Source organism: Phoenix dactylifera, chromosome 1, assembly GCF_051530095.1.
Source record: "Phoenix dactylifera cultivar Ajwa chromosome 1, Ajwa_hap1_PhDact_Kaust_v1.1, whole genome shotgun sequence".
NCBI classification, from domain to species: domain Eukaryota; kingdom Viridiplantae; phylum Streptophyta; class Magnoliopsida; order Arecales; family Arecaceae; genus Phoenix; species Phoenix dactylifera.
Genome location: NC_143190.1, coordinates 42,424,048 through 42,545,831, shown reverse-complemented (window position 1 = coordinate 42,545,831; position 121,784 = coordinate 42,424,048). Strand labels below are relative to the sequence as shown.

The 121,784-nt window shown below is 43.5% G+C and overlaps 7 protein-coding genes across 19 annotated transcripts; 3 read left to right on the top strand and 4 right to left on the bottom strand.

The window, feature by feature from the left end:
* Positions 1 to 13,159: 13,159 nt before the first annotated feature.
* On the bottom strand, positions 13,160 to 15,864 carry LOC103695809 (formiminotransferase cyclodeaminase-like protein). The gene is made up of 3 exons (XM_008777226.5): positions 15,723 to 15,864; positions 14,424 to 14,838; positions 13,160 to 13,731 (listed from the first exon to the last, which is right to left on the bottom strand). Exons 1-3 carry the CDS (start codon positions 15,744 to 15,746, stop codon positions 13,220 to 13,222), a joined length of 951 nt encoding a protein of 316 aa, XP_008775448.1. The 5' UTR covers positions 15,747 to 15,864; the 3' UTR covers positions 13,160 to 13,219.
* A 5,517-nt stretch (positions 15,865 to 21,381) lies between these two features.
* On the top strand, positions 21,382 to 28,044 carry LOC120110525 (uncharacterized). 2 transcript variants are annotated; one of them, XM_039125753.3, is made up of 5 exons: positions 21,382 to 21,716; positions 24,523 to 24,821; positions 24,919 to 25,041; positions 26,385 to 26,675; positions 27,631 to 28,044. In XM_039125753.3, the coding sequence occupies exons 2-5, from the start codon at positions 24,546 to 24,548 to the stop codon at positions 27,838 to 27,840; spliced, it is 900 nt and encodes a 299-aa protein (XP_038981681.3). In that variant the 5' UTR covers positions 21,382 to 21,716; positions 24,523 to 24,545; the 3' UTR covers positions 27,841 to 28,044. The 2 variants fall into 2 exon arrangements, with proteins under 2 accessions (XP_038981681.3, XP_089779957.1); XM_089923831.1 differs by having other exon boundaries at positions 21,539 to 22,288.
* Positions 28,045 to 29,763: 1,719 nt separating this feature from the next.
* On the top strand, positions 29,764 to 34,326 carry LOC103719331 (uncharacterized). 7 transcript variants are annotated; one of them, XR_016395687.1, is made up of 8 exons: positions 29,779 to 30,330; positions 32,021 to 32,098; positions 32,492 to 32,526; positions 32,608 to 32,663; positions 33,428 to 33,529; positions 33,696 to 33,788; positions 33,869 to 33,977; positions 34,099 to 34,326. XR_016395687.1 is itself a non-coding variant. In XM_039125754.3 (7 exons), exons 1-6 carry the CDS (start codon positions 29,950 to 29,952, stop codon positions 33,765 to 33,767), a joined length of 711 nt encoding a protein of 236 aa, XP_038981682.3. In that variant the 5' UTR covers positions 29,790 to 29,949; the 3' UTR covers positions 33,768 to 33,788; positions 34,099 to 34,326. The 7 variants fall into 7 exon arrangements, 4 of the variants coding, with proteins under 4 accessions (XP_088557971.2, XP_089779935.1, XP_038981682.3 ...); XR_016395686.1 differs by having other exon boundaries at positions 29,790 to 30,330; positions 33,709 to 33,788; XR_005511611.3 differs by lacking the exon at positions 33,869 to 33,977.
* Positions 34,327 to 35,728: 1,402 nt separating this feature from the next.
* Positions 35,729 to 40,581, bottom strand: LOC103719332 (uncharacterized). Its single transcript, XM_017845774.5, has 4 exons — positions 40,396 to 40,581; positions 38,684 to 38,754; positions 37,229 to 37,315; positions 35,729 to 35,971 (listed from the first exon to the last, which is right to left on the bottom strand). Exons 1-4 carry the CDS (start codon positions 40,490 to 40,492, stop codon positions 35,948 to 35,950), a joined length of 279 nt encoding a protein of 92 aa, XP_017701263.3. The 5' UTR covers positions 40,493 to 40,581; the 3' UTR covers positions 35,729 to 35,947.
* Positions 40,582 to 42,087: 1,506 nt separating this feature from the next.
* LOC103719333 (uncharacterized) lies at positions 42,088 to 62,086 on the bottom strand. Of its 2 annotated transcripts, XR_016395689.1 has the most exons (5): positions 61,957 to 62,086; positions 60,880 to 61,116; positions 58,708 to 58,798; positions 42,667 to 42,980; positions 42,088 to 42,581 (listed from the first exon to the last, which is right to left on the bottom strand). XR_016395689.1 is itself a non-coding variant. In XM_089923813.1 (4 exons), the coding sequence occupies exons 2-3, from the start codon at positions 61,102 to 61,104 to the stop codon at positions 58,742 to 58,744; spliced, it is 282 nt and encodes a 93-aa protein (XP_089779939.1). In that variant the 5' UTR covers positions 61,105 to 61,116; positions 61,957 to 62,086; the 3' UTR covers positions 58,094 to 58,348; positions 58,708 to 58,741. The 2 variants fall into 2 exon arrangements, 1 of the variants encoding a protein (XP_089779939.1); XM_089923813.1 differs by lacking the exons at positions 42,088 to 42,581; positions 42,667 to 42,980 and adding an exon at positions 58,094 to 58,348.
* On the bottom strand, positions 58,094 to 104,933 carry LOC103719334 (protein TIC 20-I, chloroplastic-like). 4 transcript variants are annotated; one of them, XM_089923800.1, is made up of 6 exons: positions 104,308 to 104,932; positions 88,900 to 89,088; positions 61,957 to 64,443; positions 60,862 to 61,105; positions 58,708 to 58,798; positions 58,094 to 58,348 (listed from the first exon to the last, which is right to left on the bottom strand). In XM_089923800.1, the coding sequence occupies exons 2-3, from the start codon at positions 89,072 to 89,074 to the stop codon at positions 63,791 to 63,793; spliced, it is 828 nt and encodes a 275-aa protein (XP_089779926.1). In that variant the 5' UTR covers positions 89,075 to 89,088; positions 104,308 to 104,932; the 3' UTR covers positions 58,094 to 58,348; positions 58,708 to 58,798; positions 60,862 to 61,105; positions 61,957 to 63,790. The 4 variants fall into 4 exon arrangements, with proteins under 4 accessions (XP_089779926.1, XP_089779927.1, XP_026665147.4 ...); XM_089923801.1 differs by lacking the exon at positions 58,094 to 58,348 and having other exon boundaries at positions 58,509 to 58,798; positions 88,900 to 90,167; positions 103,222 to 104,933; XM_026809346.4 differs by lacking the exon at positions 58,094 to 58,348 and having other exon boundaries at positions 58,509 to 58,798.
* Positions 104,934 to 113,531: 8,598 nt separating this feature from the next.
* LOC103719335 (ADP-ribosylation factor GTPase-activating protein AGD5) lies at positions 113,532 to 121,065 on the top strand. 2 transcript variants are annotated; one of them, XM_008808534.6, is made up of 11 exons: positions 113,532 to 113,937; positions 114,732 to 114,790; positions 115,806 to 115,896; positions 116,914 to 116,968; positions 117,118 to 117,208; positions 117,315 to 117,522; positions 118,110 to 118,368; positions 118,610 to 118,785; positions 119,193 to 119,441; positions 119,537 to 119,595; positions 120,692 to 121,065. In XM_008808534.6, the coding sequence occupies exons 1-11, from the start codon at positions 113,887 to 113,889 to the stop codon at positions 120,846 to 120,848; spliced, it is 1,455 nt and encodes a 484-aa protein (XP_008806756.2). In that variant the 5' UTR covers positions 113,532 to 113,886; the 3' UTR covers positions 120,849 to 121,065. The 2 variants fall into 2 exon arrangements, with proteins under 2 accessions (XP_008806756.2, XP_088557942.1); XM_088701816.2 differs by having other exon boundaries at positions 113,540 to 113,937; positions 120,674 to 121,065.
* Positions 121,066 to 121,784: the final 719 nt, after the last annotated feature.

Sequence of the window (121,784 nt, the reverse complement as noted above, 5' to 3'; positions counted from 1 at the left end):
AGCAAAACAATACGAAACAAAACAAAAAGAACATCTATGGTCTCCTCGAGGATGAAGATCCCCCCCTCGAGGATGTATCTCCCCCTCTCGATGAGGTGGCTCCTCCTCTCGAGGATGGTGCTCCTCCTCTCAATCGGCTCTGCTCCATGAGGAGGGTGACTGCATCTGTCACATGTCCAAGCTGCGTGATAATAGACGTAATGGCTCTGCTATGTGTAGTGGAGAGCTCAGTCACTGACGTCTGAAGCCCAGTCACCGACGTCTGAAGTGCGTCCAACTTGTCGATGAGCACATTCGACAAGCGCTCGGCCCCCTGGGTGGTGGTGCTCATGTCCTTCCGGATGTCATCGCGCATCTTCCGAGTGATGCCCGTGACTTCACTCATACTGGAGGACTGACCCTGAACCAAACTCCGGACATTGTAGATCTCTTTCCGTACATGAGCCGTCATGTCAGTCACGGCTGTCAAGGAAGGGACCAACTGAGAAGATACGGGTGCAGGAGTGGGAGCAGGCACCGCACCTCGGAGCTCCCGGAGCAGCTCATCCCTCAGATCTCGGACGATCTCCTGCCGCAGCTCCCGGAGCTGCTCAGGATCAATCCGGACCGCCATAGATGGTGGAGCCGAGGAGGAAGGTCCGGCGGAGGTGGTAGGAGCAGGAGGAGTGGATGGAAGGTCTGGATGGTCTGGAAGGTCTGGGTAGTCTGAATCGGGCTCAGGACTGGGTGAAGGTCTGGTGGTCTGTGAGGTGAGGGACGACTTCCTAACCCAGATCCCTTCTCTCTTCCGAAACCCCATCCTGTGCATGGTCCCCGTACCCATGCAATCAGTCCATCGCAATGTGCGAGAGGGTTCCCCCTCAGGAATGGGAATCTCGTACTCCCTAAAGAGAAGAGTGAATATCATACCATATGGGAGGGTGAGCCTAGGTCTATCTAGGGGCTCACACATGTATCGATATATGAGTTTAGAAAAGTTGATTGGGGTGTCATGAAGCATATAGAACATAAGAGCTAGGTCCCTCTCATTTACAAAATCAAATCTTCCTGTCTTAGGGAAGATGGACCTAGACAGTATACTCAAGAGGATCTGTATCTCAATCGGTAGTGAGCTGGCGGATACCTCGTCTACGGGTGACTGGGGTGGATGCCCGAGAACGGCCGTAAGGGCCTCAACTCTATCCTCGGGATGTGTGGGAGCCACCCCTACTAGTGGAAGGTGGAGGATGTGGCTAATAAGATCCTCCGTGACAAACACAGGGACACCGGCTACTGTGCCCTCGATACCCCCATCTCCCCGATGGACGGTACCGTAAAACTCTCTAACGAGCCCTGGATATGTGGGGAGGTCCAATGTAAGGAAGAACTCTAAGCCCTGGACCCTAAGTCTTTCACCTATGGTGAAACCTTCCCGGGAGAGGAAGTCGAAATCGACATACCTCCCGGTGGAGACGACCTTCCCGGCCAATGGCCTCGCGGGAACCGCCCTAGGCGGGGAACGAGCCGGAGGTGGTTGCCTCGCGGGATCGTGCCGCGCCTTGGAGCGCCGCTCGGGACCGGCCTCGGGACGGGACCTCTTCCTAACCACGGTCTTACGTGGCATTTTGACCTAAAATGGAATGAAGAACCTAAAGGACGGAGAAGGGTCGACGGAGGAAGCTTGGGACGGACCGGAGACGACCTAGGAACGGACGAAAACCCTAAGAACCGGTGAAAAATCGACGGAAAAAGGGTTGGAGACGATCGGGGACGACCTAGGAGTCGGCTCTAGGGCTTTTTGAACAGTGGCGGCTTGAGAGAAAAGTGTTTTCGAAACGACAAATCTAGGGTTAAAAAGTCGGATCCCGACTGCGAGTCGACTCCACTGAGTCGCGAGTCGACTCGACCTCGAGTCGACTCCAGAATATGCACGAGTCGACTCTCCTTATGCGCCTGTAGGCCTCGAGTCGACTCCCGACAATATGCGAGTCGACTTCCCCTCTGCTGCCATCTTTGCGAGTCGACTCCCGCCAATGCGCGAGTCGACTCCCCCTTAGGAGCCGGCTCTGTAACTTACTCGAGTCGTCTCTAACCTTGGCACGCACCTAAAAATCATGCTATAATCGTGCCAAATGAGAGAAAATCACCTAATTAAGATATGATTTGATGATCATCGAAAAGGAACTCTATTTTAACCATATTGTAATCATCAAAATCCATGAATCTAGTGGAAACTACCACTAGGATGGATCAATCACTCCTAATCCCCTCCTAAGCACACTAAACCTCTCTTCACTTAGGGGTTTTGTAAAAATATCTGCTAATTGATTATCAGTACAAACAAATTGGAGTGTCACATCACCATTCAATACATGATCTCTTATGAAGTGATGTCTTATCTCAATGTGTTTAGTTCTTGAATGTTGAATTGGATTTTTAGTTAGATTTATGGCACTTGTATTATCACAATTAATGGGAATTTTATCTTGTTTAATGCCATAATCTTCTAACTGTTGTTTAATCCATAAGATTTGAGCACAACAACTCCCGGCTGCAACATATTCAGCTTCTGCAGTGAATAATGCAACCGAGTTTTGTTTCTTGCTAAACCATGAGATAAGGTTTTCTCCTAGAAATTGACACGACCCGCTGGTACTTTTTCTATCAAGCTTACATCCAGCGAAGTCTGAATCTGTGTATCCTATTAAGTTTAGGCTAGATTCTTTAGAGTACCATAGCCCTATGTTCTTAGTTCCTATTAAGTATTTAAAAATTCTCTTAACTGCAGCTAGGTATGTTTCTTTAGGATTAGCCTGATATCTAGCACACATGCACACACTAAACATAATATCAGGTCTACTTGCAGTAAGATACAGTAAAGATCCTATCATACCTCTATAAAGTTTTTGATCTACAGATTTACCTGATTCATCTTGGTCTAATTTGCATGATGAGCTCATGGGGGTGCTGATTGATTTGTTTCCCTCCATATCAAACTTCTTGAGCATCTCCTTGATATATTTAGCTTGATTGATGAAGATGCCTCCTTCAGACTGTTTGATTTGAAGCCCGAGGAAGTAGTTCAGCTCTCCCATCATGCTCATCTCAAACTCACTCTGCATCAAATCAGCAAACTCTTCGCAGAGGCGATTGTTAGTAGCACCGAAAATGATATCATCAACATAAATCTGTACTAATAACATATCCTTATTTTGCTTTTTCAGAAATAATGTTGTATCTACATTTCCCCTAGAGAATTCATGTTCTAATAGGAATTTGCTAAGCCTCTCATACCATGCTCTAGGTGCTTGTTTTAAACCATAAAGTGCTTTGTTTAGTTTATATACATGATTGGGATATTGATGATTTTCAAAATCAGGAGGTTGTTCTACATATACCTCCTCATTAATATACCCATTTAAAAAAGCACTTTTTACATCCATTTGATATAGTTTGAAGTTCTTAGAGCATGCATATGCTAATAATAATCTAATAGCCTCAAGTCTAGCTACGGGAGCAAAGGTTTCATCAAAATCTATGCCTTCTTCTTGATTATAACCCTTTGCTACTAGTCTAGCCTTATTCCTTATAACAATTCCATTTTCATCTAGCTTATTTTTATATATCCATTTAGTACCTATAATTGGATATTCAGAAGGCCTCTCTACTAGATTCCACACTTTGTTTCTAGTAAATTGGTTTAGTTCTTCTTGCATTGCATTTATCCAATTTACATCATTTTCGGCTTCTTCTATATGTTTGGGCTCAAAGTGTGAAACAAAAGCTAGATGGTTATTCAAATTCCTAAGGGATGCTCTAGTCCTAACGGGTTGAGATGGATCATCTAGAATTAGTTTCTTAGGATGCCCATGAGCATACCTCCAAGCTTTAGTTAGCCCATAATCCACAATACCCTCTTGGCTTGATGATTCTCCTTCAATCAACTTTTGATTATTATCTTGTAATCCCATCTCATCTATCTTTTCTTCAAGTATTTCAACATCATCATCAAAATTAATCTTCTTACTAGACGAGATGTCACTAGAGTCATCAAAAACAACATGTATAGATTCTTCTATAACTAAGGTTCTTTTATTAAAGACTCTATAGGCTTTACTAGTTGTAGAATAACCTAGGAATATTCCTTCATCAGATTTAGGGTCAAATTTCCCTAGATTATCTTTTCCATTATTATGTACAAAACACCTACATCCAAAGACATGAAAGTAATTAACTTTTGGTTTTCTGTTTTTCCAAAGTTCATAAGGTGTTTTCTTTATAATGGGTCTTAATAAAACTCTATTTAATATATGGCAAGAAGTATTAATGGCTTCTCCCCAAAAGTACTTAGGGAGGTTACTTTCACATAACATAGTTCTAGCCATTTTCTCTAGTGTTCTATTCTTCCTTTCCACAACTCCATTTTGTTGTGGTGTCCTAGGTGCTGAGAAATTATGGGTTATCCCCTTCTTACTACAAAATTCATTGAATGACTGATTTTCGAATTCGGTACCATGGTCACTTCTAATGGCTATGACTGAAGACTCTCTAGCATTTGTTACTTCCTTATGGAACTTCTTAAACATAGAAAATGCTTGATCCTTATGCGCTAGGAACATGACCCATGTGTACCTAGAGTAATCATCTACTATAACTAGACCATATTTATTTCCACCTAGGCTTGTTGTTCTAGTTGGACCAAATAGGTCCATGTGTAATAATTCTAGAGGCCTAGAGGTAGAGACACATTTTATGGATTTAAAAGAGTTCCTAGATTGTTTGCCAAATTGACATGCTTCACATATTTTGTTCTTTTCAAATTTTAATTTTGGCAAACCTATCACGGAGTCTCTTTTAACTAGTTTAGTTATTGTGTCCATGCTTGCATGACCTAACTTACGGTGCCATAACCAACTAGCATTATTATCTTTAGTTTCATTTACAACTAGACATTGGTTATGTTTTGCAAGATCTTCTAGGTCTACAACATATACATTTCCACGTCTAATTCCTTTAAAAACTAAACTATTATCATTAGGATTTGTTATAATACATAGTGATGGTTTAAACATAACATCATATCCTTTATCACATAATTGACTAATGCTTAACAAGTTATGCTTAAGACCATCAACATATCTAACATTATCTATAAAAGTAGAAGGGGTGATTTGAACTTTACCAATACCAATGATGTGACCTTGGTTGTTGTCTCCAAAAGTCACAGCACCTCCCTTCTTAGCTTCAAGGGTGAAAAATTGATCTTTATCACCCGTCATGTGCCTTGAGCAGCCACTATCCAAATACCAGCAGTTTTTGTTGACCTTGGCTGCAAGACACTCCTACACAAACAAATCATGTCATCTTAGGTACCCAAGTTTTCTTGGGTCCTTCATGGTTAGTCAAGTTGGTTCCTTTTGGAACCCATACCCTTTTAACTTTTCTTTTAGTTATGCTTTTCCTAAAATTACACACATTTGCTTTATGACCTACTGTACCACAGCAAAAGCAAGTTATTTTCTTAGTTTTAGTTTCTCCAGCTTTAACAAAGAAGTTACTAAGAAGTTTTTGTTTATTTCTTGGTTTATACCCTAAACCCGCTTTATTAAATACGGCTCGTTGACTATTTAGTATCATGTTTAATTTTTCAGAACTATATGTAAATTTTTCAACTAAGGGTTTGTATTTGTTAAGTTCTTTAGTTAGTGTTTGATTTTCAGCTTTTAAATAATTAAGTTCTTTTGTAAGATCCTTATCTAAGGTTTGTTTATATTTTTTAAGTTCTGAAAATTCCTTAGTTAGTTTTTCATTATCTTTAGTTAAGGTGTTAGTCTTTTGAGTTAAAAGTTGGTTGCTTGTTTTAAGTTCTATATTTTCTTTGGTGATTAAATCCTTATCCTTAACTAATTTATCGTATTTATGTAGGTGTGATTGATTAGCTATTTTTAGTTCTTTATTCTTAAGATTTATAGCCTTATATTCTACCATTAATTCATTAAAAGCATCATAAAGTTCATCAAAAGAGAAATCAAGATGCGTATCGGAAGTTACCTCGTTTTCGTTGGCCATGAAGCAGAAATTGGCCTTCTCTTCTTGTTCATCATCTGATGAGGAGGATGATGAGTCGGAGTCGGATAGTGTAGTGACAAGAGCCTTCTTCTTCTTGTACTTACTCCCCTTCTTCAGTAAGGGGCACTCTGCTCTTATGTGACCCGGCTTCTTGCACTCGTAACATCCTATCCCCTCATTTTCCCTTTCCTTACCCTTATCCTTTCGATAGGAAATTGAGGGGCCTCTCCTTTGATGATACGCCTTCTTGTGGTTGATGAATTTCTTGAACTTACGCACAAGAAGCGCCTCACCATCATCTTCCTCATGTTCATCTTCTTCACTGCTGCTACTGCAAGATAAGTCTTTGTTAGATAAAGTAGATTTTAAAGCTATTACCTTTTTCTTATGGGAGAACTCTTCCTCGTTGTGTTGTTTTATGGTGAGCTCGTGCGTCATAAGGGATCCAAGAAGCTCCTCAAGTGGTAACTTGTTCAAGTCCTTGGCTTCTTGGATTGCCGTCACTTTAGCTTCCCACGACTTTGGTAGACACCGAAGGATTTTCCTGACAAGCTCACTGTTAGTATAGTTCTTGCCAAGGCTTTTTAGGCCATTGACAATATCAGTAAACCTAGTGAATATGCATGTGATTGTTTCATTTGAATCCATTTTAAATAGTTCATATTTATGAACCAAGATGTTTATTTTGGATTCCTTGACTTGATTCGTGCCCTCATGGGTCACTTCAAGTCTGTCCCAAATTTCTTTTGCAGAATTGCAAGTTGAAACCCTATTGAATTCATTTCTATCTAAGGCACAATAGAGTACATTCATAGCTTTGGAATTAAGTTGTGCCTTCCTCATGTCATGTTCATCCCAATCCGTTTCTAGTTTGGGTACCTTGACACCCTCTACATATATGGATGGGATGTATGGCCCATTTACTACAATAGTCCACATCTCATAGTCTTGGACTTGGATGAATATTCTCATCCTAGCCTTCCAATATGAGTAGTCAGACCCATTAAAGAATGGGGGTCTTTAGGTGGACTGACCCTCAATGTGGGAAGATCCAAATGGGGTTGTCATTTCGATCTTTTACTCTTGAGTGGAAGAGTTTAGGCTCTGATACCACTTGTTGCCCAGATAGACAACCCAAGAGGGGGGGTGAATTGGGTTTTTAAATTAATTTAGATATTTAAAACGATGTGGTTGATTAATTAAAAACTTTTGCAAGTTATTTAATTTATGCTAAGTGCTGTGAGTGATGTGAGGGGAAGAAGAAGAGACAATCCAACACAAACACCAAGTTTTATAGTGGTTCGGAGCTAACCCTTGCTCCTACGTCCACTCCCCAAGTCTCACTTGGGAATTCACTATAACCCCCTTGGATTACAGCCGGTTGTTTTCCAAGCTCACAACCAAACTTGTTGTTTTACGAGCTCACAACGAACTCGGTCGGTTTTCCTAGGCTCACCGACTAGAACCGCCCCGATTGTTTTCCCGGGATCACAATCAAACCCTTACACACGTTGGTTTTAACTCGGCTCACCAACCAACCTCAATCCCCTTGATTCAATCCCCCGATTGAACCAAGTAAATACAAGTTGTAGAAAGAAAAACAGAAAATGAGCTTCTCAAAAAGCAGATGAAAACAATATGAACAATAAATGAAGTTAAGAAGCCTCAAACGCTTTTAGATCGGAGATGGGGAATGGCTTCTTAGACTTCTGGTCTCCTCTTGAAAGAGTGGTCGACTTGAATGCAGGAGGAGGAAGCTTTAATTGCTGGGAAGATGTTGTTGGTAGCAGTAATTGCAGATCTTCCTCTTTTTCGTTGATGAGCACCTTGCAGAGCTTGAATGCTTGATTAGTTGGAGTGGAATCACTGTTCTCTGCCTTGCTACAGTCCTCTGTGGCTATTTAAACCAACCCCCACGGAAACTAGCCGTTAGAGTGTTTTTTCTGCCCGTTCTGCACACTCTGCGCAGCCTGACAATATGACCGTTGGTGGGTTGGAGTCGACTCGCGCGATCAGGAGTCGACTCGGCTGTAGCGGGAGTCGACTCAAGCTTTTCCGGAGTCGACTCGGCAACTGTTCCAAATTTGAATTAAAGTTGCCTTCACGACTGGGAGTCGACTCGTCTTGACCCGGAGTCGACTCGCCAACTTCTGGAGCTGACTTGGCAATTTTGGAGACGGCTCATCCACTGAAGTCCGTGGATCCAATTTTGAATTTTGTCCACTCGAGTCGACTCGACTGTCCTGGGAGTCGACTCGAATCTCAGAGCCCGAACTCCCGATCCTCTGTCTTTTGGCTCATCCAGTCTTGGAGTCGACTCGAACTTCCTTGGAGTCGACTCGGCTCTCAGTTTCCGAAAGTTGGTCTTCTGCCTTTTGACGTGAAGCTGTCTTGGAGTCGACTCGAGCTGTCTAGGAGTCGACTCGAATCTCAGAGGCAGTAACTTGGTCTTCTGTCTGTTGATGGTCGCGGAGTCTCGGAGTCGACTCGTGCAATGCGGGAGTCGACTCGAATCTCAGAGTCCCAAAAATGCTCTCTGACTTTTTTCCTTGTGTTCCGCTGAGAGTCGACTCATGCTTTCTTTGGAGTCGACCTGCCAACCATCGGAGTCGACTCGCGTTCCACTGGAGTCGACTCGAATCTCAGACCCGAAAAACTGCTCTCTGACTTTTCTGCCTGTGACTGCTTGGAGTCGACTCTTACTTCCTTGGAGTCGACTCGGTGAACATCGGAATCGACTCGCGCACTTCAGGAGTCGACTCGATGACAGGTTCTGAGTTGAAGCTTTCTGTTCTTCTGTCTGTTCTCAGTCGGAGTCGACTCGTACTAATCAGGAGTCGACTCGAGATCGTGCCAGTGAACTTGATACGCTTGGAGTCGACTCGTGATACTCTGGAGTCGACTCGAGTCTCAGACTTTGGTTCATGCAGACTTCTTAACTTATCCAAAATACTATGAACCAAGTCTAGAGACACTTAGACAGGATTTTCACTGAAACACTCAATTGAATTCATTAGTAATCACAAGATATACTCAAATGTTTTGAGCTCATCAAAATCAAATGGGGTTTTAATCAATTACTCCACAAATTCCATCGCATACTAGGCGATTACAGCTCGTTCCTATGTTGTTATGCTATGTAGACTGTTGGAACACGATCCACGAAAAATTTGAGATTCTGGTTATAAATAGATCCGAAGATTCTTTATAAAAGATAGATGCTCCATTGCCTAAGCCCTCAATTATCCTACTTTTTATTGGTATCATTCATCTTTTTTTTTTCTTCCTTCTTACTTTCCACCAAAAACTTTTTCTAACTTAAGCATCATAGAGCGTGGCCACAGCCAATCTAGCGAGCTTTCTGACCCCTACATGTTTACGGCGACGTAACAGCATATAATTTATATAAATTGAAAAGAACATGGCTAGCCATTATCGAGAATGCTTTAAGGTGAATTTCCAATTGAAACAAAGAGGAGCATTGGATTCTGATCCAAGAGCACTAATAAAGTTACTGCCCTTTGGATGCCAATATGGCGTAACATGCCATATTTAATTCATCCAAATAAAGAGCCTACACTGCTAGTCTAATTATAATATTCCAGGTACCAAGTTGAAGCAAAGGTAGGTTGCCCCAGCAATTTCCTAGGCCGTATTGTGCGAATTTTGGGTGCTTACTCCACAGGCTTTCTGATTCCCAAAAAATGCTTTGCTTGGGAGCAGAGACGGAATGTGTATTAGAAATTTAGAAGGACCCATGAAGTCATGAACTCTCATTCTTTTGGTACAATGTTTTTAGAAAACAATGATGCGTCATACTTTTTTAACGTAGTCATATCAGCCTAACTATCACTTAAAGCCTTGCTCAACAATTGTTTTCCTCACAGATAGTTCATGGGTGCACCGAATCAACCACTACAAGAGCAAATAGGCTAATACGCACTTGCTATGTTTGGCGAGTTACCTGGCCCGAACTAGTACTTGACTCCATACGAAACAGCTTAGACTACAATGTTAGCATGCCAATCAGCAGCGAATCGTGTTGAACCATAAGTAATAAAAGTTGGGTTTCAATTTGCAATCTCCAAGTAGGATCATATGCTGGCCTGATCCAGCCTAAGCCCGAGTGGCTTCGCTTGGCTTAAAATTTGTGCTTCGAACCATTGGGTGATTTTTATTCATAATTTTATTTTTTTTTTGCTAGGACGGATGGATCATACCTGACGAGTACGGATACACCCAATAAAATCAAAAAATAAGATACCTCAGAGTGCCAAGAGCAACTCTCCATCTCCAGCCCACAGGGTACCGCCAGAGTGACAAGCTACATAAGCAGCCATCCAATTCGCAACCCCATAGCCCAAATATCCTGGAGCAATGGGTAGTCACAACCGTTATCCATTGGACCCCCCCAGATCCAACTGATAATGGTGGCTGAGTCACCCTCCTAAGATGATGGACCAGGTCTGTAACATGCACCGGGCATGGCGAAGGCCCACCCAAGTAGCTCTCAGCTCCGCACTTGGAATCGAAGTGTCAATTCATAAACTTTCAACCGAATTTTTTAGAACTTGTTTGGATTATTGGGCTAAACATTCTTTTGGATTCGTGGATTAGGTCAGTACAACCAACAAAATCTATAATATAATCTTTTTTTTTCTCCTTATGAAATTCAGATCGGCCCACTTCAAAGCTATTTTTGGATACTTATTAATATAAATCTAGCCCAACCTATAATCCTATGGTTTTACTGGTTGTGTCAGCTTAATCTACGAATCTAATAGAATTTCAACCCAATCATCGAAGCAGACCATTACTTGAATCAAAATACCGGTCACAAATTGTGGAACTAATCTTATTTAATCCACCTAGCTCGATTTGGTTGGAGGAAAGCTAATTCAACAAGTCCAATATATGCCAATTATCTTGTTATAATCAGTGCAATAAGAACTTGTATGTCAATTTGGTGGGTGGTGGTTTGAAGGTTTGTTATCTCTAAACAAATACGAGTGGTATTTTTTTTTTTTTGGTGAAACAATAGGGGAGGAGGAGGGACCAGCCTACCTATGTAGTAGCCTCCACTGGGCCCCCCTTCCATCAGAGAATGTTCGATACAGATCACAGATTTTCGCATGCCTTTTTCGACCCATGAGCTCACCGCCTCATGTATGGTACGTCATCCCAGCACCATCTTGATACAAGTGGAAGGAAAGTATAACCGCCAGCAAACCATCCGGGCATGGAGCATCCGATCTTCTAATTTAATCGATATCCGTGCATTTCGAACTCGAATAATTTGGATGGAATTAGCGCCTCTTGGTGGCGTAAGAGCGGTATTCACGCAAGAAGATAAGTCTTACCCGAGCTAAGCATGCATCTTCCCACATCGGATCCTAAGATAATCCAACCTGGTCCATTGCCACCCCTACTAATAGGTTAATATATAAAGCACTTGCTATTCATGCGGTCCAGTAACCAGGTGGTGATGTGATGGTTGTGATCCTTCATTTGAAGCTGGTTTCACTTTTTACCCCTGCAAGTTTTTGTCCTCGGTGACTTTTGTACCTATTTCGTCAAATTGATGGGTGACACCCCCCTACCATCTCTAATGCGCGTCGTACTTGTAAGACAAAAAGATCGAAATATTCTAATATGAGAAAATCCTTTTACTAACTCTTGTAATTAAAAAATGCCACCCATCCAAGCTCGTTAGAAGGCCAACCTTGCCTCTACTTTTATAATTCCAAGGTTTCACAGGCCGGCAATCCTGGCGACAAGACAATGTCGGTAGTTGACTGAGTCAATTTGGAGAATTATAGTTAATGGTTCCTAATTAAACCTCCCATTCTGTAAACCTGCCCAAATTTAAACACAATACTTAGCCAAAATAGGGAAAACCACTGCATTTGTCTAGCTACCAGACCTATAAAATACACACCCTGATCGGAAAAAAAAAAAGAAGAGAAAGATGGTGAGAGAAAGGATGGTTATCGTCGGATAACTGGTGCCTTAGCTGTCTTCGGAGACGGCATGAATAGTTGCCTGGAGTCATCAGAGGGGCCCGTGCTCAACGGCATGCAGATCCGCTTGCATGCGATGGTAGGGAACAATGCAATTGAGCAGAGATATGATAGATGATTGAAGCACCTGCTTGTGCTGCGAAGCGATGTCGATGGTGTCATTTGCTCATTGAATTGGAATGTTTTTTTTTATGTATGCCAAAAGATTTTGGTTTAGCCTACCGGTTGGAGTTCACGTACTTGAGTCTGCATGTAATTATCAGGAGGTCTAATAAATCCATTATATGATAATGTACGGATTTGTTCTAATAGAATGTGTGTGTGTGTGTGTGTCATTGCTATTCGATTCGTAAATTATCAAACTCAGTGCTTCTATTATGAGGGTAATTTGTAATTTCTCATGCCATTTGCTTGTTGGTCAGGATCATTATGATCTGTTGCCAAAACTCCATTTTACGTAGGAGTTCGGCTATTTGATTGGTGTTTAGTGATCCACTTAGCCATTATGATAGCTCAGGCGTGCTCAGGCACATACATCAGGATATATAGCTTCAAAAGATTTATAAGGAGGTTGAGAATATTGAAAGGTGGGTGGCAATGATCTCAGAATTTCAAAGAGCTTTTGGAACAACACCAATGAAGAAATTCAGAAGGATGCATTCTGACCTCAAGGATGGCGATGAGATAGACAACAGCTCCGGTGATCCGATCTTTCCGTTCTTCAAGGACAGGGCAGATTCTCTTCATGAACTTGAGTTCGGGCTTGACCCATTTGGGCACCAGCTTCCTCTTGGTGAAGCCCACCTGCCTCCTCGCTAGCGGGCAGAGGGGCCATTCAAGATGGGTTCGGATTGTATCTTTTGCGTAAAAAAATGATTCACCTTTTTTTTTTGTGATATGGACCATTAGATCCTACAATAGCTACTATGAGATCGGTGCAAGCAGATGAAACAGAGAGTTCAAATTTGGGCGAGGCATGATCCAACGAAAGAAGATCAATCATTCTTTCGCACAAAAGATACAACCCAAACCCATACAGGGTAGGAGTTGAAAGGGAGAAATTTAGGTCCAAAGCTCACAACATACAGAAATTAAAGGTCGAAATCATAGTCATTTCACGTTTATCACACAAGAAACACATGACACTGCCTTCACTCACCATAAACTAGTTTCATGTATCTCTCTGTGATCATATCTTGTGAGAAATCTGTGAAGTAGCCTTTCTCTACCTCCAGGCCCTCTTGGGCCGCAATCTGCTCAACCTGACTCTGGACCTGGTCTGCCCCAACCTGGTTGGGTTCCAACAGCATGCATGCGATCTCGATGCGGTCGTCGCCATGGACAAGCGCAAGTGCCTGGACGGTCGGAAGGCCGCCCCCCCGGCCGCTCACCATCCGGGCGATTTGCCGGATCGCTGGAATGTCGGTGGACTGGACCGGCACATTGTAGGTGTCAACCCATGGGCTTGCACCAATTACTGTGATGCCCCTGGCCCGGGTCACATGGACCGGGCCCTCGTCGGGTTTTTCTGGCAGGATCTCGGGCAGGGCCCATCCGGCCCACTGGTTTCCCCTGAAGTTCGGCCGGTAATAGCCCAGTTCCCTCCTGACGGCGTCAAGGGCCTTGCCATTTGGATGGGCTGCTTCATATAGGAATACTGGAACTGCACAGTCTCAAATACACCTCATTTGATTATAACCAAAAGCCTTTTCCATACCAATTCACTTGTCTTATCCGAGTAAGTCCAAACTAAAATCACTAACAAGATTTGCAAGTGGGCCTTATCCCATTCTCTATCTCTTCTAATTGCACTGGCCCCTTATAAAATTTAGTTCGTAGATTGAGGCAAGGATATTGACTAAGAGACAGGGAATAGATGCCTTTCCTTCAGCAAACTAAACACTGGTATGTGCCCTAGCTATTAGATCAAGATCTTTTTTGTTAAAATTCATAAAAAAATAAAAACTTTTTAGTTAATTATAATCAAATGGACACTGTAGATCCATCTTTCGTGCAATGTTGGGCCGAAGTTAAGAAGCGGGCCTGAAAATAATTGGGTGTGGGTTATACTGCACCAGCCCTCACGTGAAAATGGGTTTGTTCTGACATCTGCGGGATCAAAAGAAGGGTAGCTTTTTAAATTTCCCTATCCAAAATTTAAAAGTCAAGCAAATATTCAAACTTCATGTATTGTTTAGTAAATAACTTTTATATTTCCATTCAATAGTTAGCTGATATCCAAATTTGTATTTTGTATCCATCATCATTGATTAAAGAATAGATATGAATGTGGACAAACCGATACCTAACGTTCATTTCATTTTCAAAGTTGATTGGTAGCTGAAAGAAACTGACCTTGGAGCCCAATGCCGATGTCAGAGGCCACCAACTTAGCAACTCTAGCTGCATCTTCCAATGTGGCTTGAGCCAAGGGGTGGAAGCAGATGTGGTCGACTACGCCGAGCCGAGGGTGAGCACCGGAGTGCATTTCGAGGTTGATGGCAGCGTACGCTGCCTCCACCATGGCCAACAAGGTTCGCCGCATGGGACTGAAGGTGATCCCGGCGACGGCATCATGCACGACGTAGGAGACGAGCGTGTATCTGACGCGGTTATAGTTCCGATCCTGGAACTTGTTCACGATCGCAGCCTCGGGGTCAATCTTGGAAGCTTGCTCGATCATGTCGAGGGCTGAGCTGTTGCGCGATTCAGAGATGTACAGCTTGACGCATATGAGCTTGGTGTCTTTGGGCTCCATCTTCATCTTCTCCTTTGAGGAGGCAAATGGTCAACCAAAAAAGAAAAAGAAGAAGGTGAGGCACAAGCATATGATTCTTGCTCTCTACCTCCATGACCCAATGGCCAAGAGGTTGCAGGAAAACCACAGGCCCCAACTGATGCTCCTTTTCTTTTTCTTTTATTTCTTTGGAGACTCAGCACTAATTTGTGCTTTAATCACGAGATAAATTTCACCATCATGACATCTCAAGCATTGAAGTGTTACACAAGGAACTGAACACCTAACCTTCGTATTCCTTCACAGGTAGCAAGTGCCTTATCTCAAAAAAGAAAAAGAAAAAAAAGGAATGGAAAAAAAGGGGTGAAAGCAAGCAGCAAGTGCCAAAATAGCCCATTTGGTACACCAAGAGAAAAGAAATTAAATTTCCTTAACACCCTCCAAATAGTTCTTAGCAACATAAGTGCGTGTGCGCATGCGTGCGTGTGCATAACAAAAAAAAAATATCGAAGAAACGGCACATAACCATGAAAGATTTGGAGAGTCGACAAGAGAAAAGAAGAAGAAGACGACGACTTGGACAGTCCAGTTTCATCCCAATATGTGACGAAATTGAAATGTGGTATGCAAAAAATATAGAAAACTGCAGTTCAAAATGATGATAACAAAATGATTGAAAACTGGATCTCTTGTTTACCAAAAGGAAAAAAAAAAGGTTTGTGTTCTATCGGATGTTCTCTTGTTCTACCAAGGCAAATACTTGCAGTCCCTTCTTTCGAGGTTATCTTCTAAGCGTGACCATGATGCTTACTCTTTGATTTAAGTTTGTTCATCTTATTTCAAGATGAACAGCAGATTTAACCATTCTTCTCCAAAGAGGCATGCGACATGATCTTGTGGTGGGGCTGAGCTCATACCTTCTTCCCCTGGTGTGAATCCATTCTCTCCCTCGATTCTCTGGCCTCCTCCTCCTCCTCCTCTCTCTCTCTCTCTCTCTCTCTCTCTCTCTCTCTCTCTCTTTCTTATGGTTCCACGATGGAGATATCATATGGGAATAGCAATATCCTCTTGCTTCGACACAAGCCTTTGCAAAAAGGCCCACACTTACGAACAGCATCCAACCACTTGTTCCAATTAATACAAATAGGTACATGGCTCCATCTACGTAACTCTAAGCATCCTTTTATTGAACATATTTTCGGAGTTTTAAATTCCCATAAAAAGACACCAGCTATAGTACGTAGTTTGTCGCCAATGAAAGGATTAAAAAGTGGCGAGATGCTTTCTAGATGGAGTCCACGTCAAAATACTTAGTACCTAAGTTCCATCTTAATATCTTCTATTTGGACAGGTTGGAAGCATCTTCGCCATAACAATGAGAACTGCCTGAGCTTTGTCCGTAGTTTTGCTTGAACCCCCATCTGTGGTTTAGTGTTGTTGCCTATCCTTGTAAAAGGTATTTTATCGATCTCTCTTACTCGTTTAAAAATTTATCCCAATTCTTTTGTTTAAGAGGGAAGAAAAAAGAGAAATGCACTAACTAAATTTTACATTCATCAACTTTTTCTATTAGTTACCTATATGTTTTTGACCAAAAAAAAAAAAACTTGGTCTATATAGTTTATTTTCGAGAAAAGGACCAAAAGAAGTGGCCCTCTATATGTGGCTCCATGACAGGGTCTAATTTTTAAGTACTATCTTTCTTCTATTTGGATAGATTAGAAGTGTCTTTATCAATATATGGTGGATTGGTCGAACTTTCGTACATGGTGTTGCCCAAGACCCTATGTGATGTTAAGCATCTTTGAACATCTTTTTATAAAGGCACTATACATACCTCTTCTTTATTTGGATATGCTTTTTTATACAAAATGAAAAGAATGCACTAGCTAAAAATTACATTATATTTCCAAATCCATAAATTACAACCATCAATGCTTCCTCTCATGCAATAATAATCACTAATCATCTATGTTTCTATGTACATTGTGTGTGCTTTAGTAGGGAAGAGAACTAAATGTTATCTAGCCTCATTCAATCTTTAGGATGAACAGTAATAGTCAAAAAAATTTAGCCATGAAATGAAATTATTTTTTTAAAAAAATATCAAAAAAATTAAAAATATGAAATAGGTCTAGAAAACCTTGCTTTTATTTATTTATTTTTGCCAAATTCCTAGAACTACTGGGTTTGAAAACCTAACCCACTATGCTTTATTAGAAGTCTAAATTAAGAATCTACGACATTGCGTATATTTTACAAATTTAAATTATCTAAAAGTTGAATATTATCTTCAAAATCCTTTCTTATGCATTAAGTAAGCATACAAATGTATAGCCACCAATTGTTATCCAAGAAATAAAATTATTTACTCCATAAAATATCAGAATATTTTTTTCAAAAAGTTAAATAAAAAATGTTATAAGAAGTCTTGTATTTATTTATTTATTTTTGCCAAATTTTTGGAAGTACTAGATTTGAAAACCTTGCCTATTTTGTTTTATTAGATGTCTATATCAACAACTTATGGCATTGCCTATATTTTAAAATTTAAGTTGTCTAAAAGTTGCATATCATTTTTTTTTTTTGATTGAAAAGGAAGTAAGGTGCCATCCAAATTTTATTAAAATAGAAAGTTATGTACAAGAAGAATGTACAAAAAAGAGCAATCATACCAATACTAATGTCGAATGCGGTTTCAAAAATCCTAACTTATGCAATAAATATACAAACAAAAATATAAATTTCAACTATCAAATGAATGGTCCGACAAGAACCTTGGCATCCAACATTCTAAAGCTTTGCAAATTTCTATTTCGCATGTACATATCATAAGACATAATTAAGTTAATTAACATACTATCCATAATTTTACCCTTTTTTTGAATTTTTTTCTCGTCATTTTTCCTTTTCTGTCACTTTCTTTGAAGATCACAATGAACCATGCGTGCCATTCCCACATGTGAAATGAAAATGCTGTTTGCTGTGTGGCTCATACAGGGAAGCAGCTGTCCTCGTCAATAGTTGATATAAAACCGTCACGAGGGCCCACAGTAGTAATCGCCCGTCGCAGGGTTAGGTGATGGCGGGACTCGGAGGCAACGACTCCAATCTCCCCATGACGCCGTTAACGAGCAACACTACCTACCAGCCGAACACATTGCCAAATTTGGGCATGCAGCCCAGATTTTGTTGAGATACGCAGAACTTATATTAGAAATTTGGTTCACTGTATTATTATTATTTTGTTTTTGGTACACCAGTTGCTCGTACTGACCTAGAGTCGAACTCAACTTAAGTTTGATAGGATGCGTTCAACCGCGGCTCACTCATATTAAATAAATTTTATCTAATCAAATTCAATATTTATTTAATATTTTAAAATGTAGATATCTAAACTTTGCCTGTCTATAAAGGAAGCTTTAAAATGAAACCAAGCTTGAGTTATTTTTTGGTTAATTTAAATTTAAAATATTTAAAATAAAAATTTGAGCATTCAAGTAATATTCGAATAAATAGACAACTACTCGATACATATCTTAATATCCGATTTTATTTGTAGATTTATTTAATTTGTATAGTATTTATGAACTTTTAAAAAATATAAATAAGCATATTAATATACTATTAATTTGATTTATGATTGACTTAATAATATTTTTAATTCTGTGGTTATAAATTTTAATTATTATATTATATTTATATTTTTAGTATCTAATTTGTATTAATATTCAATCAAAATGAATATCTACATAAATTTTTATATTCAATTAATATCTATATTTATATTTATATTTTTCAAACAAAATCAATATGGTACTATTTAGCCTTATGCGAAGCTCTTTTAACATTTTATTTTTTTTATAAATTTCATGTTTGCAATACTAACAATTATGATTTCTTTATCATCGTACATGGAATTGAATATTAAAATATTTAGTTGGCTTATCTGAATGCGTTGTCGGTCACCTACTCAAATAGCTGACGTGTAGACCCACGTGCCGAGGAAGGTACACGTGACGTGAAAAGTAAATAGGAAGGCTGTCTCCTCTTGTTAATGATATCACGCGGATTCGGACGCACGGAAACTAGAAGTTGGCGTCCGTGGTCTGTATACTGCCACGTTACGCCACGCCCTCCAACATTTCGTAGCGAGAACTCGTGGGCCCGGACCCTGGGCTTTCTGAACGACTCGGCCCTTACTTGTCCGATCGCCTCGAGACCTGCAAAACGGTACGATCGCGTGGGGTGAACCACTTGGGCCCATATCCAATCTAAGCTAACACTTTCAAAGGCCCAAGACGATAGGGCATTGACTCCAATAACCCCCATGGCAGTGAAATTTTCAATTTCCTAGCTCTCTTTTGAAAGCCAAAAAAAAGCAGTGTATTTATTAAATAATATAAATAATAAAAAAATCTTTATTCAAGAAAAAAAAAAGTTTCCTCCCACTAGTCATGCATCCCATGGATGGGATCCTAATAGGACTAACTCAAGAGGAGGGATCATAGTTTGTTTCTCCAAGGCAACAATTTTTTTTTCTTTTTTTAGCTATCCTGATAAATGATATGTCTCCAAACGGCCTCCAACTCATCAAAAAGTCTAACCAATTAAAATACGTCGCAACGCCAACGCATGGTAGATTGGAAGTGGCCGCTGGATGGGTCCAGCACCATACCGCCAAGTTTGTATATGAGAAGCTTTCTATGGTTGGCCACAATCTAGCATGGAGACCTAGTAATCATCGAGATCCCACCGACGTAACAAACAGAATGTCGTCCGCATGTGAAATATTCATACTTGATATCTAGGCTGTATTCTAACTTGTCACTTCTAGTCGACCCACGTGCTCTAATTCTCTGTTGGTAAGTAAGCTCTTCTGCCGACTATACACAAAATTGAGGCAGGAAGGAGGGCAGAGGAGGTAAGCAAACAAGAATAACACCTTAATAAACTGAGAGACAATCTCCTTTTGTCCCCTAATTATTGCATTGATTTAGGCATCGAAAGGTTCCCCATCAAATACGTTCTGATTAGAGGATTTTTTTACTTTCAAATCAGAGAACTGCCATCCGACGGAGATCTTAGCCGCAATGACTGAGCGTCGTTCACCTTTTCCAATCCCAACCAAAGCAGCTAACCAGTGAGTTCTCTAGCACCGTTATGCCATTCACCATGGTACTTGAAGCCAACCAGTTCTCATCGGCAACAAAACTAATAGCAAGGACATCTCTAGATAATTTTTTATTCATATCAAATACTTGATTTCTTTTTTTTTTTTCCGATTGGAAAGTCAAGCCTAGTTCTTACAGAATTTGCAGTCAGAAGAATCGATTGTAATGGGCCCATCAGCTGTTGAAAATAGCAACCTCGGCCACCATAAGTCTGATTGCTAGTAGTAGTTGAAGCTGATTCCTTCGCAAAAATTGTGCCAATCTCAAAAATGGCAAATGGATCATGCATGAACCAGCTATCTTGAAGTAAAGGGTCACTGTTGGACTATTAGTTAGAGATACATATGGGCCGGATTGGTTTGGGTTAGAAACTATCTTGTAGCCAACTTGCTCCCAATCAGTTCACAATTTTTAGCTCCAGAACATATCCAATCAATGTAAAAAGCATCCCAACCCAATCAAATTCGAGCCGTTTCGCATTAATTCTGGAGTTATCATATTTTATAATGCTCTGAACATCGATAAATATAAAAATGAAGCAAACATAGAGGATGTTTAGTATAAAAAAAAATAAAATTCCAACAACAATAATCTAATAAATTATAAAAAGTTGAAAATATAAAGCTATAAACTATGTCTAATACAAATTAGAAACTACAAAATGAAGGCAAATTCCATGTTCCCCAACTTAAGTACAAATTTATTTTATACACAGAGAATAAGAAGAAGAGAATTATAGATGATATCAAGATCATTCAAATATTTAATACAAGTATGAGCAAAAGCTTAATAATCCAACATATCATATAGTTGATCTTAGATATGAAATTTTTATCATGGGGTTGAACGGTGATATAAGAAATTGGAGATATTTGGAATCACGACCATGTAGGACCACCATTTGATCTTATGATGGTTATTCCATACCAAACATCCTCAAATGATATTAGGGATGACACAGATTCCGAGGTGAGAGAGGAAAAAAAATCTATTACTGTGTTTTAATATATATATATATATATATATATATATATATATATATATATATATATATATATATATAAAAGTTGCAGTTGAAGTAGGACTCTACTGTGCTTTGGTATTAAAAATAATTTATTTATTGTGGACTCGAACTCAGGATGGAGGCCGGGCGCCCCTCCGGAATCGGAAATATATGGAATAAAATATTAAATCAATTGTAGGGACTGTTTTCATGCAATCAGTCAGTCAAAAACCCACGGTTTTTATACTTATTTACTTGAAAAAATATAAACATTAAACTACAGTAATTTTTCTAAGAGTCCTAAATTTTTTCTACGGTAGATGGGTCATTCATCTTCTATTTCTAGAAAATATACTATAAAAGATGTAGATAAATACCTCCATTTTTCTGACAACGATTACTTGTGTAATCTTCAACTCCTGGATCACAATTCACACATACAAACAGATTTAGGGGTAAATGTGGTAGAGAATTTGCCCGTTGTGGTGGGGCAAGATCGTAATCTTGATCTTTAGACTCCGGTTGATTTGCATGAAAGGCGACGGAAGAGGCAGACAAAAGAGGGAAAATAAAAGAAAAAACTTCAGTCTAACCTTCTCTCTTCCTCTCCCCAGCCTTCTCTCTCTGTATCTCTTTGGAAAGGGGGAAATCTCCTTGGATTCTTCTCCGCAGCTCATCGTTGACTCATCGAGTTGGGTGGCCGTTCCATTGCTTCTCAAACTATTACCTTGGTTGTAAGTAAAATTCGTGTAGGGTTTCTTGATTTTTTTTTTTTTTTTTTTTGTCTTAAGACATTAGGCTGCGATTTTTTTCTCTCAGAAGAGGGGAAAAAGAATAATGGCAGAGGTTGAATGGAAAAGAAAAAAAGAAAGTTGAAATCGGTTTCAGTAATCGTGCTGAAGATATCATTTTTTTTTTTGTTGCGGGGTTTGTTTATTTGACGGATTTCCTCTTCTTGCTTCGTAAAACTATTTTGAATATTTAAATTAACTGCGATTCTGATGATGAATTGGCGCGTCGATTAATCAAAGGAGAATAATCTCCAGTGGCATGATTCTGTAACGTTGTTTGTTTTGCCTTCTTGGATTGGAGAGGGTTTTAGAAGGTAAGATGCAGAGTTCTTGAAGTCTTTGGAGATTATAATTTCAAAACTCGGGTTGTTTCACGATCTTTGAGGCGTTGGATGTTTGGCGCTGATAGTAGTCTATAAGTTAAGAAGCGTAATGGTTTGACAGTAATCTCCAATAACATGATTTTTGTGACCTGGCGTGTTTTGCTGGCTTGGACCGGGCAGAGTTCTTAGTGGGTAAGATGTATAAGTCTCTTAGTTTGCTGATTATAATTGAAAAGCTGGTTTGTTTCATGATTTTTGAAACTGCAGATTGCATTATTCTTCATGGCTTGATTTTTTTTTTTGAACTTGGGGCATATAGAAGTAAGGACATAAAATCTTCATGATATTTCTTGTATAAGATGAATAGATGCTGCTGCAGTCTGTTTCTTACATAATCACAGTTTTAGGGTTCCTGTCCATATGAGATTATGATATGATATGATTGAGGGAATTAAGACTCACAAGAGTCGTCATTGCAAACAAACTATTGTAATCCTTTTGGTTTTGGATGCATGTTTCCTGACACCATGGTTATTGCATTCAAGAGCGAGGTCTTAAGCGGAGATTGGATCCAACAAAGAGGAAATGTGAGGGTGTGAAATTCTAGCCTTCAGAGACATATTCTGGGTGCCTTTATTCAAAGATTGTGAAAGTTGGGTTTATGCCGGCAGTAGTCTGAGATTGCCCTTATTTTCGCTATTGTGAGGAGGATGGGAGGTGTTGGAAAAGGCTGACCATAGAGATATCTGAGATGCTATTCTAAACGTCTTTTAGTCAAAGAGATTTATTTCTTACTCTTCGTTTCCTTGGAGGATCCAAGAAACAACCGTCCTATTGGTGTTGAGCTAGATTTTCACCTTTACTAATCCTTATTACAGGGGAAGGATGCTCGATCTTGTGCGCATGTTATGTGGTTTGCTGGAAGAAAATGTACTCCACCTTTACAGTCCATGTAGACTTACCTATATTATTTAGGTGAAGATATCTGGTGATCCTAGTCTCTTTCTTGGAATATGATTGATGTTCTTATGAAAATAGAGTCTTGTATAATTGTATACGATGCGATTAGTACCTCAAAAATGGCGAAATAGAATCAACCAACGTTCTACGATTCAAAATAAAAACTCAATTAAATTTGATTCACATAAAAAAGAAAAAGACCAATTAATTCATTACATGAAACAAAATTACTATGCGGTGGTAGTGGATTCATTGACGAGTCAAAAAGAAAAATTTAAAAAACACTATAGATATTATCTTTTATCACATAAATATATGAATTATGGGAATAGGAAGGACTCATATATTTATGAATCAACATTACAAGTAAAAGGAGACCAAGAAATTCCATACAATTTCAATACACTGAAACCCGAATCATTTTATGTATTGGTAAGTATAGCTATTAGTAATTATTTAGAAAAGGAATATATTATTGCTACACATAAAAATCTGGATAGAAAATATTTTGATTGTAGAATTCTCCATATTTGTCTTAGAAAAAATATCGACATTGAGACCTGGACCAATACGCATATCAGCACCAAAATTGAGAAAAATACTAAGACTGAAAACAAAATTATCAAAAAATTGAAAAAAAAAGATATTTTTTCTAAGACAATTCATCAAGGAATTAAACCATCCCATAAAAAAAAACACTTTTTAAAGGAAAACAAGTTTAACATCCTTTGCTGCTCTAGGAAGATTTCAAAGATTGCTGCCATAGTTTGTTGAAAAAACATGAGGGTTGAGGATATAATAGATGGGTTTGGAGATTGTAAAGTCTTCCTATGGAAGAAAAATGTTGTACTCCCCCACTATGCTGCATTGGTATATCATCCACATTAGAGTTCCATGACCTTAATTATTTTGCTAATTGGTAAAATCATTGTTTTCCCTATCAGCCCATGTTCTTGGGATTGAAAGTGCCAGTGATATTCATGGAAGTGTTTAACAAACTTTCCACATGGTTATAGTAGCCTTGAGGATGTTCTAAAATGACTTAAACAGTGTCTTACAACTACTGATCTTGAGGACTCCCCGCCCAAATTCTCAGCACAAGATTTTCAATTATTTTCTCGTGTTTCCCTCAAATGTATGCAAGTACTTGATGATGAAATTTACTGTCTTGATACTATGTTTGGTAATTCTGTATAATTTCTTCTACCCTGTTTTTTAAAGTACATGTACATTAATAGGTTAGAACTTGTTTGCATGAACAATTTCTATTGCAGATCTTAGCGGCTATAACTACTTTCCATTATTATTAGAAGACTTTAGAAGTGAGAGTGGAAATAAGAAATAATTTTTTAGTGCAATGCTATTTTTTCTAGCAATTTTTCATGGATGAAAATTTGAATTTTAGTATAATGTCATAATAGCAGTATACCTGTTATAAGCTAACAAGACTGAGCATGCTTTTTCAGATTGTGTGCTGCTTCCAGAAATAATGTTTCCGCAAATGGATATAACAACAATGGACCCTGGAACTCTCACTCTGATAGTGGCAGCATTCTGTGTGATGCTGTCTATGCATTTTACAGTACAGTTGCTGTCCCAACATCTTTTCTATTGGAAAAATCCAAAGGAACAGAAAGCTATAATAATCATCATCCTGATGGCTCCCTTGTACGCAATTGACTCCTTTTTTGGTCTGCTAGATATTCAGGGCAGTAAAGCCTTCTTTATGATTTTGGACTCTGTTAAAGAATGTTATGAGGCATTGGTGAGCCTTGTTTTTAACCTAAATCATTTACTTATTGAGAAAGTTACTGAAGCCTTAAAGAAAACTTCATAACAGTCCTCCTTATTGCAATTTGCAGGTGATTGCTAAGTTCATGGCTTTGATGTATAGTTACTTGAATATATCTATCAGTAAGAATATAGTGCCTGATGAAATCAAAGGAAGGGTGATTCATCATTCTTTTCCTGTGTCTCTTTTTCTGGTATGGTTTGTATCTCAATACCTGAAAATAAGAACTTTCTGTCACTATACATTCTGTATTTAAATCAATATAGATTTCGTACTGCACCAGGAGCCATTTATTTCTATAATAAATTTAAAATGTCTCTAGAAAGTAAAGGAGGGTTAAACAAAATAAGAGGAAAGACCTAAAATAACATAGATCATGATTCAATAAAGGAACTGAAAGAGTTTGTATTACTAGAGGATGTAACCAGAGATATGAAGCAATTATGCATACTCATAAAGCTGACCATATATTGATAGGATAAGGCTTGTTCTGACGGCTGTGATTAAATTGTGATGGAGATAGAGAAAAAAGTTGATTTGGGATGGAACTGAGACCTCTTTTTTCCTGATATGAGCCCTCCATATTCTCTTGTGATATTATATATTAAGTATGTTGTTCATGAATAATCATCCATTCTCATTCCCTATAAACCAAATATGATTGAGGCTTTGGGTCCAGGAATGGCAGACTGTTAATTTGTTCTGAGTTTTATTATCCCTTTTTGAGTATTCACATAGGTAAATTGTTACTGGCTTACTCATCATTACATAGGTAAATTGTTACTGGCAGAATTGTTGCTGACTTTTTGAAGCTGTTGGAAACTCTAGCAACTATTATTTTAGAAGCATGAATTGATGTTAGTCTAACCTATATCACTTCTTCTTTTAATGCTTGAGAAATAGGAGTTGACTCAAACAGAAAAAATTGTCCCTCATTTTGGAATAAAATCCGGGTGTTTGATCAGATTGTGTCTATTGGTGTAGATTGTGTACATTTACTCGTAGAGATATTTTATCCAAATGAAGAAAGAAAAATAGACCCTACAGAGATATTTTATCATTCTATCACAGATATCATCATGCGTAAGCTTTTAGACTATTTCATTCATAATATCATTCCCTGATACTCCAATTCCAAAACCAAAGCCCTTGTCTCAACCCAAAAAAAAAAACAATGCCTCTGTAAGCAAGCCACTGTCTGACACCCAACACTAAAAACCCTAGTTCTGGTGAGGTAAATAAATCCACACCCACGGATGCTCCCTTTTATGTTTCGAACCCGTGACCTCTAGGTCAAAATGGAGCAACCTTACCATTATGCCAAGACTCACCCTCAGGATTTGACTCAAACATCTGAATCAATATTTGAATGTCATCCAATGGTATCATTATGAAAGCACATCATTATATCAAAAATTTGGCCAACTCTATCGTTGCATCAGCTAGTTACTATCTGCCTGTACTGCAGATTTAAATTTTTGCAAGCTGCGGGCTTGTATCTAAAACTACCCATGGATATATGTTTTTGTGATGCAGCCTCACACTGTCCGATTGGAGCATCATACATTGAAACTTCTTAAGTACTGGACATGGCAGTTTGTGGTAATTCGACCAGTCTGCTCTATCCTAATGATAGCCCTTCAACTTCTTGGTCTGTACAGCAACTGGGTCAGCTGGACTTTCACCATCATATTGAACATATCCGTTTCTATGGCCTTATATGCCTTGGTGATCTTCTACCATGTGTTTGCAAAGGAGCTGGCACCACACAAGCCTCTAGCAAAGTTCATGTGCATCAAAGGGATTGTCTTCTTTTGCTTCTGGCAGGTAAACTCTTTATCTTGATATATATTTAAGTTGGATGCCAGTACATTGAGTATTTGTATCATCTATCATAACCTTGTTACCGTCATATAGTTATAACAATCAGTGCAGTTTGTCAGAATTTTAAAGGTGAAATTGTCTTTTATAAACAAGAAGGACTAGCATATCAACATCTGTCCATATACTGTAATAACTAATAAGTTAACTCTGTATTTCCAGCCTGATGAATTTATTGTGGCTACTATGTTGCCTGATTTCATTCTATCTTTGGAGCCAGTATTTCTCATTGGCTTGAGCTGAAATTTTATTGGCGTCAATTTCAAATAATATATTTGAGTTTTCATTCATGAGATACTTGTAAACTGACAAATCAAAGATACTAACCAACCATAGGCAGTTCGTACAAGTTCAAATGTGTCGAGAAGATTGGTTGAGTAGATGAATAATGTCACATGATTTACAGAAGCATGCAATCAGGTTGCTGAGTCATGATTGGCTGTAAAGTCCATATTTAAGTTTCTCTGACTGCCTTATCTCTAGACGTTACCAAGGCATTTCTTCCAGTTCAAAAGCCGGCACCAGAGGCAGAGACCTCTCTTTCTTCGCTGAGCGAGACCAGCAAGGGGAATTTATCCAGTCATGCAGTATGTATGTTTCATACTTCTACATATATATATATATATATATATATATATATATATATATATATATATATATATATATATATAAATGCATGTAAAATGTGGCAGATCCTTGCAGTTAACTTTTCCATGGAATATTTAAGATTTTCCTGATGCTAGTAACTCTAAAGTCTATAACAGGAGAATAAAAACATGATATGTATTCTCGTCATGGTGCCTCTTCGTATTTACTGCATTATATCCTGTGACAGTCGAAGATAGTCTCTCTCTCTTTTCATGAAAGAAGGAAATTTCATGTTTGAAGTTCTTTGGTGCAGGGGGTTGCGCTTGATGTCCTAGCTGCTGCCGGAGTTATAAAATCACATCATTTCTGGCTGGACGTAGAGCATATTCAGGAAGCCATTCAAAATGTCTTGGTAATTCTAGAAATGGTTGTCTTTTCTGTCATCCAGCAGTATGCTTACCATGTTGCCCCATATAGTGGAGCTGATGCAGTGAAGATGAAATACGACAAGAAGAATGAATGATAGTCAATCTGAAACCAAGAGTATCGTGGTGGATGTCATAAGCCACTTTGCTTCTTCTCTATATGGCCATACCTGTTTTTGGAGATACAGTAAAAATTCTAATGTGGATGAGATAAAACCACTAGAACGTGATGATATTAATTGCTTCCTGAATATTATGAGAGATATTGTGTTGAAAATTTAAGTGCATTTCTGTGGTCTTCATATGATTGAGAATATTGTGTTTCTGCTGCTGTCTTTCAACCGTTACTGCCCAAGATATTAAATTACACGTTACATTGTTCAGAAATGCCTCTGAAAAGTATGTTCCAGAGAGATGTCCTGCCTGACCAGCTAAAAGACTCAGATGGTCCATAAATTGATGTAGCTGCCGTGCTGCAACAGGCTTGCTTGGCTTGGCTCCATATGGTCCTACTCCTACGGTTCCCAGGAAAACAATTGGCTGTCATGTGGATGCGTGGAGCATTAATTTCATTCAAGGCAATAAGAGTTTGTCTTAATGAGCTCTGTCTGGAGATTAACTGACTTTGAATGGGCACCACTCGGTGGCCGGTTAGGTAATTATTGACATCTTTTCCTCAGGTCTCTGCGTATATGATTGATTATAGTAGTTACGGGTTGGTACCCAGCTGCAGACCAAAATATATGGCTCTAATGGTGATGCAATGTTTTAGTTTTGAAAGATGCCATGGTGGGTTTTTTTTTTTTTTTTTTGGATAAGTCGGATAAATCATACACTAGTGCGAATATATTCAATAAAATTATAAAACAAAAGATGGTTTAGAGGAAAAGAATAATCTTGTAGCTATTCTATATAAAGTTGTCAGAATGTTAAGTAACAAAGAATGCGATCTAGTAAGTTGTCAGCTGCTTTGTTTACCTTTTTGTAGATATAAGCTATTTGGAGCAATTTTTTTTGGGCCATTTCTCGATTTGTGCATGTCATAGGGCGTTCAACACTTCAACAGCATGCGATTGGGCAATGAGTGCGATGTGGGCCACTTTTGTGAAACTTTGTTTAACTTCATAACTGACAAATCAAACGAGACTTATAAGTTTGTAACTAATCGGGCAGTTAGGCATGCATAATTATGTCAAACTATTTGTTATGTGCACTTCTTTTATTCAAAACAGACTAACCTTTTCACATGATACGAAGCAAAAGGTAATTCAAAAAAATTACGATGAAAACCGAAGAGGAGGGAGGAGTTGTTCCTCCCATGTATCATTTACAGAGGTTCATGAGCTCGACCGTCCACCTTGTGGCATCACTTCAAGAGTTCTACATGTGCCTGATTGATCGGATGGTTCTGATTATCTTTAACGATTAAAATAATATCAGAAAAGTTACAGGATGCATTCGATAAACCTCGTATTTTTCATATAGAAATTTCTAATCAACGATAGAACAAGATCCATTTTGCATCATATCTAACTTCTTCCTTGGTTCGGACCGAAGAAGTAATGCCACTCGATTATTATCAAACTTCTTCTTTATATAGATAGATATAGGATCTATGGGGCAATTACTTAGAAGTACATTTTGTGCAACAGCCCTTCCTATCTGATATAAAAGGATCCCATGATCCTGAACCGATCTTACCCGGGATCGCAAATCCCAAGTTTGTCCATGAAAAGCTGATCTAATTGTATTTTTTCTATAATTTCTTTCATGTATGAAATATATATTTTATATGTATCTAGTTCTGTCATTCCTTTGGTTCTTGCTCGAGCCTAACTAGCTATATCCGATCTTGGTTGGCCTTTCACCCCTAGCCACAAGTCATCCCCGTATTCCCCCCCCCCCCCCCCCCCCCCCAAAAAAAAAAAGAAAAAAAAATTCCATCCATCAAGCTTTGGAACATGTTTTCTCTCCAATTAACTAAACATGGGTGAAGGATGTGCCAAATGGACGGCCTGGATGGGCTCCTATATGCTTCCAACTTCAATTAACTTGCACCACTTCTTTTCCTTCTATTTTTCCTATTTTCCGATGGAAAAATAGGGAGAAAAATCCACTTCAAAGTTCGAAGAGAACCCTCTCCGGGCGCCCTCGCATCATCAAGCTTCGATCTTTCCCCTTTTCACTCGCTGAATGATCCATTATCCATGACTTCTCTGCAAATTTCTATCAGTTCTCCAATCTCCAGCACCTTTTGGGGCATTCTTGATAGCAAAAGATGCTGCCTTGGTCTCGGGTTCGTGTCCCCCACCGGCTGTTGCTCAGTTCCAAGAAGAAAAATCAGTTTTTGGTATAGAAATGGCTCGTTTTGGAGGGAAGGAATGAAGAAAGATGCGATCTTGGTGAGGAAAGGGAGGAAGGGGAGCCTACTGGCAGTCAGGGCTAACAACTTTAATGGTGGTGGGGATGGGTGGGATAGGAGCGCCACCGCCAGGGTTTTAGGCAATCTTGCTTTGGCCATTGGCCTGACATATCTCAGCATGACAGGGCAGCTTGGTTGGGTTTTGGATGCTATTGTTTCAATTTGGGTAAGCCTGCACAGATTTGTGGTATTTTGGGAAAGGATCATTTATATGTTCCGAGTGTTTATGGCTTTTTGATTTATAGGGGTCATTTTTCTCTTCTTTGTGTGGATTTTTTTGGTTGAGGTTTTGTGTATGTCTATCTTGTATTATTTTAATTCTTATATAGGCAAGTTTCTCAACATGTGGTTAATTCTTCTATTGGAAGGCCTGGGGTCTGCCATTAATTAACTGCTTTCTTTCAAAAAAATTTCCCATATGTTCTTCATTGTTACTCTTGCTCTCTGGATCTAGTACCATCTCTGTCCCTATTTTAGATGTTGTGTGAAAGTAGCGGCTCCAAATATGCAAGAACTGTCAAATTACTGCGCTCCGCTACTTTGAGATAAATCATATGCCTCTTCTTATCATTAACAACAGTCATTCTATGAATTAAAATCTTGGTGGCTAATTTCCTGTTTCTTATGGTACTAAGGATATCGAGTTCTTTTCACAAGAATAAGATTATCCAGTTAAAGTAGATCCGAGAACAATGTAATTAGTCACTTAGACAGTAGCTACCTGCAGGAAGAAAGCTGAGCTAGAGGGAAGCAACCTTCTTATGTCATTTGCATCTCGAGTCATCTGAAATAACTGAACAATACTAGGAGCATGTAAATAAATAAAATTCTTACCGGGATACCTGAGTGACTTTATATCTTAATCATGTTTCTCATGGTGATACACTTGCTTTACTGATTGTCCGCTAACCATACCACTTTATCATATCAACAATATCTAGTTTGATAGATCTCTGGAGTGTTTTCTGATCTTTTACAGAATTTTCTGGAAAAATCACTAAATAGCTGAAAGATCAACTATGTTGTCTGGTTTAGTATGATGCGTGGTTAAGAGGTGTATAACTGTTAAATAACTATAGTAAATACGAGAATATTAAGATTGCTTAGTGGTAGAAATAGCGGGTGTAGAGTTAGTACTCCGTTATGGCTGATGTCAATAAAAAAAAAAATCAGGTCATGGCCAGTGTTGGGCAAATTCGGCATGTTTAAAAGCATTAGGGAGAAACTGAAGAGTGCTTGCATGGAGAATATGAGCAGTTATGCAGAGTACTTTCCATGCCAAAGGGCTTTGTCTAGAAGATAGGAACAATCACTGAAGTTGTATCTGTATAGCTAATCTCCGTTTAATGGGATAACACTTGAACATTTTTAAATAGCATATCTTTGCATAAAATTGTTTATAAATAACTGTTGTCATGCCCATGGCTATTGTATTTTAAGTTTATAGCCAGATTGTAAAGTTTAGTTGTGATCAGTAGTCATGAACTATTATGCCTAGTTAAAAGAGCACAATAATGGTGCTAATTGTATTGGTTAATAAGAATTCTGATCCATTCTGCTATAATTAATCTGTAAGGACTAATTTTCTATTCTAAACCATGATGTACATATTGCCTTAGATACCACATTACCAGTCCTTGCCATTTTCAACGCATAAAGTCTTGTTTGACGTATATAATTTTATAGATATGATACCTTTCCAAGCTAACAGTTGAGTATCCAGATTTCCCCCTGCAGCCCTATCTTTCTATGTTAGTAATGCATAGCCTAGCATACTGTACACATAGTACTCAGAAAGCCTAAAAACTTGCTCTGTTTTTTTTTTTTTCTGAATGCACTGATGTTATTATCGACAGCTCATTGCAGCGCTACTGCCTATTGTGGGGTTAGGTGCTTTCTTCTGGTTTGCAGGACGAGACATAGTTCAGAGCAGTGTAAGGGTTTCTAGCTTATAATTATTTTCCTTGTATTCCGGACTTCATGCATGCAGTGATTTTATCAGTTGGTATCTTTTACTTGTATATTTTGCTTGTCTTCTAGAGACATTTTTTTTTAAAAGTTGTTAGGAACTTAAGAATGTAACTCTTTGAAACGTAAGGTTACTGCATCTTTTCAATCGTAAGGTTGATTATGGTGTTGATTAGTAGGCCTGTATGGTTCGTTTTCAATTTTCATTACTCTAGGATCTATCATAAGACATTTAATGGAATATATAGGATGACATTTTGTTCAACCTTTTCGCAATTTTGTAAATGTTTGCTTGCAATCGGATCGTATGATTATCATTTTATAACTGAGCAAGTTTCTCTTAATGTTTGTATCTGCAGTGCCCCAATTGTGGAAACGACTTCCAGATATTTAAGTAAGCCCAAATAAGCTAATCATGATTTTATACAGTACAATAACACATGAAGTGGCTAAACCACAGTCTGCTCTCTTGTAGGTCCTCTCTAAAGGATGGTCCCCAACTATGCCCATTCTGCAGTCAACCTTTCTCTGGTGATACAGCAACCTGTGCTTGAGAAATTATTTCCTTTGAGACATGGCTACTGTTTGTTATACATTGTTTTTATGTATTTCTCATGTGTTTTTGTAGTCCATTATGCAACGCACACATGTATTCATAATGTAAATATGAAGCAAAAAATGCCTATGGTAATGACTTGCATAGATGCCTCCATTTTTGGAGGGAAATGCTTCAGCATTTGGCGGCTTTCAGATCTTAGCTGAAAACCATGATTGATAACATTTAATCTAGTGTTGTAATTGTAGATCATTTACAGACAAAATTCAATTTCTTCCTTCATAATTTTTCTGTTTACATGGCATCACTGCTGCTTCATAACCATAAAATGGTCTGCTACAAGTTTGTTGAGATGATGCTTTTACAGTTTGTGCATACAGTCAACTTGGTAACAACATGAGATATCTCAAAACTGACGGGCACCATCATGGTTGCTTGTTTATGATAACTTTACAGTTGATAAAAGAGTGTAGGCAGTGCACATGTATCACCATTTTAATTATGAGAATGTTCAAATGACTCCAGTCTATGCGTTAAATATATTCAAAGCTGCACTTCTATACTGATTACCGAGACTCTTTTCAGTATTAAATTTCTGATTCTGTATCTCTCTCTTTGTGACTTGTAAATTTGTAGCTAAATTAGTAATTACTAACACAAGAGAGAGAGAGAGAGAGAGAGTGTGTGTGTGTCTACCCATTTGTCGTTGCTCTAAAGTGTGATCTTACAAAATTTGCAGTGCAGGGGAACAAATTTGTCAGAGAATCTGCTAGATTCTCTTCTGGTCGTTCTACAACAAATGGACAGGTCTTTAATGGATTCTCATCTCGTGCTGATAAAGGTAACTGATCTGCTAATTTCTGCTTAAATTTTCCAATTTTTAATTTCGTGCTATATTTGTAGGTGCCTTGCTTCTTTTTTGAGAGCTCTTTAGAAGAAATCATGTTTCATTACATTCTCCCAGAAATCATGATGTGTCGCATTTCAACTCTCTGATACATGTATAGGGTATTTGTACAGGAAAGGCCTCTTCTACTACTGTTGTTGACATCGAAGCTGAAGTGAAGGATGTAGACTGATCTAAATCATTAGTTACCATGGTAAAAGAGTCTTTTGAGCATGTGAAAGATATTTTATCCCTTGTAGTTTCTCTCTCACATCATGTAACCTTAATTTGCAGGACTCAGAGTTCAAAAATTTCAGATATTTTGCCATCCCTACTCTTAAGAGGCTTTGTTACCCATACCTGTTTATTATTCCACTATCATTTAGACCGCAAATTCTCCAAGGTTCCAGAACATTTTGCATAACAGCTTTTATATATATATATATTTAGATATATCTGGTTTGATAAAGACAGTCATCTCTAATGCTGTTGCATTGTTGCTTCTAATTGCACTACCTTGTCAGCTGGTGAAGAAGCTCTCGAGAAAGTTCTGAATTCAGCGACCGAGGGTTTCTTTCCATGCACAGATTTTGAAGGTCAGCAGTAGTGATCCCATGTTGATAGTGAAACAGTGTTATGTCTAGTTCTGTTATGTACATAATCTGCAATGGATTAGCTACTAAATTGTTTACTGCCACTACATTTTAATAACAGTTCACAGGCGATGCTATGCCAGTGTTCTGCGAAAGAAATTTAATCATAATTGCTGGTGGTCAAAATGATAGCAAATTAGGGTTCAGAGTAGCCTACAGAATGTCCGGTTTCAGTTGCTCATACTCATCAAACATGTAGAAGATGGTGAGAACCAGCTTGATCAAGTCCTAAAGATATTGGAGACCTAAAATAGTGAGAACCAGCTTTTTTCCTTCGGAAAAAAAAAAGGAATGAGAGAGGTTTAGGGCGTGGGGATTTGGTTGGGTTACAACCGTCCGTCTGCAGTTTGGATTCAGGCTGTCTGTATATTGCAGAAAGGTCATGATGCAGCAGGTCCTCTGGTGAGGGTTTGGTTTTTTTTTTTTTTTTTTTTTTTTTTTTTTTTTTTTTTTTTTTTTTTTTTTTTTTGCTAGAAGAAAAAGGGGAAGGAGGGAGGAAGGGACAAGCCCACTCCCGCGTAGCAGCCCCCACCTCACCAGGAGAATGTTCGATGCGGACAGAAATGACTGTGTGTTGGGCACCTCGACCGGTTTTACTCGTATCCTCCCCACCTGTGGGTCCGGCTCAATTACCCTTCTGGGCTCTGGCAGGAGTACCACGTATAAGTACGTCACACCTGGTATCACCGAGGCTACCAGCAGAGCGATACGTCCTTTCAGACCCGGTATCCGAGTAGGAAGCATTCGGTCTCCATAATTTAATCGACGTCCATGCATTTCGAATTCGAAACCACTTGGTTGGAAGTAAGGCCATATGCGATGGACTCCATAATATATTTCTAAACCAAGTTTTGTTCGCGAGCACGCGAGATGCATGTGATAGGAAGTATGGATGGATCTAGATGCGTTTAGACAGTGTAATGACTTGAACTCGGCGCCTCTTGTTGGGTTTATATGGTTCACGCGGTAAATCTTCAAATCTATGAAGATGCCAGCGTTGGGAAATGGTTAACAGGTTTGAGACCAGAAATCTGATAATAATTTTGTGAATGCTATGAAATACACTGCTTGAGATAAAATCGCTTTGTTAGCTCGCCTCTCCTTACTCCCAATTCTCTCTCAGTGACATGAAATAACAGAAGCTCCTGCTAGAAGATGAAAAAGAAAAAAATAATAATAAGAAAGGCCACCCAAACTATTGAAAAAAAAAAAAAAAAAAAGGCCAAGCAGAGATTTTTTTTTTCCTAAGATGGATGAATCATACCACATGAGTATAGATACACCTAATAAAATCAAAAAATAAAATACTTCAGAATGCTGGAGGTAACTCTCCATTTTCAGTTCATAGGGTACCATCAAGAGCAAGGGCCAAGCAGAGATTGACTGAAAAAATAACCTGCCCTTTAGTTCACTGTCAGACGTCTCTCACGGGAGCCCGCACACAGAGAGAGAAGACCAAAGCTTAGAAAAATTATCAATCTTACAAACAAGCGTCAGCAAATAAGAAAGTTGTCAGAATTTTCCATAGCAATTTGATCCAAGAAAATTGACACAGATAATAAAGAATTTCCATACAGCAAAATAATTCATTGGCATGATATGGAAAAATTCACAGCATCCATGGTCCATGTTCTGGAACATAAGACCCAGAAATTGATGAACCAAAACATATTTTATTCCCACGCATCCACAGACAAATAGTTTTGCAGCAGTGTCGAGTCTAATGTGCAGATGCTGCAGCCACCTGTAATAATGAACAAAACAGGATCCCATAATTTGCCATGAGAGATTCAACTCAGTAACGAGAACAATATAGATATAAAATACAGTATACTGAAGTAAAAAATGATGTAAATGCAAAAAAAAAAAGTTTCCGGCTATTAAGAAATATTTCATGCTGCAAATAATTAAAATTTCCATCCTCTTTAAAGATCAGGTTTTGTATACCCAAAGAACAGTGCATGTTAGGGGTGCAAATGGGTCGGGTCGGGTCGGATCCTGGGTGACCCCGATCCGATCCGGTTTTTTGTTCGAGTTCTAATTTTGGACCCAGACCCGACCCGGTTGAAGATCGGGTCGGGTCGGTCCGGGTCCGAGTCGGGTCCGGGTCCGGGTCCGAGTCGGATCCCAATCGGGTCCGATTTTTGTGCTTTTGGGAAAGGATTTGGGCAAATCTAATTTGGTCATATCATAATTATGAGGTGCTGGGTGACCCATGACTTGAAAGACTTGCAATTGACCTCCAGTCAGAACAGATGACCCCTGATTAAGTCGGTCTACAAGGCAAATTTCATATCACACTATTTTTTGTCCATATGACTGATTGGACGGAACTTGGTGTCTCCCGACTCCCCTCTCACGAGGACAAAAAAAATCCCAAACCTTCTTCCAAAATCCAATTCCATTGCAGAAAACTGGCACATGACCCATATTCAGTTCGGTGTTCCCTCACTTCCTCCCTGCAAAAGTTAAAAAAAATAGAAACCAAAAAACAGAAGGAAAAAAAGAAAAAAAAGCTTGCTACCGAGACACCAGAGGTATCAACAGTGTAATAGACCGAGAGAGGATCCTCACGGACCAATAGTGCCACGACCCACACAAAAAAAAGAAAAAAAAACTCTCTTTTGCTTTTTCCTCCTTTTTCTTTCTCTCTTCGGATCCATTCGGGTCGGGTCGGGTCCGTTCGGTGAACCCAGACCCAACCCAGAAAATGATTCGGGTCCAATTTTAGGACCCGACCCAGACCCGCAGGTCCTAAAATTCGGGTCGGGTCGGGTCTACACGGGTCAGGCTGGGTCGGGTCTCGGGTCGACCCGACCCATTTGCAGCATGTGCATGCATGTGCGCTAGTGGCATTTTGCATCTGAGTGTTGAAATTTTTAAGAAGATGAAGCAATATTTTCTATCCAACACGATGTCTCCACTCTTCATTTTCAATAGTCGAGCTTCGCATACCAAAAATCAAGATTGCAACTGCAAAGTTTCAATTAGAAAGAATTACCTCTTCCTTCTTCTCTGCCTTTCCACCAAAAAGCTTGTATCCTCCATAGCCTAGCAAACCCCAGCCACTTAAACTGGCCAGTACAAACTGCAAAAGATTAGAAGGTCTAATCAGTTTCTATACCACAGAATTTTAAAGAAATATGATTCAGATGATAACACCTCAACTAGAACAACCATGGAATAAAGGAAAATTAACAATTTCACATCTTTTCAGAAGAATGCTTAAAAATCACAATTAGATACCAAATTCATAAGATGTAGAAGTATGTGAAATGAATTTTAAACATAAACTTTTGTTTCATTAGTATTGTAAACAATGTATTCCTGAAGGGGAAAAGGTAAATTTATATGCTAACTACTTTTAGGATGGTTGAATGCTCCCATGAGGTTATTGATTATATAGACCACAAGAAGTAGATCTAGAAATGTGAAGACTAAGGTCTGATATCTGCTAATGCATCATACATGCACATGCCACAAGACGAGCACGAACACATGCGAATGCACATACAGAGAAACCCAACCAATTAATTCACCATTCACCTCACTGAAGCAAGCAAATAAATTTCTTATCCCTGAATTCCCTGGACTGCCCTTCTGGGGTAAGAAACTCAAAAACAAGCCACCGATCTGGACCAAAAAGATTCAGATATTCCACAACATGGAATCAAATAGTACTATATGCACCATCAAAGTTGCAACAATCTAATCTGAAAAAGGAACTCCAACTCAAACTCATACAAAAGCCTTCTTCTGCACTGTTATTACTACTGAGAGACGGTTTCCTTTCTGAACTATTTTTGTTTTTTTGTTGACAATCCCTGTCGGTAGGAACTTGTCCTGGTGGAAAGATTTTTTCTGGTAGCAGTCGACCATATCATTTTTGATAATCAACATAAATTAGGTTATATGGGCACACCAGCTCTAATTAAAGTAAATGAATTAGGCTTATTTTAAGCCCAAAAAACAAAAGAAAGATCTAATTCCTATGAAGCATTTACTGCATGTATTATATTCCAGCCACGCTTTCTACATAAAATTTCAAGACAATTTTTGCAATATAAAATGTCTCCAAATATGAGCCAAATTACAACTCAGTATCTCGGAACATGACTACAGTAACTGCAATGTTCAAACAACTTGACCCTAGTGTACTTCCACAATCAGCACAACAGACGATAGTTGATCTCGTGTTGTCAGCATAAGGGAGTTAGACTGATGCGCTTACTTTCCAGATCAGCTCAGCTTTACCTTCTAACTAACCGGCCTTTTACTTTTATTCAAAAAAAAGGTTTGGTAAGATATTGGTTATTGGTTGCAGATGTCAAAAGCTGTAACAAATTGGCACTTCAAGTAATTGACAATAAACTTCAGGATCTTTCTTCTTCCTAGAATACCTTAAACACCACTTTTCAGAGATTTATGGACATCCATATATGAAAAGAAGACTTACATGTTCTTCCTTCCATTTAGAAGGGCTTAGTGGATCTTCCCAAATGTTAACCTTCGGAGGTCCATGATGATCTGCAATGTGTAGGAAAAATTAATATATTGACTCCAACAATGTAATAGGAATTTGAATACAAGATGAAAAGCACTACATTTCTAAACAGAACACCAATCAATTTCATAGAGTGGGCATAGTTGATATCCATTTCTAATATAGTTTTAGTTACAGAAATCCCTTAATAAACTGGTAATTACCCATAAATGAAGCATCAAAGTGAGGTATTAATGGTTTGATGAACAATTAATTATTTGTTACGAAGTGCTAAAAGCCTGGAACAAAAGGCTGCAAAAGAAATTGATTTAAGACCTAAACCTGAACTGGGGACAACCTGAAAATGACAAATTTGAAGCAGAACTTAAAGTTGTATCTAACATTCTGTTCTAAACATTTGACCAATTAGATGTTCAGGGTCAGGCTTGGACATGCAAATTGGATACAACCAACATTAATCCAGAATTACCAATACAAGCCAATGAAAAAAAAAACCCAAAGTAGATTACAGAAAGGTGGAGAAGACCCAACCGAATGACACTCGGGCATGGCTTGATGACAGAAAGCTTGGATATAATACAAGCATATATCTAATAGAATATAGTACACCACCTCTACAATTTTAGCATATATCACACAATAAATTAAGTTCAATAAGCACTGCATTGATTATACTAAGACAAAGCATTTAGCTTTTCATGATCAACTGATTAAAACATAATGATACTTGATACAGAAGATCCCAGTGCACTTGTTGTATTTGTGCCCATACCATAGAACTGTGTCCGATTGTAAATTTGCTTATTTAGTGCAAAGAGATAAGTGGGTTCAATTTGCATAATACGTGTGTTCAATTTGTAGAACAATCATAGAGATAAATTTTGTGAAAAAAAGAAAAGAAACATGCTTAGACAAAGGCTGGAGTAAATTAAGGGCCTCTTCGGAACCTTTGTTATTTTTGCGTTATTGTTTATCTACCACATAGAGATTGATGTTGAAGATAGCATTTGCACAAAACTTCTGCAATTGCTTGCTTTGATTTTTCGCTCTCTTTTGAAAACAATGAATTAAATAGGTATCATCATACATGTAGTTCAGTCTACTTAATTTTTCCTCTTTGGGTCTTTGAAAACAGAAACAGAAAACAGAAGCAATACCAAACGGGGCCCTAAAAAATACCCAAAACTTTCAACAAATCACCTAGATTTTTTAGAATCCACGATAAAAAATTCGACAACCCTGAACACGGTGTCGGATTAGTTGGTTTTAAAAAACAGCTTTAGAATTAAGTTCCAGATCTATCCAGTATATTCTACCCAGAGATCGATCTCCATAATGATTGAAACTTGGATTCGAAGGTTTAGGGTTCAAAATTTGAAGTGTCCAGATCAAATCATCGGCTATGAATAATCAAAACGCAATGTGCAATGATCGGAGCGTTCTTGGATAATCGATACCATGATTCTCGTTGAGAAATCTAAAGGGCACGGAGGAAACGGGAATCCCATGCGATCATCGAGTGTGAGTGTATCGGGGAATTAGACCGAGTGGTTATGGATCACAAGAAAGATAGACCAAAACAGAATCAGAAACAAAAAGGGAACTTTATAACGATCAAGAAAGAGAAATTGAGAGAAGAAAGAGATCAAAACAGAAAAAGAGACCTCCGCCGCTGGCGAGACCGCGCCGGGGAATCTTCGCCGCCGGGGTGCGAGGAGAGAATCGCCGGAGAGAGAAAGCGAGCGCCGCCCGGGCCGCCATTATTGCTGTATACGGGGTCTGGTCGCGAGAAGCTGGGAGATGCTTTTAGGTATACGGAGAAATCGTCTAAAATAACGGCGTTGTAGCGTTTAAGATGCTCCCGTTACGTTAAATAGCGGCTAGGGCTGCGGGCACATGCAATGCACGAAAGAAACCATGGATGATGGTGATCACAATGAGCTTTTTAACCTATAAATAAATATATTTCTAGTTTTTACTCATATGATTTTTTTTTCTTTGGTAACTTGGGAAGTAAAATTTGGACTACATAGATTTTTTTTTTTCAAAAACAAAATATGAAGGACTACAAAGAAAGGATTTGAGTAATTTGAGTTACAACAGTAAAGGTGGCATTGCAATGACTTGCATTTGCTTTATGTTTTGCTCATTGATATACGTTTTTCAGTTGTATATGTCGGATTTTTTTTTTTTCTAGTTATGAATTAGGACAAGAGAAAATTTTCTCAAAATTAGACAAGTATAGAACAAAATCTAGGTCACTAATATCTAACACAATCAACAAACACTCATAAATCATGTTTTTAGTTTGAGTAAGATAGATTTGTAATTTTATTCAATAAAAGCATATGAAGTAATAGGATGTTTTTATAAAAAAAACTGTTGATTTAGATTTATGTAAATATCCAACATTCATTTAGAAACTCATAAATATTTTTTCTTGTCTGTCTGTGTGAAAAACTCAAAACTTGGGAACCAACAAATAATAATGCTTTTTAATAGGTTTATAAACATTTTTTTCTTAACACATACCTATCGAAGTTGGCAACCTTCTCGGCTCTATGTAAAACTTGTAAAATGAGAACCTATATAAAATTTAAGGTTCATAAAAGGATGTATACATAAATTTTTAGCAACACATTTACTTGTTGAATTTATATATGGCTTCTGGAGACTTAAACGTAATCTAAAACTCGACGTGTGACTTGTAAATAATTCTGTTGGATCATATGATGGACAAAATTGAAGTCCTCGAGTTCTATCAATTTTACGTAAAAATGATGAGAAATTTATAGACAAATTTTATCATGTATTTTATATGATTTTCCACCTTTTGTATTAAGTTGTCAATTAACATTCTCATTCCTCATCTTCTTTCCTAAATTTAGACAATCATTCTCTCCTACTTTCCTCCATATAGAAGCATCAAGCCTTGTACAATGGTATCACCTCCTCTCCATCGTAACACTTTGCATAACCGGACAAGCTATCTTCCGATGATCGGCATGGATGGTAAATCCTCATCCAAGTCCACCAATCTAATGACAACGGTGAAATTGACTATCATCCTATATTTCTCAAAATATGCCAAGTTAATTCTATCCTAGTTGGAAGGTTAGGGTCAGAACAAATACCCCGAGCTAAAACCGCCGAGCCAAGTTTAGGCTAGCATGTAAAATTTCAATATTCAACTTAGATCCAGTCCGATTCATCAAATGCCCTAGCTCTTTTCAAAAAAAAAAAAATGCAAATCAAATTATTTATATTGCTCTAGAGACATTAGCAGAAGTCATCATCTGCCACAAAATTAGCTATCCAGCTGGACATCCAAATTCATATAACCAAGGGAAGAAGGGTAATGCAACATAGCATTTGCGCACAACTATATCATTTTATGAGCACGGTCAACGTAGCCTAACATTTCCCACATATATTTCCAACTTAAAAAAAGGTAAACCGTTACTAGCTCGGGAAATACATATATTTCCAGCACTGTGCACATACGAGGGCGTAACACTGTAGCGAAGCTAATACGGGGTCCTTTTTGCGTTTCCAGCACGCGGGACCACCTGGGCGTCGATGAAATCTCCACCTTTGAATCCCTTCATCATGTAAACCCTGATGACATCCTCCGGCTTCTGATGCGGGAGCAGCCCGTCCAACACCCGATCCGATGCCGCACGGCGGCCGTGAGGCCCCGGTCGCTCCTCGTCCACGATCGCCATCTCCAATCTCGCGATCCTGTTCCGCAGGTCCTGCAGCTCCTCCTCCTCCTCCTTAACGTGCACCACCGGGCCCGATCGACCCTTCGTCCACCCTTCTTTCACGATACGGTAAACCGGAATCCCAGCTTGAAAAATAAAATAAATAAATAAAAATCGACATCATCACCGTTCATCCGCTGGGATAAGGAAACAAGGAAGAGAGGATCACGCCGGTGTAGGGTTTGGTAGCGTGGGCGAGGCCGTAGTCGGCGAGATCCCACGCGATCCGTTTGGTCTGCTGCAAATCGGGTGCCCCGCTGCGTGCTTTGTCGGCGGCCCAGTGGAGGAGATCCCGCGCCCGGATCGCCTCGGCCGAGACCGTGGACGCCGTGGCTTGGGCGAAGCCCCAGCCAAAGTCTTTCACCGGTGAAGGATCCGGTAGGCTCCGATGGAGTGTATCCGCCGTCGACCGGAGGGATTCCCAGATCCACATCCTTTCTTCTTCTCTCTTTGAGAGTGACCACACCCAGCGGGATCGGCGCCTTCTATAGAATCGGGAGTGAAGAAGTGAGTACCGGCACCTCTGGTGTGCTGCTACTTTCAAAGAAAACAATGCGCCGTACTGCGTATCGGTCCGCTTAACCGTGTTTTTTGGTTTAGGATATAAATGGATCGGGTTCCAGAAAGAGAATTTATTCCAAAGTCAAAAGTGGGATCGGGTTCCAAAAATAAATAGTATACTGACAAAAGAGAATTTATTCTAACATCAAAAGTGGCATCGATTACCACTAGGTAGTAGCCCAATAAAAGCGTGATCTGGTTCCGAATTTAAGGTACGGACGTCAATTAAATTATGGAGACCGGATGCTCCCTGCTCGGACACGAAATTTATAAGAACGTATCGCTCTGCTGGTAGCCTCGGTGGTGCCAGGTATACTCACAAGTGGTATTCGTGCTAGAGCTCATAAGGGTAACCGAGCCAGGCCCACGGATGGAAGGATATGAGTAAAACTGGTCGGGGTGCCCAACACACGGTCATTTTTGTCCACATCGCATATTCTTCTGGCGGGGTGGAAGTCCAATGGAGGCTACTATATGGGGGTGAGCTTGTTACTTTCTCCCCATTACCCTTTTTTCTAAGGGGAAAAAAAAAAAAAAGGAGATGGTTTCAAAATTAAATAGTATACTGATGGAAGAGAATTTATTTTAAAGTCAAAAGTGGGACCGGGTCGCAAAAATAAAAAAAAAAATTTACTCTCTCATAATTATAACGAACATAAATCTGTTGAATACAAAGAAAGAAAAGAAAGAATTAAAGATCCGTTGGTCGGACTCCCTCTCTTCTTTGTTTGTTTGTGAGGCTTATATTTTGCATAAGCAATAAAACATACACAAACATGTAAATTAAGGTACTGGTTAGAGGTGGGCAACGGGCCGTGCCGGGCCGGCCCGGCCCAGGCCCCCCGGGCCCAAAGACTAAACGGGCCGTGCCTGGCACGGCCCGTCCAGCACGGAAGGCCAGCCCGGCCCGGCCCCAGGCCCCTCTATTGGTGGGCCGGGCCGGGCACGGCACGCCACGGGCCGTGCCAGGCACGGTGATGCCGGACTAATTTTAAAATGAAAGCAGGAGAAGAGGAGAAGAGAAGGAGGAAGAAGGAGAAGAAGAAGGAGAAGGGAGGAGAAGAGAAGAAGAGGAAACGTGGGGAAAGAAGTCTTTTAATTCTGCATTGAAAACCCTAATCAGCTTACAAGTTCCCTTTAAATAGGGCCACATAAGAACAATTAAAATAAACCCCTTACATAAAATAATTCCCCACAAATAAGCCCTAAAATGAAAATAAGCCCAGAATAAAATAAACCACAAATAAATCCCTAAACACAAATAAACCCAGAAATAACAATAAGCAAATATGCAAATAAAATGGGGACCTAGCTGATGTCCCCATCAACTCCTCCCGGGTGAGAAAAACTCGACCCCGTCGAGGGTAAATCGGGGCGGCTGTCGTACTGCTCCAGAAGATCCGGGTCAAGGCGCTGCAACTCAGCTCGCGAAATCCACGACACATCTGATTCAGGTCGACCTTTCCACCGAACAAGGTAACGTTGGTAGCTTCCTCTCCTGGTAGATATAACCTGCTCATCTAATATATGTTCTATGTGTTCTCTGCGTGCATGAAACTGTGGAGGTGGAGGCTCACTAGCAGGTGCTAGAGCAGGGTGATCAACAACAGTGGATGTATCAACAAAAGGGTCAGAAGGAATGAATGTTGATTTCTTGTATGGGACTAAATCTTCAATATTAAATGTCGCACTAATCCCATAGTCTTCAGGAAGATCTACAACATACGCATTCGAACTGATTTTCTTTAGGACTTTGAATGGTCCCGCACTACGAGATTGCAACTTTTTGAACGTCCCCGAAGGAAGTCGTTCAGGTCTAATTCTTACCATGACTGAATCACCTACATTTAATTCTTTATAACGGCGGTGCAAATCAGCAAAGGATTTATATTTTAAGTTATTAGAGTGAATAAGCTTGCTGATCTCCTGATGCAATGAATGCAGGTGTGAAGCAAATGATTGTGCAGACTCAGAGACTCTATGTTGATGAGACATGGGGATCAAGTCTATGGGTTGCCTAGGTTTATAACCATTCACCACTTCAAAAGGACTCATGCCTATGGTCCTATTGACCGAACTATTATATGCAAACTCGGCAGTTGGTAACACGAGATCCCAAGTCCTAGTATGCTCACCTACCAGACATCTGAGAAGACTCCCTAGACTTCGGTTGACAACTTCGGTCTGGCCATCAGTTTGGGGATGATAGGCAGAGGAAAATTTTAATTTGGCACCCATCATGTGCCAAAGAGTTTTCCAAAAATAGCTCATAAATTTAACATCCCTATCGGACACAATAGATTTAGGGAGACCATGGAGTCTAACGACTTCGTCAAAATAGAGTTTCGTAATCCAAGAAGCATCAGAAGTCTTAGAACATGGTAGAAAATGAGCCATTTTAGAGAACCGGTCCACTACTACAAAAATGGAATCATGTTTGGTCGAGGTACGTGGAAGCCCTAACACAAAATCCATGCTAACATCTTGCCACGGACAATCAGGAACTGGTAGTGGAGTGTAAAGCCCAGTGTTCTGTTTACGTTGTTTGGCTAATTGACATGTGCGACACTGAGCGACGATCTTGGCCACGTCTCTCTTGAGACTCGGCCAGAAGAAACGTCTTTCCACCATCTCAATGGTTTTGTCTCTCCCGAAATGCCCAGACAGTCCTCCAGCATGTACTTCCCATACTAGAAAATCTCTCAAAGAAGTTCGAGGAATGCACAATCGGTCGGAGCGAAAGAGATAATCATCGTGTAAAAAGAAATCATCGTGCTCTCTCTCTACTCCATCTCGTAAGGTCAGGTATACATTACTAAAATCGGGACAGGTGGTATATTGTTCCCTGATCCTTTCAAAATCAATTACTTCAGTGCTCATCATGGATAGGAGGAAGATCCGTCGACTGAGCGCATCGGCAGCCTTATTCTCAACTCCAGCTTTATGTTTCAGCACAAAAGTATAGGCTTGTAGAAACTCAATCTATCGGCCATGTCGAAAGTTTAATTTCTTTTGAGAATTGAGATACTTTAAAGCATCATGGTCTGAATACAGGACAAATTCTTGCGGTAGCAAATAGTGTCGCCAATGTCGCAAAGTTTGCACTACCGCATAGAATTCCTTATCATAGGTGGAATAACGCAACCTGCCGTCACTTAACTTTTCGCTAAAGAACGCGACAGGGTGACCTTCTTGGCTTAACACACCACCTATGCCAACGCCAGAGGCATCACATGCGACCTCGAATACCTTAGTGAAATCAGGGAGCCGCAAGACAGGTGCTTCGGTCATCCTATGCTTAATATCTTTAAATGCTTGGGATGCCGACTTAGTCCAGATAAAGTCTCCTTTCTTCATGCAATCTGTGATAGGAGACATTATTGAACTAAAATTCCCAATGAAGCGACGATAGAAAGTAGCCAGACCATGAAAACTACGTACTTCGGCTAAGGTCTTGGGCTCAGGCCAATCGACTATCGCGCTTACTTTTTCTGGATCAGCGGAGACACCCTTGGAAGATACTATGAACCCTAAGAAAGTGACGTGATCAGTCAGGAAGGCACACTTCTTAGGGTTTGCAAAGAAGCTTTCTCTCTGCAGGACTTCACAAACCTGCCGTAGGTGTGAAAGATGGAGCTCTTGAGTTTGACTATAAATGAGGATGTCATCAAAGTATACAACGACAAATTTGTTCAAGAAAGGTCGAAAGATCTGTGTCATCACCCTCATAAAAGTACTTGGAGCATTTGTTAATCCGAAAGGCATTACTAACCATTCGTAGAGTCCATCTTTGGTTTTGAATGCTGTTTTTCATTCATCCCCAGGACGAATCCGAATCTGGTGGTACCCACTCTTTAGGTCGATCTTGGAAAAAACTGTAGCACCAGACATATAGTCTAAAAGGTCGTCCAGCCTAGGAATGGGAAAACGATACTTTACTGTGATTTTATTGATAGCACGGCTATCTACGCACATCCTCCAAGAGCCATCTTTCTTGGGAGTGAGGAGTGCAGGTACAGCACATGGACTCAAGCTCTCACGAATATACCCTCGAGTGACGAGTTCGTCAACTTGGCGTTTCAGTTCAGTGTGCTCGTTTGGATTGAGTCTATGGTGGGGAAGATTTGGCAGTGACGCTCCAGGAATGAGATCAATTACGTGCTGGATATCACGCATTGGAGGGAGTGCCTCTGGAAGATCAGTCGGGAAGACAGATTGAAACTCCTCCAACAGAGGAACTACGGCGGCCGGGTGTTCGACATTTGACTCCACATTAATAACTCTGGCCACAAGGGCGAACACAGGTGAATGGCTTTCGATATCTTTCATTACCTCTTTCGAAGTAATGATGTGGAGTGACTCTTTCTTTTGTGGTGTAGCACTCTTCTTCTCAGGTACGGGCTCTCTAGGAGGCAATGAATTCAATATAATTTTTCGACCCTGGAACATAAAACTACACGAATTTGACCGACCATGAAGTGTGACGTCCCTATCGTATAACCAAGGTCTTCCTAAGATGACTTGACCTACGTCCATCGGAAGGCAGTCGCACCAAATCTCGTCTTTATAAGATAGGAATTGAATCGGGACAAGGCATCTTTCTGAAACCGAAATGGACGTCTTATCTACCCAGGCTACTTTATATGGATTAGGATGAGGGGTAGATTTTAGGCCAAGGCGAGAAACAACTCCAGACGCAATGGCATTGATGCAACTCCCGCTATCAAATAAGATTTTGCATGTTTTACCATTGATCTTAATGAGTGTATAAAATAGGGAGGTTCTTCGCCAGTCTTGTTCGGTCTTTGTTTGGGCTAGTGTGCACCTCACCACATGGAGCCTATGGTTTTGGTCATTCCTATCAGTGGGCTCATTTTGGTGTTCAGTCTGAACAAACTCTAACCCGGTCTTTTCGTCTCCAAAGTCATCTACAAAATCCTCAATGTTTGGTTCATAGACTTCTTCAACACATTCAGTATCCTGGGTTCCTGCTTCCAGTTCAGTCATTAAATAAGTCTTGGCATTACATTGGGACGCAATATGGCCAAACTTTTGGCACCTGAAACACTGGGTTTGGTTTCGTAAGGGCGGGTTGGACCCTAATATGCCTTTTCCTTTATCAGTTGATGTACTTTGAACAGGCACCGGGAACGTCCTAGTCGGTGTTTGGCTAGAACCGGGCTGTGAAGGATGGTTGGAGAGTGGTCTGGGTTGTGGGAGATGGCTTTGATTAGGTCGGGCTCCTGGGGGTACGAACCGAGAGTCGGTACGTCTCACCACAGGGACTCGTAAAAAACTATCCACATCTTGAGCCAATTGGTATGCCTGGCTAAGGGTAGTAATCTCTCGGAGGATCAATTCTTTCTGGATCTCCTCACGGAGTCCTGCCCGAAACCTAGAAAGAGTAACAGTCTCCTCTTCGATTACACCACACCTCATGTGAAACTCCTCAAATTGTGCAATGTAATCGGCAACAGTTGAAGTTCCTTGAGTTAGTTTCTGCCACCTATCCATAAGGCGTTGTCGGTAAGAGAATGGCAGATACTTCTCATTCAGTTTCTCTTTCATATCCTCCCACGTGGTGATGCGTGGAAGCCTCTGGGTCTCACGCCGATGTTCAACGTTATGCCAGTACCAGTGAGCTTGCCCAATAAGCTTCATTTTGGCAAACCGTACTTTTCTATCTTCAGTCATATCATACCACTCAAAATAATTATCCATGGCTGCTCTCCAATCAAGGTACACGCTCGGCTCTAATTGACCAGCAAATGTGGGGGCTTCTACTCGCACGGTACGAAGTAGTCTCTCGTCAAGATCGCGCTGGTGATCAGGATGATGTTGGTTCCTAGGGGGATGGGGAAAAGCTGCAGGCGGTGTGGTCAAACCAAACTCGGGGTAAGCTGCGATTGGGGATGATGGTTCCGGAGTCCTAGGGTGTTGTACTAGGGCACGGATCTCACGTTTGAATTCGTCGTTATCAGCTCGTATTGCAGCTAATTGTTCCAGGATATCTTGTATGACTCTGGGGTCCATGGTGGATGAAGAGGTCTGAGAGTCAGTGAGGAGGTACTCCCTACCACTACGGGTGGGCATACAGGAGCTACTCTAGTTGGTGATATGATATGCAATACTACTAATGAACCCTAATTGTCTAAAGGTAATGCAGGACAACCTACTGATGCAACCCACTAATGCAACCTACTATGAATTCGGAAATCAGCAACTTTTCACAAAAATAACTTAAAATTAAATGTTACTAATTTGTACCTTGGTTATTTCGGAATTAAAGTAGAAAATTAGTCACTATAAGAGGTTAGGTTGCAAACACGTTTTACGGTCATTCAAAGTCTGAAAGTAATCTGATCTATGGATGTTGATGATGTCCTGACACTAAGGTGTGCTAATTTAATATTTAGATTTAATTGGTGGGTAGGACGGGTGTGGTGGAAAATGTTCTAGATTTTGCAGTTTGACAAGAAAATAAGTTTCAAAATAAGGCTGTCATGCAAGAGAACTAGAACATATTTAGATAAGCAAGCCCCAAAGTAGGAAGAACCTATTACCTGTGGTGAATGCACTTGACCAGAATCGTCTGCTCGTGGAGTCTCGGACACGAAGTTGGCGCCGGGTAGAGCTAGCTGGAGTTATGGACCTGCATTTACAGTACAAGGCTTCCTGGGCTGTTGAAATGGGCTGATGAGCAATCTGGTTTGGGCCTGAGATCGGACCTGCAGCCGCTTGGGCCTGGACCGCGCTTAAATGATGGCGCACGGGCTTGGGCCAAGACGGGAGCAAAAGCTGCTGGGGTGGAGCTGAGTCGGTGGGATTGGAGCTGCTGGCCTTGGTTCGTGTAGGAAGGATGGAGGGCCAGGGGGGGGGGAAGGCAGAGTGGGAGAGAAGATGAGGGAGGCGACGGTTGGGATGGCGGCCGAAGTCGGGGAGGTGCTGTGGTGGTGCTCGGGGTGGCGGTGGCGAGGATGGCGTGGGTCCGGTGCCGTTCACGGGAGACGTCTTCGAGTCGCAGTGAAGGCGGACACGACGGCAGTGACGGCGGACACGGCGGCGGCGGCGGACGAGGCTCGGTGGAGGCGGAGCCCGGCGGAGGTGGCACGGCTCGGCAACGGCGGCGGCGACTCGGCGATGGTCGCTGTGGCTGACCGTGAGAGGGAGGCGGCCGAGTGGACGGTGGTGGCAATCAGGCGGTCGCGGGAGCGGCGCGGACGACGGCGGCGAGGCGGCGCGGCTCGGTTGACGGAGGAGAAGGCGTCGGCGGCAGAGATGGCACGGCAGGGGCGGCGGCAGTGGCGTCGGCGGCGGAAACCCTAGGGTTTCCGTTCGACAGAAACAGAGGTAAGTTTTTTTTTTTTTTTTTTTTTTTTTGAAACACGTGCAGGTCACGTGATCCTACGGGATTTTTTTTTTTTTTTTTTTTACTTACTGGATGTGAACCCGGGTTAACGGGTTTGGGGTAACGGGTTTAGAACTTACCCGTTACCACCCGTATCCTTCTTCAACCTCCCGAACGATTCGGGAGGGCGTTCCGGCCGCTTCGGTGGTGGTTGCGGAACGGCCGAACGGCAATGTGACGGTGGCTCCGTTGTCGGCGGCGACAGGCGGTGGCTGGTCGTGGTGGCGGCCGGAATCTTGCGCGCGGTGGTCGGCGGGTGCGTCGACAGTGCCGAGGGACAAGGTGGCCAACAGATCGGCGACGCTCTTCCTCTTTCCGGCAGCGGGAGTCACACGCGGTCCTTCAACGCGCTCCGGTGTCCGTGGTCGACGTACGGCGTAATACTCGTGCGGCCACAGAAATCCAGGAATCCGGCGACGCTCGGCCATACACCGGTGGTGGCACGATGGTGAAGACGCGGCAGAGGTGGTGGTGGCGTCGGTTGCAGGCTCCGGTGGAGGGCCAGAGGCGGCGCTGCAGGGAGGCCTCCGGGGAATCTGAAGGAAAGAAGTGGTTGCGGCAGGGAGGGGCACAGTGGAACTGCTCGGCCACGGGGGAGCTTCCTTTTTTTTTTTTTTTTTTTTTTGCTCTGGTGAAAACACAGACCGAGAGAGAAGAAGGTTTGGATGCGGGTGGCTGTCGATCTGGGTCTTCACAGACTCGGCAGTGACCCCCCCCCCCTTTTTTTTTTTTTTTTTGGTGAGCGGACTGACAGAGGAAAGGGGCCTGTTCTTGTTGTTGATGGTAACCGAGGGAAAGAAAACTGTTGATGGATCGGGGCTTTGGCAGTAGAAGCAAAACCGATTGCTCTGATACCAAGTTGATGCCGGACTAATTTTAAAATGAAAGCAGGAGAAGAGGAGAAGAGAAGGAGGAAGAAGGAGAAGAAGAAGGAGAAGGGAGGAGAAGAGAAGAAGAGGAAACGTGGGGAAAGAAGTCTTTTAATTCTGCATTGAAAACCCTAATCAGCTTACAAGTTCCCTTTAAATAGGGCCACATAAGAACAATTAAAATAAACCCCTTACATAAAATAATTCCCCACAAATAAGCCCTAAAATGAAAATAAGCCCAGAATAAAATAAACCACAAATAAATCCCTAAACACAAATAAACCCAGAAATAACAATAAGCAAATATGCAAATAAAATGGGGACCTAGCTGATGTCCCCATCACACGGCCCGTAACGGGCGCAAACGGGCCGTGCCAGGCACGGCCCGCAACGTCTCCAAACGGGCCGTGCCTGGCACGGCCCGTAACGGCTCCAGACGGGCCATGCCAGGCATGGCCCGTCTGGAGAGGGGGGAGGAAAATAGCCGTTTCCAACGGCTATTTTCGTGAAAATGACCCTTTTACCCCTCCCAACAGTCCAATAACGGCTGAATTGAGGGGTATTTTGGGAAAAAATTTTTTGGGCTTCTATAAATAGCCCAGGATATGTCCTATGCATAACTTAGCTGCTGTATTTGATCCTAAAGTTAAATTAAATGGCGTGCTAATTTTACTTGATGCATACTCTGAAAATATGAATCAAGATGCTGAATCTGCTAAAGATGAGGTAAAAAAACTTCTTTATGATATTTATGCTATATATGATGAAAAAATTCGTGGATCTAGAACACAAATACAAACCTCTATTTCTCCTTCTAGTAGTTCTCGTTCGTCATCTATTTTTTCATTCATTGCACAGAGAAGACACACACATGCTTCAAGTTCCTCTTCATCTTCTTCATCTTTAAGTAGTGAACTAGAATTTTATTTACGAAATGATCTTCATTCTGCATATGATGAAAATCAAATAGAGAATCTAGATGTATTATCTTGGTGGAAGAGTGTTAGAAATCAATATCCTGTTATGTCTGCAATTGCACGCGATATTTTAGCTGTGCCGATGTCCACGGTAGCATCGGAATCCGCTTTTAGTGCAGGTCGGCGTGTTCTTAACGAAAAGAGAAGTAGGATGACGGGCGAAACGGTGGAGATGCTTTTCTGCTTCAAGGATTGGCTGGATGCTGAGGCAAGACTTCAAGATAAAGGTGGACATAATACAACATCCTCTGATGATGATGATACAAACACTACTGAAGACTGAAGACTGAAGACTGAAGAGTGAATACTGATTCACTGAATCACTGATGATTAGTAAGATTTCTTAATTTTTTTATAATTGTACATTTTTATTGTATTCTGGAGGTCAGACCAAGGTCCAAACCTCGGCCCTTTCTTAGTTTCTTATTGTATTCTAGAGGTCAGACCAAGGTCCAAACATCCCTTCATGTACCATTTTGATTTAAATTAATAAACTGGTAGGGGTCTATGCCAAACCCCCCACCATTAAGGTGGCTTTATATTCATAAATCATAAATTCTTAGTGTTCAATATTTATTAATTTATTAAAAAAATTTATGAAGCATTAATTTTTATCGGGCCGAGCCGGGCCCAGGCCCGGACCGTGCCAGGCCTGCGTGCCAGCCCGGCCCAGGCCCTTATGGGCCGTGCCGTGCTGGCCCGCGGGCCTAGACCGGGCCGTGCCGGCCCAGGCCCGAAGCGGGCCGTGCCAGGCACGGCCCGCTGGCCAGGACCCTCTAGCCCAGCACGGCCCTCTCAAAGGGGCCGTGCCAGGCACGACCCGACACTGTAGCTGGCGGGCCGTGCCAGGCACGGCCCGCTTCGTGCCGTGCCGTGCCGGGCCGTGGGCGGCCCGGCCCAGTGCCCATCTCTAGTACTGGTAGAGTTTAAATATTTTATTTGCAAGCAATATTTTAGAATTAATAGGACGGAGGCATTTCAGATTTTTCTATAAAATGGGGCACTCTACATCGAGCCTCATTCTAACATTTGCTTGGAACATTTTTTAAATTTTTTTCTTAACATGTCTGTTAAGTTTTACTACTTTATTTATTTTTTAAATATAATTAAACTTTAAAATAATAGTATGCTCTAATACATGCTGATTTGCGCATATATACTGACTTGGATACGAGATTAGGGCTAGACGAGTGCAGTTAAAAGTCAAGATATTTAAAGCAAACACTATAATTTTTTATGGCCTTTCAGGTTACTTGTGAGGATCCGTGCGGACGTGTGTTTAGTCCTACATCGGTTATTCGTTGGGTAGATCTTGGGTACTTATACAGGATCAAGAAACCTAAACAATACCTTCCGGCTAGCCATTTTGGGTGAGGCTCTGAGTTATTACAAATGGTATTAGAGCGGATCCGACCCATAACTTATGTGGACTAGGGGACACTGCAGCACGGATCCAGTGAGGTTGACCACGGACCGATCGTAGTGTTTGTGATTAGATTTGAATGGATTTGAACCCTTAGCATGACGAGGACGTCAGGGCTTGAACGGGAGGAGTATGTAAGGATCCATGCGGGCGTGTGTTTAGTCCTACATCGGTTATTCGCTGGGTAGATCTTGGGTACTTATACAGGATCAAGGAATCCAAACAATACCTTCCGGCTAGCCATTTTGGGTGAGGTTCTGAGTTATTACATTACTTTAGATTCTTTTTTTTTATTATCAAGCAATAATTTTTCATAATTAATACTGCACCAGCCTTTGATAAAGTAAAAATAATACGGTTTAATGAAAAACGGTAATGTTTACTGCACAGAGTTTTATCGCCTAACTAACCACTTTTAACTTTCAATACTTCAGTGTCGACATCTACAATTTGATACTTAGGCCTCATATGAATGGCAATGAAGAATGATTACCTTAGTGTAACAAAATAAGCTTATAAGTAAAATTTATTGAGTGTGTGTTTATAAGTTGTTGCTCACTTAATTAATATAGAGATTCATTCTTCTGAGTTTGAAAATGCTACTATTAGAGAGGATTAGGATGGTTAGAAAGATTGTTTAAATTTTTATAAGAATAAAAGATGAACTTACTTAGAATATTTTATATCTTTATATAATATTTTTAAAAAATATAAAATATTCTCTTTTTTATATTTTATTTTACTTTTTTATACTATTATTTTAAAATATAAATATAGTATAATTTGTCTATTACATATATTGTTTATATTTTTTTAATCTTTTATAATTTTTCTCTCTTCCTCTCTCTCTCTCCTTTCCTCCTTCCCCCCCCCCCCCCCCCCCCCCCCCCCCCCCCCTCCCAAACATTACATTGATTTACAATTATTTATTTGAACCGGATAAGATACGAGATGAATCAAATAAAATACAAAAAAAAAGGGTCCAAATCAATCCGTATCCTGCCCGGCGTTGGAGAGTCCAATAAGTTGGGCAATGAAGTCCCCAAATACTGAATCCTCAACTTCAGATTTGTGGGAATGGGCAACAAAGGAGGTGAGGAAATTGATTGCTGCAACGGCTGTATCGGTGAGTATCTCGGGTAGGATAAATACGGGATGTATAGGATGGCCTAAAGACATGGTTTTCAAGGTCCCGCACTCATCTCAAGTCCCATTATCTTACAAGATAGGACGGCCAGGATGCCCCTTATCCCACTGAGACTTCAACCCTTGCTTGTAAATATTTCTTATATGTTGGTTAATTGATAATAACTAGTTCTCAAAATCGTGTTAGCTCTACATATGACTTTTACATACAAGAATAATGGGCAAGATATTTGTTGCATGGTTACCTTTCCATCTGCCGAGGTACCGTTTGGCTTTTTAAAAAAAATAAAAAAAGAATTTATTTCTACTATTTTTATGATTTTTTAAATATAAATATATTTACTATAGCTAATTAATTAAAAATTTTAAGTCTTGATGATGATAGTGATGGAGAAGACAATAGGGGCGATGACTGTATAATGGCGGTAGCGCTAGTGATGTAGGCACTAATGTTGTGATGGTGGCAACGATGATGTATGGTGATGTAGACCTAGGCGACAGTGGTGATGTGGTGGAAGTGTTGAAGATGGTAGTGATAAGAAAGATGGTAGAGGCAATAATAGCAACAACGGTAGTAATAATGATGGTAGAGCCGGTAAAAGATATGACTTGTTTTTAAAAATAGTAAAAATAAAAATTTCTTACCATTTTTTAATAATGAGAATAACTTTTTTAAAAATAAAATAATAATAATGATAATAATAACAACAATTTAGGGGTGACAATCTGTTCGAGTCGGATATAAACGGATCAGGTCAGATGCAGGTCGGATCAGAAAATTATAAACTTGAACCCAACCTGTTTATTAAACAGGTCAGGAATTACAACCCAAACCTACCATGTTTAATAAACAGGTAACCCGATCCGACCCGTTTAACATGTTTAATAAACAACAATCAAGAGGCAAGAATCCAAAATCCGCCATCAAAACAACAATCCACTTCAAATGCTTCAGGAAAACGCCAGATCGGGGGGAAGTAGCATCCAAAAAGCGGGCATTGCCTGCAACAGGTCGCGATCGAAATAGAAACCCTAACAAATTCACACTTCTAAGACTCTCTCACCGAAATCTGACGGGAAATCACAACAGAAATGTGGAACAAGGCGAAATGTAGGCGCAAAAAGCATAGATCTAGAGTTAGGATTTCATACCTCTCAGTCTTCGGATCCGATTCGGAGAGTGGGGGGATGACCAGGGGGCGGTAGGAGCGTAGGAGAGCTAGGTTCAAGCCTTTGAAGAAGGGGTGGGCCTTGACGTCGGCGGCTCCACGTATCGAACCGAACCGGGAGGCTGGGTCCTTATCTCCTGATGAGCAGAACGGTGGAGTCGGCCGGGCCGCCAGCCAGGGAGAAGGCGAAGGGCTGCTTGATGTTGCGAAGGGTGGCCTCGTTGCTGGGCTTGATGAAAGGGGTCCGACCGTAGAGAAGCTCGTAGAGGACGCCGTGGCCCACCAATCGACGACGCTGTCGTGGGAGCGATCGGTGGCAACCTCGTGGGTGATGACCTCGTGGGTGTCGATGAAGAAGCAAAATCGGGCGACGACCGGCTCGATGAGAGAACCTGCAGGAGGGGAGGGAGGAGGCCGGCTTGCGAGGGCGGAAGAAGCGGTCAGGGAGGCAGGAGGGGTCGGCGGCACCGTTGAAGGGGTCGGTGGCAGTAGGCTCGAGGATGGGGGAGGGGGTAGACTGGAGGGAGAGGTTGAAGTTGGAAAGCATGATGTGGCCTTCTTTTTTCCAGTATATAATATATACGGGTAAACGGGTCGGGTTAAATGATTATCTATCAACCCAATAGTTAAACATGTTATACGGGTAAACGATCATCTGATCCAACTTGACCCATATATTAAATGGATTTAACGGATCAGACATCGAAAATATGTATCCAACCCAATTAATAAACAAGTTAAACAGATCAATCTGTTTACGACCCGAACCTATTTAGACCAAATCCAAACATGTTTATGGCAGATCAAACATGGATCGGATTGGCGAGTCGGATCGTATTTTGCCACCCCTAAACACCACATACATTTTTATCATTATTTCTATAATTTTATTTTTTAAATAAAAATTAAAAACAGAAGTGATAATAATAAGTATCTGAAATTTTAGATTTCTTGTTCACACCCTATGTCCATGCATCTTAAATATAATAAGTTATTTTCTACTGAAAGCACCCTACCGCTCTAAACTATTGAGGGCTCGTTTGGTTCGCGGAAAGCATTTTCCTTCCTAGGAAACAAATTCCTAGGAAGAGGATGCCTAGGAAAGTACTTTTGGCATGTTTGGTTGACAATGGGAAAGTGACAAATTTCCAAGGTGCTTATGTTTGGTTAGCCATCTACTTTTCTAGGAAAGTTATATATAATTCCTATTATGCCCTTAATAAAAATTAGGTTTTTAATGCCTCTTTGATGCTTCTTTAATGCTGAAGGGACTTTTTGGGAAAAAGTAAAAATGGAGTGATTCCCGCCTCATGGAAAAGTAACTTTCCCATGTTTCTCATGGGAAAGACTTTCCCATGAAATGTGGGAATCACATTCCCATGGAAATACAACTTTCCCTTCTCTCTCCTTTGAAAACTCCAACCAAACAAGAGGCATCTCATTACTTTCCCGTTGACCACACTTTCCCCCCTTCTTTTCCCGCAAACCAAACGAGCCCTGAAGTTATTACTTACGTAAGCGTGTAATCCATTCGGACTTCAAATTTCATGAATAACTTGTTTAAATTCTAGTGATGAACTGGGATCTCATTCACTCTGGCCAAGATAAAAGAAGGGAAACTTTGGAGATAATTGGATACTTCAATGCACAATTGTCACTCTCCTTCTGCTGAAGTTTCTCCTCTAAAACCTTTCCCATTGCTTTTGAGCACTGAAGTAATGGACCACTAAGGCTTTTCACAAATCAAAAATATTTGTTCTCGTGAATCACTGAATGGCCATGACCTGCGACTTGAATGTAATTGTTGCCCTTTGGCATCACGATTTCACCTTTCCCTTTTCCTTTTTTTTTTCTATTCCTTTTTTAGAGAAGTAAAAACGCTAGAACAACTAATTGGTGCAAACTAAGACAACACCTCGACATGCACCTGACGTGCATGAACTGTGAAATACTACTGAACATGTTCAGAGACTATGCTTTTCAAACTCGTAAAAAATTCTCCATTTCCTGACAACTTCAAGCCCAAAGAGCTATCTAAACGAAGATGAAGCCGAAAAGAAGAGGCCTTAATTTTTATACGAATATAATAAGGAAAAGCTTGAAAGCTGAGAAATAAGCATATTTTTGTTGTTGTATGAGCACAAAACAGTTTACCGCTCGCTGAACTCTATACAGAGAAGGAAAAGCATCACAAAACACCGCAAGCACAGGCATTCCATGCTGGGCACACCATATACGCGCTCTCATATGTTACAGTATCTTCCATCCTCTCATGGTGAGAAAAGAAAGCTATTTCCCATCTGCAGAAGAAAACAATCACCATTTAAATGTAGTGCTATTTTTTATAGCGGTCATAGAACCACAATTTTAAAATTCTCACAGGACAATCAAGTTCCATACACCTGGAGGAGGGTCAAGGAGCAAACCAAGATTTAACATTAAGAAATTGCAGGGAGTCGCTTTAAGCAAGTTGCATAATTTGTCAATAATTTTGGAGAGATCAAGCATTGAAATAACAACCGGTAAGATACAAAAATCGGCAATCAGTAGGAATTATTTACAATGGTGAACACTATTTGCAGCCCTATCATATCACTTCTTTCAAAATAAGATGAGACTACCACTAGAGACTAATGCAGATAACCGGGTTAGAACTTACCAGTGCGTAGATATGATGCTCTTCCTCATTATTTTCACAGAGAAAGGCTTGCAAAAAGAAGTTCCAACTCCTCTTCCTGAGAGGCAGTCATCTGTAAAGAAGAAAAGGGTACAAGAAAAGAGAGGCATCAGATACAACCAAGAAATGGATGCATCAAACTTTACTCTTTGAACTCCCAATATAGCATGTCTATACATCGGCGGCAGCAGTTTGTGTTTATAAAGAATCACCTCTGAAAACAACTACAATAGTAGCCAGTAATGGTAACTAAGGAGGCTAAATGCACCGTCTTAATTCCCGCTTAATACCCATGGGTTGTCAAAAAGTTTGAAGCACTTTGATCCTTCCTGTCCTAGTTACACCAACATTCTAAATGCTAGAGAAATATCAAGTTCCAAGAATTTTATCTCAGAAGCATGCATGTTTGATTCTCCAAAAACTGGTTCAGAATTCCAAGAAATAACCCCAAAAGAATGAAGGCAACTACTTGAGATTATAAAGAATCCATTTGGAACTTCAGTTAACATAACTATAGCGAGTCTAAAGGAGAAAAAAGATAGTAAATTCTGCTTCTAGGCAGCAAACTTAAAACTTATTTTGATGTATTATTATGTCGTGAAAAAGCAAAGTGGATTTTTTTTTTTCACATTTCAGTTCTTGTATATTGATAGCTTCAGACATTAGACCACTTTGGCGTGGAAGAAAGTCCTATAGATGTCCAACAAAGGACTAATTTAGAATAAGAATGCTAATAATAAAGAATTCCAAAAATATACCAAATATTGACATCTCCTTGTCAATAAAGTAGAATATGTTGCTTTAATAGGTGGGTAAAAATATCTGACAATTAATAATTTGGGGGGGGGGGGGTGAGGAATTCTAAATGTCAAATTAATTTGCACGGTAGGAGGGGAGAAATCAATTTGTGGGTCAAAATATATGTTGCATAAGCAATGACATGAACAAGTCAAAAATGCTGATTTTTCGAACAAGATTATGTGTGGACATGGATATAACATACTAAAGTAGGCCAGGCTATATTTTCATTTCATGCTACTACTTGCTAAATAGTCCACAAGAAATGCCCAATAGTTGTCGCTTTGTGTTTCAGTCATTCAACAAGTTAACAACTGAAACATTATGCTTCAATAGTTCAACTAATAATTAATCATGGTCAAAGTTTTTCCATTATTGCATTAATTTACCTCATATACAAGTATTTCTAATCATTCCCGTATCTTAGAAATATTCAATCTTATACCTAAACTACTATAAAGGCCAGAAACTTCTTCCCCCAATTCCATTAACCTATTTCATGATATGGTGCAGTAAGATTGTTGAAATTTTATGTTTTGATATTCATGGATCAACATAATAAGGTAACAGTTACAACTGTACATGAAATCAGGAAACCTGCATATGCTATGTAAAAGACCACATTGGAATGCCGCATGAATTTAAGGGTTGCAAATAGGAAAAGAATGCAAGAGCAATACCGGGCTCCTTTCAACTAACATGACTGACCGTGGGCATGTATTAACAATATGTAATATGCTAAATTTTTGTCAAGTAAAATTTAGACCAACTTCAACAAAACAACATATTCCACTCCTTTGCATACAGAAACCATTTTTCATATGCTATAGACCAATCAAGGTTAAAATTTCATGTTTAGGCAGTAATAGTTAGCCTACAGTCTGAAATAACTTCATGCAGACCTACTGAAATTAATCTGTGATCATGTTAATGGTTTTGGTCCAAAAAACATCGGATTTTGGTTTCACATGTTTTGGTGAATATTATGTAGAAAAATGAAACAATATGGATCCAAAATAGAGCAAAAGATGTTTCAACATCCAAATTTCATATATAAATCCAGAATGTCTTCCTAAGCTGCAGAACATGTCACGTACTCAAATACTTAAGTTGAGACGTTTAAATATCCTAATAGTGGTTTATAGTTTATACTTCAAATCATCGATTATTCCAAAGCTTATTTGAGATGCAAACAAGTGACAGAATCAAGCCAGCAATCATGTCCAAGTAATACCATATCTAAACAATAGATACAAGCAAGCATCACAACAGCTGTATTTAAGTTATGTAAAAGCAGGAAAGCATGACAAATTGATCAAATAAAAGACAAAGCTTAACTGAAGAAGAAGTTCTCACTTGAATGGACATAAGATGTAAAAGTTTGTTCAGCACCCGCATGCGATGTACTGCATAGCTGCTATTGGAAGGAAGTTGGTTGACTCTAGCCACTTCAGCTTGAACGGCAGCTTTCTTTTCTTCATATGCTGTTCCACTCCATTTGTTGGCTCCTCCAGAGTTCCTCATACCATCTTTAGAGAGGCCAACGTCAGTGCAGCCCTTAAGATGATCTACCTGATCCATACTGAACCCAACCTACACAGATATAGGTCAGAACAGAGTTCCTTACCTTCAAAGGGTCGATCAAACAAAAAAAACCCACCAAGAAGGCAGTGAAGCAAAAGAGCAAACGTCTGTCGAGTCCTTATATCCAACCAGGTAATCTTAAACTCTCAAGCTGGAGAGGTCTTTTACAACGAAGTTAGCGATGATCTAAAGTTAAAATTGCGGCATAGAATGCGCAATTGGCAAGCAAGTTCTCAAACGAAGATGGAAGAAGTTCAGTATATAGGTTTCGAGGGGGGAAAAGTAAAATTTGCTTCTCTCTCGCGCGCGCCCTTAGGAATCAGTTGTAAATTATGTACTATCCAACTCCATTTCTCACCGGCAAAAGAGATTATTGTAAAGATTACACCGAAACCAACATGTTAAAGAAAAAGACCACAAAATCTTCGATAACTAAATATAGGACGATATCCACCATTCAAAGCCAACCGTACGATAATTTCTTTAGCCAACCGTACGATAAAATAAAATAAAAATATTTTTCAAAATAAAAGAAACCCTAGAACCTGCCAATTACTATCGGATTTCACCCAATCCACGATAAATCTGAAGGTTCCGTGAATCAATTAAGCAACCTATTAAGGAATTTACAGAATTAATGCCATAACATTACAATTAGCCGAAACTTCACAGCAGATGACATGAATAAATAAGAACAAAATCTTCGTTCCTTCAAAAACCCTAACAACACACACACAAATATAACCCAAATTCTTGAAGAAGCGCAGTAGATATCGAAAATTTCTGAAACGGAAAACAGAAAACAAGAAAAAAAAGAAAGAAAAGAAAAGAGAAGGTTAAGAAAATTACAGTAACTGCGCCTCTTTCTTCCTCTCCCCTTCCGCCGTGCCCTCCCCTCTTCCAGTCTTCCTCTACTTTCCAGAAGAAACCTCTCGAAAGAGTTGGGAGGGAAAAGAAAGAAACGGGGATGCCGCCGACCTGGCCCGGCCCGTAGTCTACGTGCCTCAACCTAAACCCGACCTAGGCCCGGCTAGAGACAGGTCTCAACTACTTCCGGCAATTCCTTTACCGAGACTAGTTCATGTATTTCAACTAGTCCCGACATGGCGTCAGAGGTAGATACAAGTCCCCGAGGATGGTTACCGAGACTCCGGGTTCATATTTCGTAAAACAAAACAAGTTTCAACTGGTGCCGGCAGTCAGTTTGCCGAGACCATCTTCCAATTGACAAACTAGTCCCTGCAGATCAGTTTCGTGGAGGCTTGCTCATACTTGTCAAATTAGCCGGCATGATAAGATAAGATAAGATCTTCTGCATGCATGTTTTGCAACGTAAAAAGCTGTACAATCTCAATAGCCGCCACGGCTGTTCAACATTCAAATGTTAAGCACCTCCATGTATAGTATGCAACTGCGGGTCCTACTTGATAGCAGTCCGTTTCTATGATTGAATGATATGGCAACCATCGAGATTGTCCAATTTTTTGCGGTGCAAAATATATTCTGCAGGCAATGGCTCCCTGTATGTTTAGTAATGCAAATATTGGTAAGCACCCGATTTCCAGAAAGCCAAAGATTTCCTCGGCACAATTCGAGCCATATTCTATAGACAACTAGTCCAGTCCCACCATATGCCAAGATTAGTTCACCGTTGACGAGCGAGATACTAGTTTACATTTGACCAAGACACGAAAGAAACTGTGGACTCGATGCTCCTCAATGTCTACCTTTGCTGCTTAAAACAAGAGCAAACCAACAAAATAATCTTGGCGATGTGTAACGGACACTGATCAGCAGATTCCAAAAAAGAGTTGCATAGTATAGGTCATTCCAACACCATGCGGGAAGAGATGAATGAAATGTTTCAACGGAATCTATCAATATTTCACTTTAAGACAGGAAGGCTGATTGATTGAGATTATGCATTACTAATTAAAGGCCTGCAAAGGAATCAACAAAAAGCCAAGTTACTGCAATGCTCTCTTCAGTCGCAGCTTGGGAATGTCCACAATATGAAACTTAATCATAATGTATCAGTCTTTTGCATGCACCTAGTGCAAGAATTTAACACCGAGTTAGTGAATATGCTGTATTGATTCAATTCACCTCCACTTTGGATGTTTAAATCGAAAATAGCTCTCCTGATTGCAAGAGAGCTCAGTCTTAGGGAAAGCCATCAATTACTTTTAGCACATCTTCAAGAAAATCAGCAAAATTTTAGACGAAGAGTGAAACAAGCACAGACCCAGACAGAGAGTTTGCAGTCAATTTTATTCTCTCCCAGAGAGCAAAATTAATCCATAAATTTGAATATTTAAGATTACATGAAACGAATGCATCCATTCAATTTTTTTAGCCCGATAACCAAATAAGCACATCAAGTCCCTCAATATATGAGTAAACAAAATAAGCACTTCTACGATTGTTCCAATCAATATTTTTAGCCCGATAAGGCTTGTCCTTGTAAAGCTCATTCAACCCAAATTGGACCTCATACTCAACTCTCACTGCATCATTAGAATTTTTTGTTCCTTAAATACTTCCCATGACATTAATCAAGTATCACTATCTAGAGACAAGAAGGAAGGCTATAATCCAAATGGAAACATGTCTGCAGGACACAAATAGGATATCTTCAACTATTACTGTCTCGAGACAAGAAATAATTAAAAAAAAAAACATGCTATAATCCAAACAAAAGCAAATCCGTATGAAAATATGCCGCATCGGACACAAACGGGACGTCCGCATACTTGCCTGCAAGCGCGCACCTCATACATTCAAGCACCGTATACATCTGTACATATGCAACTGTAGCCCAGAAATACGTCCCAAGCATACCACGGTATACAGCATTCGGCATCCAACCACATGCAATAGCCATGGCCTGAAGGGCTGTGTCTAGGAGCAATGCCATTGTGACATGAAACCGCAAGAAGTGTGGCCACTCCTTCCTCTTCACCACCCCAAGGTAAGCTACATACAGAACCACCATCATGAACCAGTTGGGCAACAGCGCTATGGTATCAAGGAAAGGGCTTGTTAGGAACTCAAAGTCTTCAAGGATGTGGTGGAGTTGGTACACTGTATCAGCATAAAACCATACGTAGTGGAGAGGCAGGAGATACGGAATACAAGCTAAGGTCCTCCACCACCACTTGGGCTTACTGGTCATTTGTGGATAGCTAAAGAAACTCTTGGATGCTTTACAGACCACCGAGCTTCTAGGCCACACCTTGCTGTGCCTGTTCAACAAAGGCATTATTTGTGCAACAGAACCATGGTCTCCTCTTAGAAACGAAGCTGATGCCCCAGAAAGGTGTAGAATGGGGCCTCCTGCCATGTGAATCACAACAAATAAGACCAGAAAGCCACAATCAGTAGAATAGAAATGACATCCAGAACTCGACTCATCTTACCAGTTGACCCACATCATATCAACTACCAGAAAGACTTCAAACAAACTTGCAGGCTTGCAGCCTTTTATCTTGCGATGCTGATAGACCAACTTGAAGGATAGCAATCAAATTCACATGTGAAAGATTTTTTTTTTTTTCGTTTTGCCTTTGGATGTTAATTTTGGACCATGAAATGCAAGTGTTATCTAATGAAATATATCCTTAACTATCGACAACAATGTAAGGAGATTTGTGTTCGGGATGCTGGGGAATAAAGGCCTTGACCTGGATGTTTTCCTTGTATGCTTTCATGAAACTTTTAGGTAGAACAGAAAAGCAACCTCAAATTTTCCATATAACCAACATGTTACTGAAGTGAATAAAGTGAATTTTACCACTCAGAGATAGGGAGCAACGAATCATACAGCTATCTGATTTTAAGACCTCAAGCTTGCTTTGTAGATTTTACAAAGGCACTAATAGCACCCTTGCCCTTGAATGAGGAAGCGTTTGATTAAGTCTATCTCCTTGAACAAAAGTGCCTTTATCAATAGGTGCCTTACATTGGTCGGTTTCTACTGGCCCATGAATTTATCAAAGGCCAAGGCAAGGGTGGGAAATCATGGTTTCACGAGGAAGTATTTATTATGAATAACTCTTGTTTATCATGAATAGATATATTTATGGTATAAATAATTAAGCGATGACATACAACTTGCGTATCTTCAGCTTTATTTCCCTATACTTGTAAATAGTATCCTAAAGCGTTCTGGACCAATAAAGGCAAGGGCGGCCCAATACATCTGGGGACCTAAGGCGAATTCAGTAAATGAGGCCTCTCTTTTTTAAATAATATTTTTTTTAATAAATATAAAATATTTAAAAAAATGTTATGGAAATAGATTGCAGTCAAGTATACTATTTCAACAAAGATCCATGAATCTAATAAAGGTAGACAAAAAGCCTCTTCAGTTCAATATAATTCTTGAATGAAAATATTAAAAAAAAAATACTTAAAAAAAAAGGGCCCATGAAACTGTTCTTGGCAATACTGTTTACCATGTGAAGCAAGAGCAGAATAGGAAAAGGTCATCCCATGGCGCTTCACGGTCAAAGAATTTGTCCAGAAAGGGACCTCTCTATAAGAGAAAGTAGGGTCATTATGGGAAATTCACTTCATCTAATTAATAAAAGTCCCATCCCACCATCTCCCCTTCAAGTGAGTACCCAAGCAGCCACTGCAACATCACGGCACAGCAACCATTAACCCCCCCTCCCTCCTTCTCTTTCTCTACCCTCCTTTTCTTTTGCTAAAGACCATCTCCCCCTTCAAGTGAGCACCGAAGCTGCAACTGCAACATCACGGCACAGCAGCCATTCAACCCCCTCCCTCCTTTTCTCTCTCTACCACCCAAGAGGGGAGAAGAAACCGAGAGGAGAAAATTAAAAGAATCTCCACCCTCCAAGAAGTCCATCTCCAATCCCCCTATCTTTCTTCCTGATGGCCCAGCTGGATCAAGAGTAATGACTTGTGAGGGAAGGAAAACCAAGACCAAAACTAAAAAAGAGAAGGGATGAAAGATAAGAGTGGCTTCAGGCGTGTATCAAGCCAACCAAATCCCTCCTCTCTCTCTCTCTCTCTCCACCCAAAACAAAACTACTGTCCCCAACTTCCCCAACTGCCCCTCTGCAGGCCAGGAAACCCTCCACCTCCCTTCCATCAAGGGGGAAGACTCGTAGCCAGCTTTTGCTCCCGGAGGCCTTCCATTGGCCTGAGGCCTTAGGCGACCGCCTCGGTCGCCTAGGGCTCGGGCTGGCCCTGAATAAAGGCTTGGGCAAGGAGATCCACTTTCTTACCACTTAAACATGAATTGGAAGGTACACAATAAATATTATCAATAGGCTGTATTAAAAAAGATTTACTACAATGACTCACTTCCAATATCCTTTTTTTTATTTAGGGTTTTTTGCATGGATACCCTTCTAAATATCAAATTTTGCATCAATATCCTTCCAAAATTGATTTTGCATGTATACCCTCGTAAAATTTTGTTATTGTACAAATGCCCGTAATATAACAATTGTTCTAACAGTGTTAAGAAAAATCATATTTATATTGATTAAAAATAAAATAAAATTTTAAAATTACGCTATTATTCCTGTCTTCTTTCTCTATCGGGTTCACGATCTATTTGCATGTCTACTCATTAAGGGTATTTTAGTCATTTTAATTTGAAACTGTTAATTTTTTAACGTCGTTAGATATCATGGGTACATATGCAAAAACAAAAATAAAAAAAGGATAGAATGGCAAAACAAGTGTTTTACGAGGGTATACATACAAATATCAATTTTGGAAGGGTATTCATACAAAATCCAATATTTAGGAGGGTATTCATGCAAAAAACCCTTTTATTTATTTATGTTGATGTTGGTGCACCTACTGTGAAACCTTAAAATTCTTCAGTGCTCCCAAGACACCTGGCATGGTGGCAAGTGTTGCAGCATTTGTTGTCCCAAAGATGGGGATACTTGCATATAAGACATACAATCACCATGTTTGTGTACGCATAATAGGTACAGATGTTCATGCATATGTCTTCAGATACGTGTATCACTGACTACTATATGGCACTTATATTAAAAAAGTAGCACCTGTTACATAAATGAAACAAAGAAGTACAATACTTGTGCAATAAGTAGTTGGTGCATTAAGTTGACATATAACAGTGAGACTTAAAATGCCATAGCTGCACGAAAGAATCTTCTGATATGATGCTCCAAAAAATTGTGTTAAAAATGGGTAAGTCTGACTGGTGCGAGTATGATACCGTTTTCAAAATGCCAAGAAGAATTGAGCACTACTTTGCTGTACCAAAGTGCTTAGGGTGTTAAGACTCCAGAAATCCTGGAAACTAGAGTGATTAGGTAACATTAATGTCATAATGGGGTGCAATATGTGAATAGAGCTGTAGGAGTTGCACCACCAATTGGGACGTTATGGTCTTGTATGGTGAAGATTTCAGGAGGGATCAATACGTAGAGACAATCTGAACTTCATATAACGATTTTGTAAGAGGTGAAAACCTAAACTAACATTGGCAATAATTGAGAATAAGGAACATGAAAAAGCTCGGAATAACATCAGTAGTAGCCCCAAATAGAAAAAGATAGGATTTATAAAGCCAACCTGATAAGTGCTAAATAATACATAAATTAGCCTCTTTTTCGTAGCACTTATCATTATTTTAATTCACATATTCTGTAAATTTAACCATAAAAGATGTGTTACCCTCATCATTGCATTTTAATAAATTAATTCGAGTTTGATTTAATTATTTATTAATTGAGCCTAATGAATGCAGGTCGAGTCAAACTCAATTGGATGATACCTAAACCCCATCAATTTCTTTCCTTTTCACGTTCTCTCTGATTTTCTCCACGTGTCCAAACTTTCTAATTTGAACATCCTGAGTTCACGCGTCCGTCCCAATTCTCCTGTCCACCCCATGTCCACGTCATCCTTTAAGTGCTTAAAGATCAAGCTTCCACGTCACTCTTCCCTCTCATGTCCAAAGAACAGAACAAAGTTCTCTCATCCACGTTTGATCCCAGCCGACCACATCCATTCACATCTCAGCGTCCCAGCTTCATCCCTTCCGCATTCCGGAGTCCCTTCTCCCACAAATCGTTCCCTTCCAGCGCTCCATCCTCTTCCACGCGTCTCCCTTCCGCACTCCCCTGCATTCACGACATCCAAACAGAGCCAAATCCTCCGCATGATCCCATGGAATCTCCCAACATCCAAGTTCATCCAAACTTTCAGCCTCATCCTGCTTCGATCCATCCTTATCTCGACTTGGAACAGGGGAGGAGAGGGGGAGGTATGCAGTCTATAAAAGGCTCGACATGGAAACCAGAGAGGGTATTCTTCTGACCGAAGGTTCGCATCCACTAACTCATTGATCAAACGTGGTGGGGAAGCTCCACGGAAACCAGAGAAGGGAGAAGACAACGAGAGAAAGGAGGTAGCCGTGATGGAAAACCTCTGCGCTGCTGCTGTCACCCACGACTCCATGGAAGGCTGAACTCTTCTCTAGGGCTGGATGCAGCCCTAACAAAGGAAGACGGATTTTTGTTTATTTAATTTCATGTTCTTGGAATTGTATAGACATTCTTGTTCTTAATAAATATCTTTTACCTCATGCTTAAATTCTGTGATTTCAAGTATGAAGTCTATACAAAAGTTTTTCATGATCATTGAAGTAAAAATAAGATAATTCATGCGTAAGGAAGATGCGATGTGCTGCCACCTTAGATTAGGGTAGACATTTCATGCTAACTAAAGATGGATTATGCCTAAATTACTTTTGTGAATTTCTATTTAAATGCTTTTAGGCTTGTAGCCAATTTGTATATTAATTCAAGAATAAATTAAAATACAATTAATTCTTGTTCCTATGTTAGTGGTGAATTCCTTGCCTTAGATTCTTTTATTCATATCATTTTTAATTGCATCCCTTATTAAATTTCTTAGTTTAATTTTCTTCACAAACTCTTTTTTTAAAATATTTTTAAGAAAACAACTGTACCTCAATCTCTGTGGATCGATACCCGTAATCACTATCCTACCAGATACGTGCTATTGCGTGGTCTTTAAAGTTGACTATCAATTTTTGGCGTCGTTGCCGGGGATTGCTAGCATAGTTGTTTTTCTCTTCATAAAAAAAAACTTTCAAAAAAATATATATCTAAAATAAAATAAAAATATTTTCTATTTTTGTTACTTTTCTTATCTCTTTTTTTCTCTTACTAATTTTTGATTTTTTCTTGGTACTATTTGATCAAGAATCGAAGAGAAAATCTGGGACGATCAAAAAGAAAACTGCTGGAAAAGAAATGCTGTAGAGGTTTGCCTAAAAAAATAAAAAAAAATTGCTGGGAAAATTTCCTTTGGTAACATCTAAACTTTTCTTGTTGATTCTAAATTAGCTTGAAATTTTGTGGTGATTGTTTGATTTTAATTTCAGTAAAAGTGTGAATGCATGCTTGATACACATACACCAATTAATCCGCACATAGTAAGGGCAATCACCCCAACAAGATAAGAACTGGATTTCATCACTAGATTTTTGCCCAAATTAGGTGAATCAATTCTCACATAGCTATCACTTTAATTAAAATCAATTAGACGTTGGCCCCTAGGAACATTCGAGCTCAATAGAACGAAGATCACTGAAAGTTGCACCAATTTCGCTCTGTGGCTTAGTTGATGTCTAGACAAGCTTTGTCCCTATAAGGGAGACAGTTCATTTGTTCGAGGCAAGTGGTTTTTAAGTGGGACCTTTGCAACGCATCGTGACCCCCCCCACTCACCTGGGAGCTTACCTAGTCAACTCAGTTCATTAGACCGGATTGGAGGCTTAGGTGCCCTCTTCAAACCAGTTAGAAGTTGTCTAGTGATTTTAGGGCAAATACAAGAATTTGATGTGCTTTTCTTTTAGTGCATGCTGGACTGTACTTGACTGATCAGAAGAGTATTAGTGCATGCTAGGGTGTCGTTCCAGATCTCCTAAATTAGTACCTTTTGATTCTGAAATAGAGCATTCTATTAGGGCCCTTCGAGCCGAAATCCGCCCTATAGAACCATAGGATCTACACCATTTGTCGAGATGGCTGAAGAACAACCCAAACTACTAAAGAAGTACTTTACTCCTTCCATTTATACCTCTCCATCTTATATTCGACTACCTGATACCACTGTTGTTTTACAGTTTGAAATTAAGTCTAGTGTCATCCAAATGCTCCCCTCTTTTTATGGACTCAACAATGAAGACCCATACAAACATTTAGATGAGTTCCTTGAAATCTGCACCACTGTCAAAATTCAGAACTTCACTGATGATGCTCTGAAACTTAGGTTATTCCCTTTTTCTCTTAAGGATAGAGCTAAGCAGTGGTTCCATTCATTAGAAGCCAATTCTATTCTTTCATGGGCCCAAATGCAATATGAATTTCTAAAGAAATATTTTTCCATAGGAAGAACAAACCAATTTAGGTGTGCGATCACAAGCTTCTCCCAATTTGACGGGAAAGAATTTCATGAAACTTGGAAAAAATTTAGAGACTTACTCCGAAAATGCCCGCATCATCAAATACCCAAATGGCAATTAGTGCAATGCTTTTATGACGGGTTATCTGAACGAAACCGTCAGATGGTTGATGCTTCTTGTGGGGGAACTTTCATACTTAAGAGTGAGCAAGAGGCATGGCAGTTGTTTGAAAACCTTAATGAAAATTTCCTCCACCATGCCTCCGCTCGTCAAGCACCTCCGAATTTTCAAAGAAAAGGGACCATATATGAAGTTGGCCAGTCTATAGGTCTATCTGACAAAGTAGATGCATTGTTTCGCAAATTGGACCAGCTAATGTCTAGAGAACAGCTTCCAACCTTTTCCCAAGCACAAGTGTATGCTCTCTGTTCTAGCCCGTCTCACCCTGTTTTTGAGTGCCCTTTGGCAGCTCAATTCTCTGAATTTGTGCAAGAACAAGTAAATGCTGCTCAAACACAATCCCGACCGGGTAATGATCCATATTCTACCACTTACAATCCGGGATGGCACAACCATCCGAATTTCTCTTGAAAGCAGCAGACTTTCAATACTTTCCAACCTTATTCCCAAAACTTTCAACCCTTTCCGAATGTTCATCCGAACCGTCCTCCTACTCACTATTCACAATTTCAGCATGTCCCTCCTCCAGCACCCCAAAGAGATATGGCTTTTGAGCAAAAGATTTTAACTGCCCTTCAAGGACTCGAAGCCAATACACAATTGTTGCACTCCCATACCCAGTCTATTGCCAAATTAGAAATCCAGCTAGGGTAGCTAGCGAGTGCACTAAATAAGAGAGGAAGGCAAGCTTCCAAGCCAACTAGTGAGTAACCCGAGAGGGCAGTACATGGCTCAAGAGACTCACCCAAATGATGTTCATCATGAACAAGCTAATGCCATGACTACCTTAAGAAGTAGACGTGTAGTGGACAATAAGGTTGGAGAAAAAGAACATAAGAAAAATGAAGACAGAAGTCTGATTGTGCCTAAAGAGAACCCAAACTCTTCTTTGTCACCATCTAGTCCAGTATCGACCACACCTTTTACACCAAAGGCCCTTTTCCCTCAATGTCTGAAAGCACCTTCTCCCTTTGGCATGAAATAAACTTCATTGGAAGAAATAATGGAGGTCTTCAAACAAGTCAAAATCAACCTCCCTCTCCTTGATGCCATAAAACAAGTTTCATCCTATGCCAAATTTCTTAAAGACCTTTGTACCCAAAAACGAAAATTTCGAACACATGTGCCTAAAAAGGTTTTCTTAACTGAACAAGTAAGCTCCATCCTCCAGCACAAAACTCCTCCTAAGTTCAAAGATCCTGGTGCCCTTACCATCTCTTGTGTGGTAGGAGACAATTCTATTGATCGAGCACTATTAGATTTAGGGGCAAGTGTTAATCTTCTTCTTTATTCAGTCTACGAGAAGTTCGGATTAGGTGAATTAAAGCCTACTTCGGTGTCCCTGCAATTGGCTGATCGATCTGTTAAAATACCACGAGGAACAATTGAAGATGTCCTAGTCAAGGTAGATAAATTTTATTTTCCAGTTGATTTCATCGTCCTTGATATGGAACCTGTGCCGAACCTTAAGAAACAGATTTCGATGATTCTTGGTCGTCCCTTCTTAGCTACAGCCAATGCATGTATTAACTATAGAACTGGGGTGATGGATATATCTTTTGGGAACATGAAAGTCAAACTAAATGTATTCCATGCATCTGATCAACTTGCAAGGGAAGATGAGTGCTTCCTAGTTGACAAAATGGATGATCTTGTAGAAGAAGCCCTTCCCTATATTCTGGCAGATGACCCTCTAGAAGCATGCTTAGCCCATTTCGATATTGATAACTTTGATCTAGACAAGGCCACAGAAGAAATCAATGTCCTGCTTGACAATCCGTCTCCCACGAATTCTCATCCTTGGCGAATCCGATATGAACCTCTTCCTACCCTTTCTAGTGCACCACAATGCCCCTTCCATCGAGTCCCCTCCCAAACTTGAGTTAAAGCCACTTTCGGTAACCCTTAAGTATGCTTTTCTAGGGCCAGAAGATACCCTACTTGTAATCATCGTGGCTGACCTATCCGACAAACAAGAAAGTCGACTTTTGAGTGTGCTTGGAGAACACAAACATGCAATTGGATGGTCCGTAACTGATCTGAAGGGGATTGACCCATCTATTTGCATGCATCGCATTCACCTAGAAGAAGATGCAAAACCGACCCGTGAAATGCAAAGGAGACTCAACCCTAATATGAAAGAGGTGGTCAAGAAAGAAGTAGTGAAGTTGCTAGATGTCGGAATCATTTATCCTATCCCTGATAGCAACTGGGTGAGTCCGACTCAAGTAGTACCAAAGAAGTCGGGCATTACTGTGGTTGAAAATGCAGAAGGAGAATTGATGCCCACACGCACGACCACTAGCTGGCGTGTTTGCATCGACTATAGAAAGCTTAACTCCATGACTAGGAAGGACCATTTTTCTTTGCCCTTTATTGACCAAATATTGGAAAGGCTAGCCAGTCAGAATTTCTACTGTTTTCTAGATGATTATTCTGGATATAACCAAGTGGTCGTGTATCCCGATGATCAAGAAAAAACCACTTTTACATGTCCATTTGGGTCATTTGCGTATAGGAGAATGCCATTTGGATTATGTAATGCGCCCGCGACATTTCAACGATGTATAATGGCAATTTTTTTTGACATGGTAGAAAAATTTCTGGAAGTATTCATGGATGATTTTTCAATTTTTGGCCCCTCATTCGATGATTGTCTCAATAATTTAGCCCTGGTTTTAAAAAGATGTAACGAGACCAATCTAGTGCTAAGTTGGAAAAAGAGACATTTCATGGTTCAAGAGGGTATAGTCTTGGGACACATTGTGTCCAAAAGGGGTATTGAGGTAGATAAAGCGAAAGTTGATCTTATTTCTAATCTCCCTCCATCCAAGTCCGTGAAACAAATCCGTTCTTTCCTAGGCCATGCTGGTTTTTACCGTCGCTTCATTAAAGACTTCAGCAAAATCTCTAGATCCTTGTGTAATCTCCTTGCCAAGGATCCATCCTTTGTCTTTGATGAAGCATGTAAAGAGGCCTTTGAAAAACTCCGATCTAAGTTGTCTACAGCACCTGTCATTCAACCTCCCAATTGGACCCTTTCATTTGAACTTATGTGTGATGCTTCTGATTATGCCATTGGGGCGGTTTTAGGGCAACGACTAAATAAGTTACCTCACGTCATCTACTACGCTAGTAAGACACTCTTAGATGCACAATTGAATTACACCACTACTGATAAAGAATTACTAGTTGTGGTATTTGCTTTGGACAAGTTTCGGTCCTATCTCTTAGGGTCCAAAGTTATTGTGTTCACTGATCATTCTGCTCTCCGGTACCTCCTTTCAAAGAAGGACACCAAGCCTCGCCTAATTCGATGGATCCTGTTGTTACAGAAATTTAATCTAGAAATTCGTGATAAGAAAGATACCACAAATGTTGTAACAGACCATTTGTCTAGAATCCTTCTCGAGCCTCCTCATAACATTTCACCACTTCATGACTCCTTTCCAGATGAACAATTGTTTGAGGTACAAGACGTGAAAACACCATGGTTTGCCAACATAGTGAACTATTTTGCCGTAGGATAAATTTTCGATCATTGGTCCAAGCAGGACAAGGATCGATTCTTTTCGCAAGTTAAGTTCTACTTTTGGGATGACCCCGATCTGTTTAAGTACCGTCCTGATCAAGTAATCCGTCGATGTGTGCCTGAATGTGAATTTCAGAGTATTCTTGATTTTTCTCATACCCAAGCCTGCGGGGGACATTTTAGGGGTAAAAAAATGCAGCTAAAGTCTTACAAAGTGGATTTTATTGGCCCTCATTGTTCAAAGATGCTCACAATTTTTGCCAGACTTGTGAGCGATGTCAGCGAATGGGTACAATCACCCGTAGAGATATGATGCAACTTAACCTCATTTTAATTATAGAAATTTTTGATGGGCCCTTTCCCGCGTTCTTTTGGTTTTGAGTACATTCTTGTCGGGGTAGATTATGTCTCAAAGTGGGTAGAAGCTGTTGCCACTAGGACTAATGATCATAAGGTTGTGGTTAAGTTTTTACAAACAAATATATTTAGTCGCTTTAGCACACCCCGAGCTATCATTAGTGATGGGGGATCACATTTCTGCAACCGATCTTTTGAAGCTTTGGTTCGCAAGTATTCAATCACCCACAAAGTTGCCACCCCATACCATCCCCAAACAAGCGGGCAAGTTGAAGTTTCCAATAGGAAGATAAAACACATCTTAGAAAAAACAATACGCCCCGATAGAAAAGATTGGTCTCAGAGGTTAAACGATTCTCTCTGGGCCTACCGTACTGCCTATAAGACTCCTATTGGCATGTCTCCCTACCGACTGATTTTTGGAAAAGCTTGCCACTTACCGGTAGAACTTGAGCATAGAACTTTTTGGGCTATTAAAAAGTTTAACTTTGATATGGCGGCAGCTGGTTCTAACTGGAAACTTCAACTCAACGAGCTTGAAGAGTTACGCAATGAGGCGTATGAAAATGCCAAAATATACAAGGCAAGGACTAAGGCTTTTTATGACAAATACATTAACCGTAAGTCTTTCGAGCCTAATCAAAAGGTTTGGCTATTCAATTCCAAATTGCGTCTTTTCTCTGGTAAACTTTGCTCTAGGTAGGATGGTCCCTTTTTAGTTAAAAAGGTTTTTCCTCATGGTGCAATAGAAATTCAAAACATCAGTGATGGTCGTATCCTGAACGTCAATGGTCAAAGATTGAAACCTTATATAGAGTGTGTTGCAGATGGACAGTTGATTGAATCCTTTGATTTGATGGATCCTATTTATCGAGATGATTAAGGATGTACTGTGTCTGACTGAAGACGTTAAACTTAGCGCTTGTAGGAAGGTAACCCAATTCTCATAAGGTTATTTTTGCACATTTTCTTGTCGCATTTTTTTAACAGGAATCCTCATATTACTGATGCAACTAAGGTAAAGTGCTTCTATCCTCCATATGCATCATATTTTCTTCCAACATAAAATAAAATAAAATAAAATAAAAGTAATAATATAATATTCAAGAAAAAAAATATTGAGGATAATGTCTGATCTAGGTTGGGGTATAGGATTCGATTTTTTAAAAAAAATTTCACATTTTTGAATAAGTTTTTCGAAAAAAAAATCTAATATCTATGCCTTAATGCTGAAATGATAAACACATGAAGTATATAAAATCTAAAAAAACCCAATGACTAGTCAGGTTTAAGACTGTTACGGGAGAACTAAGCCGCCATGCTCCACGTGACCGGCACGCGCGCCCATGAAGACTACGGCTGTCCTTTGGTCCAGCAATCCGACCCCGAGTCGGACATCTTCGGCTCCACAGCCCGACCTCGAGTCGGCTGTCCTTTGATCCAGCAATCCGACCCCGAGTCGGACATCTTCGGCTTCGCGGCCCGACCCCGAGTCGGCTGCCCCTTAATCTAGCAATCCGACCCCAAGTCGGATATCCTCAGCACCGCAGCCCGACCCCGGGTCGGCTGCCCCCTGATCCAGCACTCCGACCCCGAGTCGGAGATCTCTTGATAACGACAGGCTGCTTCCCAGAGGCACGCCGAGGCCTCCTGCTCCACTACTCCCTGCAACGGCTGTATCCGATGCTGTTCCACGATCTCCTGTATCAGCCGTACAAAGCGGAACTCCACTACGCCCTGTCATGGCCGTACCCAGCGCTGCTCCACGACGCCCTGTAACGGCCATGTCAGTGGCCACTCCATCGCGCCCCACGATGACAAACCCCCCTGAGAGACCCCCCAGCCAGGTATATATGCGGCTGGGGGGAGAAGGGTGGGGGGATAAGCAATATCTTCCAGAGCACTCTCTTGCTTGCGATTATCATTTCTCCTCCTCCTCCAATCTCCTCTGACTTGATCGTCGGAGGGCCCCCACTATCCCAGTGGTGGTGCGAGGCTTGCTTGCAGGTTTCCCGGTGGAAGGTGGAGCGTAACCAACACCAACCAAGACAACTCAGACGGAATCCCGTTCACACCGCTGTGTCAATCGTTCTCGGTTTGGACCACCAGCAACAGTTGGCGCTAGAGGAAGGGCACTGATCTCAGAGCGATCGTAATGGCACGGCGAGGTGGTCGTGGAGCTTCCAATGCCTCCGGTCGCGGGGCCTCTCGCGCCTCCGGCCGGGAGGCCGCTGCGTCTCCAACACATTCTCAGCAACACTCAACCGTTCCACCCCCGATTCAGATGGTCGAAGCCGCTCAGTTCGACCAGTTAGCCCAGCAGGTCCGCACCCTCGCGGAGGCAGTGCAGAACCTGCAGGGTGTGATGTCTCGGGCGCCGCAGCGGGCCCAGGAGCCGCTGCTCCCTGAGCGCTCACCTGTCCTCCTTAACCCGCGCTCCTTTCTCTCCCATGGGGAAGAGCGCCGGCGCGAGGAAGATTCTCGAGCACGGTCCATTCTGCCGGGACCGTCCCATCGAAGCTGCGCGGGGTACAAGAGGCGGGCCCGGGCGCGTTCCCAGACCCCCCAGTCCTCAAGGAACCCGCGCTCCAGTCGGTCCCCCTCTCGGTGCTCCTTGTCTCCCACCCACCGGTCGCGCTCCCTGGACCGGCGGGTGGACGATCTCCACGACAACTCCAGGTCCTAAAGGGCCACTCTAAAGATCCCTTCGCCGACTTGGAGATCTCCTCCCAACCGGCGCTTGCCTCGAGGATCCTGCGGACCCCAAATCCGCCGGGATTCAAAATGCCGGCGATCGAGCCCTATGACGGGGCGGCGGACCCGCGGGATCACGTGGAGAGTTTCAGGACTCTTATGCTCCTCCATGGAGCATCAGATCCCCTCCTCTGCAAGGCCTTCCCGGCGACCCTCCGTGGCCCAGCCAGGGCGTGGTTCGCCGGCCTGGAGGCTGACTCTATCCAGTCCTTTGACCAGTTCACTCGCCTCTTCATCAGCCATTTCGCCGTCAGTAGCCGGCGGCGATTGGTTTCCGACTCCCTCTTTGATGTCCGGCAAAACGAGGGAGAAAGCCTGCGGGATTACCTTACCCGCTTCAACAAGGCTACATTGGAGGTCCGGAACCTGAGCCAGGAGGTGGCTCTCTCAGCCCTGAAGCGTGGCTTCCGGAAGGGCAGACTCACCTTCTCCCTGGACAAACGCCTGCCGCGGAGCTTCCCGGAGCTGTTGTCTCGGGCGAACCAGTATGCAGACGCCGAGGAGGCAGCCGCCCACCGGAACAAGGAGGCCGCCGAGGCCCCTCTAAAGCTCGGGAAGAAAAGGCGAAAAGAGGCACCCCAGAGGAGGAGCCCGACGCCTCAACATCGGCGCAGAAGCCCGTCACCGGCGAGGAACCACGGCGCCCCACGCCCTCGTTCTCCGCACCGACGCTTCAACCGGTACACCCCACTCCTGGCCCCCCGGGCCCAGATCCTTATGGAGGTCAAGGGGCGGGAGAACCTCCCGGTCCCGAGGCAGATGAAGAAAATCCCTGGGAGGAGGCCCTCTCGAGCGTACTGTGAGTACCACCGAGACCACGGCCACGACACCGAAGACTGCTTCCAGCTTCGGGACGAGATCGAGGCTCTCATCCGCCGAGGGCGTCTCGGTCGATATGTAAACGACCGACGTCCCCCCGCAGACCCGCGCCCGGCCGACCCGGCCCCTCAGGAGCCTCGGGAGCAGAATCGACCCGTCGCGGGCGTGATCCACACCATCACTGGGGGCTGCTCTCGGCCTGTGAGGAATGCAGGGGGCTCGGTGGAAGCATCAGGGGTGGCCGTCGCGAAGAGGCAGCGGGTCGGAAATGTAATCACTTTTTGTGATGAGGATGTAAAGGGGGTTCAGACCCCCCATGATGATGCCATGGTGATCTCCCTCACTATGGCGAACTATGATGTAAGGCGTGTTCTTGTGGATAGTGGAAGCTCAGCTGATATTTTGTTTTACGAGGCCTTCCAAAAGATGAGCTTGTCCCGACAAGTGTTGCACAAAACATCCACCCCCCTCATAGGATTCACTGGAGATGCTATCTCGGCCGAAGGTGTCGTTGAGCTGCCTGTGACTGCGGGCGTTGCACCCGCAGAAGCCACAGTGCGGCTCGGGTTCTTGGTCGTCCGTGTTCCCTCGGCCTACAACGCTATCCTCGGACGACCCGGACTGAACGCCCTTCGCGCGGTAGTCTCTACATACCATTTGCTAATGCGGTTCCCCACGGCGGCCGGGATTGGAGAGGTCCGAGGTGACCAACCGACCGCACGGCAATGTTTCCTAGCAACTCTCAAAGGGAAGAAGCCCGTGGAGGCCCTAAGCGTCGAGTCCCTTGACGCCAGAGACGAGGTGGCTTTGCGGCACGGGGAGCCGGCCGAGGGTGTGATCGAAGTTCCCCTTGAAGAGGGTCGCCCGGACCGTATGGTCCGGGTCGGTGCCAACCTCGACTCGGAAGCTCGGCTCAGGTTAGTGGAATTCCTCCGAGCCAATGCTGATGTATTTGCCTGGTCGGCGGCCGATGTACCTGGGATCGACCCGGAGGTCATTTCTCACGCCCTCAACGTCGACCCAACCCACCGACCAGTAAAGCAGAAGAAGAGACACTGTGCCCCGGATCGGATCCGAGTGGTCGACCAGGAGGTAGACAAGCTCTTGGAGACAGGATTCATAAGGGAGGTCAGCTACCCCGAATGGCTGGCAAACGTCGTACTTGTCCGGAAGGCGAGCGGGAAGTGGAGGATGTGCGTCGACTACACCGACCTGAACAAGGCGTGCCCCAAGGATAGCTTTCCGCTTCCACGGATAGACCAACTGGTCGACGCGACTTCCGGATATCAGCTGCTGTCTTTCATGGACGCCTTCTCCGGCTACAACCAAATAATGATGGCTCCACAGGACGAGGAGAAAACTGCCTTTATAACAGACCGGGGGCTGTACTGTTACAAGGTAATGCCCTTTGGTCTGAAGAATGCTGGCGCCACTTACCAGCGCCTCGTCAATAAAATCTTCAAGGAGCAGATCGGCCGGAACATGGAGGTGTACGTGGACGATATGCTGGTGAAGAGCCGCCATGCCGACCAGCACATCGCGGATCTGGAGGAGACTTTTGCCACCCTGCGGAAGTTTCGCATGAAGCTGAACCCAGCGAAGTGCGCCTTTGGCGCTTCGGCCGGGAGGTTCCTCGGTTTCATTGTCAACCAGCGGGGGATCGAAGCCAACCCTGACAAAATCAAGGCCATCCAAGATATGTCCCCTCCGACCAAAGTGAAGGAGGTTCAGGAGCTCGCTGGAAGGGTCGCCGCGCTCGGACGATTTGTGGCAAAATCGGCCGAACGCTGCCAACCGTTCTTCAAGGTGTTGAAGCGTCCGAAAGACTTCCTTTGGACGGCCGAATGTCAAGTGGCATTCGACCAACTCAAGGAGTACTTGGCGTCTCCTCCCCTGCTGTCCAAGCCGCAAGAGGGGGAGATGCTCTACCTCTATCTGGCGGTCTCCCCAACCGCAGTCAGCGCAGTACTGGTTCGGGAAGAGGCAAAGCTCCAGAAGCCTGTGTACTACATCAGCCGGGTCCTACGGGATGCCGAGACGCGGTATGCGAAGGCGGAAAAGATCGCCTTCGCGCTGCTCACTGCGGCCAGGAGGCTTCGCCCCTATTTCCAGGCTCATCCTGTCACCCTCTTGACCGATCAACCACTGCGGCAGATCCTCAGCAATCCTGAGAATGCGGGACGGCTGGTGAAGTGGGCAGTAGAACTTGGTGAGTTCGACATCCGCTACCAGCCCCGACCCGCCATCAAGGCCCAAGTGCTCGCGGACTTCCTCGCTGAGTGCACTGTGCAGGAGGCGGAACCTAGGCCGCCGGAAACACCCAGCCTCGACCTCCCAATCTGGACGCTTCACATTGATGGGTCGTCGAACCCCGAAGGTGGAGGGGCCGGGCTGGTCCTTACCAGTCCCGATGGAGTGATAGCCGAGTATGCCTTGAGGTTCGGATTTCCAGTGACCAACAACGAGGCGGAATACGAGGCCCTAGTCACAGGACTCAAACTCACCAAGGAGCTCGGCATCCGGCGTTTGAAGGTCTTCACCGACCCCCAGCTGGTGGTCGGGCAGGTCCGAGGGGAGTTCGAGGCTCGGAGCCCGACCATGCAGAGCTATGTCTGAAAGGTGCAAGCACTCATTCCCGACCTCGGCAGTGTTGACATTCAGCAGGTCTCAAGAAGCGAAAATGCCAGGGCCGACAGGCTGTCCCGCTTGGTGGGCGCAGACGCGCACAACTTGTCGAGGACGATCTACCTGGAGACCCTGGATGCCCCGAGCATCGGCGAGGCCGGAGCGGTGATGGCGATTGATCCGGAGCCATCTTGGATGGACCCGCTCGTCGCCTACCTCGCCGAAGGAATCCTCCCAGAGGACGAAGATCAAGCTCGGCGACTCGTCACGAAGTCCGCCCACTACGTACTCTATGAAGGGAGGCTGTATCGGACCTCGTTCACCGCCCCCCTCTTAAGGTGCCTCCGCCCCTCGGAAGCGGCCTACGCCCTCAGCGAAGTCCACGAAGGCATCTGCGGATCGCACCTGGGGGCTAGGTCCTTGGCGCATAAGATCATGAGGCAAGGCTATTATTGGCCTACCTTGTTGGAGGACTCGAAGGATCATGTGCGGAAATGTGACGCCTGCCAGCGCCACGCCAACGTCCAGAGAGTCCCTTCTGTCCCCTTGGCACCAATCACTGCACCCTGGCCCTTCGCCCAGTGGGGAATGGATATCCTCGGACCATTCCCCGTCGCTTCAGCTCAGCGGAAATTTTTGATTGTTGCAATCGACTACTTCACCAAGTGGGTGGAGGCAGAGCCGCTGGCCACTATCACGGAGGTGCAAGTCCGGAAGTTCGTGAAGAAGAACATCATTGTCCGATTTGGGGTACCTCGGGTCCTCATCTCGGATAATGGGCGACAGTTCGACAACAAGCATTTCCGTGACTTCTGCGAGGAGTTCGGGATCGAGCATCGGTTCACATCTGTGTCGCATCCCCAAACCAACGGCGAGGCCGAGGTCACAAATCGGACAATCCTCCAAGGAATCAAAGCGCGAATCGGTCGGACGGGGCAAGCTTGGGTCGAAGAACTCGAGAATGTCCTTTGGGCGTATCGGACCACGCATCGGACCCCTACCGGGGAGACGCCTTTCAGCCTAACCTATGGCACGGAAGCCGTTGTCCCCGTGGAGCTCGGACTTCCCTCACCTCGGGTGGCCGCGCACCGACCCGAGGCCAATTCGGAACAACTCCGAGGGAACCTGGATCTCTTGGAAGAAGCGAGGGAAATGGCGCAGGTTCGGATGGCGATGTATCAGCGGAGGGTGGCCCGATATTACAACTCCAAGGTCCGACCGAAGCTTTTCAGAATCGGAGATCTGGTGCTAAGGCGAGCTAAAGCATCTCGACCTGCGGAAGGTGGGAAGCTAGCGCCAAATTGGGAAGGCCCATATAAGGTTCGCTGGGTAAACCGACCTGGCTCCTACCAGTTGGAGGCCCTAGATGGTCGAGAAATTCTAAGGAGCTGGAATTCCGCTAACCTGCGGATGTATTACCAGTAGAACGACGATGCCAGAAAGACAGTTCAAAAATGTATAACGCTTTGCATTTCAATAATTTCTGGTTACAACGGCGTGCTCGTGTGATTACAAGGAATTCCCAGGGGGGAATTAGGGTGTAAAGAAAGTAAAGAAGAGGTGGAGACTCCGAGGAGCTGAAGATCTGGGATCCCGAAACCTCCATCTGAAGCGGTTGCAATCCCGTCGGAAGTGGGTGCTTCCAACCGGAGGCGCCATCGGCGTCTCACGAAAGAGACGAAGAGCCGGCGTGGATGAAGAAGAAGTGGACGAAGGAGAAGTCCACACTGCCTCCAACCGGAGGCGCCATCCACGCCCCACAAAGAGGATGAGGAGCCGCCGCCGACGAAGCTCCCGCTGCCTCCAGAGGAACGCCACCTCCAAGGGATATTCCGGTCCTCCCCAGTGTTAGGGGAGAGAAGGAATACGAGGGGGAAGAGCATATGGAGGCGCGGTCCCGGATCAGGCGTCTGGTGCAGAGCTCAATCGGGAGGCTGAACTTCAAGGAGGGGAGATGTGATCCCGGATGAAACGCCTAGAGCGGAGTTCCGCCGGGGAGACCCTCCTTGCTGATCCCAGATGAAACGGCTAGTTGGCTGAAGTCGCGAGGGGCGCGCCTCCCGTTCCTTCGGCAGGAGTCTCTCAGCCATGCGCCAGAGAGAAGGTCCACGATCCATAGCAACTTGAACAGCTCCGGCTTGGCAGGCTCCATCGCACCTGCACCTATATTTATAGCCAAACTGCGGCCCCCCGGTCGTTCCGATACGGGTGGCTCCAATAAATGCGGGCGCATTGAATCCGGAGCCGATCCGACTCTCAAGGCGTATCTTCCCGCGATTTCCTAAGCGTCATTCTCCTTAATCGCATTTTTTGTGCAGGACACTCCGGGTGCCCTGTACCCCTAGGTCCACGTATCTCCGCCCGCGCCCAGGCCGCATCCGCCTCGAAGAACGCGCGCATCGCGGCCGCTTAACTGACACTCCTCGCAAGCAGCAACTGGCGATCCGATTTCCCAGGTAACCCCTCAATTAGCATTTAATGCCCATCTGGTGTTCCCCAGGCGACGCTTGGAGAGGAGGAGAAACACGATCGCAGCTGGCCACGGAGAAATCCCGTCGGGCGGCAAGCGACAGGCGCACGACCAGCGAGCGGAATTTCCCGAGGCTCGGCCCTCGGATGCCAGGCTAACCCGATGATCATCCCGGGAGCAGACTAGCCTGAAGCCCCGATCGGTCGCCTCGGCTTGCGCCAGCCTTGGCCGACCAACGAGCGGAATCTCCCGAGGCACGGCCCTCGGATGCCAGGCTAACCCGATGATCATCCCGGGAGCAGACTAGCCTGAAGCCCCGACCGGTCGCCTCGGCTTGCGCCAGCCTTGGCCGACCAACGAGCGGAATTTCCTGAGGCCTGACAACCCTCAGATGCCAGGCTAACCCGATAATCATCCCGGGAGCAGACTAGCCTGAAGCCCCGACCGGTCGCCTCGGCTTGCGCCAGCCTTGGCCGACCAACGAGCGGAATTTTCCGAGGCCCGGCCCTCGGATGCCAGGCTAACCCGATGATCATCCCGGGAGCAGACTAGCCTGAAGCCCCGACCGGTCGCCTCGGCTTGCGCCAGCCTTGGCCGACCAACGAGCGGAATTTCCCGAGGCCCGGCCCTCGGATGCCAGGCTAACCCGATGACCATCCCGGGAGCAGACTAGCCTGAAGCCCCCACCGGTCGCCTCGGCTTGCGCCAGCCTTGGCCGACCAACGAGCGGAATTTCCCGAGGCCCGGCCCTCGGATGCCAGGCTAACCCGATGATCATCCCGGGAGCAGACTAGCCTAAAGCCCCGACCGGTCGCCTCGGCTTGCGCCAGCCTTGGCCGACCAACGAGCGGAATTTTCCGAGGCCCGGCCCTCGGATGCCAGGCTAACCCGATGACCATCCCGGGAGCAGACTAGCCTGAAGCCCCCACCGGTCGCCTCGGCTTGCGCCAGCCTTGGCCGACCAACGAGCGGAATTTTCCGAGGCCCGGCCCTCGGATGCCAGGCTAACCCGATGATCATCCCGGGAGCAGACTAGCCTGAAGCCCCGACCGGTCACCTTGGCTTGCGCCAGCCTTGGCCGACCAACGAGCGGAATCTCCCGAAGCTCGGCCCTCGGATGCCAGGCTAACCCGATGACCATCCCGGGACCAGACTAGCCTGAAGCCCCGACCGGTCGCCTCGGCTTGCGCCAGCCTTGGCCGACCGACGAGCGGAATTTCCAGAATTTCCTGAGGCCTAACCCTCGGATGCCTGGCTTAGCGCCGGAAGAATTTTCTGAGGCCTAACCCTCGGATGCCTGGCTTAGCGCCGGAAGAATTTCCTGAGGCCTAACCCTCGGATGCCTGGCTTAGCGCCGGAAGAATTTCCCGAGGCCTAACCCTCGGATGCCTGGCTTAGCGCCGGAAGAATTTCCTGAGGCCTAACCCTCGGATGCCTGGCTTAGCGCCGGAAGAATTTTCCGAGGCCTAACCCTCGGATGCCTGGCTTAGCGCCGGAAGAATTTCCTGAGGCCTAACCCTCGGATGCCTGGCTTAGCGCCGGAAGAATTTCCCGAGGCCTAACCCTCGGATGCCTGGCTTAGCGCCGGAAGAATTTCCTGAGGCCTAACCCTCGGATGCCTGGCTTAGCGCCGGAAGAATTTCCTGAGGCCTAACCCTCGGATGCCTGGCTTAGGGCCGGAAGAACTTCGAGAGTCAGGAGTCGGCAAGACGCCGCCAAGAGTTAAAAAGAAAAAAGAGGAAGACGGACGGGGGAGGGCCCCCGGTTAAATAGGCGGAAAGGCGGGTGATGCCTCGATGACGCCAGAGGACGCCTGGCCGCCGAAGGGTCGCTCGCGCCCCAAAGGCAAATCGACGCCATTAAGGAAGGATGTCCGCCGAAATCCTCAGACTGCCAGGTCAGCAACAACCGCCATACGCCATAAAGAAGGCGGGAAGCTCGAAGCGCGCGCGCCTCTCCGAGGGATGGCGGCAATCTTGAAGCATCACTCCCTTCACCCGTTCCCCTTCTGGTTCCAGGCTCGGAAGTGGGGGGCTACTGTTACGGGGGAACTAAGCCGCCATGCTCCACGTGACCGGCACGCGCGCCCATGAAGACTACGGCTGTCCTTTGGTCCAGCAATCCGACCCCGAGTCGGACATCTTCGGCTCCACAGCCCGACCTCGAGTCGGCTGTCCTTTGATCCAGCAATCCGACCCCGAGTCGGACATCTTCGGCTTCGCGGCCCGACCCCGAGTCGGCTGCCCCTTAATCTAGCAATCCGACCCCAAGTCGGATATCCTCAGCACCGCAGCCCGACCCCGGGTCGGCTGCCCCCTGATCCAGCACTCCGACCCCGAGTCGGAGATCTCTTGATAACGACAGGCTGCTTCCCAGAGGCACGCCGAGGCCTCCTGCTCCACTACTCCCTGCAACGGCTGTATCCGATGCTGTTCCACGATCTCCTGTATCAGCCGTACAAAGCGGAACTCCACTACGCCCTGTCATGGCCGTACCCAGCGCTGCTCCACGACGCCCTGTAACGGCCATGTCAGTGGCCACTCCATCGCGCCCCACGATGACAAACCCCCCTGAGAGACCCCCCAGCCAGGTATATATGCGGCTGGGGGGAGAAGGGTGGGGGGATAAACAATATCTTCCAGAGCACTCTCTTGCTTGCGATTATCATTTCTCCTCCTCCTCCAATCTCCTCTGACTTGATCGTCGGAGGGCCCCCACTACCCCAGTGGTGGTGCGAGGCTTGCTTGCAGGTTTCCCGGTGGAAGGTGGAGCGTAACCAACACCAACCAAGACAACTCAGACGGAACCCCGTTCACACCGCTGTGTCAATCGTTCTCGGTTTGGACCACCAGCAACAAAGACAATTTGAGTTCTTTTCATTAAAAGTTCTTTTAGCGAGTTGTAAGATAATTTTTACTTTGAAATTTCACAACACACATGGTCTGCACTTCTAAGGATTAAATTCAGCATTATGTTGTTAAGTCTGGTAGCAACCTTGAGTCCTGATGAATCATACCTATCTAATTCACTATTATCCCATATTTATTAAAAAAAGAGTGAATTTAGTCAGATACATCGAAAAGGGCTACCTATTGTCAAACGTCAGCGGGCTTGTGATGATGAACCCGAGCATAGGTCCGTAGGGGAGTCTTGATGCCCAACACCTTATGCTATCTGGTGTGGGAGTTGTTGACTGAATGCTCGCTATACGGAGGAGTCATTACAAGAGTAAAAGTGCATAATTTATTTATAAATACAAACTCAAAATATAACCCAAAAAAAAAGAGAAAGAGAAAATAATATTGACCTTGAAAAAGACGATAGTACGAAAGCCGTCGTTGTAAAAATTCGAGTAAACTGAAATATTACAGATAAAGCCCATGAGGTATTAAAGTAAACATCCATAACTCTCGAAATCCTGCAAGATAGGATGATTTTAAATCAGTGCATAGGTTTATCTAACCAATTCTTGGAAACTACTAGCTTTAGTAGTATGTTGGGGAATCTTAAGCCTAGTCCAGATATCACCGAGCACCCAAGTATAAATAAGCCTTACAACTCTCTCACAAAGACTTAATGACTTCAACTTAAGTTGCATACTGACCTAAGATTTGGGCTGACTTAGTAATTAAAACTTTGTGTGCTTTTGAAATTTTTGGCACTTATGCATTTGAAATTAGATTTTATGTAACGATAAAATAAATTGGGTAGAGACCGCAGTTTGTGGGTATCTGAGTCGGAAACCCTCACGAGACAAAACTCGTCCACTAGGACCACCTAGGGTTTTAAAGCCTTATTGCATATGGTAAATGCAATTGCGATTCCTGTGAAAGTGAGTTAGCTTTTATTTTGCTCGAGGACTAGCAAAATGCAGGGTTGGGGGTCTGATAAGTGCTAAATAATACATAAATTAGCCTCTTTTTCATAGCACCTATCATTATTTTAATTCACATATTCTGTAAATTTAACCATAAAAGATGCGTTACCCTCATCATTGCATTTTAATAAATTAATTCGAGTTTGATTTAATTATTTATTAATTGAGCCTAATGAATGCAGGTCGAGTCAAACTCAATTGGATATACCTAAACCCCATCAATTTCTTTCCTTTTCACGTTCTCTCTGATTTTCTCCACGTGTCCAAACTTTCTAATTTGGACATCCTGAGTTCACGCATCCGTCCCAATTCTCCTGTCCACCCCATGTCCACGTCATCCTTTAAGTGCTTAAAGATCAAGCTTCCACGTCACTCTTCCCTCTCATGTCCAAAGAACAGAACAAAGATCTCTCATCCACGTTTGATCCCAGCCGACCACATCCATTCACATCTCAACGTCCCAGCTTCATCCCTTTCGCATTCCGAAGTCCCTTCTCCCACGGATCGTTCCCTTCCAGCGTTCCATCCTCTTCCACGCGTCTCCCTTCCGAACTCCCCTGCATTCATAGCATCCAAACAGAGCCAAATCCCCGCATGGTCCCATGGAAGCTCCCAACGTCCAAGTTCATCCAAACTTTCAGCCTCATCCTGCTTTGATCCATCCTTATCTCGACTTGGAACAGGGGAGGAGAGGGGGAGGTATGCAGTCTATAAAAGGCTCGACATGGAAACCAGAGAGGGTATTCTTCTGACCGAAGGTTCGCATCCACTAACTCATTGATCAAACGTGGTGGGGAAGCTCCACGGAAACCAGAGAAGGGAGAAGACAACGAGAGAAAGGAGGTAGCCGTGATGGAAAACCTCTGCGCTGCTGCTGTCACCCATGACTCCATGGAAGGTTGAACTCTTCTCTAGGACTGGATGCAGCCCTAACAAAAAAAGACGGGTTTTTGTTTATTTAATTTCATGTTCTTGGAATTGTATAGACATTCTTGTTCTTAATAAATATCTTTTACCTCATGCTTAAATTCTGTGATTTCAAGTATGAAGTCTATACAAAAGTTTTTCATGATCATTGAAGTAAAAATAAGATAATTCATGCGTAAGAAAGATGCGATGTACTGCCACCTTAGATTAGGGTAGACAATTCATGCTATCTAAAGATGGATTATGCCTAAATTACTTTTGTGAATTTCTATTTAAATGCTTATTAGGCTTGTAGCCAATGTGCATGTTAATCCAAGAATAAATTAAAATACAATTAATTCTTGTTCCTATGTTAGTGGTGAATTCCTTACCCTAGGTTCTTTTATTCATATCATTTTTAATTGCATCCCTTATTAAATTTCTTAGTTTAATTTTCTTCACAAATTCTTTTTTTTAAATATTTTTAAGAAAACAACTGTACCCCAATCCCTGTGAATCGATACCCGTAATCACTATCCTACCAGATACATGCTATTGTGTGGTCTTTAAAGTTGACTATCACAACCCCACATAACTGGGACAAGGCTTGACAGGTATGGTCTTTTTTTTTTCTTTTTCATTTTTTTTTGTTGGTCCAGATGGGTATCGCCATGGTTATAATATGTAATAGCAACAAATCTCCAAGTGAACGTGGGCAGGGGCACCATTTTAGAGGTTGATTTTTTGGGCATTGCTCTTAATATAGATTATGCTCCAACTAGAGGAAACAAATTTTATGTGAGACAAGGACATACACATACCTCTTAATGACAAGGGTTTTCTTTCTTGATAAGATGTAGATAGACTTCTGAATTTTGGACATGCTGCAGAAGCACGAACAGGCGGGACATATGCCAAAGAAGGATTATGCTTAGTATGGCGAGGCCCTAATTTTATGGCTGGGCTCCCAGAAGCCACACATTTGTTTAGAAGCATGCTGTCCCAGGAACCTAGAAAAGAAAATATTGTTATGAACCTTTAGAGACTCTAAATTAAAATTTTTTTTGCTAAAAATTAATTTTTGTGTCCCGTGTAAATAAATAATGAAATTCAGCATAAGGGACATTTGAACTTCATAATGCATCATCTAGTATGGTTAAAATGGTACATCTCTGGACTGAATGGACCGATTTACCATATTTTCAAGGATATAGTCATGTTTACATGGGCATTAATATATACACACGCACAAGCACAAATATGGTTTATATGGTTCATATTCTTACTACTTTGATAAAATATGCACAAAATGACAACTTTGATAGGAATGAACAACAAGATGGAATGCAAATGCCATACCCAAATGTTTTTTTTGGGACATAGCTTCAAGTGCATTTCCATTTACATATATACAATATCAATCTTATTCTGAACTCCATTATTGTCTTATTAAGCAAATAGGAAAATTCACAAATCAATCACATAGATAACTTGTTTCCTTTGTCTGCCGATAGTTCACTAACACAGTGCATCTATATTGGTTAGGATGATACTGCTATTATAATCCACCATGAATTATTGACTTGTATGCCGTGAGGCTGTCAGCCAAGGCAAAAATAAGATATTACCTTCCAAGACGAATTAAACCTCTATAACAAATATGTAGCAACAAATTTGTAGGCCTGCGTTCCATGAGTACAAAATGCAATTATCAAACCCACCTATGCAGTATATAGATGACTTCATAGTAGGTCAATCCAGTAATATAAAGCCATCAGATAATAGTTAAAAAAATCTGGAATCTGCTTATTAACCCCCACCCTTTCACACATGCTAATGAAAGCACTGATGGGGTGCCATGTAATTTTGGAGGAGGAGGAGAAAGAGGAGGAAGAGGAGGAAGAGGGTAGCTACACTTTGTAGAGATAAATCCAATTGTCTATGCAAAAGAAAAGAAGAAAATATGAAGAAAGGAAGATAGTTGCAAATCTAATTTAGATTAACTGGTCATATTATAGGAATCTAGTGGGATAGAAGACTATGCAAACAAATAAATTGCATGGAGATGTAAGCTAGGTAGTCAACGTACCTGTTACGGGGGAACTTAGCCACCATGCCCCACGTGACCGGCACGCGCGCCCAGGAAGACTACGGCAGCCCCTTGATCCAGCAATCCGACCCCGAGTCGGACATCTTCGGCTCCGCAGCCCGACCCCGAGTCGGCTGCCCCTTGATCCAGCAATCCGACCCCGAGTCGGACATCTTCGGCTCCGCAGCCCGACCCCGAGTCGGCTGCCCCTTGATCCAGCAATCCGACCCCGAGTCGGACATCTTCGTCTCCGCAGCCCGACCCCGAGTCGGACATCTCTCGACAACGACAGGCTATTCCCCAGAGGCACGCCGCGGCCCTCTGCTCCACTACACCCAGCAACGGTCGTATCCGGCGCTGCTCCACGATCCCCTGTAACAGCCGTACAAAGCGGAGCTCCACTACGCCCTGTCATGGCCGTACCCAGCGCTGCCCCACGACGCCCTGTAACGGCCATGTCAGTGGCAGCTCCATCGTGCTACACGATGACCAACCCCCCAAAAGGACCCCCCAGCCTGGTATATATGCGGCTGGGGGGAGAAGGGGGAGGGTAAGCAAGAACTTCCAGAGCATTCTCTTACTTGCTACTATTATCTCTCCTTCTCCTCCAATCTCCTCTGACTTGATCGTCGGAGGGCCCCCACTACCCCAGTGGTGGTGCGAGGCTTGCTTGCAGGTTTCCCGGTGGAAGGCGGAGCGCAATCAACACCAACCAAGGCAACTCAAACGGAACTCCGTTCACACCGCTGTGCCAATCGTTCTCGGTTTGGACCACCAGCAACAGTTGGCGCTAGAAGGAGGGCCCGAATCTCAGAGCGATCGTAATGGCACGGCGAGGTGGTCGTGGAGCTTCCAATGCCTCCGGTCGCGGGGCCTCTCGCGCCTCCGGCCGGGAGGCCGCTGCGTCTCCAACACATTCTCAGCAACACTCCACCGCTCCACCTCCCATTCAGATGGTCGAAGCCGCTCAGTTCGACCAGTTAGCCCAGCAGGTTCGCACCCTCGCGGAGGCAGTGCAGAACCTGCAGGGTGTGATATCTCGGGTGCCGCAGCGGGCCCAGGAGCCGCTGCTCCCTGAGCGCTCACCTGTCCTCCTCAACCCGCGCTCCTTCCTCTCCCATGGGGAGGAGCGTCGGCGCGAGGAAGATTCTCGAGCACGGTCCATTCTGCCGGGACCTTCCCATCGGAGCTGCGCGGGGTACGAGAGGCGGGCCCGGGCGCGTTCCCAGATCCCCCAGTCCTCAAGGAACCCGCGCTCCAGTCGGTCCCCCTCTCGGTGCTCCTTGTCTCCCACCCATCGGTCGCGCTCCCTGGACCGGCGGGTGGACGATCTCCACCGACAACTCCAGGTTCTAAAGGGCCACTCCAAAGATCCCTTCGCCGACTTGGAGATCTCCTCCCAGCCGGCGCTTGCCTCGAGGATCCTGCGGACCCCGAATCCGCCGGGGTTTAAAATGCCGGCGATCGAGCCCTATGACGGGGCGGCGGACCCGCGGGATCACGTCGAGAGTTTCAGGACCCTTATGCTCCTCCACGGAGCATCAGATCCTCTCCTCTGCAAGGCCTTCCCGGCGACCCTCCGTGGCCCGGCAAGGGCGTGGTTCGCCGGCTTGGAGGCTAACTCAATCCAGTCCTTCGACCAGTTTACTCGCCTCTTCATCACCCATTTCGCCGTCAGTAGCCGGCGGCGACTGGTCTCCGACTCCCTCTTTGATGTCCGGCAAAACGAGGGAGAAAGCTTGCGGGATTATCTTACCCGCTTCAACAAGGCTACGCTGGAAGTCCGGAACCTGAGCCAGAAGGTGGCTCTTTCAGCCCTGAAGCGTGGCTTCCGAAAGGGCAGACTCACCTTCTCCCTGGACAAACGCCTGCCGCGGAGCTTCCCGGAGCTGTTGTCCCGGGCGAACCAGTATGCGGACGCCGAGGAGGCGTCCGCCCACCGGAGCAAGGAGGCCGCCGAGATCCTTCCAAAGCTCGGGAAGAAAAGGCGAAAAGAGGCACGCCAGAGGAGGAGCCCGACGCCTCAACGTCGGCGCAGAAGCCTGTCGCCGGCAAGGAACAACGGCGCCCTACGCCCTCGTTCTCCGCCCCGACGTTTCAACCGGTACACTCCTCTCCTGACTCCCCGGGCCCAGATCCTCATGGAGATCAAGGGGCGGGAGGACCTTCCGGTCCCGAGACAGATGAAGAAGATTCCTGGGAGGAGGCCCTCTCGGGCGTACTGTGAGTACCACCGGGACCACGGCCACGACACCGAAGACTGCTTCCAGCTTCGGGACGAGATCGAGGCTCTCATCCGCCGAGGGCGTCTCGGTCGATATGTGAACGACCGACGTCCCCCCGCAGACCCGCGTCCGGCCGACCCGGCCCCTCAGGAGCCTCGGGAGCAGAATCGACCCGTCGCGGGCGTGATCCACACCATCACTGGGGGCTGCCCCCGGCCCGAGAGGAACGCAGGGGGCTCGACTGAAGCGTCAGGGGCAGCCGTCGCGAAGAGGCAGAGGGTCGGTAATGTAATCACTTTTTGTGATGAAGATGTAAAGGGGGTTCAGACCCCCCACGATGACGCCATGGTGATCTCCCTCACTATGGCAAACTATGGTGTAAGGCGTGTTCTTGTGGATAGTGGAAGCTCAGCTGATATTTTGTTTTACGAGGCCTTCCAAAAGATGAGCTTGTCCAGACAATTGTTGCACAAAACATCCACCCCCCTCATAGGATTCACTGGTGACGCTATCTCGGCCGAAGGTGTCGTTGAGCTGCCTGTGACTGCGGGCGTTGCACCCGCAGAAGCCACAGTGCGGCTCGGGTTCTTGGTCGTCCGTGTTCCCTCGGCCTACAACGCTATCCTCGGACGACCCGGACTGAACGCCCTTCGCGCGGTGGTCTCTACGTACCACTTGCTCATGCGGTTCCCCACGGCGGCCGGGATTGGAGAGGTCCGAGGTGACCAACCGACCGCAAGACAATGTTTCCTAGCAACTCTCAAAGGGAAGAAGCCCGTAGAAGCCTTAAGCGTCGAGTCCCTCGACGCCAGAGACGAGGTGGCCTTGCGGCACGGGGAGCCGGCCGAGGGTGTGATCGAAGTTCCCCTCGAGGAAGGTCGCCCGGACAGGACGATCCGGGTCGGCGCCAATCTCGACCTGGGAGCTCGGGCCCGGTTGGTGGAATTCCTCCGAGCCAATGTCGATGTGTTTGCCTGGTCGGCGGCCGATGTACCTGGGATCGACCCGGAGGTCATTTCTCACGCCCTCAACGTCGACCCGACCCACCGACCGGTAAAACAGAAGAAGAGACACTGTGCCCCGGATCGGATCCGAGTGGTCGACCAGGAGGTAGACAAGCTCTTGGAGGCAGGATTCATAAGGGAGGTCAGCTACCCCGAATGGCTGGCAAATGTCGTACTTGTCCGGAAGGCGAGCGGAAAGTGGAGGATGTGCGTCGACTACACCGACCTGAACAAGACATGCCGCAAGGATAGCTTTCCGCTTCCGCGGATAGACCAACTGGTCGACGCGACTTCCGGATATCAGCTGCTGTCTTTCATGGACGCCTTCTCCGGCTACAACCAGATAATGATGGCTCCACAGGACGAGGAGAAAACTGCCTTTACAACAGACCGGGGGCTGTACTGTTACAAGGTAATGCCCTTCGGTCTGAAGAATGCTGGCGCCACTTACCAGCGCCTCGTCAACAAAATCTTCAAAGAGCAAATCGGCCGGAACATGGAGGTGTACGTGGACGATATGCTGGTGAAGAGCCGCCATGCAGACCAGCACATCGCGGATCTGGAGGAGACTTTCGCCACCTTGCGGAAGTTTCGCATGAAGCTGAACCCAGCGAAGTGCGCCTTTGGCGCTTCGGCCGGGAGGTTCCTCGGTTTTATTGTCAACCAGCGGGGGATCAAAGCCAACCCGGACAAAATCAAGGCCATCCAAGATATGTCCCCTCCGACCAAAGTGAAGGAGGTTCAGGAGCTCGCTGGGAGGGTCGCCGCGCTCGGACGATTTGTGGCAAAATCGGCCGAACGCTGCCAACCTTTCTTCAAGGTGTTGAAACGCCCGAAAGACTTCCTCTGGACGGCCGGATGTCAAGCAGCATTCGACCAGCTCAAGGAATACTTGGCGTCTCCTCCCCTGCTGTCCAAGCCGCAAGAAGGGGAGATGCTCTACCTCTATCTGGCGGTCTCCCCAACCGCAGTCAGTGCGGTACTGGTTCGGGAAGAGGCAAAGCTCCAGAAGCCTGTGTACTACATCAGCCGGGTCCTACGGGATGCCGAGACGCGGTACACGAAGGCTGAAAAGATCGCCTTCGCGCTGCTGACCGCGACTAGGAGGCTTCGCCCCTATTTCCAGGCCCATTCTATCACCCTCTTGACCGATCAACCGCTGCGGCAGATCCTCAGCAATCCAGAGAATGCGGGACGGCTGGTGAAGTGGGCAGTAGAACTTGGTGAGTTCGACATCCGCTACCAGCCCCGACCCGCCATCAAGGCCCAGGCGCTCGCGGATTTCCTCGCTGAGTGCACGGTGCAGGAGGCGGAACCTAGGTCGCCGGAAACACCCAGCCTCGACCTCCCGATTTGGACGCTTCACATCGATGGGTCGTCGAACCCCGAAGGTGGAGGGGCCGGGCTGGTCCTTACCAGTCCTGATGGAGTGATAGCCGAGTACGCCTTGAGGTTCGGATTTCCAGTGACCAACAACGAGGCGGAGTACGAGGCCCTAGTCACGGGACTCAAACTCACCAAGGAGCTCGGCATCCGGCGCCTGAAGGTCTTCACCGACTCCCAGCTGGTGGTCGGGCAGGTCCGTGGGGAGTTCGAGGCCCGGAACCCGACCATGCAGAATTACGTCCGGAAGGTGCAAGCACTCATTTCCGACCTCGGCAGTGTCGACATCCAGCAGGTCCCGAGAAGTGAAAATGCCAGGGCCGACAGGTTGTCCCGCTTAGTGGGCGCAGACGCGCACAACTTGTCGAGGGCGATCTACCTGGAGACCCTGGATGCCCCGAGCATCGGCGAGGCTGAAGCGGTGATGGCGATTGATCCGGAGCCGTCTTGGATGGACCCGCTTGTCGCCTACCTCGCCGAAGGGATCCTCCCTGAAGACGAAGATCAAGCTCGGCGACTTGTTATGAAGTCCGCCCACTACGTACTCTATGAAGGGAGGCTGTATCGGACCTCGTTCACCGCCCCCCTCTTAAAGTGCCTCCGCCCCTCGGAAGCGGCCTACGTCCTCGGCGAAGTCCACGAAGGCGTTTGCGGATCACACTTGGGGGCTAGGTCCTTGGCGCACAAGATCATGAGGCAAGGCTATTATTGGCCTACCTTGTTGGAGGACTCAAAGGATCATGTACGGAAATGTGACGCCTGCCAGCGCCACGCCAACGTCCAGAGAGTCCCTTCTGTCCCCTTGGCACCAATCACTGCACCCTGGCCCTTCGCCCAGTGGGGAATGGATATCCTCGGACCATTCCCCGTCGCTCCAGCTCAGCGGAAATTTTTGATTGTTGCAATCGACTACTTCACCAAGTGGGTGGAGGCAGAGCCGCTGGCCACTATCACGGAGGCGCAAGTCCGGAAGTTCGTGAAGAAGAACATCATTGTCCGATTTGGGGTACCTCGGGTCCTCATCTCGGATAATGGTCGACAGTTCGACAACAAGCATTTCTGTGACTTCTGCGAGGAGTTTGGGATCGAGCATCGATTCACATCTGTGTCGCATCCCCAAACCAACGGCGAGGCCGAGGTCACAAATCGGACAATCCTCCAAGGAATCAAAGCGCGAATCGGTCGGACGGGGCAAGCTTGGGTCGAAGAACTCGATAATGTCCTTTGGGCGTATCGGACCACACATCGGACCCCTACCGGGGAGACGCCTTTCAGCCTAACCTATGGCACGGAAGCCGTTGTCCCCGTGGAGCTCGGACTCCCCTCACCTCGGGTGGCCGCGCACCGACCCGAGGCCAATTCGGAGCAACTCCGAGGGAACCTGGATCTCTTGGAAGAAGCAAGGAAAATGGCGCAGGTTCGGATGGCGATGTATCAGCGGAGGGTGGCCCGATATTACAACTCCAAGGTCCGACCGAAGCTTTTCAGAATCGGAGATCTGGTGCTAAGGCGAGCTAAAGCATCTCAACCTGCGGAAGGTGGGAAGCTAGCGCCAAATTGGGAAGGCCCGTATAGGGTTCGCTGGGTAAACCGACCTGGCTCCTACCAGTTGGAGGCCCTAGATGGTCGAAAAATTCCAAGGAGCTGGAATTCCGCTAACCTGCGGATGTATTACCAGTAGAACAACAATGCCAGAAAGACAGTTCAAAAATGTACAACACTTTTCATTTCAATAATTTCTGGTTACAATGGCGTGCTCGTGTGATTACAAGGAATTCCCAGAGGGGAATTAGGGTGTAAAGAAAGTAAAGAAGAGGTGGAGACTCCGAGGAGCTGAAGATCTGGGATCCCGAAACCTCCATCCGAAGCGGCTGCAATCCCACCGGAAGTGGGTGCTTCCAACCGGAGGCGCCATCGACGTCTCACGAAAAAGACGAAGAGCCGGCGCGGATGAAGAAGAAGTGGACGAAGGAGAAGTCCACACTGCTCCTACCCAGAGGCGCCATCCACGCCTCACGAAAAAGACGAGGAGCCGCCGCAGACGAAGCTCCCGCTGCCTCCAGGGGAACGCCACCTCCAAGGGATATTCCGGTCCTCCCCAGTGTTAGGGGAGAGAAGGGATACAAGGAAGAAGAGCATATGGAGGCGCGGTCCCGGATCAAGCGTCTGGTGCGGAGCTCAATCGGAAGGCCGAACTTCAAGGAGGGGAGACGTGATCCCGGATGAAACGCCTAGAGCGGAGTTCCGCCGGGGAGAACCTCCTTGTTGATCCCAGATGAAACGGCTAGTTGGCGGAAGTCGCGAAGGGCGCGCCTCCCGTTCCTTCGGTAGGGGTCTCTCAACCATGCGCCGGAGAGGAGGCCCACGATCCATGGCAACCTGAACAGCTCCGGCTTGGCAGGCTCCATCGCACCTGCACCTATATTTATAGCCAAACTGCGGCCCCCCGGTCGTTCCGATGCGGGTGGCTCCAATAAATGCGGGCGCATTGAATCCGGAGCCGATCCGGCTCTCGAGGCGTATCTTCCCGCGATTTCCTAAGCGTTATTCTCCTTAATCGCATTCTCTGTGCAGGACACTCCGGGTGGCCTGTACCCCTAGGTCCACATATCTCCGCTCGCGCCCAGGCCGCATCCGCCTCGAAGAACGCGCGTATCGCGGCCGCTTAACTGACACTCCTCGCAAGCAGCAACTGGTGATCCGATTTCCCAGGTAACCCCTCAATTAGCATTTAATGCCCATCTGGTGTTCCCCAGGCGACGCTTGGAGAGGAGGAGAAACACGATCGCAGCTGGCCACGGAGAAATCCCGTCGGGCGGCAAGCGACAGGCGCACGACCAGCGAGCGGAATTTCCCGAGGCTCGGTCCTCGGATGCCAGGCTAACCCGATGATCATCCCGGGAGCAGACTAGCCTGAAGCCCCAACCGGTCGCCTCGGCTTGCGCCAGCCTTGGCCGACCAACGAGCGGAATTTTCCGAGGCTCGGCCCTCGGATGCCAGGCTAACCCGATGATCATCCCGGGAGCAGACTAGCCTGAAGCCCCGACCGGTCGCCTCGGCTTGCGCCAGCCTTGGCCGACCAACGAGCGGAATTTCCCGAGGCTCGGCCCTCGGATGCCAGGCTAACCCGATGATCATCCCGGGAGCAGACTAGCCTGAAGCCCCGACCGGTCGCCTCGGCTTACGCCAGCCTTGGCCGACCAACGAGCGGAATTTTCCGAGGCTCGGCCCTCGGATGCCAGGCTAACCCGATGATCATCCCGGGAGCAGACTAGCCTGAAGCCCCGACCGGTCGCCTCGGCTTGCGCCAGCCTTGGCCGACCAACGAGCGGAATTTCCCGAGGCTCGGCCCTCGGATGCCAGGCTAACCCGATGATCATCCCGGGAGCAGACTAGCCTGAAGCCCCGACCGGTCGCCTCGGCTTGCGCCAGCCTTGGCCGACCAACGAGCGGAATTTTCCGAGGCTCGGCCCTCGGATGCCAGGCTAACCCGATGATCATCCCGGGAGCAGACTAGCCTGAAGCCCCGACCGGTCGCCTCGGCTTACGCCAGCCTTGGCCGACCAACGAGCGGAATTTCCTGAGGCCTGACAACCCTCAGATGCCAGGCTAACCCGATGATCATCCCGGGAGCAGACTAGCCTGAAGCCCCGACCGGTCGCCTCGGCTTGCGCCAGCCTTGGCCGACCAACGAGCGGAATCTCCCGAGGCTTGGCCCTCGGATGCCAGGCTAACTCGATGATCATCCCGGGAGCAGACTAGCCTGAAGCCCCGACCGGTCGCCTCGGCTTGCGCCAGCCTTGGCTGACCAACGAGCGGAATCTCCCGAGGCTTGGCCCTCGGATGCCAGGCTAACCCGATGATCATCCCGGGAGCAAACTAGCCTGAAGCCCCGACCGGTCGTCTCGGCTTGCGCCAGCCTTGGCCGACCAACGAGCGGAATTTCCTGAGGCCTAACCCTCGGATGCCTGGCTTAGCGCCGGAAGAAGTTCCTGAGGCCTAACCCTCGGATGCCTGGCTTAGCGCCGGAAGAAGTTCCTGAGGCCTAACCCTCGGATGCCTGGCCTAGTGCCGGAAGAATTTTCTGAGGCCTAACCCTCGGATGCCTGGCTTAGTGCCGGAAGAATTTCCTGAGGCCTAACCCTCGGATGCCTGGCCTAGCGCCGGAAGAATTTCCTGAGGCCCAACCCTCGGATGCCTGGCTTAGCGCCGGAAGAATTTCCTGAGGCCTAACCCTCGGATGCCTGGCTTAGCGCCGGAAGAATTTCCTGAGGCCTAAGCCTCGGATGCCTGGCTTAGAGCCGGAAGAATTTCCTGAGGCCTAACCCTCGGATGCCTGGCTTAGCGCCGGAAGAATTTCCTGAGGCCCAACCCTCGGATGCCTGGCTTAGCGCCGGAAGAATTTCCCGAGGCCTAACCCTCGGATGCCTGGCTTAGTGCCGGAAGAATTTCCTGAGGTCTAACCCTCGGATGCCCGGCTTAGCGCCGGAAGAGGTTCCTGAGGCCTAACCCTCGGATGCCTGGCTTAGAGCCGGAAGAATTCCCTGAGGCCTAACCCTCAGATACCTGGCCTAGCGCCAGAAGAATTTCAAGAGTCGGGAGTCAGCGAGACGCTACCAAGAGTTAAAAAGAAGAAGGACGAAAGTGAAATGAAGAAACTCTATTTGCATTAACTTTCATTGTTTCAGGGCCGAGACCCATACAACTTGGCAAAACGCCAACACACAAAGAAAAGAACAAAAATACAGAAGGTCAGCTTGGAGGAACCCCCGGGTCGGGAACGCCGGGCACGTCCGCAGGGGGTAGGGAGGCGGTTGGAGAATCAGCAGGCAATGGCGCCGGAGAGGAGTCAAGAAGAGAGATCCCACTCAGGTCAATTTCGGGGTACTTAGCCGACACCCTTGTCAGGCCTTCCTCGAAGCCTAAGATAAAGGAGTCGGACCCCGCGTCCGACATGTCACGGACGAACTCGTCAGACTGACGATAGGCCTGTACCGCCTCCGACATATCACGGGTGAACTCGGCGGACTGACGATAAGCCTGTACCGCCTGACGCCCGATTTCCGCACTCTTCTCGGCCAGCGCCGCTTCTGCCCGCTCCATAATCTGAGCTTTCGCCTCCAAGACCTTCGCCACAATCCGGTCGTCCGCCTCGGAGGAGATCCTCAGCAGATCAGCCTGAGCCTCCTTGTGCTTCGCCTCGGCGGCAATGCGAGCAGCCTCAGCCTCCTCCAGGCGCGACTGAAGCTCCTGGTCGCTCGCGCGGGACTTCTCCAAGGCCGACTCCAATTCGCCCAGCTTGGCTTCAAGAGACCGGGTTCGGTTGCGGGCGTTGTCGGCTGACCGTTGGGCCTTCTCCCACCTCTCCCGGTAGTCGGCAGCCTTCCGGGACTGCTTCTCGGCCCGCTCCTCCGCCTTCTTGATCTCGCCCTCGAGACCCGAGGCAACCTTGAGTTGCTCCTGAGCCTCCAACAGTTGCTTCTCGAGGGTGACGAAGCCGAGTGCCCGCTCTTCGGCCACCTGGAGCCTCATCTCGAGGTCCCTGGTCGTCCTCCCCGCCGCAGCCTGACCTCCCTCCTCTACTGCCTTCAGTCGGCTCTCGGCCCTCGCCAAAAGCCTCGCCTGTTCCTCGTAGCACTCCTCCAGGCGGATCATGTACTGGGCGAGCTAAGAGATAGGAAAAACGAGGGCGTCAGGCGGGGATCAACAGAGCCTATAAATGATGAAAGCGACCAAAAGAACACTCACCGACATGAGACAGACGCAGCTGGCAGCCCCAATGTCAGGGACCCTCATCTCCCGGACCTGCCTGCGGTCCTTCTCCAGCAGCACCAACTCGATGAGGTTTCGGGCGCCGGCGAAAGTGAAGGCCGACCCCGACTTCTCCCCGGAGTCGGACGGTGGTTCTGCAGCCTTACCCTTACCCATCGCTTGGGGAAGAGTCATGCTGACCATGCTCGGGGCGGGGACCGCCCCTGGAATTGACAGGGTCCCGCTCGGCCGGGGCCTCGGCGCGTCCCTCCTCGTATCATCCGGAGCCGACCGAGTCGAAGGCTGGGCTGGGGACCGATCACGTCCGACCCGTCCATCTCGGGCGCGCCCGGGTGATGCCTCCGGAGAAACGGTAGTCTCGGCATCGGAGGGCTGATACAGCGTCAACTGCCGGTCCGCGCCCGCGGCGTCCCCCTGATCGGTGGGTCCGGACCCGTCTGTCGGCGTCGGAGCCGCCTGCCGGCGGGACTTCTTCGCCGGTGGGGCCCCGCTCGGAGGAGCTCGTTTCTTCCTCCGGACTGCTTCCAGTAGGGACGTCCTACCAACAGCCGTTGCCTTGTCCGACCGCATGACGTCGTCGATCTCTGCAAAAAGGACGAGGTGGTCGGAGGTTGAGAAGCTGAAGGAAAGAACGAGACGAAAGAGGAGAAAAGAGCTAAAAAAGAAATGGTGGCGGGCTCACGGTCAGCGGGGACCGAGCTCAGACCGACGTTCACCAAGGTATCCTCGGAAATAAGGCGAGCCACCGAGGGGAGCCGGCCCTCGGCAACCAACCCCTTCAAGACGGCGACGCCATCGGATTCCTCCCTCGACAACCTCGATAGGCCAATCGGGGACTTCATCGGCGTCTCCCAGGTTGCCCTGATTCCCCAAGAGGGATCTGCGTCAACGAAAAAGAAGCGCCCCTTCCAGCCGTGAATGGAGGTAGGAGCCTCCTTGACGAGGCCGCACCCTCGCCGCGCCGCAAAGCACCACCACCCTTTGTCCTGGGGGTGGCCGCTCAGGCCGTAGCATTCCCAAAAGACATTCAGGGTGGCGGAAACCTCGTGCATGCGGCAGAGAACCTGAAAGGCCGTCAGGGCGCGCCATGAGTTCGGCACCAGTTGCGTCGGCGCAACTCTTAAACCCCGAAGCACCTGAACGACTAAGTCCGAGGGGGGAAAGCGGAACCCGGCCTGAAGAATGCCCTCATTGATGGCAACCTTCCCTGGAGGAGGATGAGACATCCTCTCCTCAGGCCCCGGGAGCGTAACATTGCAGGCCTCGGGAAGATGGTATCGAGCCACGAACCTATCTACGTCTTCGGCGACCAGCTCCGACTTAATGCGGTCTGCTCTCACTTCGCCCATCCCTAATGGCCAGTGAATCTACGGTCAGGACGGGGTCAAGAAGGGGGAAAGGACCGGAACGACTGGAGTACACTAATACAAAAGGAGAAAGTATGGAGAGCCTTAAATTGAAGAATGGGGCAACTCACCGGAAGAGAAGGAAGAACGGCTCCGAGAGCGTCAAAGGAGGAGCAAGCGAACAGTCCGACGGCAATGACGGCAGCGCAAAGGATAAACTCAAAGATGTCTGTAAAGAGAAAGGCGGACGGAGGAGGGCCCCCGGTTAAATAGGCGGAAAGGTGGGTGACACCTCGGTGACGCCAGAGGACGCCTGGCTGCCGAAGGGTCGCTCGCGCCCCAAAGGCGAATCGACGCCATTAAGGAAGGATGTCCGCCGAAATCCTCAGACTGCCAGGTCAGCAACAACCGCCATACGCCATAAAGAAGGCGGGGAGCTCGAAGCGCGCGCGCCTCTCCGAGGGATGGCGGCAATCTCGAAGCATCACTCCCTTCACCCGTTCCCCTTCTGGTTCCAGGCTCGGAAGTGGGGGGCTACTGTTACGGGGGAACTTAGCCACCATGCCCCACGTGACCGGCACGCGCGCCCAGGAAGACTACGGCAGCCCCTTGATCCAGCAATCCGACCCCGAGTCGGACATCTTCGGCTCCGCAGCCCGACCCCGAGTCGGCTGCCCCTTGATCCAGCAATCCGACCCCGAGTCGGACATCTTCGGCTCCGCAGCCCGACCCCGAGTCGGCTGCCCCTTGATCCAGCAATCCGACCCCGAGTCGGACATCTTCGTCTCCGCAGCCCGACCCCGAGTCGGACATCTCTCGACAACGACAGGCTATTCCCCAGAGGCACGCCGCGGCCCTCTGCTCCACTACACCCAGCAACGGTCGTATCCGGCGCTGCTCCACGATCCCCTGTAACAGCCGTACAAAGCGGAGCTCCACTACGCCCTGTCATGGCCGTACCCAGCGCTGCCCCACGACGCCCTGTAACGGCCATGTCAGTGGCAGCTCCATCGTGCTACACGATGACCAACCCCCCAAAAGGACCCCCCAGCCTGGTATATATGCGGCTGGGGGGAGAAGGGGGAGGGTAAGCAAGAACTTCCAGAGCATTCTCTTATTTGCTACTATTATCTCTCCTTCTCCTCCAATCTCCTCTGACTTGATCGTCGGAGGGCCCCCACTACCCCAGTGGTGGTGCGAGGCTTGCTTGCAGGTTTCCCGGTGGAAGGCGGAGCGCAATCAACACCAACCAAGGCAACTCAAACGGAACCCTGTTCACACCGCTGTGCCAATCGTTCTCGGTTTGGACCACCAGCAACAGTACCAAATCTACATTCCAACCCTAGAAAAGTCAAAAAAAAAAAAAAAAAAAATCTTGCTTTGCTATTTCAAATGTTCATGATTGAGACAATCTTAAATTCATCCAGCTGATAAAAATTTGCATTGCTCAAACTAATGGACAGTCCCAAAGAAATGAAGACGAACAGGCAAATTATTTTCTTGGTAGGAGGAAGAAATTTACACATGTACCAAAGTTTAACAGTAGGACCCATATAAATGCCCATGTACCATATCTTAAAGTTTTTAGAAGATACTGAGCAACACTAAATTAATCCCCTCTTAATTACTTAATATATTTGGAGTCAAAAAATTCACCTATAGCACCATCAAAAAGAACCAGGTTTTGAAAAATAAATATCAAGTTGAGGCAAAAATCAGAACTGTTGCATCTTTTAATTGACTCCCCTGATGCAACCTGCTACATGGAAGCACTCAACGTTCTTACACAACATCCGGATGTGATCTTTCCTGCTCATCCTCCTTTAATTCTTGTTTTTTCCTACTTTATTCTCCTTCTGTTATAACTGTTATCGTTCAGTCATTCTCGTTGTACACCTTCCCTTACCTCAAAAAAAAAAAAAGAGAAAAAGGTTGAGACATTTCTGAGCACAGATAATGGAATTCAGAAGATACCAATCATCCTTGGGAATCGGAACAACCATGTGAAATCTTCCCTTTAACTCAAAGAACCCTACAAGAAGATGAGCACACAAAGTTCTATAGCAACTGAAAACATGAGAGAAGCTTTAATGAGCTCCAAGAACCTCATCAATTCCACACGATCATATATTCTTCTAGTTATTTCCTAATTTCTACAAGGACTCATGTCAAGATTACAACTTGATATGGATGATATAACACTACCACAACAAATATTAGAAATCTTGGGGGAATGATGACAGGAAAACTTACATGTGGTTGCATTACCAAAAGGAAACGAGAAAAATTTATGTTCCAGACTCAACTAATTTAATAGCCATTGAAAGAAGAAAAACATAAAGCAAGATCATAACGCCACGTATTATTTATTATATGACATAAAAGCGAGAAAACGAAGCAGAGAGTCTACCGGTGGTGGTCGCAGCCCTGCCGAAATCTAATCTCCTACAGGGGCCTCGCAAGCGAGGCAGGTATAGAACGGAATTTCTTGGTGACGAACTTTCCCGAACCGACAGGCAATCTCTCTCTCAATGGGTCGGGTTTGACACAACTCGACCCGTAACCGACCCGGCTCGAGATCTGGACCCGATTACCCGGATCAACCGGTACGACCGGAACGCGAGGCTGCGGAGTCGATCCTCCTAGTCGGCGGCGGGGATCAGCCGATCCACACTCTCCCTGTCGATCTAGGACAGGATCTCAGAGCCGATCTAGCCGGCGAGACGCGGGAGATCCAGTGGTTGCCGGACGTCCAGCGGAAAGGGGGAGGAGGGCTTTTGGTGCGTGCATTTGAGGGAAAGGGCGTGATCTTTGAGGTGGGAAAGGATGGAGAAGTAGGGATCGCCGGAGAGGAGGTCATCGGAGGGACGCTAGTGGAGCAGGCGGTGGAAGCGGCAAGGACGAAGGCGGAGGAGACGCCGAGCGGGACGAGGCAAGGAGGTGGTGGAGGAAAGGGGTCGACTTCAGATGGGTAGCGACGATGAGTTGCTCCCTCTCGGCGACGAATCACCGTGCTGGAATTTTGGAAGCGGGTTCTCGGATTTGGATTGTCAAGTTCCCGAATCCCAGAAAAGTGCGAGTTTGGCAGAGTCGGTAAACCCAAAATTAAAAGGGGCCGGGACTTCTGGCTGTAACTACTAACTAGGAGTGCAACCGAGCCGACAGGCCGAGTTTGACCCGATTCAAAAAACTCAGGCCTCATTCAAAATCGACCAAAAAATAATACTCAACACGAACTTGACTCAAATATTAACCGAGCCGTGGACTCTAATTCAAACTTTAATCATAATTTTTAAAAAAATATAATTAAAAACTAAAAATTATATTATATTTAAAATATAAATATTATATATTAAATTATTAAATTAATAATATATAAATAAAATATAATATTATGAAAAAAATATACTTAATTAAGCTAGCAAACTGTGGAGCCAAATATTTTACCACTCGAACTCGACTTAAGCTCGGCGATAGTCAAGTCAAGCTTGATCTCGAATGAAGCTTAAGTAGCTCACAAGTTGCGCGGCTCATTTATACTTTTTATCTGTAACTAATCCAAACCCATCTATCTGCTCATACCAACTAGAATCCAAAAACTATAAAACCAAGTAAATGACCCACACCCGGCCTCTCCTCAGAAAGGGTGGCTTTGCTCTTTGGGCTACAGCATCAGACCAAAGAACACCAAATTTTTAGTTTTCTGGAAACAGGGATCTGAAATAAGAGTTACAGTTTTTAGTTTTTTTTTATTTTAGTCACTAACAACCTGATGCAAATAGTTTGAATCAGGTTTTGTCATCTTATATTAAGATCATAGTTTTCAAGAAAATCATGATTATGAATGTTTTTACACTATCAATTCTCACACATTAGCTTGAGACTCAGGGCAAAAGGACGAATGATAGGATGATAAAAGTTTCATATACAAGAAGAGTAATATTGCTAACTCCTGTATGAAAAGATTTCAGCTAGCAACCTCATCCATATAACACTGATCTTGTGATTATAAGATCACCATTAAGCATCAAACCAACCATAAATACATCCATGGTCATTAGTTTCTACTGAAGCATTTTATGTCGTCTTCATCGAGGTAGAGATCACTATTAAGCATCTAAAATACCCTAGATTTGTCCATGTTAATCAATTTATCTAATAAGTAAACCTGTCTTAAAAAATGTTCTTGCTCATCTTCATTCAGAAATAACCTGCTATATATATTGATAGATAAAATTTAAATGCACGCAGGAAATAAAATACAAAGCCTGAGGATATACAGTGACAAGTTAAAAATCAATTATCATATACTTCTACCAGTTGTTCTCCACTCCATCATTCATCCACAGGGAAGCACAGCTCCTTGCACCTTTCAAAAAACTTACAATCCTGTCAAAGAATAGATGACATGAAAATTTATAACCCCAACCATCGATCTGGACTTTTGATTCCTATAGCCTTTGACCAGCCAGTTAGCAATCAATCATGCTTAAACTGAATGTTGATAAGCAGTACCTTATGCCAAAACAATCACCAATGAAACTCTGTAACCAGATACTAAACCATGGCAAATGGTCCTTACTAGCCTTCATCATCACAATCAGATAAACCAGATGGCTCCTCAGAGTGCTCGGGCGAAGATACTTCCATACTCTGAGCTGAAGATTTATCACATATGTAGGCATCACCAGAAGATTGAAATGACAAGTTTAGCTCCTTGATTTCTTTTAATATCCTCTTCATCAAAAAAAGTCATCTTTTAATATCCCAGGATCATGACAAGATGGTTCACCTTCTGAACTTTCAGTTGCCAAATAACCAAACTCAATGTCATCACTGTAAGTAACAAATGATGTTCAAGCATCTTCTTTTAATTTGTTCAAAAATTAAGGTCTGACTCATTAAAAATGCATCCTTCTCTATAAGTCATTGACATCTCCCAAAGGAGCTTTGTGTCCACAGTCATACTCTGATCAGAATAGCCCAGTTTCATGAATACCTATGATTGGGTGCCTTCAACAATCTCATTCACATCTATTGTGCCTGCATGCCTGGATTGCAATTTGGGCAGAAATATTGTTAAGCTTTTGGGATAAGTGGTGATGTCAACATGATATCAGAGCAGAGATCCTGAGTTCGAACCCTGTCTCCGCACTCTTTAATTCTATTATTAAAAATTTCACATGTTGGGCTCACCCATTAAAGAAAAATCCAGTCCACATGTGAGAAAGAGTGTAAGAAAATATAAAATATATAAATAAATCTACCTCATCTTATTAACTTAGGCTTTTGGGACAAGTGATGATTTTAACATGATATCAGAGCAGAGGTCCTGAGTTTGAACTCTGTCTCGGCACTCTTTAACCCTAGCATCCATTAAAGGAAAGTCCGGCCCCCATGTGATGGGAAGTGTAAGGAAATTAAAATATATAAATAAATCTAGCTCATCCTATCAGCTTAAGCTTTGGGACAAGTGGTAATTTTAACAAATATCAACTGATCCTTTTTGACAAAAATAGTGAGCCCTCTTTGCCTTCAGTGTCATATAGACTCCAAGAGCAGCGCAAAGTAAAGTTCATGGACATGAATATCTGAATCTCAAAGAGAAGTCATATTTCCCTCAGGGACAGGCATGGCTTTCTCCTCCATAGCACCAAGGCGCCGAGGACTACCAAGTGAAACAGCTTCAGGTGCTCCTAATGTTACCACCTGCAGATCAAACAATATCCATTAAGATGATAATAACCAGGCGATGCACCATATGGTCAACAAACAACACTCAAATGTCAAATGTCAAGTAACATTTGACATTTGAGAATCGCTTAACCACAGGCACCTTCTAGCTATCAACTTTGAATAGTCAAAAATTGGAAGAAAAGTAATTGGAAGTCTTAAGCAGGACTAGATGCAAAGTCAGTGGAGAGACTGGCGCATCTGAATGTGAAGTTGTGACCGAATAATGACTTCTGAATGACCCATTAAAATATCACAGGTAAGTATGCAGATTTATTTATTTGACCACTGTAAAATCAGATAGGTGCATGCTCCGATTTCTGGGACGGCTTTTAAATTGTGCAGCAGATGTCATCATGTGATAAACTCAATGTTGATGAGCTGCTCATGGCTCGTGCTGATCTCGTACTTATCATGGATCATCCATGGATTTTCTGTTAGCACGTCTCCTAATTTTAGGAGACTGATGTGGCCCACTTGATAAGTTTATCCCACATCAAGATCAACCTCATTTAAATGGTGATTAAATCCAATAAAGAAAAAGGTTATATAGAGTTTTTCTTATCTGGTAGTTTTTATGATGGATGGAAACAATTAGAGATAAATCTTATGGATAAAGATACGGATCTCTAACCTAGCAGTATAAATAAGCATGTGGATCTATTATCTAAGGCACTCAAGTCCTGCATAGGTTAGAAGCTCCGGATCTCTTCTCTCTCATGAGGTCTCCTCTTGAACAGCATAGGCGGAGGTAAACAAAATTTTATTTATTTATTATTCCGCTACGATTAATCCAACATGTTCTACTCTTTTCAAGTAAAACATTGAAATGAAAAGGAAAGGGGATGAGTGGAATTTCAGAATGGGAAAGAAAAGACTTGGCTAATCATTCAATAAGGTTCTCTTCCCTCTTCTTCGCATCGCTCTTTTATCTCTTTTGCTACTTCTCAATCGGTCTACCACTAAATGATAGATATATAAATCCCAGAACAGAATCAGATTAACAGAAATCAAGAATCCACAATTTTATTATTTATCATTGGAATCATCTAAATGCCACGGCGTATGGAGGAAAACAAATGATTAAAGATCTACAGATGGGGAAGTGAGAAGAGGGACCTCGTTTTACATGTGTTGCAGGAGCAGCCCCAATATGTTTTGGACACACCCAAGCAAGGATTCAAATACTACGCATGTTCATGATAATTTGAGCTGCTACTCCTACATCAACATACTGAGTCGCTTCCTGATCGAATGAGATGTTAGGGTTTTCTCCATCTCCGACAATTCGACAAATCTTGGAACGAGAATTAGGGTTTTTTCTTTCAATCTCCTGTCGGCTGATCGATGCAAAAGAGGGATTTGAACCCGTACGTCTTCTCGGCCCAGATCCAAATTAAAATTGGCCACGGCAACCTCTCGACCCATGGCCCGCTTGTAGTTTTTTCTTTACCATTTCCTCTTTCTTGGTGAATAAAAATCGGACCATTTCTAATTTTTTGTATGTCATCCCTAGGCAGCAGCCACACTGATGAGATATCAATAACCATCTTTGCTAGTTGACGTTCCTACTTTTTTTTTCTTTCATTTTCAAAATATAATTTTAGCTCCCTTACATTTTGGTTTTGTTTTCAATGCTATGAAAAGTATATATATATATATATATATATATATATATATATATATATATATATACACCACTAGGAATTCCTAAATTGAGGAGCTATTTCCCAAGAGAAGACTAGTATTGCCAAATACATATTTGTCGATCCTGATTTTTTAAAATAAAAGATAGATATAATCATTATTATGAGAGTAATACTATGAGGTCCTTGCGAGTGCATATAAACATTCCTCTTGCTACATGGATTGGTTGGACTTAAATCTATTCCGAGATAGTGATTGTAGAGTTATCAAGTTAGCAATTATTTGCTCGATGAATTTTCATTCCCAGTTTATGAGCACTCGAGAGCTTTTTTATTATTATTATTATGATGATGTATGATGTTACTTCTTTTGGGGGCTCGTTAGTATTGAAGTTTGATGGACAAAATAGCATCTTATAAAAACTATATAATAATCCCTTTATAACAATATATAAAGTTCAAATTTGATTCTTGGTATGGTGATAGTGCGGATAATGATAACTATGATTATTATATCATAGATTGTGTTTGGAAGTGGAATAAAATGAATTGAAAGGTGCTTGATCTAGCTAATCCACTTATTTTCAGCCAAATACTTATTGGAGCACTTAGATTGGATCACTTTTTAAAAGCCAAATGAGTATTTCCCAAGAATTAGTACAGAATTTTGTGCTTCCCAAATCAAATAGATTTAGGAATAAATCACTCTACCACATAGGGTAGAGTAATTTAGTTTAAAGTAAAGATGATTAGAAGCATATTAACTCATGCTTTTCTTGGCATTTCTAGGCGTCAAGTATTTTGTATAGCTATTTCTCTCTTTTTTTTTCTTTTTTTTTGGTACCCTAGCTTCTCGCATCGTGCGTATATGAGTACAGCCATTCAGATAAAAAAAAAGAAGCTGACTAAACAAATAAGGAACATCCGTCTGGTTCACCCTAAGAAAATCTTCCGAATGATACACCGTATAGAAGACCACCCAGCCAGCTACTATGTTAGCCTTCCGGTAAACATGAATGGCCCTGAATTAAGAAGCCACACTCTCTAGCCATCCACCATCTGTCAAGGAGCAAGGACTGTCCGTCCGACTCAGAATGTCATCCACAGACTCTTTCAATCATAGAGGCCGAGTTACCCTCCAGGTGGATGCGTAGGAGATGCACCAGGCGGATTAACTGAACCACCTCCCAGTCGCTGTGCCGGAGACGTCTTCCCTTTATTCTACAGCTGGTGACCAAAGTCCAGATCAAACCAGGGACCACCCACTCGCATAGTTTTGATGGCACATGGCTCCTTGTCTCCATCCCGATCCACTTCAGGCGTGGATTAGCTGCGAGAGATGGGAAAGCTAAAGCTACGTCAACACTAGTTTACGTGGGAGGAACATTAGGCAGCCTCCCTTGAGCCCACCATAATATATAAATGATTCCAGCTTTAGGTGGGTTCCATGAGATTTAAAACTTGGGATATAGAAATCAAAGAGATGAATTAGTTGGTATCATATATACTCTAAGCCATTACTGCAATCACAATGATAACTCCAAGGATTCTTAGATGCCTCCTAATGGATTCTTTGTATGATGGACGAAAAAAGTTAAGAGACTTTGATAACGAAACTCATGAAGAGAAGACCACCCAAAGTGGCATCACCACCATTTGTTGGCGGTGAATAATTCCTTCGTCTTTTGCACAGAACCCTGCGGTCATGATGGGTGCTGATCCTTTAAGTGAGTTGGTTTACTTTTGTAACATGCGAAGTCCACTCCATTGATGTTCTCACCAAGGGTGGTGAGAAATATTTGAAATATTTATTTTTGAATATTGGTAATTTTTGTCTTTAAACGCAATTGATTTGCTCTGGGAGAGCAGGAAATGGGGAACTGATTTCTTAGAAAACTCACTTTAAAAAAAAATTATTTATTTATTACAATTTTTTAATAAGCTTTAAACAATATATAATTAATTTTTAAGATTTTTTTTGGTATATCGGCTCCTCATACCAAATGTATATAAGTACGGCTAAAAAAATCAAAAGACAGAAGCAGACCAAGCAAGCAGGGAATATCTGCCTGGTTCACCCAAAGAAATTCTCTTGAGTGATGCACTGCATAGGAGGCCACCCAGTCAACAGCTGAGTTGATCTTCCGATACACATGCATGGCCTTGAAGGAGTCGTAATCCCTTGCCATCTGCCATATGTTAAGAAGCATGGACTACCCATCCGACTCTGAGAGTCGCCCGCAAATCCTCTCTATTACCGAGGCCGAGTCGCCCTCCAGGTGGATGTTCTCTGCACCTAAAGCGTGCCTCGCAAAGAAAAGACCCTCTTATGCCGCCCGCAGCTTCGCACCAATGATGGAGGTGTCAAAGATACGTCAACCACCAGCCGCCACAAATCTAGAGTGGTGATCTTTGATAATAAAGCCTACACTCCCTCTCTCGTCCCGATCAGCAATATTGCCATCAAAATTCATTTTGAGAAAGCGAGGAGGTGGAGCTCACAGGAAACAAAGAGAAATCTAGTCGCTGACACAGCTGGAAGGAAGACCTAGATGTCCTCGCCGCCACAAACAAAAAAAAGAATTTCAGTCCTGTAAAAAAAAAATATATTTTTTTATATTTTTTTTCCTACAACCAAATATATTTTAATAATATAACATATCTTAGTATGGATTGGATGATGATGGAATAGGGATATATCTCAAATAAGTGCAATATACAAAAGAGAAAACAATAAGTTCGGTCACTTTAAAAATCGAAATCATCATGACACAATCCACAAGACGTTATTTCTCGGGTGTTGCCGGTCCAATTAAAATTCTGCCGTCAGCCATGTCTTGTTGGAGGGGCGACCCCAGTTGAGACGGCCGACTCGTGGCCGCGTTGACTAAAACCCAAACCCGTCGCCTGCCGCGGTTGAAACGCAGCTAACCATGACGCGTGTCGCGTCATCTTTCATCAGAATATGTCAATAATGTCATTATTACCGTGCAGGGCTAGCGGGACGTGAATTTGGGAAACAATTGCCGACCAATTGGTGTAATATCTTCTCCTGCCGCTTCACATGACTGGGTCCCATGCGGGTGGTCCCACAATAAGCTAAATCAAATCCGTCCATCCTGAGGTGCTCGGGGTGAGTCACATTGTGGTGTCATTCTTTCAAGTACACAAAAACGACTACAGCAAATGGAAGCTCTCCAATATCTATCCACCTTAAAAAAAAAAAAAAAAAATTCTCTGGCATGGCATGATGCACTCATATTAGAGTTATATAAAATTATCGTTTTTACCCAAAAAAAAAAAAAAAAAAATCTCCACACCCAGGATCAACAGACCTAAGCGGTTTGGGGAAGCATTGGCAGATGGGTGTATTGACACGTAATAAAAATGTTATTTTATTTTAGATAAAAACAGTAGCAAATGTGGAACACCAATCCCAGCACGCAAGGATCCGAATATATTACCAACGTTTTGATGCATTTCATGCTACATTCTTGACTGCCGGAAGTTCTTGGTCTCATTGGCCTATGTCATGGTAGGAAAAAAGAAAAAGGAGGAGAAGAAAAACTTAGCTTGCAGATAAAGATTTCCCGATTCGATGGATTACTGGTTTATATTTTGGACAGGTAAAAATGCAAATAATTTTGACATGTCTACATAAATTACAAAATAAAATGATGACATGAGTTGGAGACATTTTATGTAACATGTTGTGCTAGTAATAACTCACATTTTTTGCTCGACGTGGAGCAAGAACATATAGGGTGGCATGCATCTATTAAAAGTTCAATATTTTTGGCAATTAAGAGAATGTTAAAAAGAAAGTTTGATAAAGAAATTTATTATTAGCTCACAACCAACTATATTGCTTGCCACATATATTGCACTTGCTTAATGCTAGTTAAAACGAAAACAAATATAATTAGTTCCAATGTCCAATAAACCATTCCTCACATCAATTGCATATTAAGTGTCAAAATAGTAGGATGCATGGTATGTCAAGTCCATACTTAAGTAAATTAACAAAAAAAAAAATTTATTTATTTTTTTAGTACATCGGCTGCTCACACTAATTCTATATGAGCACAATCAGCTGAATCACTAGAAATTAGACTGCATAGTGGTGGAGAAACAGGAGTATACCTGTTCGAACTCTCATGGATGATGGATACCAAAAGGAGAAATTATTGCATCTAACAAACTTGGATGGACATGGCCTACTGCATTATAAAATGACCCAAGTAGCAATGGACCTGGCTCGGTACATAGCGAAAAACAAATGAATGATGTTAAGGTGGCTAACAGAGGTGATAACATCCAAAAATAAATAAATATTTTATTAATAGAAAGAATAAATACATTTCCAAGTATTAGAAGAAGAGGAAGGAGGTCAAGAGGTTGCTTCGTTGCTTTTCTTCCTTGCTCTCCTCCGTATCAGATCTTCTCTCTCCCTCTCTCTCTCCGGGAAGAGTCGCAGGGAGGGAGATAGAGGAGAAGCTCCCGATTTTTCAGCCTAATTTTAGTATTATTATTTAAAATTTCCTCCCCCACCTCGAGTCTCTCTCTCTCCAAATCTGGGCAGCTCGCGGCACTGCGTTTAGGGCATCAGCATGAACGAGAAGGCCTCTGTCTCGAAAGAACTCAATACCAAACACAAGAAGGTTTCGTCTTTCTCTCCCAAATCGCTTCTTTTTAGGTTTTTAGATGATGATTTGTGCTGTTATAGCACAAAAACCCCATCTTCTAATTTTGGTTCTCTGGGAAAAGGGAATTTCGAGATCCCATGTTGTTGGCTTTCTTTTTCTTTCGCTTTTATTGGAACGAGGTTATTTATAGATCTTCGCCTCTCAACTAGGGTTTTCGTTGATGAGAAATTTGATCTCGAGTGCCGTAATTTCATTGGAGTTTCGATCATGTGATTTGATTATTGCTTGTTTATGACAAAGTTGTGATCTTGGATCTTTTTATATCAGATTTATTGGTTGTGATGGTTATTTCTTTCTTGGTGTTGCAATCGTCTTACTCTTTCAAAGATCTTCACATAAATGCCTCCAAGCATTTTTACACGCCCTCCTCTCTTCACAGAAAAGATGAATTATGATTTATTACCCATCTAGTCCATTAAAAACTATTGGAAGTAAATAATAAGATACGACTTATCTTTACAATAATACTTTACAGAAGAGATGCACTGACGAGATAGAGGAGAAAATCATCCCATATTTGTGCCTTTTTCCATGGCATATTTTGAATCCCCCTCCATTCATCGAATACTTCAAGTTCATGCTAGTGAAACTTTTATTAGCTTTTTAATCCACTACCTAACTAGTTCCTCTGAAACATACTCATGAGCTGTTGTTCATTGTTCCACTCCTTTGCTTGAGTGAACCGGATGAATCATGACGTTATTTTTGCTAATGGGTTGTTTCATGATATTTGTCCCATTCGTTTGCAGATTCTGGAGGGACTTCTTAAATTGCCAGAGAACAGGGAATGTGCTGACTGCAAAGCCAAGTAAGCAACGAGGGTTGATATATTGTTATGATCTTTTTTTTTAATGCTGAAAGGATGATCTTTAACCATACCACAACATATGCATTGCTACAACTGCTCATGCAACTCAAATAAAGAGGATATGTATTGTGATTATTGCTGCATAAAATCCTTGATATCTTATTCCCAGTGCTGTAGATCCTGCATCCAAACACTATGTTTCTATTTAACGTATATATATGCTAAGGGCACTATTCATGTTTGCCTTGTCCAGAGAACTAGTACTAAATTAAGAGAGGATTGATATTGGATTGTCAATAATTACATTTGATGTATCATATCTTGATTAGTGATGCCAACCTCATATCAATGAGATACAGTCAGTTTGTTGGTCAAAGTTTTAAGGACCTTTGGTTCACAATTTCCAGCTTTTACCAGACTGGGGAACAAGCCTGTTTTGAGATGGGTGAGCGGATACAAGTTTGTTTTTGAAATTAAACTGGACGCCGCCATGTTTATGATGTCTGGAAGCTTAAATTTTTAATGAATCTGTGGAAAATTCTGATTTTGAAGTAGCTAAAAACTTAAATTTGTTGTTCTTCTCAGTCATTAGATAGGTGCTACCCTTTACAATATTTTGTTTGATAGTTCTCAGAGATTTATAACTTGGAAGAGGTAAGACATATAGTCAGCATTCTGTTCTTATGCACAAATGAGAAAATTTAATTTGAAGCTTTTTTTTAATAAATTTTGACATAATAAAAATCATGCAAAATGTTCTTAAACATCTTTGGATTAATATCACTTGAAATTTTATGGTCCAACCATGTTCCTCTTCTTGAGGTTTGTGGCTTAAATTCTTTGCCCAATTTCCGATTTTTGATATCTGTACCCATATTGGTGCAGAGTTATGTCTGAGGGCTGTTGGAAGAGATACATACATGATGTTTATTTAGGGTGTTAGTTGGTTCTTCTGTCTGAAGTTTTTCTGTTTAGATGATTTTATCTGGCATAATGTTGTTTTACCTTCTTGCAGAGGTCCAAGATGGGCAAGTGTGAATTTGGGAATCTTTATATGCATGCAGTGTTCTGGAATCCATAGAAGTTTGGGGGTCCATATATCAAAGGTCATATACAGATTCTACTTTCTTGTACTGTCAATTCTTTGGTTCCATTAAATGGCTTGTGCAGTTTTTGAGCTGAATTTTATCATGCTTTTTCAACAAACAACATTATCTAGCAGTCCTTCTGGCCAAATAACACGGGATGTTCTATTCTCAAACCCACAACCAACCAAGCCTAGTCATTACTTCAATAAGCCAATTGGTTTGCAATGTGCAAAATACTCTCATTGGTTAAATCTCCTTTACTGGATCAAACAGCAGGAGTTTAATTAAACATTTTATTAATAATTTCATTATCCCATTTAAGGTACGCTATCTAATTGCGGTACTCTTTTTTTCTTTATCTAAAAAGGATAGCGATATTACATCCTTCTGCCTGCATGTTTTTCATGGTTCTACCATTACTAATATGATGTTTGAAACCACTTGTTGATTCGAGGATTATGTATCTTTCAAATTTCACAGTACATATGAATATTCTGTGCATAGTGTATACCTGTCATTAACACTGCAGTTGCCTTGCCTTTGACACATATGTAATAAATTATGTCTATAACCTTAGTTAAGGAATAGTAAACAAGGTGATTGTCAAGTGATTATTAATTTGTAATGTCATTGCGCTTATTTTTCCTTTTGATGAATTATAGCTGGGAGAGATTTAGTTTTGTCAGTGAAGGAGTTTGTTTAAGAAGTGTTTCGTGAAGCTAGATGGTTATCTTGGTTTTCTCAAATATTGAATAGGCAGGTACTGTTCTAGCATGAACTTTACTGGTGAGGGTGTTAAAATGACCAAAGGAAGGCGGTCTTGTCTACTATCATTCAATTTTTTTCCCATAATAAATGTACATATGCCCTCGACTTTGAGTTTTGAAGTTCCTGAAGACCTATTTTTGAGTGCTGGAGATGTCTTAGAATTTAAGATATTTTATTTTTTTTCGAGAAAAACATTAATGATTTGACTCTTTCTGACTGCCTTAGTTATCTATGGCTCTGTGACTAAGTTCTTGATTCCCCCTGCAGGTAAGGTCTGCTACACTGGACACATGGCTTCCGGAGCAGATTGCATTTATTCAATGTAACTAGCTTAACCTTCTCCTTGATCTTGTGTCTTGCATTATTTACAGCTCTTTAATGCTTACCACTTCACCTTACCTGAAAATCAAAGATAGCATGGCACTTCGTACATAATATTTATTTCCATTTTTCAACTTCTTTTGTCTGCAGCAATGGGAAATGAAAAGTCAAATAGCTACTGGGAAGCAGAACTGCCTCCGAACTATGACAGAGTTGGAATTGAAAATTTTATTCGTGCAAAGTATGTATTTTTCTTTAGATATATTCTATGAGTTGCTAATTTCATCATATAAGTACAGGCTTAAGTCTAAGCTTGTCACTTAAAAGAGTAAAAATCTCTCTGTCAGATATGAAGATAAAAGATGGATACCTAGGAATGGAACGTTAAAATCTTCAAATGCACGAGAAGAGAAGGTTCTTGAATCTCAGCAGAAACATTGTGATAGAGGTTGCCGTGTGTTCACGAACAATGTGAGATCTTCAGAAGAGCAGCATAACCTTCCACCACCAGTTGCAAAGAGAAATGCTTCAGTGGCTTCTAAAGTACCCACCCAGGTGACCTTAAATTAATGCCTATTCACTTCAACAGCTTCACATTAGTCTGTACCTATTTTTTTTCCCCTAAGAGCGATGCTAAACAATCTAGACAGACACTGATCGTTACAAGCTATCCTGAAAAATCAAGGTTAGTGCCCCTAAAACTGCTGCCTATATTGGGCTTCACCAACAAGTTATAGGGCACAACACCAACCGAGGAATTAATTAGATGTTGGTTGTTTGTGAGGTGTGGCGTAAGTTTACCAATTATCTTTCCTCAAATGCATTATTATGCTTATCTCTCTCTCTTTCTCTCTGTGTGTGTGTGTGTGTGAGAGAGAGAGAGAGAGAGAGAGAGAGAGAGAGAGAGAGAGAAGGGGAGGGGGGGGGGGCAGAGCTGAGTAAAAAAACTCTGTTCCAGCATTTTTCTGGAGACATTACTATAGAAGAATGTATAAACTTTTGTCTGTTGTGTACTTAAACTAATTCTTTTAAATATTTCAACTATTGCAATCTATTTTATTTTCCCTTTAATATTTAATCTAGAAAAGCATTCAAACTATCGTGATTCACTAATAGCCTGGCATGGTTGAACTGGCAAACAGGTTTCTTCTGAGCCAAAAGCAGAGTCAGATATGCCCAAGGCTGATTCGTCTCAACACCTGAAGACAGCTGTTGCCAAAGTTGATGCCCCAACCCCAGCTAAAGTTGATGCCTCGACACCTAAAGATGATACTACGCCTGCACCACCTCCAAAAGTTGATTATGTGACTGATCTTGTTAATATGCTTTCTGTGGAGACCCGGAGTGAAAATGGCTCAGAATCATATGCCAAGGATGATAATGCATGGGCGAATTTCCAGGGTAGGATCATCGCATTCTTCCATATCTCATAGCAAATGTTCTCTATGGCATTAAATCTGTTTCTTAGTCAATTTTCAGAATGCAACTTCCAAAGAATAAATCTACAGTGTCTCTAATTCTCTTAAAATTTGTTTTATTTGCTAATCCTGGATGTTTAATTCTTGGTTGGTCTTGGAAGTAACTATTGTAACTGTATTCACTTGTTTGACTGCTTTTGCTTAATAAATATAACATTTTGCAGCTGCACAGACAACTGCTGCAGACAAAAACAGTACTGCAAAACCAGCTGTAAATAAAAACCTTCCTGCATCAGGAATTGAAGACTTATTTAGAGATTCACCACCTGTGATGCTATCTTCAACTCCAATGAAACCCCAGGGAACTGTCAAAAATGATATTATGGGTCTCTTTGAAAAGGTTAGTCATGGTGCATTTTTTAATGAATATGTGGCTCATATGCCAGAATTCATTGTTTGCAGCTATGGTATCATATTTGAGGGAAATGAAAATTTTTTTTGACTATCAACAATGTTTCTGCCCTTCTTTGATTTTAATGGGCTGTGGGCACACATTGGCCCTGCCACCTGGTTAGCATAAACCTAATCTTATGTGTTGTTGCCTATAGTGCATCCTTCTTAAGATCAATGGGGCTCACATGTTGCTGTTTTATACATCAGCTAATGGTGCCAACAACTAGCTTATTCCATGTGCACTTATTATGGTTGTTTTTTCATCTATTCATCTTGTCTATCTTTTTCGTTGGTATATATTCTTATGAGTGGTTGTAAGTGCTCCATTTTCATTTTGTTGGTGGCTCATTGCAGTCCAATATGGTGTCACCATATTCCATTCATCAACAGCAGCTCTCATTCCTATCCCAGCAGCAGGCTCTTCTCATGGCTGCAGCTAAATCTGGCCATATGCCTACAACATTTTCTGGAACCAATCAACCAGCTGTTATGGGTACCCTGCCTAATGGAAATTTTCAAATGCAAAACGGGCCAAATATCAGTTATCAGATTTCAGGAATGATGCCACCAGCTGGTCAGAAGGGTGTCAACAACTTCAGTCAAGTAATGCTCTTAAAACCTCAGATATGTGATTCTTAGTTGTTTCAAGAATGCCACAGTACTGTAATTTATCCTATTTTCTTTTTATTTTGTGGCAGATAGGAAGCCTTGGGCAGGCACGTCCTTCTGGGAATTACGGTTCTTTTCCAACATCCGGGTAGCCTATTCACTCTTTAATAATTTCTTTTTTTTTTCCCAATTCAGGACTTTTTGATTGTAGCGATCCTATGTTTTATGATGGTTAATATGTCATGCACAGATAATGGTATTCCTGAGCTTACCATATGTGAAGGTTATTACATTTTCTTAGGATTAAGCTTGTATGATAAAAGCTTTTTCAAAAAACATATATACTAACCTAAAGTCAATCTCTTGAAAATTATAATATTTCATATTATCTCAAACACTTCTTTTAATTAGTGGACCTAGGTATTTAAGATTGGTTTCTTTTTGAACTTGCTTGCATATTTAGAATTCATCGCTTCAAACTGTGGTTCTTTTTCCTTTGTACTGAGACACCTTTGTGAAGCATAAGGAGAGGCATTTGTACGCATGTCTTGCATCTCTTTTGTTTAAGTTTACATTATATGTTTTGTTCGTCAAGTTGAGCATACACCTCAAAGAATAGCAGACTCTCTTTAGGCTGATCGGTCAACACTGGAGAAAATTGAATAATGTGGATCAGCGTGAGATACGGTATTGGTTGTTAAATGTTGCATCATTCTACAAAGGTCAATTTGAATAACCGAAGTGAACTTGTTCCTTTATACCTGAATAAATCGATCGATATTAATAAGTAATGTGCTTGCCCCAGTGAAATGATATTTAAAACATTTTTGAACAATGTTTCACAACATATCAAGAAATGAGTGATTCATCTGCTTTTCTCTTAGCTTTTGTTTCTTTTACTTTCACAATTTTGGATATTGAAGAGAAGAATGGGGACTTAAAATAAAGGGCCGATTTTGATTTATGGTATCTGTAGGATGCTTAGGTTGAAGGTAGGGTTATTGTTTTATGCGTCAGTCCTTACATAAATACTCTACTATTGATTGGTTATTGTTTATTGTCTCAGCTTGCATACAAAATCCTAAACCATGTGTCATGTAGACCTGTTGCCTATCAACTTACTAGAAATTGACCTCAACAGCGTTTTGCTATATTATGAATGGTTTATATTGCTGGTAGGAGTAATCCTTTTCCCTCTTCAGAGACATGCATCATCTGTATCATAGAAAAATTCTGTCTTTCAGAATGTACAATATGGGCTCAACAGCATCCATCAACGGTGTAGCCATCGGTGGAGCAAGTAGGCCTGCTGCTTCTTCTGTCCCTTTTGCGACCCCCAGTCGATCAGGCAGCGACTATGATTTCTCATCGTTAACTCAAGGGATGTTCTCCAGACATTGAACCCTTTTCTCCAGACACACCAGGGCAGATGCCGGCTTCATCTTCCCATGATAGCATTACAGTTCAAACTTCAAAGGAAAGAAAATTTACCATTTGTGGTTCTATTTACACGTTGGGTCTGTCAGTTACTTGTAGAGGCAATTTGGTGTCACATTACTGACTTCATTTGTATCTGTAGCTGTCCTGGATTAATAAAGCTTGGCCTAATTCGCTGGTATTATTTCTTTTAGAGATTATATGGATGGGAGTCCCTCATATTTGGGAGATTCTGTTGGTAGATTTTCTGAGTAAAAGAGCATAAATTTCAGTGAATTAATCTGGTAAGGTTAAGGCTACAATTAGTGTGATCACGAATTTGGGTAGTAAAGTAGTATATAGCATTCTTGCTTATGGAGCTAGTCTTTTGCACAGAAATCTTACCAACAAAAATGGAGCAGTATCCATGATGAACTCATTTGCTTCAAGGCACCCATTTCTCAGATTGTTTTTAACCGAGTGTTTGTGCTGCATTGTGCTTCAGATCAATCTCAATTTAACTTGATTTGTCTGTTCTTAATTTCTATGGCATGAATGAACTCTAATCCAATCTTTGATAAGCTAATCCATGTAGTAAATTGAATGCCCTATGCCTATATTAAAAACAATACTATCTTTATTTCGAATTTATCAAGCTTGAGGCGGTGGAATAAGAGCACAGGGCCTTGCCCGATGACAGGTCTGCTTCTCAGAAAAGAGATATCCCAAAGGTTACTACACAAAGGGTATGCAAGAGGGAAAATAGAATAGGATTTTTCCATAAAAAAAGAAAACGTTTGGGAAAAACTAATTATAAACTTTTCAAATGTATTAATCTGCTAATGAAACAGACATTCAGAAAATCATTTTTTTCTTAAAAACTTAGTTTTCCAAGTGAAAGTTTCCTTGCAACTAAAGATA

What these genes read in the sequence shown, in the direction of transcription:
- LOC103719331 (XM_039125754.3), top strand. Translation starts at nt 29,950, where the DNA reads ATGACTTCTCTGCAAATTTCTATCAGTTCTCCAATCTCCAGCACCTTT. An exon ending in AACGACTTCCAGATATTTAA is followed by an intron (nt 32,527 to 32,607) that starts GTAAGCCCAAAT and finishes GCTCTCTTGTAG; the next exon opens with GTCCTCTCTAAAGGATGGTC. An exon ending in CTCATCTCGTGCTGATAAAG is followed by an intron (nt 33,530 to 33,708) that starts GTAACTGATCTG and finishes GTATTTGTACAG; the next exon opens with GAAAGGCCTCTTCTACTACT.
- LOC103719332 (XM_017845774.5), bottom strand. Translation starts at nt 40,492, where the DNA reads ATGGCGGCCCGGGCGGCGCTCGCTTTCTCTCTCCGGCGATTCTCTCCT. An exon ending in CTAAATGGAAGGAAGAACAT is followed by an intron (nt 37,316 to 38,683) that starts GTAAGTCTTCTT and finishes AATCTTTTGCAG; the next exon opens with TTTGTACTGGCCAGTTTAAG. An exon ending in AGGCAGAGAAGAAGGAAGAG is followed by an intron (nt 35,972 to 37,228) that starts GTAATTCTTTCT and finishes TCATTATTACAG; the next exon opens with GTGGCTGCAGCATCTGCACA.
- LOC120110525 (XM_039125753.3), top strand. Translation starts at nt 24,546, where the DNA reads ATGTTTCCGCAAATGGATATAACAACAATGGACCCTGGAACTCTCACT. An exon ending in AAGAATGTTATGAGGCATTG is followed by an intron (nt 24,822 to 24,918) that starts GTGAGCCTTGTT and finishes TGCAATTTGCAG; the next exon opens with GTGATTGCTAAGTTCATGGC. An exon ending in TTCCTGTGTCTCTTTTTCTG is followed by an intron (nt 25,042 to 26,384) that starts GTATGGTTTGTA and finishes TTTGTGATGCAG; the next exon opens with CCTCACACTGTCCGATTGGA.
- LOC103719335 (XM_088701816.2), top strand. Translation starts at nt 113,887, where the DNA reads ATGAACGAGAAGGCCTCTGTCTCGAAAGAACTCAATACCAAACACAAG. An exon ending in TCAATACCAAACACAAGAAG is followed by an intron (nt 113,938 to 114,731) that starts GTTTCGTCTTTC and finishes ATTCGTTTGCAG; the next exon opens with ATTCTGGAGGGACTTCTTAA. An exon ending in GGTTCTTTTCCAACATCCGG is followed by an intron (nt 119,596 to 120,673) that starts GTAGCCTATTCA and finishes TCTGTATCATAG; the next exon opens with AAAAATTCTGTCTTTCAGAA.
- LOC103719333 (XM_089923813.1), bottom strand. Translation starts at nt 61,104, where the DNA reads ATGGATCAGGTAGATCATCTTAAGGGCTGCACTGACGTTGGCCTCTCT. An exon ending in TACATCTTATGTCCATTCAA is followed by an intron (nt 58,799 to 60,879) that starts GTGAGAACTTCT and finishes TCTTCTTTACAG; the next exon opens with ATGACTGCCTCTCAGGAAGA.
- LOC103695809 (XM_008777226.5), bottom strand. Translation starts at nt 15,746, where the DNA reads ATGGATTCACACCAGGGGAAGAAG. An exon ending in ATTCACACCAGGGGAAGAAG is followed by an intron (nt 14,839 to 15,722) that starts GTATGAGCTCAG and finishes GCCTCCTCAAAG; the next exon opens with GAGAAGATGAAGATGGAGCC. An exon ending in CATCGGCATTGGGCTCCAAG is followed by an intron (nt 13,732 to 14,423) that starts GTCAGTTTCTTT and finishes GAGACTGTGCAG; the next exon opens with TTCCAGTATTCCTATATGAA.
- LOC103719334 (XM_089923801.1), bottom strand. Translation starts at nt 89,074, where the DNA reads ATGCTTCTAAACAAATGTGTGGCTTCTGGGAGCCCAGCCATAAAATTA. An exon ending in AAAACCCTTGTCATTAAGAG is followed by an intron (nt 64,444 to 88,899) that starts GTATGTGTATGT and finishes TTCACATGGCAG; the next exon opens with GAGGCCCCATTCTACACCTT.